General features: G+C 36.6%; 1 protein-coding gene across 3 annotated transcripts; it reads left to right on the forward strand.

Moving 5' to 3' along the window:
* The first annotated feature begins 29,736 nt into the window (after positions 1 to 29,736).
* On the forward strand, positions 29,737 to 118,392 carry LOC149806807 (stimulated by retinoic acid gene 6 protein-like). Of its 3 annotated transcripts, XR_016421068.1 has the most exons (20): positions 29,737 to 29,934; positions 32,813 to 32,898; positions 36,398 to 36,531; positions 41,702 to 41,822; positions 42,105 to 42,219; positions 43,182 to 43,313; positions 43,771 to 43,847; positions 44,606 to 44,717; positions 45,802 to 45,919; positions 46,431 to 46,506; positions 51,140 to 51,221; positions 56,647 to 56,695; positions 58,030 to 58,147; positions 59,596 to 59,712; positions 110,750 to 110,798; positions 112,310 to 112,426; positions 114,121 to 114,237; positions 115,279 to 115,443; positions 115,665 to 115,853; positions 116,933 to 118,392. XR_016421068.1 is itself a non-coding variant. In XM_089957960.1 (17 exons), exons 1-17 carry the CDS (start codon positions 29,830 to 29,832, stop codon positions 71,027 to 71,029), a joined length of 2,043 nt encoding a protein of 680 aa, XP_089814086.1. In that variant the 5' UTR covers positions 29,737 to 29,829; the 3' UTR covers positions 71,030 to 73,845. The 3 variants fall into 3 exon arrangements, 1 of the variants encoding a protein (XP_089814086.1); XR_016421073.1 differs by lacking the exon at positions 115,279 to 115,443; XM_089957960.1 differs by lacking the exons at positions 110,750 to 110,798; positions 112,310 to 112,426; positions 114,121 to 114,237; ... (1 more) ...; positions 115,665 to 115,853; positions 116,933 to 118,392 and adding exons at positions 69,036 to 69,199; positions 69,583 to 69,771; positions 70,782 to 73,845.
* Positions 118,393 to 144,179: the final 25,787 nt, after the last annotated feature.

Here is a 144,179-nt window from a genome sequence, read left to right on the forward strand (position 1 = left end):
CGTGGCTGTCATCAGTCCTCAAACGACCAACTATGTCAAACGTCAATACTCGGTCAAAGCCCTACGCTGGTTACATTACTTGTGTGACAAGGAAGACAAATTGATTCAGCATGCCCGCAACGGAGGGGGCGAAAAGACCATCGGAACGCATTCGGTCGATGGCTGGGACTTAGAAAACCCCAAGATGGTGTACGAGTTTAACGGTTGCTTATTTCACGGATGTCCCGTCTGTTACCCTGACCGTGGCACAAAAAATCAGTTTTTACAACGAACCATGGAAGACTTGTACCAGAACACTTGTCAGCGACGCCTAAAGTTAGAACAGGAAGGATACCAAGTGGTGGAAATGTGGGAACACGAATACGATCACCGTTTGAAAACCGATCCCGAGTTTAAACGCCTCGTGGAAAGTTACCAGTTCATAGACCCCCTGAACCCGAGGGATAGTTTGTACGGAGGAAGGACCAATACCACCTGTTTGCTGTACCGAGCCGACGAAGAGAAAGGAGAAGAAATCAAATACTTGGACGTGTGTTCGCTGTATCCCTATGTGTGCAAATATTGTCACTTTCCTGCAGGGCACCCACAATTGTTCACCGAACACATCGACCTGAAAAACATTCGACAATACGAAGGCTTGATCAAGTGCAAAGTTTTGCCTCCCACGAACCTATACCATCCCGTCTTACCTCACCATTGCCAAGACAAACTGATCTTTCCTTTGTGCCGTATTTGTGCCGAAACGTGCAACCAAGATCAGCCTTGTCATCACACCCAGAAAGAACGAGCCTTGACGGGGACGTGGGTCAGCGTAGAATTGTTCAAAGCTCTGGACGTGGGATACCAACTGTTAGAAGTATACGAAATTTGCCACTTTCCCAAGACACAACAATACCACAAGGGAGACCCCACGCAGAAAGGCATTTTCGCAGACTACGTGGATGCCTTTTTGAAACTGAAGCAAGAAGCCAGTGGCTATCCTTCCTGGTGTCACACTCCCAAAGACCAAATACAATTCAAAGAGAAATACTGGGCACAAGAAGGCATTACTTTAGATCACATCGAGAAAAACGAAGGCAGGCGATCGTTTGCCAAAGTGATGATAAATTGTCTGTGGAGCAAAATGGCACAACGAACGTGTTTACCCAAGACGGAATATTCGACAGAACCTTCCCGCTATTTCCAGATGATTCATGACAACACCAAATTCATGAAACACGTGGACGTCATTAGCGAGAATTTGATCTTCGTTAATTACGAAGAAGACCTGGACTTTGTACAAGACGACCCCTTTGGAAATGTCATCATTGCGGCTTACGTGACAGCTCATGCTCGCTTAAAATTGTACAAAGCTTTAGAACTGTTAGGGGAACGTGTCCTGTACTTTGACACGGACAGTTGCATTTACATCGATCACCCGAGTCAACATCACCCTGACATTGAAGGAGACCGTTTAGGAGCCTGGACAGACGAGCACCCCGACGACAAGATTCTAAGTTTCGTCAGTGGCGGTCCAAAAAGTACGGTTACGAATACCGGGACAAACAAGGAGAAGTGCACACGAAGTGTAAAGTGAAAGGATTGATTCTGTATTATCGTACCAGTCGAGTGGTGAACTTTGACGTATTGAAAGAAGCCTTGCAGTCTAGAGAAGATGAACACTTTAAAGTGACCACCTATCAGCCCAACAAAATTGTACGTTTACCCACCCACCACATCGTCAGTCGACCCTTGGAAAAAGTCTATCAAATCGTGTACCAGAAGCGAGTGCGGCTTCCCAATCATTTCACCTTACCGTATGGACATGTCGGTATAAAACATTGGTTGTAAGAGGATAGCCACCCACCAGAAGGATGACACAGCAAGAATCGAGTGAGAAATACAGTGAGAACTCCAAGTTCAAACCCTACCATTTTCCGGTCTTCTTGCTGGACTATTGTGAGTGTGCCCGTCGATTGGACACTTTTCAAAAATGGCCTACGGATAGGAAAGGATTACCTGCTTCGAATGTTTTAGCTAGAACAGGATTTGTGTACTTGGGACCTGAGACTGGATTGGGATACGAAGTACAGTGTTTCAGTTGTGGTCTGAAGTTACGAACGGATCTATGTATCTATAAAGATTCAGCCATTCTGGAACATACACGATGGTCTCCGCACTGCCTTTACCTTTCTATAGCCTTTCCACCCATGACATTACGGTACAATGATGACGGTACCTTAGAAACGGTACCTTCCAAAACAAGACATAAAAAAGGAACGATGTACAAGCTTGAGACTGCATTGCGACTAGTATAAAAAGGGGCTATGGTCAAGATCGATAGTTCATTGTGACTACCAAGACCAAGCGAACAAGATGAATACTTTCAGAGAAACAGAAAACAAGTTCAGACAGGTACACTTCAAGTGTGGGACTTCTGAAGTGGAATGCGATTGTGAGCCTTGCGATGGGAACGATGCTGTACGCTGTGACCTTAGCGATGCCGTAAAGCATCATGGGAACTTTGTTCTCACTACCCCTATCATGGAAAGTGATGCTGTGCGTGCCAAACCTGAGGGATGCGAACGCGATGCCGCTCGTCCTCTTGGACACTTTACTGGGTTTCGTTTTAAAAGTGGATGTCCACCTTCACGTCTACCTCCCTACGGATGTCATCCAGCCCTGAGCAAACTCCTGTCCATGTCACCCAACCCTCATCGAAACGAACCTGTGAAAGACGAATATTCGTTCCCTGTGCGCTTGTCGGAATACTGCAACTTTGAAAATCGTTTTCAATCGCTCAAAGGAAAATGGCCTAAGTATCTTGGAGGACCGACCCCCGAAGAATTAGCCAGAGCCGGATTTTACTACTTGGGCGAAGGGGATAAAGTCAAGTGCTTCAGTTGCGGTGTGTCACTTCACTACTGGGAACCGCAAGATTCAGCCTACCTGGAACATGCTCAATAATCTCCCAGTTGTCATTACTTGCCATTAGTAGGACAATATATTTAAATGGATACTTTACAAGAGAACGCATTTACCGAGAGCTGGTCAAAATACAAGTCCAACGTAAAGAACAATTGCATCCGTTACGTCACCGGTGTTTGAACCACTGGTACCTGAATGCTATACAAGGACTGATTCATTTGAAAGTGTTCCATTGGACAGACATTGATCAACGATCCCCTAGTTTTTCAAAAGGATTGGTTTGCTATTGATGATTCTATCTACTACATTGTAAACTTACTACATCGAATTCCAGAAGAAGAGTTAACGAATTACCAACATCTTTTACACAATGTCAACTTAGTGAAAGAGGAAACTTCTGAACGAATTGTAATGTGTAAATTAGTGATTAAACGATTTAGATTCGACAATGAATTAAAACCATGTCTGTACATTTCTTGTGTCAGAAAGAGGATTTAGTATGACCTATTCATGGCTACTTTGCAAGAGAACATTCGTGCTTTGCCTGTGGAGTTGAGAGAACGCATTTACCGAGAGCTGGTCAAAATACAAGTCAAACGTAAAGAACAGTTGCATCCGTTACCTCACCAGATCTTTAACCACTGGTACCTGAATGGTATAAGAGAACTGATTCGTCAGAAATTGTTTCAATGGTCAGACCTTGTTCAATACTTCCAGGCCACCGATGATCCACGTGTTCATCATTTTGGTTACTTCGAGATTCACCTAGTGCAACGCATTGAGGAAGACAAGTTAAAGGATTACCAACAAATTTTACGTGGAATCTACTTAGCGGAAGAGGAAACTTCTAAACGAACTCTGAAGTTTAGGTTACAGTATGCAAGATTTAGATTTCCCACTGGAGAACGAAGATCTCTGGGTAGAATGTACGTATTTTGTTTCAGAAACAAAGAGAGTATAAAAACAGGCTGCCATGCCACGACTTTTATCACATGTGATTGAACAGATTCCGTGGAAGGAACTCAATGACCATATTCAAACCGTGGATTATTACCATCAATTATTACAAGAACTGTATCCATTCAATTTGGGTCGACGCATAGTGTGTGTCTTAGTGACTTGTTTTCTGGGATTTCGTTTACCAGCCGATTCCTTGTGGACTCTTTACGAACAGCACTTACCACCCAAATGTCCTTAAATGGTCACGAAAGACTCCTTTTGCTCAAAGCTTTGCGTTTTCATCTGGATACTTCTCGACCTCAACAGGAAAAAAATATTCGTCAACTTTTACCTACCGAAGACGTGTATGACGATGTGTGTGTAGCTTGTGACTTACACCCCCATTGGACAGATGTCCGTGACTGGAGAAAAGGGGGTTTTGAGGCTTGGACCCAAGAAGTGGCCCAGTATGCACGAGAGTTGTTCAAGGAAAAAAGTTACTTTTCAACCTGTGTTAGTGACAGTGCCAGAAGAAGAACCCGTCACCCAGGACAGGACTGTCGTGAACATGCCTGAAAGACCATTTCGGGAGGACACTTGTGTGACCTTACTCCCTATAGAACTGGTCAGAACATTACCCAAAACATGTTGGACAGACACTTGTGCTTATTCCACGTTGATGGTTTTCATGTGCCTTTTATCGTTGTACTTAAGCCTGTGGCTTTTATGTATTTTTGTCTTTCGTGTTCATGTTTAAAACATTCAATAAACGTGTCCTGAAAAAGTATATAAACTCTTGTCTTGTCTGTTTTTCGTGTCACAAGTGACATTCCTAACACTATGGCTACCTCTGCTGTCTCTGCTCCCTCTTCCTCTACTGTCAAAGTCATCGACGAACACTTAGATCGTGCCAGTTGGGAGGCTTTGTATCTTCGCCATCCCTTTAACATGCTCATTGCTGGACCTAGCGGTTCAGGTAAAACCGAATTCGTCAAACGTTTGATCGAACATAAACATCATTTGATCGATCGGCCACCTCAACGCAACGTGTGGTGTTACAAAGAGTGGCAATCGGCGTACAGCCTCTTGCGACAAAGTCAAGGCGATTCCATCGTGTTTGTGGAAGGCATTCCTAAAGAAGACGACGGAATCGTCTCTGACTCCCGTCAAACCCGTTAGGAGAAGACGAAGAAGAAATTAAACTGGTTCACGCGCAAAGGGCATCATCGTAATGCCAGTGTCGTTTACATCACCAAAAATTTGTTTCAACAAAGTAAAGCCCATCGCACCATCAGTCTCAATGCGCATTACGTGGTCTTGTTTAAAAGCCCTCGAGATAAATTGCAAGTCCAAGTCTTAGCCAAACAGTTAGGACCGCCTTGGCTAACTCAGGCGTACGACGATGCCACTCAAACTCCACACGCCTATTTACTCTTCGATTTGAAACCTACGACCCCGATGATTTGCGATTTCGTACCCACTTGTTTCACCACTGGTGCCAAGACGGAGGGCCTGTCCTGTACACGTCACCGTCCTCGACTTAACCCCTACAAAAAAATCTATAAAAATCTCAAACAATTTACTACAAGGGATCATTCAGATTCCTCATCAAACCAAACGCTTTCTTGATCGAAATAAAGTCGCTTTGACCCAGCTGGCCGATCCCCGCATCGACACTCAAACCAAAAAACAAATCATTCTGAAACCTGGAGGGAGCGGTACTCTACGAGGGGTCATCATTCGCTCTCTCTTAAGATGGGATCATAATGGTCCCAAAGTTCTTCCCAAGAAAAAAGTCAAACGACGCTCAAAGAAGAAAAAGAGTCACGGTGTCAAGACCAGGTCCCCAAGGAGACCCGTGTCTCCAAGAACTTCTCCAGTGGCGGGACCCTACTCTTACCAGACACCACCACGGAAAAAGAAAAGTCCCCAGAAAAAGAAGCAGAGAAAAATTCCCCAGAAAAAGAAAAGTCCACAAAAAACTAGTCGCAAGAGAGGCACATCGGTCAGGACGCAACCTTACACTCGCAAACCACGACCTGCAACGTCGGTGACTGCGTCTCCGGTACCCTCAGGTTCATTGACTTCTCCGTTGATGACACCAAGAACTGAAAAGTACTTGGAAACGTTGATCACACCAAGAACTTCACCGTTGATGACCCCAAGAACTTCTCCAGTGGCAGGACCCTCCAATGTAGTGACAGTGGCTGCTGATCACAAAGTACTTTCTCCCAAAATCAAAGTTCAAGAAAGATCGGGCATGTTACCAAGTTTACTGGATTTGTCCAAGCAAGAACTGGCTCGATTTAGTCCATTGCGTACCCTTGCACGGCGTGTTATGCCTATCCTGAAGTTAATACGACGTAAAGATAACCAGTGGCGACGCGTTCCAGTATAAAAAAGGTGTGTGACCGAGTAGGGGTATCAGTGTTTTGGTACTCCTGAAGATGTCACCCTCCAGAAAACATCCCTCTTCTGAACAACCCCAAGGAAAGAAAAGGAAAGGACTGCCTCCACGTTTAGTCAAACATGGGGACATGTTATCTGTCCTGTCCAAAGCTTCTCCAGCCCTACTAAAAAAACTCATTCAATCGGCCTCCAAAGAGGTCATCGATACCGTGTGCGAATGTTCTTTGAACGTCTTGAAAGGTACGATCCCTTTGTCCAAACACCAGAAACAATGTTTAGGCAAACATCGTCACGTTCTTCGCCAAATGGTTCAAAAGAAAATTCCCATCGGACAAAAGAAGAAGATGTTGGTCCACCGTGGAGGAATTTTACCCCTCCTGTTAGGCCCATTACTGAAAGGAGTCTTGGGAACCATGTTGGGAGGACTGATGGGAGCAAGATAAAAAGATCCTCTGAAGTCCCAAGACCTCAGAATCGACCCCTGACATCCCATGGAAGGACGAAAACTAGCTTTAGTGCCTTACAAACGATGGATGGAATACCATCGTTGGCAAGAACAACGCACCCCGCATTTACCTCCCAATCCCAATTTCAGCGAGATGTCCCAGTTACAACACGAATTGCAAACCTTGATGGATCGCCAAGATTTGTCCGAAACAGAAAAATCGCAAAAGTACGGTCAACTCTTGCAACGACTGCAACTCTTTCACCAGAAAGCTTCAGACGAAATAGCCCTTTCCACTCTGAAAGATTTTAAGACCTTGATGAAAAGTCCAGCACCATCACCACTACCACCACCACTACCAGTGACCAAGACAGAAAAAGGAGAAGAAGAAGAAGGGTTTCAAACTCCACCAGAAAAAGTACGCAAGTTAACAACACCACCTACCTCCAGAATTGGATGGATTAAAAAGATGATGACCACCCCTTCTTCATCAGAAGAGGAAAAGAAGGTGAAGACAGAAGTGAAACAAGAACCGATATCCCCTGTTCAGACATCCACCTCCTCGACACCTATTGCTGGTCGCACACGCAAAGCATTGCAATCCAAGAAAATACCCCAAGGGAAAAGAGTAGCATCCTCCAAGAGTGGGTGTCTTATTAACAAACAAACAAAAAATGGAAAAGGTGTTAGCCAGCATTTACTACGATCCCTCGCATCCTGCAGGTTACGCAGGAGTTCAAAAATTGTATCGTGCTGCCAAAACTCGACTGAAAAATCTCCGTTTACCTCAAGTGCAACGATGGTTTCAAGAACAAGCTACTTACACTTTACACAAACCCATTCGACGCAAGTTTTCCAGAAGTCGCACCCGAGTGGAAGGCATCGATCATCAATGGCAAGCCTATTTAACCGATGTCTCTCATTTGGCCAGATACAATTGCGGCTTCAAATATTTGTTTTGTGTCATCGACGTCTTTTCCAAATTTGCATGGGTCCTGCCCTTGACTTCCAAATCGAGTAGTGAGTTAGTGCGAGCCCTGCAACGAGTGCTGAAACAAAGCGGTCGTTACCCTCTTCGATGGCAAACGGACAAAGGTACCGAATTTCTGAACCAATCTTTCCAAAAAGAATTAAAGAAACGTGACATTCATTTTATTTACCACCAAGAATCCCAAAACCAAAGCCAGCATCTTGGAACGTTTCCAACGCACTTTGAAAGAACGCATGTGGAAATATTTTACGCATCACCACACTCTGAAGTACATCGACATCTTACCGCACCTGGTGCAAGCGTACAACCAATCTTACCATCGAAGCATCGGACGTGTCCCGCAAGAAGTGACTCCCGACAACGAAGTGATGGTGTTTGAGCGTCTGTTTGGTACGTCCCCGACGAGGGCTGTCCCCAAGAAAAGTGGAGTGTTGGCCGTAGGAGATTGGGTACGCATTGGCAAAACCAAACGCACTTTCGACAATGGTTACTCACCTAACTGGACGACCGAATTGTTTCGTGTCACTGGACGAGTGCATGGTCGTCATCCTGCCGTCTATAAATTGCAAGACATGAACGGAGAAGTGCTCAAAAGAACGTTTTATTTGCCCGAGTTACAACGTGTCACCAAAAAAAAAGACGACGTGTACGACATCGAAAACATTCTCGAGCGCAGAACCCGTAAAGTGGGCAAACGACGTGTGAAAGAAGTCCAAGTCCGTTGGAAAGGATATCCACCCAGTTTTGATTCTTGGATCGACGCTTCGCAAGTCATCGACTATAAAAAGAAGTGACCATCATGCCTTTTCACTCAGACGCAGCTACGTCGAACACTCCTTCACCTAGTTCTTCTCTGCAAGATTTGCAGAAACATCCTTTGTGGGTGTAGTGCGGAGAATGTGTGCCTAAAACGCAAATCGTCTTTTTGTGCCAAATCATCGTGGTGTATTGTGTCATCGGTGCAGCCATAGCTAATTTGAGTTTGCAACAAGGAGACAAACAATTGTGGACCATTTTATTGAGCAGTTGCATCGATTACCTGCTTCCCAATCCCTCCCTGAAATTCTCCTGGAACGGGAACAACGGGAACTTTGTGTCCAGTGCTAGTGTCAGTCACCAATCCAACAACAACAGCCCCATTTTGGGCGGAGACACTCCTCTGACGTCCAGTAACCCCTCGGACAGCTACAGAGCTCTGGAATTATGAGTCACCAAAACCAATTTTACTTAACCTTACCCAGTGACAGTTCCATGGAGGTGTTTCCCAACAACACGTTGTGCTGTTACACGGCCAAATTACCTCAGGCCATCCAATTAGATCACGAAGCCCATTGGGAAGTGGCTTTAGTGGCAATCATTCACCCGACCCAAGTCTTCAGTGTCCTTCCCAATCAAAACAAATCTGAGGTGGAAGTTCATGACGATCAATTGCAACTGTACTTGGATACCTATGGCAAATATGACAAGTAAGCCCCTATCATAAAAAATTAAAAGTGGACCACCTATCTCTTGTCCATTCCCCCAGGCTATTATTTTAGTGGTCAACATTTAGTCAGCACCATAGCTTCCAGGTGTAATGTTGTTAAAAGCTTTGGAGAGTGTCAAGAAAAGTGTCACCCTGGAATACCATAAAGTAGCTCGTCGCTTCCTGATGAAATTTCCTGAGGGGGGTAAAATCATGTCTTGCTTATTTTGTCCTGAATTGCTTGCCATGTTGGGCGGGGACATGGAGATGAGAAAGATAGTAGAACAAGAACAAAACTGATTAGTATTCATTTACGACAACGATTCTTTTGCCAAGTATTTTCGTACCCCGGTAGAACTTAACCAAGGACTGAATTTGATCTTTGTGTACTACGATGTGGTGGAGTACAACGTGGTGGGACACACCTCTGTGCCATTACTGCGTGTCATTCCTTTCAAAGTGGATTCTGCCACAGCCGCTGACGAGGAAGGTGGAAACACCTATCACGTCCAGCGCGAATTTGTACATCCTCATTATTTGCCTGTCAGCAAGTCGTATTTGGACACGGTCAACATTGCCATAAAAGGAGATCTGGCACAAAATATTCCATTCACCAAAGGAAAAGTCACGGTGAAACTTCGTTTTCGAAAACGGTTCTCTCACGACTCGTAAGTCATGTATCCAGTGTACCGAGGGGTTGCTCGACAGCGAGGACACGGTTTAGGAGATATGTTATAATCGGCCTTTCGTTCGGTAGCTCCGGTGTTAAAACCGATGGTGACACGCGGATTGCACTCCTTGAAAGATGCGGCAAAGAATTTCTCCAAAATGTCATCATCGACAAACAAAATCCCAAAGAAGGTTTCTTGAGGGCAGGCAAAAATGTCTTGCTGCAGACGGGTAAAGACCTTTTGGATCGACGAGAAACTCCTATAAATGCCCTGCACGCTTCCGAGTCAGGCATTCCCGCTTCCGTGAAGCCACAGCAACGACACGGTACAAAGAGACGACGAAGAAAACACCCTTTCACCAGACTTCACACATCTAAAACTAGAAAGACAAAGAAAAGAAGAACCGTTCGAGACTTAGACGTTTTTGATTATTGAGAAACAGAAAAAAATGATGCATCGAGTCTTGTGCCTGTTCCAAGTCGGAACTGGATCTGTTTGCCATGCCACCCACCATGATGACTATGCAAGAATCCCAGTGGGTGGAATTTCATCCCGTCTCCTCTTTGACGGATTCCGCTCCCATCGAGTTTGAAATCAAAGGTCAGCCCGAAGATTACATCGATCTAAATAGCAGTTACCTGTACCTGAAAGTCAAAGTAACCAAAGCGAACAACGGTCCCATAGACAACGATGATGTAGTAGCTCCCGTCAATAATTTCATGCATTCCTTGTTTAGCGAAGTGGACTTGTACTTGAATAACAAACTAGTCAGCAGCAGCATGGATACTTACCCTTACCGATCGTACCTGGAAAATCTCTTGACGTACGGAAAACAAGCCAAGAACACTCATCTGGATGCTTGCGTGGTATGGAAACCTGACAAAGCGACAAAGTTCAACGGCGTTACACTTGTCGGGAATGATACAAATCCAACGGGATTTGTAGAACGACGAACGAAAATTCATGAATGTCGTAGTTTAGAACTGATGGATCGCTTGCATTTGGACTTGTGGTTACAAGAAAAGCATTTGCTGAACGGAGTGGATATCTGAGACTGAATCGTAGCAGTGCCGCTTTCCATTTGATGGCTGCAGAAAATTCCACTTACAAAACCAAAATCGAAGAAGCCAGACTCTACGTGTGACGCGTGGAAGTGTTACCTAAAGTGGGAAACGACGTCAGTCACACGTTGAGCAGAACGTACGCCAAGTATCCGATACGAAGAGTGGAAGTGAAAACGTTCACCATTCCCACTGGACAGCAATCTATGATCGAAGATCATCTGTTCCAAGGACAGTTACCCAAACGTTTAATCCTTGGTATCGTAAGCAATGCAGCTTTCAACGGAGCCTACCAGGAAAATCCTTTCAACTTTCAACATTACGACGTGTCCAAAATTGAAGTCAGTCGCGATGGCAAGACCTTGTGTACCCGACCTTTCGAACCTGACTTTAGTCCCACGAAGAATTACTTGAGATCGTACTTGTCCCTGTACGAAGCTACCCGACAGTTAGGAACCAACACCAGTCACGGTATTACGTACGACGATTATGCAGGAGGCTTCGCTTTTTGGGCTTTCGATTTCACTCCAGACCAAGGCAGCGACGAGGGACATTTCCACCCTATAAAATCCGGTCGGATTTGTGTGGAACTTCAGTTTTCAAAGCCAATACACGCAAATAATACAGTGAACGTCATCCTGTATGCATACATCGATAATGCCATAGAAATCAACAGTTTAAGAGAAGTCATTCTAGATTATTAGAAACCATGGAAGACTGTTATCCCTCTTTACCTACTGGAGAAACTTTGGAGATGGAATGTGAGGAGACCGTGGAAGAAGAAGAATCCGAAGACGAAGAAGCCATCATGATGAAGTCCCGATGGCCAGAACAAGAAGCCCATTTAGTCTCCTGTTTTGCTACATTCCTGGCAGATATAACGAAATAATTGATCAAGGAAGAATGCTAAGGATGTCACAACGATCATCGCAGTCAAATTCAACACGACAAATATCTGATGTTATGTCAAGAAGAAAAGTTGGACGAATATCTGGACAAAGCTTGGGGTCTCATCGAGATAGAATTCGTGTTGAACGAGTGGTATAAAGGCTTGGATAAACATTTTCCTCCATTAACGTCTCTGGAGTGCCGTCGCATCGAATCTCTCTTTGACCAGAATAAGAAGTCGGAGCTAAACGCCTTTTACTTGTCAGATATTTTCAAGCAAAAAGTCAGGATCGAGTTGATCACTTATCATTACCTGTGAAGAAAAAAGAAAACTACACAAATAAATGGATACCTGGGAACTTTATTACCTTTTGAACCATAGTTCGTACACTGCTTCTTTGAATCCTGTCGTCTGTGCTAAAGATGAACTCCCTCATCGCAAACCTCAAGACCATCAAGCTTATGAGATCAACACGGACGACAGTCATCTCCCAGGAACCCACTGGGTAGCCGTTTACTTTCCTCAAGAAGGATGTGTGGAATATTTCGATTCGTATGGATTGCCTCCTTTGGAAGACGATATCATTGACTTTATGAGAAGAAATGCTCAGACCACCCGATTCAATAATGTGAAATTACAAGGCACAGATTCCTTGGTGTGTGGACAATATTGTGTGTATTTTCTGCATCATCGTGATCGGGGCTATTCCTTAGAACATTTAGTGACTCATTTTGATCCTCGTTCTTCTTCTAGAAACGATGTGAAAGTAGATCGATGGTTTTGTGACCATTATGCTTATATTTTGTCTCAAGCTAGGAAACGTAGTGTCCATCAATGGCCTAATGACTTCCAACAGTGGAAATCCCAATTTCATTCACAACATTGTCAGCCCTGTCCAAAATAATGTGTTAGTTGAAAAAAAAATGTTTGTGATTTGAAAAAAATGATTGATGTTATATTGTTTGATTATTGTTAAAAATATTATAGTTACTTGTTAGTGTTAAGTGATTTTGAATAAAAAATGTTGTGTTTTGAAGAAAAAATGTCTTTGTGGTTTGTTTTTACTATAGGAATCTTGATTCATACTCTTTGACTTCTTACTATCCCTCTCATGACACTCATTGAACGTTCCGGCTCGAAAACCGTGTAGGGATGTTTTCCTTCACGTCCGCGCTTTGACTTTAAAAACGGGGGTAGTTTCCAGTCTAACCATCCATTGTCGACTCATCCTCCTACGAAGATGTGCTCCAAACTAGCTAAGCTAAACGAAGCCTACGTGAATTTGCATAGAGTCAGACACAGTCTGATACCGAAGCCAGAAGAGGTAGAGAATGTGAGAATGTTAAAAGTCACTGAAGACCTGATAGAAGAGCTCTTCAGAGAAGAAATTAACAGGGAGAAAGAAGAATGGACAGAGAAGTACAGACTTCAGAAACAGCAGAGAGAGCAGCAACAGCAACAACAAAAGCATCAGCAGCAACCTAAACATGACAGAGGCTTTGTCGGCTGTCGTATCGACACCAAAGAGTTCTTCTCTTTCCGAAGAAGCAGACCTATCGTCAGAAAGCCTATAGTTAGAGGACGTCGCATTCTTAGAATATAAAAGATCGCTATAGCAAACAAAAAAAAGCAGCCCTTTTCAGGGCTACCCATACATCTAGAAAAGAAATAACAATAGATTTGCCAATGTGTGTATGTAGAGTAGTGTGAATATAAACACTGACTCTTTTCTGGTGTGATTGTATGTGTTTGTGATTGTAAGCGATCAAGTACGTTTGTGTGGATAGTACATAATGATAATGTTTTTTTTTTTTTGCTGTTTGACGTGTGTCGAGAGTAGATTTTGGTTTTGATTTGATTGCTTTGCGTATGTGGATAGTATAATATTTATTTAAATGGCTTGTAAAAAACTTTTAGAATAGTGATGGGTAGTATAAAAAGTGAGTGAGTGTTTCTTTTAGGTCCGCGCGTTGTTTGGTCATGATCTAGGTAATATAAGTTTTGTCTTGGGGGATGTTTTCCTTCACGTCCGCGCGTTTTAAGTGATGATCTAGGTAATATAAGTTTTGGGTTTTAGGGGGATGTTTTCCTTCACGTCCGCGCTTTCAGTATAAATTGAAAACTATTCTTCAGTTGGGCTACCCATCGTTGACTCGTTAACACCAAGACAATGAATACAAGAATTGTAAAGCTTCTAGAACTCCAGATGCACCTGGAATATGCCAGGTGTATGGTGAATGAGCTGGCTGCAGAGGCCATAGTCGAAGAGGGAAGGATAAAGAAGGAAGGGAGGAGAGAAGACAAAGGGAAGAGGAGGAGAAGAAAATAGAAGAAAGGATGACTTACAAGATACCAGAGACAGAGGATTGGGGTGCTGAAGCCAATCATCTTCCCTCTGCGCTCCCAGTCAAAAGAAGAGTGAAAGGAGATTGGAGTAGAAGATGTGTGTGTGGTGCCAGGCCTGGAAGGTGCCATCATTAACCAAGTGCCCTGGAGTTCAAAACAAACAGCCCTTTTCAGGGCTACCCAAACCTTTAGAAAAGAAATAGTAATCGATTTGCCAATGTGTGTGTGTGTGTGTGTGTGTGTGTGTGTGTGTGTGTGTGTGTGTGTGTGTGTGTGTGTGTGTGTGTGTGTGTGTGTTAGATTAAGTAGGTGTTGATAGTAAAATGTGTCTTTTTTCCCTTTCCTTCTCTGTGGATAGTACAGTGTGTATTTGTATGAGATGGCGTACGTTTATGTGGATAGTAGATATTATGGTGTTTTTTCTTCTCCCCGTGTGTGCATAGTAGATTTTAGGTTTCTGGATACTATATACTAATTTTTCTTCTTCCCGTGTGTGGATAGCATAGTTTTGGGTTTGTTTTCTTCTCCTTCTAGTGTGTGGATAGTAGATATTTGGGTTTGTGGATAGTATATAATACATTTTTTCTTCTTCTCGTGTGTGAATAGCATATTTTGGGATTTGTGTTTTCCTCTTCCCCTGTATGAATAGTAGATTTTGGGGTTTGTGGATAGCATATAAGTTTTTTTCTCAATTCCGTGTGTGGATAGTATGTATTGGTTTTTCTCTTTCTAGTGTGTGGATATTGTGTTTTGTTTTCTTTTCACATATACGGTCAAGCGTCTCTCATTGGCGACATTCAACATTGAATAAACCAAGATGGCAAGTAACCACCTTGAGAAAATGAAGAAGTTGCAAGACGCTGTGGATACATTTGGCATTGAAGAAATGCTGGTCAAACTTGATGACGATTTCTTGTCTCTTATTGTCCCCATCGAGTCAAGATGGAAATCAACAACTTGAGAAATATAGAATCTATGTTGGGTTTTGGACCGAGACTTCACCTTACCTGTTCCATTCCTATTGTCCTTATACAACAACGCCACGTTCCCTTGTCCGTATACAGTCCCAATATTCACCATGTTAAATTCCCATTGTCCGGATATCATCCCAGGGTGATCTGAACATTCTTGTCCATATATCGTCCCAGGGAGTCTTGTATTTTCCCATTATCCGTATATCGTCCCACTATACTACTGATTCATCTTTGAGAACTGTCGTGTCCATTTCAAATGAAGGATCAGATATACGTTTAAACATTTTATTATCATTGCTATCGTCTAACAAGTAGACCACTTCCTGCTATCAGACTTGTATTTATATCTATTGCTTTTGGGTCTATCCTTCTAAATTGACCCTAAAAAACATCACTGAGTCCATCACCGTAGATCGATATGTATGTTGGTGATCGGGAATTTATCACCGTGACCATGATTGGTCCACGTTGAGCATTATTTATGATCAACATATTTTAGTCATTGTATTTACTTGCATACCCTCCATACTGTGATAATCATCAACGATTTCATCAATGAAAGACCGATATACATTAATATCCATGAAACCGCTTGTGAATAATCGTTGACAAGTATCAGCTGCTTCATTAATACTGTCTGGGGAATTATTACTAGCTCCTTTTCCACCAATCAGAACTTCTAATCTTTCAACATCGATAAGGGCATTATTGGGGCATGGAGTAATAAGACCACTTCCTCGAGTAACAAGACCACTTCCAGATTCTTCCTCAATACCAGGTGGGCTGAAATCTCCGTGAGTAGTTAATGGGGACGATATACGAACAATGGTTTCACATACATGGGTAAGTCCGTACGGAACAGCATGGACGATATGCGAGAGGATGATTCAGCATTAGTCCACATATTATGAGGAGAACAAGAAAGGGAATGAAATGAAATGCGGTTATCTATAGTGGAAGAGCGGATCGAAACAGATTTAATATTTTCCACCAATCTAACACGCGTTTAAAAATTCAGTCACAGTGTGGAGTCTGTCTTCCAATCCATAAAGAACTGACTGACGTCACATTACCTATATAGATCCGACAGCGTCTGTGCGCAGTGAATACATGAGACAAAGATTTAAACCATGACGGAAGCTAAGCAGACGATGAATTGGAGAGCACCGGCTGTGGAGACGAGAAGAGATGGCATAGTAGCGCCTACCAAAGTCAACACAGACGTTACCACACGTCCAGGATTTTAAATAGAGACAGAAAGAAGTATTGGAGAAATTTTTACAACAGCAGAAGGAAGCAGAACAAACTTTTCTCCTTTAACAGCAACCGTGAGAAGATGAGGCAAGAACAAAACGAGAGGGAAAAAAGCGAAGTGAAGCAGAACTCCTGTATTCGCAAGCGTGCCTATTTATTGACACACCCTGTGGCATTCGTGAAATGTAAAAATTGCAAGACGTTTTTGATCCACGAGCGGATCTCTGTTCTTTCGAGGTCAAGATTTCAAAGACGTAAAAAGACATTCACGTCTATCATCACGATGAACATTTCGGTGTCATTACCAGTATCACCAGATTCCTGGGATACGGTTATTATTGTGGGAAATGTGACTATGACTATAACAATCGAGAGCAACAAAAGAACTGTGGATCAAAATGTGAGGGACGCTTGGCCTCCATACCATGTCTGGACAGAGGACAACCATGAGTGCATTGCCCTGCTTGTCAGCGCACTTTTGTCAGCCTTGCATGTTACCAACAACATTTAAAGACTCAAGGTTCACAACAGAAAAGTCCTTGTCGACAGCTGAGATTGTACCCTACTTGTGGATATGGCATACGTACCAATAATGCCAAGGCACACGTATATTCAGGAAAGAAATGATGCCACATTTGTCACCAAATCATGGACTTGGTACACGAATGCTACATTAAAAAATACCATCTCAAACAAGAAGAGGACTCTGACCAGAAGAAAGAGAATTTCATCTCTTTTTATTTCGAATCAATGCAAGAGAGCGGCATTCACATTCCAAACTTATGTGTGGCTCAACGAGCGTGCGAGAAGTGTATCCAAGAGCCTATCTTTAGACATTGCTCTCACTGCATTATGATCTGTGGAGGACGTAAAAAGCCTTTCGGGGACCGAACACGTTTGCTGATTTTGCCCGGATGGATCTTAGACCCCATTGACGAGATATGAAGCCAAGAGGACATCGAACGTTACGGAGATTGTCGTCGCCATGCCATGGTGATAGTTCACGATTTCTCGGTATAGGATGGATAGTTTCTTTGAGATACTATACATAACGAAGTACCGAACGTCCTAAAGTGACTTTGAATGAAGGCGAAATTATTTCCATCCAAGTGGGCTCAGTGCATTTTAAAGATTCGATGGGTTACTTGGACATGCTTTTGAGCCGAATTCCTAAAAGGTTTGGAATTACAGAAATGGCCATAGGCTATTTTCCGCACTTTTTCAATATCGAAGCCAATCAACATGCCGTTCTACTGAATTTGCCTCAGTATCACTGCTACGACCCCGACAACATGCGCAACTAACTTCGAGAAGCTTTCTACGCTTGGTACCACACTCATGCCTCCGACCCTTCGACTTTCAGGAAGAAATGTTAAAGTATTGTCGTTCCGTCGTGGACACTTTACGGCGTTGCTGTGGAAAATTTCGAGAATTATTAATGGAGTAAGGAGGGATCGATCCTTTGAAAGAAGCCTGCACCATTACCGTAGCATGTTCCTTATTGCACCTCCAACGATTCATGCCCGAAAACGCCCTGGCTGTCGTCAGCCCTCAAACTATGAACTTTGTCAAACGTCAATACTTGGTCAAAGCCCTACGCTGGCTACATTACTTGTGCCACAAGGAAGAAAAATGGATTCAGCATGTCCGCAACAGAGGAAGCGAAAAGACGATAGAAACGTAATCGGTTTATGGTTGGGACTCAGAAAACCCCAAGATTGTGCACGAGTTTAACGGATGCTTATTTCACGGATGACTCCTCTGCTACCCTGAACGTGACACTAAAAATCAGTTTTCTCAACGGAACATAGAAAACGTGTAACAGGCCACCTGTCAGCGCCGCTTGAAGTTAGAACAGCAAGGATATCAAGTGGTAGATTGTGGGAACACGAGTACGATCACCGTTTCAGAAATGATCCCGAGTTTAAACGCATCGTGAAAGTTACAAGCTGGTGGACCCACTGAACTCGAGGAACAGTTTGTACGGATGGACGGACGAATGCCACCTGTTTGCTGAATCAAGTTGACGATGAGAAAGGAGAAAAAAATCCAACACTTAGATGTGTGTTTTCTGTATCCTTCCGCGTGCAAATGATGTAGCTTTCCTTCAGGGCAAACGCAATTGCTTACGGAACACATCGATCTGGACAATATTCAGCAATACGAAGGTTGATCAGGTGCAAAGTCTTGCCTCCCACTGGCTTGTACCATCCCGTTTTACCTCACAATTGACAAGGAAAACTGATGTTTCCCTTGTGCCGTACATGTGCCGAATCGTGTAATCAAGACCGACCTTGTCAACACAACGAGAAAGAAAGTGCCTTGACGGGAACGTTGGTCAGCATGGAATTGTTTAAAGCTCTGGACCTGGGATACCAAATTTTGGAAGTGTACGAAATTTACCACTTTCTCAAGACAAAACAATACCACAAGGGTGACCAAACTCAGAAAGGCATTTTCACTTAGTACGCGGATGCCTTTTTGAAACTTAAACAAGAAGTCAGCGGCAATACTTCCTGGCGCCACTCTTCCGGAGACCAAGACAAAGAGAAAGACTGGGAGCAGGAAGGAATTATTTTAGACCACGTGGAGAAAAACGAAGGAAGGCGATCGTTTGCCAAAGTGATGTTGAATTGCTTATGGGGTAAAATGGCATAACGACCGCGTTTACCCAAGACTGAGTATTTTACAGAACATTCCCGTTACTTCCATATGATTTGCAACAAAACCAAATACATGAAACACGTGGACATCCTTCGTAAATACTTGATCCTGATCAATTACTTGAAGAACTGGACTTGATAAAAGCCGACGAATTTGGAAACATCATCATTGCGCTTACGTGAGAGCCCATGCTCGCTTAAAATTGTACGAATTTTAGAACTGCTAGGAGATCGCGTCCTGTACTTTGACACGGACAGTTGCATCTACATTGATCGCCTGGGTCAACTCATCCTGACATCGAAGGAGACCGTTTATGGTCGTGGTCACACGAGCATCCCGACAACAAGATTCTAAGTTTTGCTTGTGGCGGCCCTCAAATTTACGGCTACGAATACAGGCACCCACAAGGAAAGGTGCACACGAAGTGTAAAGTAAAAGGTTTGATTCTCAATTACCGCACCAGTCGAGTAGTGAACTTTGGCGTAGTGAAAGAAGCTTTGCAGTCTCAACAGGATGGAAACTTTAAAGCGACCACCCACGAACCGTGCAAGATTATAGGTTTACCCACACAACAAATCGTCAGTCAACTTGGAAAAAGTGTATCAAATCATGGACCAGAAACGAGTGCGACTCCCCAACCATTTCACTTTGCCTTACGGACACGTGGATATTGGTCAACATATGAAAAGGGAAAACGTACAAGACCGATAATTCATTTTAACTACCAAGACCAAGAGAGAAAGATGAATACTTGTAAACATATATCATTCAAGTTCGGTGATTCTCAAGTGGAGTGCGATGCTGTGCCTGGCGATGAGAGCGATGCAGTACACTGCGACCTCAGCGATGCAGTACCACGTCATGCTAACCTTGCTATGACTACTATTATTACCATTACTACCATACCTACCATGGAAACTGATGATGTGCGTGTCAAACCTGACGAAATCGAAAATGATGCCACTCGTTATCGTAGACTCTTTACTGGTTTTCATAGTGTATTTCATTCTCGACGTGAAACCATGCAGATACCACCCTACCTATGTCATCCAAAAAAGGAGCCAACACCTGCGCATTTCACCGTACCCTCATCAAAATGAGCCCGTGAAAGACTAATATTAGTTTCCTGTTCGTTTGCCTGAAAACTGCAACTTTGAAAGTCGATTCCAAACTTTCCAAGGAAAATGGCCTATATATCTAGGAGGACCAACCCCCGACGCTTTAGTGAAGTACGATCATCTCTGTGCAGAAAGTACACTTATTGTCTCCGACAAAAACGGATACAAAAACGGGCTACTATGCCACGACCTTTACCAGTGGTGATACAACATTTTCCGTAAGGGAAAAGCAATGAGAGTATTCAAACGGTGCATGATTACCAACACTTATTACGAAATCTGTGTCCCATCAATTGGGGTCGACGTATGGTATATGTCTTAGTGACTCGCTTTCTGTGATTTCTTTTACCAGTCGATTCCTTGTGGACTTACCACCAAATGAAACATGAAAGTAGTCCCTTTAAATGTCCACGAGAGACTCATTTTGTTAAAGCCTTGCGTTTTCGTCGGGATACTTTTCGACCTCTACGTGTGCCTAAAAGGCAAATCGTCTTTTTCTGCCAAATCTTTGTGGCGTATTGTGTCGTCGATGCGGACATTGCCAGTTTGAGTTTGCAACAAGGATACAAACAATTATGGACTATTTTACTGGGCAGCTGTATCGGTTGCCTTCTTCCCCATCCTTACCTGAAATACTAACCAAACGGGAACAACGGGAATCTTGCGTCTAACGTCAGTGACCCTTCCAACATTCACCACCACAGCAATCGTCTTTTAGACACTCGTCTCACTTCCAGTGACCCCTCGGTCAGAATTCTGAAATTATGAACAACAACAACCACTTTTACTTAACCTTACCCAGTGACAGTTCCAATGAGGTATTTGTCAATAACATTTTCTGTTGTTACAGGGCCAAATTACCTCAGACCATCCAATTAGATCACGAAGCCCATTTGGAAGTGGCTTTGGTGGAAATGAATTATCCTACACAATTCGAAAATATCACTGAAAAGCGAAACACTTTCCAGGTCGAAATCCTGAACGTCCAAATGTGAGATGAATAAAATCGGGTTTTCAGGAAATACAAAGTCAGCAAGCAATCCATCGAGCATATACACGTAGCTAATTCCGTCAGGTTATTATTCAAGCGGTGAACATTTGGTGGACACAATTGCTGACAGGTTCCATGTAGCATTTGGCAAAGCCCCGAACAGAGCCAAGAAAAGTGTTAAGATTGAGTACCATCAAGTGGCTCGTCGCCTACAGTAAAATGGATTTTTACAGGGCTTTTGGAAACCCGGTAGAACTGAACGAGAGCCTTGCGCTTGATCCAAGTCGAAACTGTATATGTTTGCCATTCCACCTACCATGATGACGATGCAAGAATCCCAATGGGTGGAATGTCATCCCGTTTTCTCGGTCAAGGACTCAGTACAGCCGGAAAATTATATTGATCTGGATAGCAGTTACTTGTACTTGAAATTGAAAGTGATCGACACATCGACGGACGGTCCCGATATAAAGGACGAAGATAAAGCAGCTCCCTTCACAAATTTCATGCATCCCTTGTTCAGGGAGGGGATTTGTACTTCAATAACAAACTGGTCAGTAGCTGCATGGACACTAGAGATCCATCACATCCAAGCTCTCTTGGCTCAGAGTGCGGAGACGAAGCAAATAAACGGTTACTTGTCAGACATTTTCAAACAAAATGTCAGGATTGAATCGATAACTTATCATTATCTGTGAAGAAAAAAACCCAGAAAAAACCAACAAAAGAAAACAAAAATGGATACCTGGAAACTTTATTACCTTTTAACCACAGTTCGTTCACTGCTTCTTGGAATCCTGTCCTGTATGCTAAAGATGAACTTCTTCATGGCAAACCTCAAGGCCATCAAACTTAGGTCATCAACACGGTCATCTCCCAGGAACCCACTCGGTAGCCTTCTACGTTCCTAAAGAAGGTTGTGTGGAGTATTTTGATTCGTATGGATTGCCACCTTTGGAAGACATCATCGACTTTACGAGAAGAAATGCCTAGACGAAACGATTCAATAATGTGAAATTACAAAGCATATATTCCATGGTTTGTCGATAATATTGCGTGTATTTTTTTCATCAACGCTGTCTTGGATATTCTTTAGAACATTTAGTGACTTATTTTGATCTTCACTCTTCTAGAAACGATGACAAAGTAGATCGATGGTCTTGTGACCATTATGGTTATAACTTGCCCTTAGCTAGGAAACGTAGTGTACATCAATGGCTCAATGACTTCCAACAGTGGAAGTCTAGTTTCACCTCACAACGTTGTTAATCTTGTCAAAACTAGTTTGGTATTTGAAAAATGTTTGTTTGAAAAATGTTTTATGATTAATTGTTGTTTGTTTGTTGTTTGAGTATGATTGTGATTTGGATTTTTAACGTAGCTTTAACAATGTTTCAGTCATATCGCTACTATGTCTGCAATGTGGGAGTTTATAGTGATATCTAGCACTGGGGCATCATGCCGCAGACATGTAGCATGATATCCCACCCAGTCACATTATCCTGACACCAGGCCGACCAGTCCTAACACTAACCTCTTAATGCTGAACGCCAAGCGAGGCAGTTGTTAGTACCATTTTTATAAGTCTTTGGTATGACTCGGCCGTGGATCGAACCCACGACCTCCCGCATCCAAGGCGGACGCTCTACCCACAAGGCTACCGGAACGGTATGTGTTTGTTGTTTGAGTAAAAATGTTGTTTTGAAAAATTGTGTCTGTCTTTTGTTTTCAATTTTTATGATGATACATGCTCTTTGACTTCTCTCTATCCCTGTCGCTCAAATCAAACTATCATAGCGTTTCGACTCTAAATACTGTACGGATGTTTTATATCACGTCCGCGCTTGAACTATATAATTCGAAAAAGTCTCCAGTCTGCCCATCTATTGTTGACTCATCTTCCTATGAAGATGTGTTCAAAACTAGCTAAGCTGAACGACGCTTAAGTGAATTTACGTTGTGTCAGGCAAAGCATGATACCCACCAGAAGAGATAGAGAATGTCAGAATGTTAAAAGTGACCGAATACCTGATAGAAGAGCTCTTCACAGAGAAAATCAAGAAGAAGAAAGAATAATGGACAGAGAAGTAGAAACTTCATAAGCAGTAAGAGAAGAGAGAGCAAAGCCTCAGCAGCAGCAACAGCAGGAACCAATCAGAGGTTTTGTGGACTGCGATGTAGACACCAAAGAGTTCTAAACCTCTTTCCGAAGTAACAGACCTTATCCTGTGGGAAAGCCTGTCTCCAGACGAGGCCGCAATCTTAGATTATAAAAGATGCAATCTTAGACGATTAAAGATTGCCGAAACTCCCCGTGCAATGCTCTAGAAAAGAGATACCAGTTCAATTGCCGATTTCATGTTAGTAAGTTAACAAGAAATATAATTGTGTCCATAAGCACTTCATTTCTTTGTTTTTTGTGAAAAGAAATTAGAAGTTTGTCTATAAGCACTTCGTTTCCGTAGCTTGTCAACAAAGTTTGAATGTGTTTGTGCTTGTGTTAGTGTTTGTAAGTAAAAAGTGAGTAAGTGTTTCTTTTAGGTCCGAACGTTCCATGTTTGTTTTGGGTGACGATATGAGTCTTGTAAGTTTTGGTAACAGGGATGTTTTCCTTCAGGTCAGTGCTTAGCAAATATAAAGCAAAAGCGCTCGTCATTCTAGCTACCCAGCGTTCGTTCGTTACGATTCAAGGTAAGTAGAAGCAGCAAATGCATCTGGAGTATGCCAGGTGACACCTGGATGAGCATGCCATGGAGGAAAGTGCCAAACTTGAGGAAGAGGAGGACAAGAAAAAGAAAGAAGCGGAGAAGGAAAAGAAAGAAATTATCCTGCCTCACTTGATACTAAGACAGAGCTGAGAAGTTAAGCCCATAGTGAGGAAATCTCCACAGCGACTTTCAGCGCCACATCTACAACCAGCACATAGACCCGTGCTACTACTAATAGAGAACTGGGACCAATAATTGGAGAGGCAAGTGCGGAAGCCTCAGCGTCCGCAAGAGTTAAGGAGGCAGCATCCACGTGTGCAGAACAGGAGAAGGAGGGAAGTCTTCACTAACCCTCAAAGTGAAGACTGGAAGAGTGAAGCCAGTAAACCTCCCTCTGCGCTCCCAACCACAACTGTGAATTGGGAGCAAGATTTTAGCAACCCTTGTATCTGTGGTGCCCAACCTGGGAGATGTCACCATTAACAGGGTGCATCTGAATTTTTTTTAAAGCTCTTTTCAGGGCTACTTCAGTACTCAAGAAAAGAGATTATTCAAGTAGCCAATTTGTGGGAATGTGGAGTAGTGGGATTATAAACACTCATTCCTTCCCTAACGTGTGCATGTGTGAGTGTGTGTATGTGAGTGCACCTACGTTTGTGTGTATGTGGGTATGAGTGTTTGTGTGCGTGAGCGTAAGTTGAGTGGATAATAGACATTGTGGATTAGTTCCTTTATCCGTGTATGGATAGTACATATTGAGGATTTTGATAGTATATTTTTGGGTTTGTATGAGTTAGCGTACGTTCGTGAGGATAGTATACTTGGGGTTTGTTTTTTGCTTCTTCCCGTGTGTGGATAGTAGATACTGAGGTTTTATGATAGTATATTTTTAGGTTTGTATGAGTTGGTGTACGTTTGTGTGGATAGTATAGTTTGGTTTATTTTTGCTCCTTCCCATGTCTGGATAGTATATTTTGGGATTTGTGAATAGTATAGTTGGGATTGTAATCGTCCTCATACGCTTGTGTGGATAGTATATATTGTGTTTTTTCTCCTTCCCGTGTGTGGAAAGTATATTTTGGGATTTGTGAATAGTATATTTTGGGTTTGTAAGCGTTTGCGTGCGTTTGTGTGGATGGTATATTTGGGGTTTGTTTTTTCCTCCTTCCCGTGTGTGGATAGTATATTTTGGGATTTGTGTGGATAGTAGATAATAGGTGAAGTTATTGTAAGGGATGTTTTCCTTTGTTTCAAATATACAAAACATAGCGGTCGTCAGTCTGGCTACCACATGGTTAACATAGAAAGATGAATTTATTTAATGATTTAATAGACAATTGGTACTGGATGGTGGATGGAGCCTATGTGGTGGAAAGGCTTGTAGATGAATGGAGGTATCCAGGTAGTCTAGACTTTGTGACCAGTCTGAAAGTAACGAAAGATCTAGTGAAAGGCATGATAGAGGATGAAGTGGAGAAATTAAGAGGCAGTATTCATTTTCAGTATGTCAGAGTTGGAACAGTGAAGGAGGCAATTGATGGTGTGATGAAAATTAGGTGATTTTAGAACAGATAGAGCATTCGACAGAGTGTTCTTTTGTGAAGTGGGGCTGATGTGAGGAAGATGAAAGATAGCTGGGCAAAGGAGAAAAAGGACAAAGAAAACATACAGGAATAAGAAAACCTAAGAAAAAAGAGGACTTCGAAATACTGAATCAAAACTGGATCAATCTTTAAGAAACATTTAGATCCATGGGACATCCTGAGTGGATGCTAGAGAAGGAAAAGAAGGGAGTAACAGAGAAAGTGCGAAGATGGTGGAAGAAGTGGAGTAAATGAAAGAAGAAGAACCCAAAGGTCCTTTTCAGGGCCACTCATATGCCTCGAAAAGCTTTCCTTTCTTGCCTAAAATGTTTTTAGTCGGCTATATAATTGTTTGTGTGATAAACTGATGTTCATCCATCAATGTCTGTATGTTATATATGTCTATGTCCCGCCAAACCTTCAAGGTTTTTTTCTCGTGTTTGTCCCAATTTAGGTAAGCCCCTTACTAAATTGTTACCAATCTTCAGTACCGCGACGTCACCTTACCTGTTCATTTCCTATTGTCCCTATACAACAACCCTACTTTCACTTGTCCATATGCAGTCACAATAATCTTTTTTCAGTATATGCCTTGTCTGTATAACGTCCTAGGGGTCTTGTAATGCTAATTTCCATTGTCCGTATACATCTTGTCCACATATCGTCCCCGGGTGAATTGTAATGATAATTCCCATTGTCTGTTAATCGTCAACATTAACTACCTCCAGGTAAGGACTTTCTTCTAATGTATCGTCTCATAAATTTTCCAAATTTATTCTTATATTTTTAGTGATTTTGGATATACCACGGGATTCTCGAAATATTAAAGGAATCCAATTCTTTTCTGAAATACTGGTGGTGTTTGGATCTAATAATCTATCACGATCTGGATATCCTGTTGCGGATTCCCTTACAGTGTCATCATGAAGTTGTCTACGACCGTCTTCGGTAAATCGGGTTCGTAGTTTTCGTTTTTTGCTTTGGTTTTGGAGTAACAAGATCTCATACATTACCGACCTCCTTATGGACTTTCTCATTACTCTAAAATACTTGTATTTTTTTCTTGTAATTGTGGTTGAACAGCAGCTATTTCACCTGGAAGTTCTTATAGAATCTTGTTTTTTTTAAAATTCTGTCTGCTATTTTTTCAGTTGCTTTAGCGGTTTGCTCCAACGTGGGAAGATGACCTCTGGTAGCCTTCGTATACGGTTTAAATAATTGTTCTTCACCTTCTACGAATTCTACCTGAGACCCCTGACGCGCTTGAAATTGTTGCTTGATAGCACCACGGACTGGAATACATTTTTTAATTGCCTCTAATCGCTCTCGAGCAAATCTAGCTGTGCGACGAACAATGAGTGTCCGAAAGATAAACAAAACACAGATACAGATTTGAAAACACGATCGACAAAGATGAAGTAACAAAATGAACTAACCCAATTAAAGAAAATCTCGGTCAGTTAGAGGTTTCAGTTTTAGTTTCTTGACCTTGTTTTTTTTTCTCTTCATTTGTTTGTATAATGTTTTATTTTCAAAGAATACTTGCTCTAAAGTGGCCTGTTCACCCTCCTTGATGCTCATATACATTTTAAAAATTTTCACAGACCATCAAATCTGTATTTGCTACTTCAGTATGGTTATGTTGATCTTACATAAGACCATAGCAATCGGTTTGTTGGATATATAGTGTATAGTTTCACAACTATATATGGTCAAGAACTTTCCTGATTTTGGTCCTCGCTTAATTACGATGACCAAAGTACATCTCTACTCCAGCTCATTTTCACTCTGCCAGACTTGATGATTTTAAATTGTCATAAGAGCACCTGAACTACGACAGTTAAGATTGTTTATCGTTTTACAAGGTTGACCTAAATACGCAAGAAACACTCATGAACATCGAGCATATCAACAAGACCTGTTCAAATTCCTCTGATTGGACCGTGGATGATCTAATCATTTCTCAGTGACACGTTGGGTTCACCCAAGACTGTGCTGCATCATTTGGCTGGCTCTAATCACATCCACTAGGTACCTACCGTTCCAATTCGAACATCACTGCTGCTTGAGTGCAATGATCCAGTATCGACTTCACTGACTGGTGTTATTAATAACTCTCTCATATCAGGGGAATTCCCATCATTTTTCGAAACTGCCATTGTAAAGCCTCTGCTGAAGAAACCAACACTAGACCATAACGATTTAAAGAACTACCTTCCAGTTTTAATCTCCCATTCATATAAAAAATCATAGAAAAGTTTGTTCTATCCCAGCTTGTATCTCATCTGAATTCAAACAGTCTTTTTAGTAATGTACAATCTGCATATCGCCCTTGCCACAGTACTGAAACTACTCTTCTAAAAGTAGTTAATGACATTCTCCCTGATTTGGATAGCGGAAAGATTACAGTCCTCACCCTCCTTGATTTGCTTGCAGCATTTGACACAATAGACCATGATATATTACTTCACCGTCTCCACCAAGTATTTGGCATTCATGATACAGCTTTACCGTGTTTCAAGTCCTACTTGGTCAACAGGACACAATTTGTGTCTGCAAATGATCTATGTTGTGGTGTTCCACAGGGGTCTGTTCTTGGATCTGTTCTCTTCATTCTGTACACTCAGCCGCTCTCAAGTGATCATCATCCAGTGTCTCACCAATTGTTCGCTGATGACACCCAAATATACAAATCTAGCCACCCAACTGAAGTTGATGCTACCATCCAAGGTGTAGAGAGGTGCATTTCTGATGTGAAATCATGGTTGACATGTAACAAGCTACAGATGAATGATGATAAAACTGAGGCCATTCTGATCACAACACAAAGACTTTCTCATTCACATCCTTTACCTCAAACAATAAATATCAGCAATGCCAACATTAAATTCACACAATCAGTACAAAACCTAAGTGTTACTCTGGACAGTACTCTCACATTGCACCAACATGTCATGAATATATGCAAGGATGCATAACTTGAGCTGAGACGCATCAGTTCCATTCGCAAATATCTTTCAGTTCATGCCACTAAAAAACTTGTGTGTTCATTAGTCCTTTCAAGACTGGATGATTGGAATTCAATTCTGTCTGGTTCATCTCAATATCTACTCCAGAAACTTCAAAAAGTTCAAAACACAGCTGTTCTGATCATACTTAGAGTAACACGATTAGAGTACACCTCTCCGCTGCTCTGTACCCTACACAGGCTATCCATTCGATCCATAATCAATCACAAAATTTGTTCTCTGTGCTACGTTACGGACTCTAGTCCAACATACCTATCCGACCTCACCCATGTGTACACACCAGCAAGATACGTACGCTCCTCTTCTGACAATCGTATACTCATTATTCCCACTATGAAACAAAGTCATATGGACAACGTTCTTCTGCATACCAGGGCCCAGCAACGTGAAATGAATTGGCCACTGAACTTGAACACAAAGACACAGTGATCCCATTCAAGAGTGCTCTCGAAACTGACTTATTTCGACTGCAAGAATAAACTTAAAGACCTAATAATGTTTCCTACCTTAAATATTCTCATCATGTTTTTTATGTTTTCTAATTTCATGGTGCTTGTTTTTGTAACCATATCATTATATGTTTTTATCTTATAGGTGATGTCTAATGTTGTAAAGCGCTTAGAGCTTCTAAAGATTAGGCGCTATACAAAGTCCTCATTATTATTATTATTATCATTATTATTAGACAAATTTTTTGGCGAGCTAAAGCACTTGTACAATTAAAATATACCTAAGGGCATCCTAAGGCCAGCTTTGGGTTGGAAAGAACTGCTGGCTTCAAAAGAGTTATACATAATTAGCAAATCTGTCTCCAATTTCATGCCACAAACTGACACTCTGACACTATGATGAACGAAGATCTGATTGTGACATTAGAGTATGATTGCCAGAAGCGACAGTGTAATGATATTGCTCACAGTAATATATTAATGCATTGGTCCTGAGTTTAGTGTATATTTAGCACATTGCATCTAGAACACCTAGAGAAGGATTATCTAAATGTTTTTATATTTTATTTCACTGCAAGCTCTACTGTAAATCAAGAAAGTCGGCCTGATATTATGTTATATTTTGTGTTTAAAAGGTAGTAACGAATTAAGTGTGAGACACCCATACGCAGAATATCATATATATCGTGAAACTATAATTTAACTTACTTTCAGTTGCAAGAAAACTATTGTTTATTACTTTCTGAGTGCAAAATGAATCATTGTTCTCTTTTCGTTGTCCCGTGTCCTGACCCCAATTTCGAGTGTTTTCTTCCTCAAGTCTCTTTATCTGATCTACTTCTAGGGACACGTATTGGAAGTAGAATAACATCTTTCATTCCTGAAACTTGAATACTTACGTCGGTATCGGTTTTTCAGTGGCACGCTTCGATAAAAATGACGTCCGAGATTTGCCAGAGATATTTCAGACAGTTCCAATCCAATTCTGAATCCTTCTATTCCTTCTATACGGAGAATATTCGTTGGTTTCTCATCCCCGCGGTAAGTAACTACAGCAATACATATATCATTTATATTAGTGAAAAAGAAAAATGCTTAGTTGAGAATTATATGGTTGTACGTGATGATAACAGTTTACTTATCTAAGAAACAGTCAGCATGCATTGGGTTGGGTGGGGGTGAGACAGAGAAAGAGAGGGTGATAGTGTGATTGCATAATTTTACCGTTTCTATACCCTTAGTTTTGCATATTAAATGAAACCCCACATTTGTTGTGTATATGCGTAAAAATTAAAAGTCATAATTCACACCCAAATTATAATCCCATCCATCCCGGTAAATATTGACCACTCTACAAATATCAGAATTTATCTTGAATATATAGTATATAACAGATATCGATCGTAATTATATTTTAAAGTTGATTCAGAAGAAGAAGGAGACAGATGGACAGACAGACACAGGGTTGTGCAGTAAAAATAATTAACATTATCATGCAGAAATATTGGGCGTTAGTGTATCTCGTATGTTTCAGTGAGGGTCCTAAATAATCCATATTTATTTATTTATGTATTTTTTATAATATTTTTATTTGTTTGTTTGTTTTTCATTCAGTCATCAACGTCTCATACTAACTATTCACAAGCACGCAAATTGTATTAAAGGGTAAACTGGTACGGCATAAGCTAAATAAAGACGGGAAACAGGCAACAGAAAAGGAATGAGAGTACAGTAGTGAAAATTCCAAGATCGTGTAAAGAAAACAGTAAGAGCGATTAACATATGGCTGCTCGATATAAGAAATCCATGGACAGCATATCCAGCCCATGATTAAAATACCTTTACACGTTTTGACGTTGAAGTCAGAGGGGATAACTAGTGTGTCGCAAAATAAATTTAGTTTTGCTTGATTATGAGAAATCTCGCATTTGGACAGAATCCATCAAATGATCTGAAACAAGAAAGTAAATAAAAACACAATAACCTGACCTTTAACACACATATAAAATGAAATGTTCCTGTTTACTACAAAACTAAATATTGTGAGATGCGTACTCGGGATTGCGTAAGGAGCTGTATTAATGTTGGCGTTCCCATTTATTAGTATTAGATTCAATGCTGCATTGTTGTCCTTGCGTTGTTACACGTACACATTTTTCCGGTCACATTACAAAATAATGACTCAGCATTCCGCATCACGCGTGAATGGCCTAAAAATAGTCAACCTTGTTGCGTTCTGCAGTCGCACAGATGCGATCACTTTTCTAAGTAACCAATAATACGTGTTCCAATGTCGAAGTACATCAAATCTACTTAAAGTGATAGACTCATTGGATATATTCTAATTTGTGTATTAATCAGAATACAGTTCAGATTCTATTTAAAGAAATGCATTTATCTTAATGATCATACAGTCATAGACCCCGAAATCTGATCGAGATCTATCAGACATGAAAAATTTGCTTTCTGCTCAGAACATACGAAGATTTAAAAAACAAAGTAATTTTAAGCTGATTTGACGAACATATTCGCGGGTGACTCAACATTAATATGTGCGAAATGAAATAGCAGAGCATTTTGAGTTAAGGGAATATATACTGATTAAAATTATTGGAATATAAACATAGACCATAAAGCGATAAATAACAGAAGCAACGAATTCTAAAAGGCCCTTATCTGAAAAATCATTTTTACAATCAACTCTTTATTTCAAAGCATTCCTAAAGATATAAATACATCAAATCTGAAAGACAACGATTTTCGTTGTAGAAAAGAAACAAAACAATGATTTTCAGCACTGAATACAATTTCATTGTTTTCACAGATGTCTAAGATTTGAAAAAAATTAGTTTGTGCTGAGATTCTACTCCGACAAGTATTCTTTGTGCTTAAGAACTAAAACTAACTCTCTCTCTCTCTCTCTCTCTCTCTCTCTCTCTCTCTCTCTATATATATATATATATATATATATATATATATATATATATATATATATATATATATATATATATATGACTTGAGTACTGATAAAAACATCAACGGTACACAACTGTAATAAAAGTTGTCTATTTTAAATTTACATTTGTTCATAAGGGTAGAGTTAACAATAAGGGGAGTTAGGAAGGACATTGGCTCCTACATTGCCCAATGTCCAACATGCTTTCTTTATTTGTTACAAAACCAAAAACACCTTCATAAACAAAATTTGAAAGTATAAAATCGTCAATACCCATTTTTCTGCTAGTCTCTATGCCTGAAATACCAAGTACCTTGATATGAACATAATAACTTCACTTATGATAGGGATAGCATTACTACACGCCATAAATATTGCGAAGCCATTTCATTATGTTGTTGAAATGCAGTGTGTAATCATCTATGAGTTAACAAGGTTATTAATGCTAACTGGTTGTCCTTCAAGTATAGAATTTTATGCCACCAGTAACTATGGACAGTTCTACACTGGCCGCATGCAAACGATAATTATTGATATGTCGTGACGCTTCTACTCTGTCAATCAAGAAGTTAAAACATAACTAGCTTAGATGTGTAAGAGGTTCCCAAATCGTGATAAAAGAAAAACGCACAGGCATAATATATGTCAAGACAGCTGAGTTCATTAGCTTGCCACTGTTTGGTCGATATCCTTTTTCCGTGTTAAATGCCACTCTTCCGTTATGGTCTTATATCCCAATTAATTGATCTGATTGTCCAGTAAGAATACTGCATTAATTGACATCAATTGTACGTCAAGGTCAGGATTTATTAGACAGAAATATGGGTCTCATTTGCAGTGTTTGGCTTTGAAACAGTAATTCGTAATTTCATTAGTTGGGATCAGCAATTAACACTTGAAAGTTTAACAAAATAGTCATGTACCCATGGAACACTAATTGGGCCTAATTATTTTGTGATCCAGGTTCCCTTCGCCTTTGCATGGTCTTTCCTGGAGAAGAGAAAGTCTTTTAAGACCAACATTCTTGGAGGCAGACCGGCCCTATACAGGTAATTATTATTTTTCTGAACTTGAAGTTGAAGCGTGGGATTAAATAAGACATGTACGCAAAAGATGTTTTTACTTGAATGGACTGTTCAAATCACAAGGTATTCGATATGTACCCGTATGATCTTGCTATTTTCCATCCTCGTTTGTCACTGATGCCAACCTGATATTCGAGTTTGATTCGAATGTTTATGCTCATAATTCACAATCCTTTCTTTTCTTCAAAATACGTTTTATAAAAACGTCAGGTCGTTCAGTTTTTAGCACTTTAATACAAATCTTCAGAAGATGATTTGTGGTCCTTATGAGCAACAGTCGTCTTTGCTTTTTCACAGCTAAATTGGCATGTTTTACATCGGTATATATTTTAGAAGAAGTAGGATAATATGATCAAGTAGAATCCAATTGCACGTATAAATGTATTAGAATAGGATTATTCTTGGACACATTTTTCGTAATAGCATTAACTAAGATGTTTAGTATGAAATTTACGATCTGTTATCTGGAACATATATATGCAATGTGCATCATATTCAAGCAAAGGCCAATCCACCAATTACCCCCGCCAAGAACTAAATATCAATAAAGTATTATTAACTTTGACCTCATACGCCTCAACCAATGTTACATAAAAGCTGAAACTTTGAAAGTATATTTCCTATAGTTAAAGCGAAATGCAGTAATCCACCCTATTTAGAATTCTTGCCTTGGGGTGATGAGGAGGTTTAGGTGAGTCGATGGTTCACATAGTTATGCTGGGTAGGCAAGAATGGAGACTTCTGGAAATCTCTCCAGAAGCCGGAATAAAGAGAATGTCTGATATAAATAGTGACAACCTAGACGTATTATAAATCAAGCTAACATTTAAAGACAGAAACTGAAATCAAGATGTTCTTACAAGTGCACATCTTTGAAACAGTCGATAGGGTACAGGAAACATCATGACAAGAAATGTCTGCGTACATGTAAAGGAAAAGTATTTTCTAGAAACGAAACGCCACCAGACAAATTCAGGAAGGTAATGTTCTAGAACCTGTAGAATGACTGCAGCAAGAACTTGTATAAAGATACTTGAAATTACACAAACAAATGTACATGAGCACCTTTACAGAATGTGGCCGAAGCTTGACCCAGTAAATATCAAAAGAGTACAGTATTAAACATCACTATATAAATCAATACAAATATAAAATCAACCTGATGTTTATCACAACTATATTATTTTAATATCACCGGCTGGCTCATTGTGTAAGCCTATCCTGCTAATACATAGACTTTACATAGTTAATACTCCCGAAGTTTTGGATTTTAGGTCGGCAAAGAAGAAACACGGACACTGTGTAAATCAAAACTGGGGAGATCTATACAGATCGCATCGGACAGAGGAAACATCCCCGCAATGTACGAAGAGATCAAGAAGACCTCAGCCCCACTATTACCTTAGTCGCCTCCTGGAAGGCACTGGATGGCGAGATGATCGCTGAAAGAAGCAAGCACCATCAAACTAAACCTGAATACAGGCATCGACGCGGTCATAAAAATCAACGCGGCATGTCAATCCTCAACATTTTAGGAAGTGGTTTGCAATGCTCATTTTGAAGAGACAACAATAACACCGTGGACAAATGATTCCGGAGATGTAGTGTGGCATTAACTGCAAGACAAATACAAGCAGAAGCCACTCGGCATTGCGTTTTGCTACTTCACTACGGTCAGCAATACTGGACTCTTTAAAATACACGCAAAGATTGGCTGTCCTCCGAAACGCATTAGCTGTATCTGTTCACTTTATGATAACATTCACTGCACGGTATAATTTGACCGCTGCGCGTCTGATAGCTTCGAGATCAAGTGCCGAGCCAAAGATGCTTATTTCATGATACCATCACTCCTACGCTTTTCAATACTTGTTAACTATGCATTCGACTCAAACATTGAAGGGCCTACCTGTATAGGAATAATAGAAATGATTGTATCACTGACATTGACCAATGGGATACACCGGCAGGCAACAAAAACGGCCGTGACACAGGCTTTGCGTTGCAATGAAAGATCATGAAAAACAGCAGCCACACCATCTTCACAGCTAACACCAATGCACATAAAGGTGTATCAGGTTGCTCTAGCTGTCACAGAACAAAATTTTGCCACTTGATCCAGGCCTTGTCAATCCAGGATAGGACCTTTTAGAAACCAGAGAAAATGCAGCACAAGCCAATAACATGAAGATATAACTATTAAATGAGCAATATATTTAACATCAATTTACAGTTCTATAAAATATCAAATGAGCACTGTATTTAATATTACTATACAAGACACAATAAATAACAAATGACCATGGCATTTAGCATTGCTTTAAATAACAACTTTAAAAACTAACATGCCTTTCAAGAAAAGAAGAAACTATTATCTACGTAATTTGGATAATGAATAATAGAAGAGTTAGAAATACAGAATTACAGAGTCTGCTTAGAGAAGAATCGATTCCTATGCAGGAAATTCAGGAACAAATACACAATTATTTACATCAGTTCTTCTATAAAAGAGAGTAAAGATCGAAAGAGTAGGCATCAGTTTGAAAAGATTGGCAGAACTGAATACTTTTTAAAGGTTTCCAGCTTTAGGTATTCGCTGTCACCCTTGTAATATGATATCGAATTAAAACTAAGTCCAATGTTAATCATCAAGTTATGAAATAAATTGGCTCTAAAGAAATGCAACAATTGGAGGCAAATCACCCTATTATTAATTCACGGGATCTCTGGTAGGAAGTCATTGACAGAAAAGAGGTGTTTCTTGCAGTGCAAACATATTTAGAATAGGGAATATACCTTCCTCCTCATCAATGCTAATGAACAGTGTTAAGATTTCAAGAAAACCTCGGATAGAGAAGGTATATTGCTAGAACTCCCTAGAGAGTACGAAAGCCTCAGATTGAGAAGATAAATTGTTAGAAGTCCCGAGAAAGTATAAAATACCCCCAAAAATACAGTCCGATTAACATCTTTCCACCATGCCCCAGCTAGTCGCTCTGTATTAACGAGTCAGTATCATGAGATAATTGGAAGATATCATTTTCATTTTTAAAAAGTCGTTACCATCACCAAACTGTTAACACAGATTTTAAGTGTACAGGTAGTGAGTCGTCAGGTCGTGGCTTAAAGTTGTTTCTTTGTCAGATAGTGATGTACCTCTGCTTTACTCACATGAAACAGACTGTTATGTAAATAACACATGAGATGCAGGAAATATCATTAAGTCTGTCAATGTATAGTTGATAAGAATTCAACTGTGGGGGATTATATTGATATCCTATCTCACACCGAGAAAGTGTACATGAGAAAACCTTCTAATTTTATGGAAGAGCAGAACAGTTGAGGATCAGATTAGTTTACGGAAAGCGAGGAAACAACATTACAAAATCAGCTCAGTTGATAGAAGTATACAGCTAGTGGAGAAGGGAGGATTATGTTTCTGTCTATTTCTTTGTGTTGATAGGATAATAAATCTTCTTGATGGCGGAGTAAGAGACCGATGGGGAACAAGTTTCATCCTGGGCGCTATGACAACACTTGTCTACTATCTCACACTTAGAACTCTTGTGTCCACGGATTTCCCACTTTGGGCGACAGGTACCGCATGCCACCTTCCCATCATTTCTTCTCATTCCTTTCTCAAATACACGCTAGCAAGTGTGTTATGACACACAGACAATGTGTGTGAGTAGCCTGTACTGTATTTGTAATTCTTGTTTGCACTTTCGTTTCTTCTTCTCCTCTTAATCCTCCTCCTCCATCTTCTTCTTCTTCTTCTTCTTCTTCTTATTATTATTATTATTATTATTATTATCAGTATTATTATTAGCAGTACTAGCAGTAGTATTAGTAGTAGTAGTAGTAAAGGTTTGCTGAATACAGGGTGCACATACATTCCACACATGTTTTAGAAGCTTATGTTCGAATGCGCTCGGATGCCAAATTCTGAATCAGAGAATAAAATGTTTCAAAAGCATGTACAGACCAATGAAAAAGGTATTTCGCATTTTGAATCGATTACTTGCATACGAGTTGTAAGTGGATACTGAGAGTGAAATAATTTTACTATGATAATCACATTTTAGTTATACACCACTATTTAAAACATAACAGAGGTGTAGAGAATCATGTGATGGCGCTAGATACATATATAGGCAAACGAAACATATTTGTATGTAGGCTAAACTTGACGATATGGCGTACTACTCAAGTAGATCAAATACTGTTCAAATCTCACGTAAGTACCTTTAGAGAAAAATGAATATCAGCATTCGGGTGCAACAAGATCAATCAGGGTATGCATCCTCATAATCTCCTTCTTCTTCTTCTTCTTATTATTATTATTATCATTATTATTATTGTTACTATTATTATTAGTATCATTATTATTATTGGCATTGCTTTTTGAATAAGAAAATTTACGCATGGAGATAATACTTGGTAAACTTTTGAATCGTCCCTAGAATGTGTGTTACATACCACGATCGGGATAAAATCCGCAAGGTCAAGGTCACGGTTCAATATATTATGTTTTCATCAAGTGTTCGTTCTACTCTACAATTTTCAAGTCGTTTGGGATAAAAGAACGAAACATGGTATACTTACATATTACCATAAGAATATCTGTCACACCATCTTGAGGGTACTTTCAACGATGTCAAGATGACACAAATATTTTATCTTTGCCATCACACATTCGTTTCTGTGCTTAAGTGATAACGCCTTTGGAGCTTAAGATATGACAGGAATACTTAAACACCATCTCCAGAGAGTGTTTTGCGTCTAAGCGAAGGGGACTGCTCGATATTTTACATTTATATCACACTTTCTCTTCTACGTAACAATTTTAGAATAAAGGATGAAACTTGATACACTTGTACATAATCACTAAACGGTGTTCTCGTACCACAACTGTCATCTTATCATAAAGATCAAGGTCATGGCGCAATATATATATATATATATATATATATATATATATATATATATATATATATATATATATATATATATATATATATATATATATATATATATATATAATTAACAGTACTATATTGGGCTTGTATCTTCAAGGTCAGTATTACGGTGCCATATGTTGAATGTTTTTATTGCAATTTCCTTTTCATTCTAAACTTTTAGAGTCATTTGAGACAAAGAGGCGAAACTTGGTATAATCATATATTCCTCAATAACCACAATTGGGGATCATATATTTAATGTCAGTGTTTGGGAACAATATATTTGGTGTCTGCCCTTGTGCTTTCGAACCTAAGATATCATTAAAATAAATTAATAAAACTTGATATACTTACATATTTTGTCACTTGAAAATGTATTGCTCTGAAAGTTTGAGGTCTGACCATCAAGGTCGATACCACAGATTTCTGTTTTAAGCTTTCGTTCTTTTCTGCTTTATAATATATATTTAAGGTACGGAGATGACCAATGGTACAGTAAGGCGTTTCAGTTTGGTGGCATTTAATGTATTATGTATCGCTATCAATGCTTAATGGTTTTACTTTCTAGGTCAAGATTACGGAATAACTTGTTTTACCCTTTTCGGCACTTTTTCTCTAATGCTTTCTGAAATAATGCTTGGAAAATAGTTTCAATATTTGCCGAGTAACTTTCAAATATCGTTAAAGAAAAGTGTACACCTGGCCTGTGAGTAAACTGTCTTGATTCTCTATTTTAGATCAACACAATATGAAAGTTTTGTGTTGTTTAATGGGCGCGCGGGGTTCTTCTAGTTGTAATTCACAATGAATGTTTATGCTGTAATGTTACTCGTTCCCTTCCTCCCTCTTTACAGGAATTGAAGAGTCTATTAAGGGACCGAATCTTTTCATTCCTTCGAAACAATAAAACGTGTTAGGATTCCTCAGACGGGGTGGAGCCTGTTATTGGACGACGCACATAAAACTCAGCCATGGACTCCATCATTTAGATTGATATGGATTATCTCTAAATTGAGTGCATCTCTAAAATGTACATAAAATATGCACTTAAACCGGAAGTGAGTTGTGTCAGCAGAGAACCCGCAGCCGTGTAGACTCATTAGCTGTGAAAATTTGTAACGTTGATCCGAAAGGTTTCTGGTTTTAAAAAATAATCAAATATGATGGAATTGCTTGGGAGTGATACCATATGCTACGTTTTGTTTGGTCACCTGTAGCTCGCAAGAAGCTTACATGTCTGTCACATGGGGTAGTATTTTTCAGAGTGGGGAATTAGCTATACAATGTAGGTTACAACGACACATATGCTTTTAATATGTGCATTTAGTGGCAATAGGATAAAATGCATGATAATTGAGCATATCATCTATAATTAGTGATCAAAGTTTGGTAAAAGGAACCAAAGTGACACATTATTAATTTGTGAAATAGTTTTGCTTCTAAGCTAAATTATTTATGTTGCTTGTATAGCATAGATGGAGAGCTACTGAACTGAAGCCAAGAAATAATTCTGATCACTTTTTATTATTACCGAAAAGTACGTCATAAGATGCACAGAAAAAGTAAGTATAATGTCAGTACATATTTTTCTAAAACACTTTCTGCACTAGCAAGGACACTAGACATAGTGTATATAGCAATTTTGAAAAGTCCTGAAACGTAGGGTACGTGTCGCATTCATGGTTTGAAACATGCCCATTATCAGTTGCGTTCTCACTAGAAGTCTGGTTAAAATAGGCTAGGCTTTATAATTATAGCACGGATATGACTTTAATATATCGTCGGTGGTTCGAAATGTATAATCCATTAATTTACAAGTCACGTATAAAGTGGAAACATAGCTATGGTAAGCAACACGCTGTTTGATCATGTTGTATTCTTGAGCGAAATTTCAAGAAATTCACTGCAACCGTTACAACGTTATGACAGGAAGGCAATGGTCACATACGGACAGATGGACAAATAATTCCAGAACATAATATGACCAACTTAAGGCAAATGTATAAAATGTATCAATAATCATATCATATTAAACATGACGCCAGCTTTACACTTACTCTTTAGTCACCAGACGTGTTATTACAGTGACCCTGACCTTTGAGAAATAACATAGAACATAATTCGCAACAAACTGTACAATTATGATATGTCATACTTTCCTGGCAATATCTTAAGGAGCTTCAGAGATATAAAAAGCAATGCCTTCAATTGGTTCGATTGTGTTTGCAATCGCTTTAGAAGCAATTTGATGGTCTACATCTAAAAAAGATCTTAGCTATGAATCTGACAAAATATGTGAAGTCTGTATTCTTTGAATTTCTTTACTTCATCTGTATATAATGCCCCCGTGAGTTTGATATATTTGCAATTTTACAGACTGCTCTGAGTAATTTATGAAGCGTAAAAGACAGGGTGCATATCCTTCCAAAACCATTTGTACAAATATGTAGTAACACCAACCAGCAAGAACCCGGGATTTTTTAAAACACAGGTACACATCTGATTCACAGACATTTAACTGTTCTTGTGATAGTCCCTGAATTGGCCGCTTGGGATAACGACAATATGGCGTCCTTCATTACGAGTCAGAGAATGTCTTGAAAGTGTGTTTTTGTTCTTCCTTCCAATATATCTTCAGTCTCATTGCCATTTCCTCTACTTTAACTCGGTGTTCTTTATCTGTTTCATGAACTATTTTGTGTTTGTTTTATGACATGTTATGAATGTAATGTTTTGGGTTTTTTTTTGCGGGGCGGACTTTCTAAATGATTCAAGGTTCAATGTTTCATTTGTCACGATTTCACGCTTCTGGTCATTAACAGTTGTTTGATTTCTTCTTTTACTTGTTCTATACCACACATTACTTCTTTGTCGCCCTTTTGATAGATGTTGTTTTGCGCGAACTATATTATAGTTACTCTCCTCTACGCATATTTAAAAATCTGCCGGAGTTAATCATTTAAATGCATAGGTAACACTGCTGGGATCCATAGGTTTAATTATTGGGTTTGTATTATATCGCTTCTTATATTATATTGCTTTTTGATTTCATTTCTACATGTCTTTATATATATAATTAAAGTCTTAATCTAATAACTAAGATTTATTAAATTTAAAAATATCTTTATCGTCCTGGAACGTTTGTATGCATGGTAATTACGAATTGTTCCGATTTGTATCTTAATCGAATATCAATAAGAGTGATACAAAATATCAATGTGTGATGAAAATACAAATAACTGTGCTTAATTACCTTAGCAATCCTATCAAAATGTATCTCCTTGGATCCGAATGCTGTCCCCAGATGAAGACAAGATAAAAATTTTCCATCACTTTTGTATTATTCTTTTCTAGTTGAGACCAAATATTTCAAATAATTATTCATACACGGGGCCATTCTAATTTTGAAAAACGATGCATTTCTGCTCTCAAGTATGACCTTTCTTCTAGTCATGCACTCCAAACTGCCCAACATAACTGTATCCATTTTAACAGAGAGCACACAATAGGGAGCCCTCTGCCCACCCAAGCAAGCTAACATTTCAGATTCCGGATATAGAAAGGTAAACCCAGATTTGCCAAAGTATAATAAAAAGTATTATAACAATGTGAATGACACTTATAATAATAATGATGATAATAACAATGCTTTACCATGAACAATGGTATCTTATTTGATGAGGAGTACCTTTGAAGCGACAACTTAACTGCACTGTTTTGCGGATTTCATTTAGGTCAGCGATGCCAGGCCATTTGGATCATATTTATTATTGTTATTATTATTATTATTATTATTATTATTACAGTCCTATTGATCTATGCGCAAGCTCTTGAGGCTACAGTCTTGACACTCCCTTTCTTGGTGTGCCTATCTACGCGCTTTAGACTACTTGGCGGAGTTATAGGACTTTTGTATGCCCTTGGATGGTAAGTAATATTTTGTAATTCCACATACTACGTTATTTGACTATATTACCTTTTCGAATAGCATAAAGTGATATTTTATTGCTATTTTATATCCATGTATATAATTTGATAGGATACAATAGTATTTAAGACAAGTTTCAAAACTTCAGAACCAAACTCAAATATTCTTCTGTATTTAATGCCTTATATATTACACTGAGGAATTTATCACTATTGTAAATGACAATTTGGATACAAATTTTTCATAGAAGAGTTTTATTCGCAAGGTAATTTATTTTTCAGGTCTGTCCTCTCGCTGTATGATTTGGTGGTACCAATCATGTGTCTGGTGGAAGATAAGAATACTAATTCAAGTGCGACTCAGAATGACCAGAGTGTCAAAATTATTCGTAATGAGGCATGTGGGAAATGTTTTAATTGATAATTGTTTCTAGATTAACTGAACCTGACATAAAATAACTTGTTAAATAATTGGAAAACATAACATTTGCGGTATGGTAAACGTCTTGCTGGCGGGTAAGGGGAACAAATATTTAACTAATTTAACAGCTATCAGAGGCATGATTTATCTTCTGAGTTGACATATCATTATTTAAAAACACTTTTTATATGTATATATAATATATAATATGTATGTATGTATGTATGTATGTATGTATGTATGTATGTATGTATGTATGTATTTTTGTATGTATGTATGTATGTATGTATGCATGTATGTATGTATGTGTGTGTGTGTGTTTGTGTGTGTGTGTGGTCATCATCTGAAACGAAAAGACAACTGCAATTATATATTTCATAGTTTATGAAGAGTTATTCCCCCTCGGTAATGTTTGTAACTCAGTCGGCATATGTTTGATATATAGGCCATACACTAAGTATGATATTACTTAGGCTAATCATTCAATTATGATCAATTTTCTGTCCTTAAGATTTCGGATTCCTTGGTAAGGTGTTTGCTTATAATAAATGAAGATGCTCTCAAACATTATTGTGAGAAATTAATTAAGTCTTATGTTAACATCGCCGTAGACTAGACACAAAGCATTAAATAAAATTGATGACATAAGAAGTTAAATATAGTGAATGAAATGATAGCTCTGACAATCAGTACGCGCTGCCTACTGTGACTAAATCTTCAGACCATATTGGCAAATTGGAGTCTTTAATTATTTTCATTTCTCATTACAGCGCCATAAAAACTGATAAAAAAGCCATTCAACCATTCATGCATTCTAATGTAAATTTCACTAAATAAAACAGTTCCATGTAAAATACACTGTGTACACCTTTAACAATTTTCATCTTGTCTATTAAAGTACCAAATGTTTAACAGATTTTTCTGATCACGTTTTCAAGCTGGTGGATGATGGTACGATATTATTAGAAGTGATGATAGAGCTTCCGGTGTATATCTGTTTTATATGCATTGTCGGGAAATTCATCACCAGAATGTACGACTGCATTAAAAAAGGAGAATATACACGTCAGGTAGAGTACTGAATATCTCAAGAATATTAGATTTTTATAATGGGGCAATTGATGTAATCAATTAATTAAAAAGACGTTAGAAATTTTCAAATCGGTTGCAGTGCCTATATTTAAAAACTTGTTATAAAGCGTAAAAGTTAACAAGAATATTGACTAAAATGAGAAATTATTATATTCCACAAGGTGAATATTAGGGAACCAAAATACTGCTTTATTCTCAATATAAAATAATATACTATATTATATATTTTATTTTTAACACTTCGTTTAAAATTTAGTATTTCTTAGATTACTTTTTGAATATTTCGTCGTTTGTTTGACATCTGTTCTATTCATTATGCAACTATAAGTTCTGATATATTGACCTGTATTTCAAGGAGATACGAAAGTTACTTTTTTAGTTTTCATTGCTATTTATCAAATATAATCTAAATAATTTCGTATTTTGTCCAACCAGGACAAGAATAAATTATCAGCGAACAATTCTGAAATATATATCAAGCACTTAATGGATCCAGTTGGCACGAAAGCCACGTAAGTCTCTCTCTCTCTCTTTCTCTCTGTCTCTGTCTCTCTCTCTCTGTCTGTCTCTCTCTCTCTCTGTGTAATAGTACATGTCAATTACGCCGATTTTTTAACCTCAAGTAAGAATGACGAAATTTCCATATGTAAAAACGGACAAATTAACCACAGCAAATAAGTTTAAATAGACATTTGAAAACTGAATCAGTTTGAGTAAAGATTTTATATTATTTGCCGTCTAACAAACTTTGCTCCTCTTCTTTCCATGCAAACTAATATCCCTCTTTCTCTCTATCTCTTTCTCTCTCTCTCTCTCTCTCTCTCTCTCTCTCTCTCTCTCATTGCACTTGGCTTCTGTATCATTTTCACCGTCATCATACTTCTCTGTCTATTGTTCTTGTTCCAATTCATCATCATCATCATCTTCTTCTTCTTCTCCTTCTTCTTCTTCTTCTTATTATTATTATTATTATTATTATTATTATTATCATTAGTAGTAGTAGTAGTATTAGTAGTAGTAGTAGTAGTAGTAGTAGTAGTAAATGTTGTACCCAACATAAAGTTGCGATTTGTTTACTCCAATGTAACAAATGCGAGACAATTATAACTATTATACGTTAAGCAGAGAGGTGAAATTGTATCAAGAAATGAGCGCAAATTACTTGTGATAAAACAATCAGAATTTATTTTGCATTCAGTGATGGGATAATTAAGAAATTAATCTGTTTTCAACTTTGAGTCATGCGTGAAGATTTTTATTTGCATTTTAGACAAAGCATTCGGAAGAAATACCTGCAACGTATTACTCACAGCATACCCGGATTTACCTACTCTAACCCTATCTTTTCAACGGCATTTATGATGGCAATAGTTCTGTACCAGGTAATGCTGGAAATGTAGAACAATACAGGGAAATTTTACCACAGTTGTCAAGAGAACAATGCAGTTATTTGTATCGAACTCGGATCAGTTCATGAACTCTGGCATAAGTGTGAGGTTTCAGGAAATAAGCTGATGGTTACCTTTCCACGTATGAATTGTTTAGTGCAGTTAAAAACACGAGCTTTTAATTCATACCTTTATTTTCATTTATATGTGTAATCTCCATTGTGGGGTGTCAATGGCGCTCTATGTTAAAATGTATTGATCCGTTTCATTCTCAGCAATGTTCTTTTTTTAGCATAATGTTCTTGCACAATAATCTTAAGATTAAACATATTTCAGTGGCTGCAAACTGTATTGAAACTTTACTCATAAAGGCTGCTGAACTTCACATAAAGTGCAAGTAGTCAATAACATTCCATTCGAATGGAATGTTATTGACTACTTCAACCGCGTTAATAGTAGATGCCCCAATCGGAAGTTCCATCTCAAAATGCTTGGATGAGGGGATACAGTGTACAAAGAGGAAAATTGCCGGACAATAGCGGAAAGCTCAATATCATAGCAAAACGTCAGGCAAAACAGAAGCACGTTAAGAACATTGTAATACCGTTATGAAATTATTTGCAAAAGTTTGGAAAAGAACTTTCTCAGCTGAGTTCATGATTGAGGAAAGAAGCTTGAAATATTGTGACCCAGAATAATTCATCGCAGTCGCGTCGTCCGTAATCACTTCAATGATGCTTCGTGATCTGCAGATAACGCCATTTAGTAAATGAGACACATGAATATGCTGCGGTGGCTGCTTTAAAATTTCTGTTGTATTTTCCGATAATTGTCGGAAAGGCCAGCGTGTTCCGATTGATTCAAATATGCAGCTACGAACATACATATTGTGTGCATCTTCCAATCAAATCCGTTCCTGAATGATTAAATGTATTTATGATTCTAATCGTACACTTGCCATTAAGTGTGGTAAAGCTTTGACGAATTGTATGGGTTCATTAAAGTCTGAAGCAAACCATCTTTGAAGTGTTTAATATTACAAAATAAATTACATGGAAACGGTTTATATTTCTTTCAGATCATTCTTACCGAACAGCTTTTGATGGATATTTTGCAGAAATTGTTACGCATATTAAGCCAACACTTTTCATTCGATACAGTTTTGGAACCTTTTAGAATAGCGTATATTCTTCAAGGTTTGTATTGAAGTTGACAACTATTTACATTAAAGCATCACCAAATGATAAACATGATATAAACGCTATGAATATAACATAAATTTCAGATTTTACATTTGCACATTTGCGCATACTTCAGTTAACTTGTTTTGATTTAGCTCCAGCTACAAGAGATCACTAACAAAAAGTAAGAAACGTTTTTGATATTATGTTTCTACGTTTGACATGCATGCATCTATATATGTATGTATATTTTGTCTTTGGATGTACGGATAGATGGATGATGGTAGAATGCCATGATATCTAGTGACAGGCATTAGTCGATTTAAGCATGTGGAATATTCAATGACACAAATAACCGTAATTTGTAGTTCCTGACTGAGTAAAATATTCAGTAAACATTATGCTTGCTCCCTGAGTCCCATTTTAATAAATATTTGACTTACTCATGAGGGTAACAAATTAAACACTGTCGTTAGTTCACAGATTTGATCAATAATAAATGGTATTCTTTTCAATACAATTTTAGGATGTAGTATTGCTTCCGGTATAGCTACAGGAATATATGGCTGTAGTGTGATCTACTCTCTACTCATGACGTATAAGTATGTTAACTTCAATTATTTCTTCTTATATTATAATTGTATTATGTAAACGTACATGAATGGCATGTAGGTAATTTTCTATTAATTCATTACATATTGTTATTGTGTTATTTGACATATAATTCTTATGTTACATGTTTAGCTCGAATAAACAGTAACACAAGTAAGAGTGAAAACAACAAGCTTTGTAAACTATAACAAAATGCTGTAATCCAAGAATAATCCACGAATAAAATTTTCGAAGTCCTAATAATGAATGGCGATGACGTATGCTGTAACTTGTAAGGTGTTGAAGTCGTTACAGTTCCTTGTAGAAATACAAAAATTAATCCTCCGGTCTTGGAAATCCAAAATAAAGTATTCAACAATTGTCCTTTTTTAAGAATTCTGTATGAATACAATGATATTTCAAGAGAAACGAACTAATCATTTAGAGTTCAAATAATCTGGAAACCAATAACTCAAAAACTCAAAAATGCAATACTGGTCATGACAGAAGTAAACAACTTGACATCAAGTGTTTAAACGCCCGGACTCTGAGATTTCTATCTAAACATTACTATTGATACTAAGTATTTCGCAATTTTGGAAATGCCGAATTGCAACATAGAGGATTGCGTGATCATATTTACATGTAAAAATCACTTAGCTCCTGTATGTCCTTGATAAGAACCAATCATTTTACTCCAAGAAAATGTTGTTTACTTGACCCTCAATCAAGGCCAGGAACTAAGTAAAACATAGAAACAAGTGTTTCTAGTCTTAGATATTTATGGAAACATTCCGGTCAAATTTAATTTCTGGAAAATATCAATTTCCTTGTATACAAAATTACATTACATTGACACGTAAAGAAAATAAAAAGATTCCAAATACCGAAAACAATCAAATCAAACCAAACACAAATTAAATCAAATATAAATTAAATCAAATATTCATAACACAAGTAGGTACATTCCAATTAGTTATTCTTACATTGTAGTTGCGCTTTCAGTTGACTCTGGACAAAAAAACAAACATAATCGAAGATACTGAAAGAGAGCAAGAATTAAGGGCGGGCGTACTTCTTAATTCCTTGTAGGCTGCACTAATTAATACTCTCTTTAAACTCTAAGAAGCATGATATAGGAGAAGTGTGATTCACGTTTGTTACACTCAGCTTTTATATAGACAAAATGGAGAGAAATTGGTCTCCATTACTTATGCGTGTTCAGTGAAATTAATTTTATATCACACGAGTTGACTCATTGGGGGTAAAGTTTTAAACTCTGAATCTGTCCGCGTAATACAATACCCAACCAAATAATTTCTCAACGAGGACCACAAAGTAAATAAAAATCAAGGCATTGTCAGCTATTTGTCCCTAAGGTTAGATCTTTATTTTCGTTTCTGTTCGTTAATACAATGCAAATGTTACATCAATGTTACAATGTTCTATTTTAACAGTAAAATTTATTGAATCCATTTGCTTGGTTATGGGCTAATGGGTATCTGCTGTAATGTTTAGCCACCACATCGATGTCTACCTATCGAGAGGAGTACCGCTATTATGTACAGCAATACACGGCCAAGCCATCAAGGAATCCCTCTTATATGCTACGTTGTGCGCTGAGACGCGTGATTCCATTGGATGTACTTTGTAGTTATGACTGGTGATCTCTATGACGTATGCTCACGAGATATTATATATACTATGGCTAATACTTTTCCACACTCAAAGCTTTGTGGCTCATGTGCGAGCTGCCTGCCGCGATTTGAATGCCGAACTCTATAGTTCTGCTCGCCTTCACACTTCTACTGTCATGACTGCACAGTTTCGAGACTAATATTTTTTGGCACTACTAGCCTAGCAACAAACCAAACTGATCAGGTTTCTATTATGATTCTTATAATATCTAAAGCATATTCTTGATGAAAATTCGATGCAAATTAGATCGTAGCGCCGGCAAACAAACGTTAACCTGAAAGCACATGTTTTCCTAAACTCGTTATCTTTACAGTTTTTACTATGCGTTCATTTCATACGATATTAAGAGTCGAGAATGTCTTCTTATTTCATGTGTGCATGTATCCATGGGAAGAAACAGTTTTATATTATTTAACATCTATTCGAATGTTTCTCTACAGTTAACACAGTTGGTACCTATGAGCGAGTCTATTACTTACATGAATATCACTAGTTTTATTAAAATAGTCCTGTAATAGTGGTGTGACGTCATATTCGGATGATTCCGATAAAAAAAAACTTATCTTTTCTATTGTTAACTGAGCTGTAGAGGCACTGTATACATTTCAACACTTTTTTCTGACCTTGTTTTGTTCTGATGGAGTGCAAAATGTGCAAAACTTCAAATCTTTTTAACAACTGGGAAATTATTTTCCTTCCTGTTTTGATATTATTAATTTGTATTTATCCCTCATGCTTGCCAAAATCGGGGGGGGGGGGGGGGGGAATGCATTCTGCCACCCACTCCCGCCAAAAAAAACCTAAGAAAACCATACACACACGAACATACAATAATTTGTCACTTGAGATCTGACCATCGTTTATTTTCTTTTTCTTGCTTGTTTAATTTATTGGGTATTATGCACGCTTTGAATAAATAGACGCGTAAACGTTTGCTCTTTCGAGGAAAGTCCGGAACATTTCGACATTTTAGAAACCATCCTCCCAACACTTGATATGATGCGGTCCTCTCGTTTTTAACTATCCAGCGGAAAACAATTTTATCAGGTTTAGGCAAACTATCTTACGAAAGTAAACACATTACATGCCGGGCATTTTACATATTTATCGATCAGACCGAACCCTAATAACTATTCAAATACAATTTAAAAACGTACAGATCGTGCACGTTGATTTTTCAAACCAACTTAATAAAAAAATACTTTTTGCTTCATATAACACGCGTGGAGCAAGTGAATTCAATCGTCAATCAAAAATCTAATCAAGTAAATGTATATTTGGACCGAGTTCATAATAGACTTGTAATGCTTTTATAATGTTTAATGCAAAACAAAACCACAACGCGAGTATGTCGCTACTGTAATGTTCCGTTTTTACTGAAGCTTTAATTTTAGAGCATTTCATGTAGCCAACAAATCTTACAATCTTTGGCTTGTTCCTGTTTTACTCCTTTTTCTCATGAACCGTGTATATTATTATGTCTATCCATTAATCTCGATCCGTTTTGAACGAATGGAGAAAGTACCTACTGCATGGATGTAAAATGTCTTCAAAAAAGGAGTGGATAATTCTGAGCGAAATGTAATTTTATGACTCACAGAAAGTATACTAAGAATAGTCATCTCTTTCTTGTTTCTTTATAAATATATATATATATATATATATATATATATATATATATATATATATATATATATATATATCTGTGTGTGTGTGTGTGTGTGTGTGTGTGTGTTAACCGTCAGGGTATTGTACGTCAAAATATTAAAAAACAGGTACATGTACATATGTAGATAATATAATTTTTAAGGACCCAGCCTATTGCATAATACTTTAATGTACAAGTTCCATTATCCTTCTATTCTCATATCCGTCAAGGTCTTGATCCCGCGTCCCGACGGATAATCGAAGTTCTACTATATATATATATATATATATATATATATATATATATATATATATATATATATATATATATATATATATACATATATATATACATATATATATATATATATATATATATATATATATATATATATATATATATATATATATATATATATATATTGGAGTGTATGTGTGTGTGTGTGTGTGTGTTTTCATCAAAGCATTATATTTTTATACAAGATTTTATCAGAAAATTCAATTTCACAGTTGAAATGTTCTTCAATTATGGTACTACGTCTGCAGGTATTAAATCCTGACGAGTTTTCTTGTATATCCGCACTTTTCTAAGGCGGGATATGGAAAGAGTTCAATAGAAAATTTGTATAAGGTCATGCCGTGGAAATGCAAATATGTTTTGTCTGTTATAATGTAGTTTAAAATTAAATTCCAATGTTTTAACTTGAGCATTTGAGCTTCTAAGGCAGTTAAAAGTTCAAAAGCATCCTTGTAGCCATATGCAAAGGAATTTACTCATGTGAATCTCTTTCAATGCCATATATCGAATAAAGCAAATTTTGAACGATATATAAGGTAATATTTATAACAAAGTCTAAAGACATTCAGCAGAAACAGAAACTCAAACTAAATATCAAACCTGATAGTTATTAATTGCAATATTATGAAAAGTATTGTCCAAAAACAAAACGAAAATTGAAAATTACACACGTATACGACGCGAACGCATCACTTTATTAAAGCGATTCAGAGCAGAAATGCGGCCGAAGTCAACTAAGGATATGGATTTATTTCACCTCATTTTAACTATGAGCAGGAATTTGAAAAGATTTTCACATTCCTTGTAAAATAAATCGTCAAACCTTTGTTTTGCCCCTTGTTGAATTAATTATAAGTTTCAAATATTCTTTAAGACATAAATTAGCAGTTAAGAAGAAGAAAAGTTGAATCCGAAACAAGTCCTGTCAAACCTTTTTATATGTAACTGTGCCTTGCCATTTGTTTTTCACATTCGTTATCAAACGTCTTTTTCTATTGCAGATGGCATATGCTGAAGTTATACAAAGGAGAAAGAGAATTTCTTCCTGAAAGAACAGAACAAATAAAGGCAGAAACACATCTAGTAAGTATCTTCCGCGTTAATTTTATTTTTCACGAACGATTCTGGAACTTACTTTATCTTTAACACATTTAATGAACAATTTCGTAGAACTCTACCGCTTTTTCAATTAATAATTAATCTCCCTTCCCAATTTGTGATCAGTGCCATCATTTAGCACGTTATGGACCGTATAAAGACATACAAATCCTACAGTAGGGTCCCCTGGTGACATAATGTGAAGACATTTCATGATCATTTTTTGTTTTAATTGCGGAAGTGGTGGGGTTCATTTACTGACATCTAGGCCGACTATTGATGTAAATCCGTCCGTTACAATTCTTCCGACAGATTCCAAATGAAAGCCAACGAAAGCAAAGGCAAACGAGAGGCATATCTATCTATCTATATATCTATCTATTTGAATAAATCAACTCTTCTGAATAATAATCTTGTTGAAGCGTTCTTGTTTTCCAAACATGCATTTTAAGGGCACACGCTAGTGTTGTTATTAAACCTTGTTTGACCTTGCAAGGAAACTACAACCGTTGACCTAATTCACCATATAAGTCATTCAAATGAAGTGCCAACAGAATTTCCGATACATAAATTCGAAGTTTAGTTAATGAGTTTGGTGTCAGAACACTTCGTCTAGGAATATTATTAAATACTGACAGAAACTGAAAAATTAGGACATTTTCTACATCAGGCAATATTTATTTTATGACATCTACACGTTATCCATTTTCGATAGCCTGATGTCATACATAGCGCAAGTCTCTAATGATTTTCTACGTAGGTGTAACTCTGTTAAAGACAAATAGTTTAAACTCTGTGAACGATTTCGATTTACATGGTATTTTGATTGCAATTTATGCAAACAAAGTTTAAGTGCCCTAACTGACTTTAATTAATTTAGGATCTTATAGTGTATGTTGATGCAAGATAACCAGTTTCCGTTCATGCCCAGTGTTATGTGCTCGTTAGATATAGCGTTTAAATAACACTGTTTGTTCATGGATTGACAATGCTTTCATGTTAGCAACATCTTTAGAATAAAGGACAGTTGTCACGTGCAATCAATACGAGAAGAAACACCCCGTTAATGGCAAATTACAGAGTCAAGGTCTAACTTGTACCCCACTGTCCTCTTTCACGGAGTGATAACTTTGAAGTGGGTGCGACGTCATTTTCCTTCGCAAACGTATTTGAAATGTAATAACCTATTTCCAAGAGTTTCAGAAGATGTTTACAAATGGATCAGCTTGCAGTAATTGAACTAGAGGGAGAGAATGCAGTTAGATTCTGGGTGAAGAAATTCCTTGCTATGGATGTTCGAGAGGACACGAAAATTTAAATTACCTAAATTTAAAACATTAACCCAAAGGAAGGATGTAAAGTATTATGTCAGCTAAAATCTTTGATGTTGATGGGTATTCATTTGGACATTTTCCTAACTGTTTTATAATTTTTAATGAAAAGCCAAGCTAGCAATATGTTATATCTCCAAGCAATCAATTTCCAGAGCTTTGAAATGTTACGAGCTTGTGGTCTTTAACTAAATAACAGAAACGAGCGAAGGATAAACATTTTTGTAAAATGCAACGAATAATGCATTTCCACAGAGCGTAAATTTAAAAATATTTAAAAGTAACTTGCAGTATTTTGAATGATATCCTAAACAGTCCTAAAAGTTATGTTACAAGTAAAAAACTATAGAGTTTTCCGAGTGAATTCCAGTGGTTTTCCGAATGAATTCCAAACTTAAATTTGCTGATATACCCATACAGTGGAATAGTGTTAATGTGCAAACAGTCTTGATTTATCACTATGATATAATCCAAAATGTCCTTCAATGAATTCACAATAATCCCAAAACAGTAATTTAATCCGAAAAGTGTTAATGAGAATTTGTAATTCCAGCGAATAGTGTAAATAAATAGATCCTTTCAAATATTAAGTGAACACAGCTTAAATTGATTCCACTAATACTGATAAGATGTGAATGAGTAAATCTGTATCAAACAACATTCATATCAATAGCAAAGAAACAATACAAGAACAGGATGAGGGTCATTTTTACATCATATTCATAAACAACTTACTCCTAGGATTTTCTTAATTTCTAAAACCAAACCTAGACCTGGAACTCAACATCTGTACACATGTTTAGAACCAAGTAATAATGATCATAAGCTATTATAAAAAAAGAATAGATTGGATTTAGCTATGTAATATGTCGTTTATAAAAATGACATTAATCAGTCAGTCTGACAATACAAATTAAATATACATAAGAAATATATTAATCTTGATTTTCAATATTGTACATACATACATACATACATACATACATACATGCATACATTCATACATACATACAGGAACCAGGATATTTAGTCCACCCCTCTCGTGCGAACACTTTCTTTTAGTCCTGCTTATGGTCGTAATATAGAACCAGAGTTGCATATGGTACATTTAGACAATACAAATGATCTTCACTTTCAGCTAGAAAACAGGCCATAGTTTCGTTCATGGTTTTGGTTTAGGCTGAAAAGTATTCGATCCAGACGACCATTTAATTCTGTGTAATGACCTAAAATCCCTGACAAATAGGTCAAAATCTATAAAATGCTGTTTTATGCATAAAACAATGCAAGTCTTTGGTTGCACTAAGCAAGTGATACCACATTTGCGATGAAAGTGACATGCGCATGCACATATATCCTTACTTTCTTGAAATCTGGATTATTGTCATTAACACTTTCGAAAATCGATATATATAGCATTTATGCAGCCAGGAAGAGAATATTTGGCCACTGTTTCGAATCTGTAATATTCGCTTCTTGCATACAAGCATACCGGCTATACAATACCTTCGTCTCTAACCTTTTAAAACGAAAAATGTATTATTAGTTCAAAATAGTTTCGAGATTTTTAGATATAAATATTGTAGAAAAGCCAATTGACAGAATAAATGTTCTGGTCACAGCGCCGAACACAAACCGGGCTATTTGGATCTCGATTTCAGCTTCGTTTAGAATTGTCACAAAAATCTTTTGTTGCTTGAACTGATGTTTAAAATTTCTGTTTCACTGTTACCTCGGAAATTTAGGAAAAAGTACGGTTAGGCGTTTTCGAGGATTCTTGCAATCATCCTTCGATTGAAGTTGTGTTTATAGAGAAAAACAACACTATAGGAGATGAGACCTCAACTATAAGGCACGAGGACCACATCCTACTTTCGAGTCTATTGGTTATTAAATGTCTTCTAAGCAGTCTAGATGTATATACAATAGGAACTGTAATGAGTCACGAACTAAATACAAGTATTTAACCTATTTTAGTAAAGCATACATGTAAGTTACAGTGTCCTTCTTTTGTTGCAAGTGTTGCAAGTGAATGGCTAAATAATTTGCATATCATTATCATGTTACGTGCTATTAATATAAACAACACTCTGTACATTAGGTTTTGAACAGTTTCACCAAGTTGCTGGAGCATAACATAAAATAGAGACTATATCTACAGTAAGAGTGTTGAACATAACTATATATCGACATCCAACCTCCCACCTGTTTTAATGATGCAACGTAGTGAAGCAACATATAACGCATTTTTATTGAGACGTTAATTTTCCTATTATCGAGAAATAAAATTGTCTAGATTCTCAGTTGAGGTGAAATGAAAAGGGGAGATCCTCTCAAATTACGTTCACGTATTCATATTCATTCAAGATAGCACGATTGATATTAATTATTGTTTACGATGACGATGCGTCAAACTTCTGTACAGCAATGTGACCAATTATATAATTTGTATTTGGATGGGTTGAGATTATAACTTTGCATAAGGTGGGTAGAGTCAGCCGAAATAAGAGAAATTATTGATGTTTATTTTTTCGACCTCGTCTTGTTTATGGGCCTAATAATAGGCCCATTATTTGAATACGCTTTAAATTGGAAGGGTTCAAATAATTTGCGCCGTAGATGGTATCAGTTGAAATATTTTGATTGCAAAAACTTATCGAGTAAGTTTGCTAACATGTGAACATAAATACGTATATGTTTTAAATTTTCACATGGAATACGTTTGAACAGAATCGACTATGGTTACATATACTGAGAACTGATATTTCTATAGCAACGTGTATATTAACATATTCTTATATGGTAAGTATAGATTTTACATGCGATCTGCAAGCACCTGATAATTGAAACAAACTGAATATGAATTGCCCAGAGTCAGAGTTATTCATACTTCTTAAAGATACAAAATCTGCCACAAATTCAGCAGAAACTAACTGGGAACATGTTAATATTGTCATGTATCTCATTATTTTACCGCATCAAAAGCTGTCAGTTACTATCCAGTACGGTACTCTGTGATTAGAGATACATTTTATATCTGAAATCTCTATACTGTTTGAATCACTTCTACATTGCATGTTAACAAAGTACTCAGAAAATTATGCAAACGTTTCTAAATGACCTGATTCATGTTGAGAAGGATAGCATTTATGTAGAGAAATTAGCTACAATGAAGCTAAATTAGACAATTAAATGTTCATTGCCTATTTAACCTCATTGCTTTTTCAAAGGATGTCAAAGCTGGTGTGTGTGATTTTGACCTCTTCGGAAAGGTCATTCTTACGGACAAATCCAATCATTTCATTCAGGTGCAACTATTTCCAGAAAATGTTACTAGCGCATTGTTACCTTGGAATTTATCCTACTCATGCACAGGAAACTTAGGATAACGATTGCTAGGGTCAGCTTATTAACTAATTAACTGGATCTTTTTCGGACACCGTTTTAATCTGACCAAGTTGTAGCTGAGATTTATTCTCGGTCCACCCGATGCAATATTATTGACAATAAGGCCGACAATTTTATCAGCTCTTTAAATGTTCTGAAGGATACAGTAGCGTTTCAGCTATTTGTACGACTGAAACAAAACCATGTTTCTGTCTGAGTAATTTGTCTGTTGGCTTTAACGTTGTGACCACAAGAGTATGATCCAGCTAATATTTCATGAACCAATATTCCTTTTTGCATGGGTAAAGAATTTTTGGTTGAACCGGACAGGAAGTAAATTTTAAATAGTTCAATTTTACTTTAAACTCTTTTCTATTTTTTCTAACCAGGAAAATATGGTTTCTTAATTAATTCAGAGGTGGTCTAATCTTTTTGGGGCTTTACATGCGGCTTGTTACCATCATTTTCTACTGCCTACATTCCAGTAACAGAGAGTAAGGATTAACTTTCAGCTAATCGACGAATTTACACGATGCGAACAAGATGGAAATATCAACCCACCAATTACTTATGTTAAACATCTTTCTGATTACACAAGAGAAAGCAATCATGTTTGAAAAACTTTGTATTTGATCGGAATGCCAAAACACACCTCTGGTGGTAGTTAAAAACACATTTCCTTTATCTTACAGATTCGAAGCACACAGTACATGGGGAACCAAATCATTGGAATGATATATGGTACAGAAACAAAAATAACATCCGCAGGAACGAATCTCATTAACAATCTTCAGGAAAATACTATTATTTCATTTTTTTTCACTACGTCCTTGTATTTACGATAAGAGGCATACACCTTCCTGACTGTTTTCATGAGTACACTGACTTTCGCTTCTTGCATCTGACACATTTGGTATTTAAATATATTATGCATGCGTTTATGCGGACCATATTTCTCATCTTCGTAATTTTGACAAGAGTTTGCATCATTACGGCTTGTGCTAGTGAATGACTTGATTGTCTTGCTTTAATTTGTATAATTAGTTCCACTTTGAGATAAACTTAGGACCCGTCTTAAGAGAATCATAAAATATACTAATATTAATCGATGTTACAGTGCTCATTACCATGGCAATAATGTATGATTAATTGGATTAAAGAAAGGGATGAGTGCTTAGTAGATCAGAGCTGATCATTATTCTTAAAGATTAGCTTACAAAATTGATGTTGATTCTTAAGCCATTAGGATCGATGCCAGTTCGAGGATTGCGCATTCAAGTTAGATATCACATTTATTGTACTTTATTGTATGCTTACCGTCTGATCATTTGTTTTTTTCATGAACTCGACAATCTTCGCAAACTCGATATGCCAAAACAAGCGTTCAACTTAAATATCAGAAATAAATGAATATTATATTCAATGCAATACCAGAATACGCATAATAAATTTATTAACGTTTTGTGTTTTTCGTCTCAATATGACCCACAAACTTTAAAGAAATTGAATTTTCTGATGCATTCACAACTATTAGCTCTTCAAATACGCTAAATTCAACATCAAGAAGGTTCTTCATTGTCGCTTTTGCTGCCTAGTGGTTGGTTTTAATTAAAGTAGTTCCTTTAGCATAAACTTGTTCATATGCAACTTGACGAACCCAGTGTATGCTATTAACTGTAATATTAACTTTTCTCCTATTTTAAATCGATGGGACTATGTTTTCTTAACAATATTCATATGCCTCAAAATATTACATCATAACAATTGCATCAAACACTTTGAAGAATTCTACTAAAGTAACATAACTTGCAGTTATGCACTATCCAGAGTAACACAGCTTGGACTAATGTAAAAAACAGAATCTAAAACCATTGTCTATTAGGTTTAAAATGTAATCACACTCATGACATTAAAAAAGACAATAAGATGACCAGTTCGCGTTTTATTAAACTACTTCCATTATTGTTTATGAACAGTTTACAATTGCGTACTTTTAGAATCGTTTGTAGCTATCATTCCCTTTTGCTTGATCAGATACACCCACTATTATTTATTATTTTTCTTTTTCTTTCCAGGAACAATCATTTGCTTCTTTTGCCTGTTTGTGCCGTTAACTCTGTTGTGCTTAGTATTCAGACTTGTAGAAGTATTTGATAATGTTCCGCAGTTATTGGAACAGTTTCAAATTTTAGTGTAAGTACTAGTTTAGTAAATCAATCATAAATAGTACAAATGTCATATTCACTAAACCCTGCCGTCTATAAACAATATAGACATTATTTAAAATCTAATATACACATCTAATATGTCATCAAACAAATTGTTCAGCCAACCACTACAAAATAGTCTTTGAATAGTAAAGTGATTTTATATTCTGGCGCAAAAGCTTTGGGTATTAGAAGTAGGTATTACTTTTGTCACGTACAGTTTAGACGTTTGTCGTAAATTCATCCTTTTACAAAAAGATTTCGTTTTAAAAACAAATATACACAAAATACACATGCTACATTTTTTCTCTGACTTTCATATATTTTACACATTTTTCGCTAAAGTTTACCTTATTTGTTACGGCATTAAACTTAAATCCAGAACAAATTTCATAACATTCAAGTTTTATCAGCATTTTCAAAGGTTCACTTTTGTCTATTTAATCTTTTACATTTAGTAAATTTTATTTTTAAAATTCGTTTATTATTTTTGAAAACAAATTATACTACTTCTGACATAAACGTTTAAAATTTTAAACATCTAGTTTATAGTGTTAACACTGTTGAGAGCTTAATGAACTTTAAAATTTAAACTTGCTCATTAACCCCTTTAATGTCTCTCTCTATAATAACTTAAACACTGCTCTTAATTAAAAGTTTTAAAATTTATAATTAGTAAAATATAAATTTTTGACAATATAAGAGTTTGATAAAAGTTCATTTAAAGGATTTTTTTTCTCAAAATACATACGCTATGGAAAAGTAATAACAAAACCGAGCTAATATGCTTTCGTTAGACGAACGAGCCTAAACTGCAGGAGAGAAAGTAATACCATGACGAAGAAGCCTAAGGTTTCCAAATATGGAAAGATGTCGTGTAAGTTAGACTTAGAACACACATCCAGGCAGAAAAATACTTACGTTGAACCAAATGGTTGAACCTTAAATAAATAGTTTTAAAAATACCTATAATAAAATATTCTCCACCTGAACTAAATCAACAGTAGCTTTAGCGTGCTTTAAAGCTTAAAAAGTCATACAGGAAAGTATGACGCTTGTAATTCTGAACTTTGTTAAAATCAATATCATTAAGATTACTAGATTTCTATTTGCTTGAACTATAACATATGCTAGTTGACATTCCCTGGGGTGGATGGTAATATGAATTCTTTCTCATCGACATAAGATAAGAAACAATTTCAAACGAAGAAAGCGTCTGGATTCAATGGAAATCGCGTTAACATTGACACATTAATGATGAAATAAAAGACAGATATAAAAAGTCGATTAGACCAAAACGTATAAACTTTTTAAGTTTCTAATTTTGAGAAAATATTTGAGCATATGAAGGAGGTGGGTCCTTTAGAACTAGTGAATTTATGGCTTGCACAAAATACACTATCTGCATTCTTTTATTGTACAATTCCCATTTAGGTACCCAGTCAGTGTGTTCATCATATTCCGCTTGCAAATCTTCATCGTGGGAAAGTTCTTGTTACAAGAGAGATTAAACCCGACTGACCAACAGAGGCCGCTTGCTATAGATAACAGGTCCATCATTATTTTATACATTATTATTATTATTATTATTATTGTTATTATTTGTATACTCCTTCATAACGTTTAGGGTATTATGTTATAAGCATCTATTTTCCTCTTCTAACAATCTTGAAATCAAAAATAGGATAAACACAAACAGCTGCTATGCAGCCAAATGTTTCGAATAAAAACCCATATAATGAGTTCAATAATTAAATAAATGGCATAGCCTATGTGTTTGGGAAATATGTTGGCCGAAAACTCAACAAGAATCTTCGGGATATCCAACCCGCTTCGTAGAATGGCACGCTTCAAATGGAAGAAAACACGGAGATGAGGTGGTATTGTACTGTATATTACACACTTACTTCACCCAGCCATGACTCCTGAAGGGTGAATCTCGACTAAAGTGTACACTCTGCATGTGTCGACTAACATTAGAAAATGTTCTCTCTCCTGCATAATTTTACACTTTGTGACAGAAATTGTTTTTATATGACTTCAATTGAGAACCTTTCTCAACCAGACTAAATCTTGAATGATTTCAAAGAGTTCCGCTGATTTAGCAATCTTTATTAACTTTTTGAGCATTTTATTGACTTTTAACTTTATATTTTATTTCATATAAATGTTCCAACGTTGTGACGTCAATGTCTTTTATACTTTATCTTGTCGAACTGCTATCCTGCACGGTAGTTCCTACACTGCTATCGTTAGCGCCATGACCAAGTGCTTGCTGAGATTGCCTTCATGCATAGATATAGCAAGTGAGAAAAAAACAAGCAAGTGAAAGTGGTCCAAACATGATCCGTTTTGTGAAAACGGTGCGATACACAAACACAAACTACTGAAGCAACAGGCATTTTCACAACAGTGAAGGATTGGTAAACTTATGTAGATATACAATGACAGCTGATAATCCCTACTGACGTGTGTAACACCAACTTCAGAACTGATATTGTATTGTGGTCAAGAGGTCTCAAACATGTGCTTTTGTTAGAATTGATAGTGCCATAGAAGCTAGAATAGAGGAAGCCCATGAAAGCAAGCTGGTCAGTTATCAGCCACTTAACCATTAGTGTCAGCATGCTGTCCGTGTACCATTTATTAAAAGAGAACCATCAGATATTATTATTATTCTTGATTACGTATCTGATTTCAATCATAAATTTTAAAGGCTTGTGAAGTAGCAATAACTAATATTTTAGTCTACTCAGTCAAAACTGAAATCAAACTATGAGAGAAATGCAAAAGAAAGGTTGGTGATAGAGTTCTGGCTCTATTCATCATGCCTCAAAATAACCCTCTTCAGGCTATGTCCTTTTACAGTTAAAATGAAAGTAAGTAACTTCAATTATGTCGTTAAAACTCGTGGGAGGCGAAAACAAAACCAACTTTGTCATATACGTATGTTAAAGGAGCATTTTTGATAGATATAGCCCCATTAATAATTTAATCAAATTGGTTGTACCTGCCCTCTCACAATGAGGATTTTGACGATGGCGTACCATTAGCATGTAATGGGTATGATTTAAACAATATTGGGTATTCGGAAATTTTACAGCATCTGGACCAGATACTTTTTTTTCCACAGCCGCAAGAAAAGAACCAATTATTAAAGCTGTAATGTAAACTACGAAGATTTGCTTCCAAATGTTCCAACATTACCAGATAAATTCTACAATCACATTGGAATTGTAGACTTTACCCCTGTAATTCGCATACCTACTGGATGAATCCTCTCAAGCATTAATGGTTGAAAGAGGAAATTCAATATTTGGTGGGGGAAGATTGAATTGAACTAAGTATTAGTAACAGGAGTTCGTGTAGTTTCATTATTCTGGATTCGTCTTTTCTTCGCTCCTTTATATAATTTTCTTCGTCACAGCCTCTATCCTCCATGCCTTTCACCTATTTTAGCACACAAACCAAACACGTTGTGCATCACATGGATCATGTAAGAGGCATACATTGACAAGCGAAACCGACATTTCCACTGGCATTCCAAACCGTAATCTACCTTCCATTGGCAGATTTACAATCGCAAAATCTGACAGTTGTTGTAGAATGGCTTCATTAATAATTTTAACAACTGCAGCTCGCATAGTTTCTGCTGATGGTAGCGTAAACGCTTTTGATGGTACTCACTCGAGTCACAAATCGTTATAGTCCATCGAAGTGATTGAGTCGCTTGTTAAGCCAGTTTTACATTTACAGCAATGTTTTAATACTATCAACGTCTCGTATTACATTTTATTTAGCGATTGTTGCGGCGCGTGAAAACAATTCCGCGAGCACGTTTGGTGCACCTGTAAACAATCCATGAAAAACATGACCGAGGCCATTTCCATGATATACTGAATAAACAATTTTTCTCGCGGTATCAACGCACACGGGTGTCGAGACGTCCACGTACTGCTATCATTTTATTAAAATCAGGTCCATCTGTAAAGGACAGTGTATCGTCATTGTTTCATATCGAAAAAATGAATAGAATATATATCGTTATTATGTCATGGAAGATACACAGGTGAAGAGGGCTTAAGTGATGCCAGATCGCCTGATTTCAAGGTTGGTGGGAAACCATTCAGTAAATTCTCTTCAAGAACTATTCCTGCCTATCAGATCTGTTTCAGAACTTCCATTGATGGCATCGCAGGTTAAATTGATCTGATTCGTTGAGGTAACTCTGGCAATGTCAGGCTAAGTATGATATGCTCTCCTGAAAGTAAGTGGTGCACGTAAAACCAAGAACTGTTCTCAACGACGGCTGTCTAAATATTGCAGCGATTCGATTGCTCTGAAGGAGCTAAGTGCTGACTCAGCATCTCGAAAAGAAATTTGTTAGTTTCTAACGGTCAACACCAAAATTCTTCGTCTGACCTCATCATTGATTGAGGTAATATCGTATGCACCTTTAGGAAGTTCCACCCCACCCCACATATGATCCATGATCTTGTGAAAATATAAAAGTGTTGTTCGCGGACAGACCACCAAACGGTTGTGATCGGATATTAGGCTAACTGAAGAAAAAACGAGAGTGCATTCTCAGGTGTACGTTATTCTTCAGCGGTAACACGAGTTGAAAAAGTCACATCGAATTCCAGTCTCTTTGATGAGATTGTGGTCATTGAGGTAACGTAAATTCGTCAAATTTATTTGCAAAATGATACCAATGATCACCGGTAATTTATTTTCATTGAGTAAAAGCCCATTTTAGGCCATTTCACGCCTATATGTTTATCGTGTGTCTTTGATGTTAAGTTTATCATGTAATCTTTCCAAGTGGTCTGCAAAGGATTTTGGAAAATCTCCTCACGAACTGTTCCGTCAAAGAATTGAAGCGGCGTTTACATCTGCAATTTATACTCGGGTAGCACGTGTGGAATGTTTTCAACTGCCTTTCTATCGTTTACGTTAAGTACACGGATGCCTGTTGCGATCACGCCAACGACTTCACGGGAGATATTTTCATGCTCATTTATTACATCAATGGTAGACATTTTATCTAATGGTAATGATTGTTAAATTGGCACATCCAAACCCGCACGATATTTCCTCCGAAATTGCAAGTTTCGTTCAAGTCAATGGTGGACAACTATATGGACCCTTAGTGATTCACGTAAACATGCCACGAAATTCATTCAAATCCAATGAATGTGTGCAAGACCTTATACGTCAACACCACGAAATATAATTATCATATTACAGTTGTCACGGATCGCTTTAGACACATTTGTGTATCGTTCAGCGACAAATATTACGTCCCCATTTTGTGTCGACGTCGGGACTTATTTGGTTATGTACCACGTCGTCTTGGTGGCGCTCACCAGATAATATGTACTTTAGAGAGAGTGACGTATGTAAGGTGAAGTAGTTCGCATTTAAAACATGCACAGTGGAGAGAATGTTTGCATATCTCTATGCTACATTAATGTAATGTGGATGATATTTCTTTTGGATATTGTACTTTTGGAAATTTTACATGATTTAAGTACACTGCTAACTAAAATGACTGCTCCCTTGTGTTAAAAAATCAGTCTGAATTAGTCTAAAGTGCACTATACATAGCAGCTATTAAAATAGGGAAAATGAATTTTGCCAGACTAGACAATACCAGCTTCTGAAAGTGCAATGAATGAATTACCAAATATATAAAATTTTAAAAAAAGTTATCGGCTCTTTTTATACAATTGACCTCTGAAGTTCAGGAAGTGAAAATGACCAAGTAGAGCTAGCACTTTTTTGAAAGGTGCACATTTGAAGTAAGGCCAAGCTGTATACTCTATAACCCATAGTACACCCATCAATCATACACCAAAATAAAGGGAATTAAAGGTTCTTTGCATTATACCTAAGATATACAACTTCTTTTTTAAATAGCCAGTAAAACCAGTGAGGAGAGCCGGGGAAATTCTTTTTCTTTAAAATCCTAACCCTATGCAAAATGCGAAACTGTAGCGCCACCCTTACACTACAAAAAAAAGATTGTTTTCCTTTCTATCCAAATCGTCAATGGTAGGTGCTTTATCGGTAGTAGAAAAGAAAGCGATGGACGCTTATATTCTTGTGGATGACCCTTTCTCTCTCAACGATTTTAAAGACCTTTTAAAACATCATAACACGGTTGATCATCAGCCGCACAATCACGTACATCCGATCCCACTTCAACCATTGTACAATCATATTCAGCAATAGTTGTGTCCCAGTCCAGTGGAGTCAATACTTAGCGCACGAACTGACTTTGGGAATATATCATCATACGTGGACGGTGTAGATGTTGCGTAATGCCATTGAATACTATAGTATATAATACAATCATGACTTCATTTTGTGTATTATGTCCCAAAAAAGCAAGTACTGGAAATGCCACACGAGCTCAAACACGTAATGGATGAGCAGTGATTTCTGAAATTTGTGTTCGATGTGGGGCAAATAATTTCAGTCATTAAAACAAAAAGAGGTCGGCGGTGATATCATGTCTTCATTAAGAAAGCTATCAGAAGCACCATGGTGCAAAGATCTCGGTGAAAAAACATCCCTGGATACAAGTACTGTGTATCTGGTACATAGAAAAATATACTACTTGATTCTAACAAACAGTCAAACCATGGTGAAGCACATATAAACTGTGTTGAGTCTGCGTGTTATCAACATGACATTGCATACCAAGTATCAAAATATATCCGTACACGTAAGCGTGCCAATATGGATCTCCTTCATGTCTAAAATGTTATTGCGAAACCGGGTGCTGGGGAACGAATCGAAAGAAAGACCATCAAAGAGAAAGATATGAAAGACAAGACTGCATAAGGCCGCTCTGTCTCCCTTGGACAAACTTCAACTCATTAAAAGTAAAATAAGTTAATCCAAAAATGATGGATACAAAATAACCAGAGATTATCGAAAACATACTACTGTCCGCGTCGATATTGGAGAGGTAAAGCCTCAAAGGAAACGCTAGGAAGCGCGGCTAAGACAACTCATGGAATTGCTCCAGCATGGTTGGCCAAACAAACGCTGTGGCAAATCTACCTACCAGTGCCAAGAAAGATTTCACGTTGTTGGTTTGATGTACAAATACCAAATGAAGTTCATTAGGCTAGTCTATTGTTTCTTGCACCTAACCGTGCATATGATCCACAGGGTCGATAGCACATTTACAAGTACGCGCTAACCACTGTCGATATTGCCAGCAAATGCAAAGAAGCTGAGCCGTTAATGTCAGTAGATTCTGCAAGCGTCGCGGATACACTCGAACATGTCTATGAGCGTTTACCATTAACACCGCCACGATTGCTGAAAGTGGATCCTGGTATAGAATTTATCGGATTTTGTTGCTCTGCTGTTTCTTGATTTTAATAAACAAAACATTCTCTTTCGAATAATCACTGTTATCAAATTAATTTGCTAAACTTGACTCAGTGATGTTTGCGTACATGTTATTGGTGGTGATATGCGTCAGCAGTGAATTAGTCTCGGTGTAGGGTATCTCGACACAATCAAGGCACATCTATTTGATCTTGTTTAATTGAACTCAACATTAGCAGCTTCGACATATCCAGTACGGACGATCCATCGTAAATAGGTTTTATCAGTTTCAGTTGTGTTTGGTTTTACTGAGATCAGCAACAATCACACCATTAAAGATCTTCCGAGATTTAAAAAGCTGGGACAGCGGTAAGCTTTAGAAGCTTATCTCGTTCACTATCACGGACCACTTTGACTGAAATCCGTTTGTGCATATTCTTAATGTTTTTCCCGCATCTGGGATTGTTCATGAGTTTAATTAAACCTTTTCTAAGGTCATTCGTGGTTTTGTTTCTCAGATCCGTATTCATTATGATATAAGAGCCTTTAAGTCGTGCTGCCATAACCCAAGCACTAGAGATATCATGGTTATAGTCATTCCAAGTCGCCAATACAACTACAGGTTTCTCACTTGTAGTATATAATTGTATTTCTTCGGAAGACTTGAAACAAGTTTGGTGCAGTCAGTAAATTTACCACCAAATTAATTTACGATTGCGCACTGATACGGAGACAACCACACACCAGGCAGCGGAAATGCTTCTGGCGCGTACGTGTGTGAGAAGATTACGTGGGATCAATCCACTGAAATTCCCCAAGTAACGGTTTTATCATTGCTCAGCCATAATGGTTGTTGCAATACAGAAATATGATGTAACTGCTATGAGCGGTTGGGTCATACCATCCAGGTTTTGTTTGCGGGAGGATATATGTGATTTCCCATATCAAGCCCTCCACAAAGTGAGCTCTCAACAAATAGATTTTAGTCATTACCTCGATTTTCGTTTTATGTCAACAACGCTTCCAAAGCCATTCCAGCGAATGAAATATAATGGGAGAGATCGATAATGTTCACGTGCATGGTAGTGTTACAAACTTGTTCAGACACATTACGAGGAAGAACATATATGTGCGCAGCTGCAGATTGTGATAGTCACCCAAGGTTTTGCATTCGAATATAGACCAAACTTGTTTGCGTGCTCGTAGTCGTTGGCGGAACCACCTTCACGTGCCAGCGACGATTAACAGTCTTCCGTTATTGACAACTGAGTTCCGGCAAACTTGTCCCAACCGCTCATATATTGGTATATATATACACCTTCTCTGATGAACGGGTCACTGTTAGTGGTACAATACAGACGGACAATTTTGAGTTTTCAGAAACTGTTTCGAATCGATAAACTATAATTCTTTCAGCCGAAACGTCGTGCATTTTTCTATGTTGCTTGCAATAATCTGTATTGGTACCGTTAACGCCAATGCTACTGCCTGTATTATTAAGTGAAAACCATATGCATGCAGGTCTTGAAACATTACAGGAAATTTGTCAAAAATAAGTTTACCCATGTGCTGCCGGTCGACACTTTTTTACATTATGACTGACCATGACGAAACCAACTCTGGCGTTCGTATGTAACTGGATCTATGAACTGGATGATATGGTGATATGTGTGTTTTAAACCTGCATTGGTGTATTTTTCCAAGGTTTCAAGAATCTTTTCAATGCCCTTATCGATTTTATTACTGATGGCGCTGTTGTACTACTTATCAGGATTGTACTAGCACCGATGTGAATCCACGGTGTAGTGGTTTTATAACCATCGCGATCACGACTTAGCGCAATATCCAAATGCGCATTTCGGGAAATATCTGATTTAACTCTGGAGTGGCCAGTTCGGTGTAACACCGATGTGATTTATAGGAATAATAACTGTTGACGTTTATCGAATGTCTTCACTATGGTTGTATGTATGTATATTGAAGGATATTAGTACCTCTGCATATTCATGACTTGCAATTCATTCATAGCACTCTATTCTTTGGACTTGTGATAGAATATATAGGATTATTTTGGATTTAATTCACAATATTGTAAGTTCCCCATAAAGTTGTATTTAATAACTTAGAGAATTACTTGTTTTGCTTTTATTTTCACAAAACCATCTTTGCTTTACTTCTTGTTGTTACTTAGTTTTAAGACCATAGATTTGCAACAAAATGATGCTTTGAAAGTGCCACTCAGAAGGAAGCCATTACATACATACATACATACATACATGCATACATACATACATACATACATACATACATACATACATACATACATACATACATACATGCATACATACATGCATACATACATACATACATACATACATGCATACATATGTATATACATACATACATACATACATAGGCATACATACATACACACATAGATGCATGCATACATACATACATACATACATACATACATACATACATACATACACACATACACACATGCTCACACACATACATACACACACAAACAAACACATACATAAATACATTCATGTATGTTGCAAGCAAAATGCAATATAGGTGAAAGCATGGTATCGAGACGCTAGGTCTTTACCGATTTCTAATTCCCCAGATTTAACTCAAAAGATTTTGTTTCAAACCATAACAAAGCCCATAGCAGTATTTGAAAAGCAATCTGTAGCTTTTATGTTCACTGATTAAAATTAGAAAGACAATATTTTTATTTTTTGTTCTCTAAATTGTTTACTTTTCTAATGCTTCAAAAATGTCCTTTTACAGACACGAGTACGTAACGGGTAAATTTCCAAAGAGACAATAGCGTTTGTAAACTGAGTGAACGACTTTCAATTACCTTAATAGCATGTTTTTATCAAGAATTGAGGACAATAACGTTTGTAAACGGAGCTAAAGTTTTGAAATTACCATGACAGCATGGTTGTATCAAGAATTGAGGTCAATAGCGTTTGTAAACTGATAGAACGACTGTCATTTACCTTAATATCATGGTTGTATCAAGAACTGAGGGATTGCTGGAAGTAGCTTCGAAGTTTTAAAAAGTTCATGGTTAGAAACGTTTACATGGAAATTACGAATAAATGATTAAAACAAAAATGACGTAAGAATACCAACCAAATCACTCAAATTAATAATTTAATTATAATTCGGACATGAATACTTGTATCAACCTTAACGACAGTGAAAATAAATTTCAGTTAGTGATTACATTAAATCTAGTAATTTCTGACTGTTTTAATTCATGAAATATTTTGTGATTTTGACACGTTATAATATAAGAAAACGCAGAACATTGTTAAAACTTTCTAACTCCCGTAGAATAATATTTTCCACTCAGATGTAGGTTATTATGATAATTTCTTTGGTTGAATAGGGCGACCATACTACAGACCATTTGTCTTTTATTTGTTTTCTATTATTGTTTTAAGCTTCGACTTCAGCTATGGAACTGATATCTACATGTAAATGTTTCTTCTGTCGTTTAGAAAAGCCCACGATTTATTCAAGTTCTTCATGCTGTTCGTCAATCTGAGTGTTGGAGTTATCGTCTTCCTGAGACGCCTAATCAGCACCATAATCCTAGGAATTTTGCTCGTACCCAGGATGGACAGATCCATGTTTCCAAAGGGATTTGAAAGTGACGATAAATGTAAGTAAAATTGCGGATGATTGTTGTATGTATGTATATAAATACGTGCGAGCGTGTGTATGTATGCATGTATGTATGTATGTATGCATGTATATGTATGTATGTATGTATGTATGTATGTATGTATATATTTATATATGTAAGTATGTAAGTATGTATGTATGTATGCGTGTATGGATGGATGGATGGATGGATGCATGCATGCTGGATGGATGTATGGTTGGATAAGAAAACATTAAAGGGAACTAAAAATTGTGAGTTCATTGTGAATTTTATATCTGTAATTTTCCAGTATTTAATTTTTAAGCAGCTATAAGTATTTTGCACGTAACCTTAAATGACTTTTCATTTATGTATATAATACTTTTTCTTATATGTTTAAGGTTATATGAATTATGTCGGCATGTTGATAGTGGACTTCACGCACAATAACCCCATAATGAGAGTGTTCTGTTCGATTCTTCTGAAGTCTACTGCAGTAAAGCACGATCAAAGGAGCAACGCGAACACAACCGTCCAAAACTTCACTTACAGTACACATGGAACGCAATCTTCTCAGCGACCATATCAAGGTATGCATTATATAATGATACTTAACTGTCTTTTCTTATATTCAACAGGCGCCTCATAAATAAAACAATAAGAAGCATTAATCACAATACGCGGTATATTTCGAACATGTCCCGGTACGTGTCTTTCTCCCGCCATGCTAACGCAACTCCTAGCCAATGGATATTGGTTATTTAAGGAACTCAACGCTCTCCCCACCATAATTATTGTCAGACGGTTTTGGATTTGTCATCGTCACGTACAAGATCTTGAAGATGGACTCACAATATTTCAACAACTTCAGTGTGCGTCTGTCATCATCGACTTCTGTTTGTATGTAATCCCCTTTACCCCAGAAATACTGCAAAAATATTAGAGAAATTAAATTTTTTAATATTATGATCCCATACATAACGTTCGAAACATCACAGAAGCTTGTTTCCCTTTTACCGTTACGGCTCTTTAAGGGTAACAATCTTTAACTCCTTTAATGGTGCATTGAATTGTTTCGTTGCTTCTTTTATTTTTCTTTGCCCTTATCAATTAGTACACTGCACTTTTTAATACTCACACTCTTTCAAATATTACAGTAAAATTAGATTTTCTTTATTTGCAATTTACTTCTGAAGGGGACATAATGTTAATTATTGCACATTCTTGATGTCTTAGAAGGCACGAGAGCCATTTATTTAAAAATTGGTAGGAAGTTGAACTGCTTTCTAAACCCTTCCGTTTCCAGGCAGGGTTTAGCATAGATAAAGGTCCTGTATTCAATCAAAAGTACTGAAACTTCACTAAAGCTGTGTCTCAAATGAAATCATATCGATGCAAATTCCTTTTGATTGTTCAGTCGATTCTGGTACCTACTTGTCGCAATAACTGTCGCAATAACTGACTGATCCAATTAAAGATCTGAATGTTAAATAGTTATATCGAAGCAAAAATAAGAATTGTTTACACAAATCTGATCTTCTATTCTGATAATATATAATGTTCAAATGATCGATTATCAATTATGTTTTGTGAATACTAGGTCACTCAAGGCCAAGAAACAAATGGCTGGTTGCTTATACCTTAATGAAAAATCCTGCCATCATCGGAACGAGGAAGCATGCTCTGCCAGGTATAGTTCTGATAGAGGCATCAAACGTTCGTGCAGACGTAATTGACAGAGTTCAGCGAAGTATCGCGTCAACACTGTTTATATACATTGGAATGACGGTCGTTTTGATAACAATTGCGTTCCTTTATTTTGGCTTTAAAGCGCTTATACAATTTTAATTTCACTATGATGGACTCGATTACTATTGTTATATAAACTGCATGCGCTGTTACCAATGCGGATGTGATAAATATTGGAACCATTCCTATCGATGTCCGGATGATACTCCTGGATTATACATGCAGAAATTATATCTTCTAAGAAACTATTTTTATAAATTAGAGAGGTATATGATAAAATTATCTTCACATTATGAAATATCGGTTAATTCGTTAATAACGACTAATTTAAACTTCTTGCAAATATCAGCTTAATAATGACAGGAAGAAGCTCGCAAAAAGAGGTAACTTTGTTTCATATTTTCATATATATTTGTTTAATCTAATGTATTCATTAGACATATCTAAAAAGCATCTGATCAGCAAGTGTATAGTATTGAGGATGGCAATCCATCAAATTATGGTGAAATTATAATGTGAGTATTTAAATGTATTGTATTACTATTCCAGCATAACCGTAAAGTCGTATAATTACTTGGTACGTGTATTCAGATAATCAACTGGTATAAGTTATTTGTAGTGACGAATTTAGTGTTGACACATTTTTGCGTAAATCCGAATGAGAATGCACTCAAATTTTCCAATAAGATGATTGAATAATATGATGTATTTCCTGCGTACAGTAGTTTTAAATATTTACCTTCGTGGACACCATCTTTTTTATAAATAAAATGATATCTCATTCATATTTATTAGGCATTAGGCATATTTTTGATTCCGAAAATGGCTGACACAGAGCCCTAAGAATCGTGACTGGCTAGCTGACAAAACTAATATCGTGAGACACATTCATTATTAAAAGGTATTGCTGTATTCAGTTTTAAAAAAATTGTAAATAATGTGGGTATATATTGCTTCATCTAAACGTTTTGCACAAATGTCTTGAACATTTGGAATGGAAGTTTTAAATTGCAGTTTTCATTATGTATTTTTAAAAACCGTTTGTACGCTTATCTTGCACAACTGTGAGCATTGTAGATTACATGGTTGCTTATTCATTGCTTTTCCAGTTATATCATACTTACAAATTCAAAAATAGGAATAGTACGTACATTTTCTGTTGAAATGCTCTTAAGCTTTCATTGTAATAATTCAATGGTCAATACTAATGTTATGGAGGGTGCGTCTTTCCGAACAGTTAAAATGGATTTTGAAGATTAGTTTAATGAGTTGTTTGTGTCTACTGGTAATTCAGAATACATCTACATGGACTAATCAAAATATTGATGAGGTTGTAGGTTCATTACTAAATTTGTTTTATTATTTGCCGATTTTGTAAAGTCCATAAATATTCCTTCCATAGCAAGATCGTCTTAATATGTGCTTTGAGATACCGAGTTACAATAGTAAAAGTTATTGCGTAATTTTAGGATGAGCCTTTATGTTGATCTTTTGTTTGTACGTTCATCGGGAAAATCGCAATTCGGATGTTTTTATTAAATAAGGAAGGAAATATATAGATGAGAAAAGGGTTTGCTTCTTCTGTTGGAGACATAAGAACAATAAGTTTTTTAAAGCTTAGATTTCGTTCCAAGACTGCTTATTTAGCAAGTATTACATATATTGCTCTGTGTGGTAAAATATTTCAAGAACCTAATATATTTAGAAGGCGTTGTTAATGATAGTGAACGGGAGGAATCGTATTTTGGATATACATCAATATATAATTGAACCTATACATTACTCGTACTAGGAAAGTGTACACTTGTTAATGAGTCTCAGATTTGTCAGTACTTGGGTCCAAGTAGAACAGATATTTACTTTTATTACGTTGTAATGCTTGAAGTTTTCTTGGTTCATAAGGAGAATGTTTAATATGGCAATTGCATGAAAAGACTCTTTGGACGACCATACTAACTCTGTGGGTTGATCGTTGGTTATTGTGAAGACATCTTTGCCTCTATTTTAAACAAACGTTTGTGTGAATGAGATTCACGTAATTGTATTATTCATGAAGAATAAGCTTGGTTTCGGTGCGAATATTCTAATACAAATGACATACTTACTCTAAAATATGTCATATAGAAGTAGATAGCAACAGGAGTCAACAGGTGTTAATGCTAAAAACCTCTAATTGTGGATGGGTCTTGCTTCAAAATGTTTACACTGGGAACTTGGTTTAACCACTTTCAATTCAAATTTGCTCTAAATGTATAATTTACTGTTTCATTTTGAGAAATATCTTTCCATAATACAAGTTTTTTTTATGTGCACAACATCTTTTGTAACTAAAATGTTCGTGCTTATAAACTCTTAAAAGAGAATGTATACATAATGATGCTACTAATTTATATCTTCTTTGTAATGTTTTAATTATCATTGTATTTTGTTGCTTGAAGCATATAAGTATCAGATTCAAATTATAAAGATCTTAAGAAAAATATTTCGATAAAAATAGATATGCTTATATATCTCATGAAAAGTGTTGTGGCTTTATGCCGACAAAGAATCCTTTTGTTATTGACAGAGATGCAGTATTGTTCTAGCATATATTTTATACAAAACATATGCGTAATATTGAGTACTAACACAATATGCATATATATGCTACAGTTTATGGATTGTGTATATATATATAATTTTAAATTGCCAAATAAACAATCTTAACTCTTAAATCTTGACTTCTACTCTACTGACTTCTCAAACTTCACATGATGATGTATTAATCTTCAGTGGGTTTTTTACGGAAAGAAGCGAAGGCAACTAAGATAAACATGTGGATAATTAATTCTTATCATGTTACTTATGTCCTTTTATTACATTAGCTGTATGCATTTTGTATGCGATGTATTGATAAATAAAGATATTACTTTACATCACAACACCTGGGGTTGCAAAATGTGCAATGAACAGTCAGTTTAAAAGCATTTTATTTTTTGTATCTATCTATTATGATACATTCCGAAATGTGTGATTGAGGCTGAAAGGTAAAACAAAAATCATGCTTCAAGAAACGAAGTCAACCACTTAGTTCGTTTGAAAAAGAGTGAATTTACTTAAAGACCTTGTGTGCACATGATGATTAATGTTTTACTATACAAATCGTGAAGATGGTGCACAAATGTCCAGAATATATTATGATCACTTCTATAGTGGAACTTATTTTCATCTTGATTTAAAGAAACGTATACGTTTGCAATCAGAACTGGATAATTTACTTACGCATAAGTCGAGTCAAATTATAAGCAATACAGACACTGATATGCCAGCAGATCATGTTATTTTTTTGTTTGTTATACTGAGTATACCTAATAAATTGCACATATCTAGATCTAAAGATCCAGGCTTGTTCAGTGTGTAGTTGGATCCGACTTAGAGCCGAGGTTCAACAATAACTACAGCTACAGTAAATGTAGGTACGTATTTTACACCCGAGTTAGACCTCAGTCACTTACGTAACACGATGTCGTCGATTAAATGGAATACAATCATTCTGTTTGAATCTGTCAAAATGGAAAAGAGCGACAATGGATTGAACTGTCGTCAGAGAGTTACAGAGAATCGTTCGAAACACACCTCCAGCAAGACTTCTAGATAAATGTGAAGACACCTGTTGTGTCTACGAAGAGAAAGTTCCGTTGGCTATAAAATGTCTACAACGTCAAAGAAAAGAAATGTCTGCAAAACGAGAAATGAGGTCCAGAGGAAAACGTAAGGACAACCTGATGTATTTGTCAACAAAAAGGACACCAGTGTTTAGACAGTCCCCCAAAATGAAAAAGAGGATCAACGAAACTATTTTCCGACTCAGAATAAGATATAGAAGACGCTATTCTGATGCGAAATTAACCGCTGCAAAACAAGAAGAATCAGACCAATAAGATGAAGGAGAAGAACTCAACCAATGAAGAAATTTAACGCTACACAGTCAGAGGAATTTCAGTGAAGAAATATGTTTTTAAAAACTAACAGTGAAAGCAGAAAAGGATGGAATGTGATGTGTTTGAAATTTCATATGAACTCTAATTCTTTAGAATATACTAACAAAGCAATCTTATCTGTATCTTGATTCCGAATATGTAGTTAAGGTAACACGTGTATTTAATAATGAGGGAGATATAAGTTTGATTTGTCAGTCTACTGATCGCTGAAGAGGCTGAACAATACTGACCATCACCTACAAATCTTCGTTATTGCGGAAACTGAATCATCCCACTTCTTATCATTCCTCCTTTATCCTTATTTTCTGCAAATTTCAAGTTTATCCATTCATTACAAACTTAAACGGTATTCAAAGACGTTCTGGTAAAGAATCCGTTGTGAAAAGAAGAAATACATCATTGTATTTTTTATTAGTAACTCGAACTTTGATAAGGTGCTTCTTATACTGCCTGGCTGCCTATGTAAAGTTGCCGAAAAACCGGTAATAAAATAGAGTTTGACTCGCCATGAATACAGTAGGGAAATGAAGTAGTATTGCTGCCTGTCCGTCTTTTTGTCATACTTCCAGTCACGTTGGGTCTTGCAAACAAGTTTAATCTCACAGTTCAGCAATGGTGTGTATGTAACTGTCTTGACAATCAAACAACAGATTACCAAAATTACCTTTTTGTGGCATATACTTCTAGGTTTTGCAATTAGGCTAGTTTATGGGTCATTATTGACTGCAGACTATTATAGATATATCTGTTGATTCTGCTTGTAGAGGGCAATAACTAATTATCAAACTTATCGTCATAGTTACTTATAAACAATGTCTTAAATATTTCATTTAGATCTGCATTCAAGCTAGTTTCTAGTAATTTCTGACTAAAGCTATATACGATTTATGTGTGAATGAGGGTGTATGAGTATAACATGGCAAAATATTTTTAAAATAATATATCATAGGCATGAAGCATCTGTGCTTAATAAATGTATTCCAATTTAAATGGGGCAAAATGTTCAATTACTGTATAAACATAAAGGTTCGAAAATAGAAAGATACTTTACATATGGGTCACAGCTGAGGGAAAAACCGGTCCATACTACTGATAGGCATAAAATATAATATAGAAAATATTTGCTGAAAACGAGTGTATAGCGTCCATGTTTCGCTCAGTGAGTGAAAACCCACCATCTTCACCCACAAAATAAAGAGATTCGTTAAATCATTCGAAGCAATCAATCTGTTTTCCTTGTGTGAGCAATGCATGTACTCATCACATGTGGTAATGTAGCAGCATTTACTCATCTTAAATTAAATATAAATTGTAGTTCCTAAATTTAATACTAATATATTTTCGTCAAAGTCCATTCCATCCTGATTATTGAATGATCTGTACCTTAACCGTTATTAGGAAACTTACAGGTCATAATTTTGGATGATTACCACAGCATGTCGGGCCTAATCGGCACAATTTAAGGTAGCACGAAGTTTTGTCATTGGACATCAGAGCACGCGACATTCGATCCGGTTTTTACTGGATTACACCTTTACACTTACCTCGTCCAAAGGTATCATGGTACTTTAACATTGTTTGCTGCCGTATGTTTTTGACATGGCGTGACAATAATGACCTTCCAGAGATTGTAGAAGAATCCAAATAAAGTGAATAATTGCCATTAAAGGTATGTGCAATAAATTTCTTAAAAACAGCAGCCGTTATTGAAATAGTCAGTACTTAACGCATACGTGATCTCTCTGCTTTTTGCTATCTTATATGACACTGAAGTAGCAAATTTGTATTGGATCCCACGCTATGTCAGCGGTTTGTCGATTATGTTCTGCTGTGTATTTTGATTATTCGCACAGAAAGTATCAACAGTTATTTAAATATTCTTCCCAACTTTCTTAAAATAACAAATTAAAGTGAACATAATTTACATCTTGTTGGGTATGAACTGGAATCGTCTTTAACCGGAAACGGTCATATTTACCTTTTTGCTATGTAAGCATTATACATAATTTCGAATGTCATGATTACATTGTTATTTGCGTATACTGACGCCAATGAAATTTATGATCTATTTTCACTCCATGAAATATTTAGAATATAGGATTGTTAATTTGGCAATTTAAATATCTTGTTGAAGTATCATCTCTGATGAAAAACATAACATCAAAATCAAACGAGGACATACCGCAAGTCATCGCGATCAGGCAATTGTTGAACGATTAATCGAACACTTGTTGAGATATTGTTTGGATATCAATATGCAAAGGACATAATTCAGAAAGACAAGAGTTCTTGTGAATGGGTTGCAAGACTACAAAGTGTCATAGCTGCGTTATATAATGAAATTACTCGTGCGATTTCTATGAAACCTACCAATGTGATCACAAATGACATATACCAATACAGCGACATGACTTTTCAAAACAACTAGTACCAGGTATTGTGACTGTGAAGAATTTATATGAACCTAGTGAACTTGAAGGTGGTAAAAAAAAGAGCGACTGATCCTATTTGGAGTGTGACAACACATAAAAGTTTCAGCGTGGTAAGATCCATGGCTTGATCTGTAATGTACAGAATATATTCAACTGCTCCTCAGCGTGGATTTGCACATGAACAAGTACAAGTAATTCCTGAAGATACTCAATTACCACTATGTTCGCCTTTGTGAACTTGCGCATCGACGTCCAATACTCTCAAGACAGGTCAGCATCACATTTTCGCGTATGTGACCAAAATAAATATCTTTGATTTCAACGTCGGCAGATTCAGAATAACTAAGCATCTTTTCTTGTTGTATTCTCCATTCACCCCATGATGCATTAGCGCTTATATGTAGTTGTTCTAGCAATCCTGTATTTTTCCTTGATATAAAACGAATCTGTGGCGACTCTAACAGCAGCATCAGGAAATTTATTTATCATCGATGCCAGATTTGTCGAAACGTAGGATAACGTCGAAGATCTTAAATGAGTAAACTGCGGTAACTTAACATCACAGTAACTCGCAATTGTACCTAATTTAGTTAGGTCCGATCAATTAACATTACTTAGACTTATAAATGTGTTTCTCTCTGTTAAATCGGCAATTATAAAATCGAGTTCATCATCATCTATAATTAATCTTGTACAATGTCTTTTATGATCATATGAGCCTCCTTGCGTAAATTTACCATTTATGTTTCTGCCAAGATCTTTTGCTATTTTATTCTCAATGTCAGTAAAACCAGGATTGTTATCATCAGAATATTTATTTTGCTGCGGTAACGAAACTTGTTTATGCGGACTATATGATATTATTGCTTTACTTACTGTTAACAATAGTAGTATTTTTACATAAACCGTATATCGTAATAAAACTATTGGTGCCCACATTTTCTCTGAAAAGTGTTTGCCAAACCAGACATAACAAATCGGATGAAGACTTTCAGCAAATTTAAATGACTCGATACAAGCGAATCAAGTTACGTCAAAATCTGGTAATGGTCCGTTTATCGCAACTCTGGTCATCTCTTGTGTTGGAGTACCGAATCTCTTTATATGCTCAGAACATTCTCTCATTCCGAGAAAACTTCCAGGATAATATGCAACCATATCAGCCGAGATAACATCTTTATAATTATATCTGGTATTCCATAATCCGCCATGCCCGTACTGAACACAACTGCGCTGGACATCTTTAAGAAATTCTAATAATTTTGATTTCCATAAATTTTCCTTCGGAGCAAAATGAGCAGCAACTGACGAAATTGTAAAACAATTACTTAGTAATTGTTCAGTATCGTCATGGGTATATTTCAACTCAAGATTTTTCATTTCTTCGTGGAGACATTATGTACGATAAATATCTCCAATAGGCCGTAAACATTGATCATCATTTCCATCATCGGAACTTTGAAACAGCCACACGGATACTGGATCGATTTTACTGATATATCTGATAAAATCAAAAATATCACCGGTATAGAACTTAACAGTTCGATCTTGTGGAAATAGTGTCACCTCGGATGTCCACGCATGCGCATGATGATCAATAATATTTATCGGAGCTCCTTTCTATAAATATTTTGGCTCACATCATATTTCTCTAGTTATTGTTTTTGCCATTATTGGGAACTTTAGTGGGTTTTTTTCTAAATTAGCATCATCATTTATTGTAGCTCCTTTATCTTTGACTGATCCAGCCCATTTGTTTATTTTCTCATGTCGTAGATGTGTTAGTTTATTTCCACGTATCGCTTTTGTAAAGTGTTCTGTAACTAGTTCGGCTACACAATTTATTTTCTAAAATTTCATTGGTTTGAGATCATAAACGCTGGGATTATCATTTTTCGGATATATCGCATAAATGACTGGAATCACAGGATACGCTCGTTCATAATACGGTTTATCAATACCAGTCAACATACCTGGTTTAGAATTTTTATTTAACGTAACGGTTTATCAATACCAGTCAACATACCTGGTTTAGAATTTTTATTTAACGTAACAATATTTCCAGTGTGAAGACGGACATGTTCATGTTTGTAACGGATAATCCGAGTATCGTCTTCCGCGGTATCTACCGTTACAATAAATTCTATGCTAAAAAAATATCTTTGATTGTCGAGATAATTAATAATGTTCGCTGCTCGTTGGTCATTCATTGTAGCATCGATAACACCTTCGGTATTGCACGTAATTCTGAATGTTGACAACACATGACATGCACCATCATCGCAACACTTTTTCTTGGCGTCATAGATACTTTTAATCACAGTTTTCGTCGCGGATCAAGCAGAGCTCGCCTCCGCAAGGCATGGGTTCTTCTGTCTACATACACAAGGTTCGATTTTAGAGAATCTCTCAAACTGTTCCATATTATAATTAAGACAAATATATATTCAAATTAATATATATATATATATATATATATATATATATATATATATATATATATATATATATATATATATATATATATATATATATATATATATATATATATATATATATATATATATATATGATGATTCAAACAAAGAATAACTGTAGAAGGTTAATTAAAGGTTCTACAACTCCCTGTAACAAAGCCTGCGTCAACGAAGTCTGTGGACGTCAACTACAAAGCGCACGAACGGTGAGTCTAGAACCAAAATTAAGTTTGAAGTGTGATGTTGGTGTTAGAGGAGAAACGCAGTTGTGTGTGCAATGTATTGATAAAAATACAGAGCTCTGAAACGATATTATGATATAAAATATTACCCCAATGAATCTCCCATAATAACGCTGAAGACTATTAAAGCCAGATTATCAGTTTAATTATTTAGGCAAATAATATTGTCATACAAAATGGAACAAAATAAATTTGTAAAACATCCCATCATCAAGATTATGAAGCATCTCGTGATTGTATCAGCAGGAATTAAAGATTTAAAAAAAGAGTTGGTAATGTCACTAATACTGGTTATCTCAGATTCAGTGCAGGGGGGGGGAATAAAATGTATCTCTCTTAAATTTGCTTACGAGTGTTTTCATGGATTAGTCGAAAAGGGTCTTGTGATCGATCATATTAATGGTCAAAAACTAGGGCCACTGAACGAAAGGCCGATTTCAACATATCTCCTAAACCATGTCCTCGCTGTCGAGTGACGCATCGGTACACTGGATACATGACTTACGATTCGTAAGAGAATCGTTTTTCGAAAATGGAGTTTCACCGTGACTTCCCCTTTGGTAACTGGAATATTTTGGCCTAGATCTCCTTTTACAGCAATGTTGACAGTGTCAAAATACGACCTACTGACGGGTAAATAATGAGGATGTACAAATTCGCGGTGAACGTGATAGGTATTTCCACCTTCCTCGTCAGCATTCGTAGCAGAATCTACTGAGGAAGAACGGGTGTCAAACTGGGTTTCGTAGGCATCATCAGCACCGGAGAAGTGGAAAACATGAGGCTACCGGAAACGTCGTTGTTGCAGGTCGTCGTTTGCTAATGTAAGTTTGCGTCCTGGCCGAAGTGTCTCTCTTGCGGGTAGAAGCTGCTTACTGCGAGCTTTTCTTTTTCTGGGAACTTTTCTTTTTCATTTTCTGTGGACTTTTCTTTTTCTGGGGTTGTGACCTGGTCTTGACACCGCTGCTCGTTTTCTTCTATAGGACTTAGTTTGGCTTTGTTGGGAGTGGATTTTTTCTTGGGGAGAACTTTGGGGGCATTAGGTTTCAAAATGATTTGCTTTTTGGTTTGAGTGTCGATGCGGCGATCGGCCAGTTGTGTCAAGGATACTTTATTTCTATCAAACAAGCGTTTTATTTTTGATGAGGAATCTGAATGATGCCTTGCAGTAATTGACGTGCTGTCACCGTAAACCATCGTAAGACTTCTTCGAGACTGGCTTCTAAGACACGAACACGTATTTGTGGATTTTTTTTCGCGACTGATGCCATACAAGGCACGAATCAATTTGACGGGAAGATGAGACTGAAGGGACGTCATGTTGACGATGTGTGAAACAGACCCAAAGTGCCCGAGGTTTTTATAGATTTTTTTATTAAATCGACGATGGAGATATGTACAGGACAGGCCCTCCGTCTTGACACCAGTGGTAAAACAAATGGGTATGAAATCGCAAATAATCGGGGGTGGGTGGGTTTCAAATCGACGAGTAAATAGGCGTGTGGCGTTCGAGTGGCATCGTCGTACCTATGAGTTAGTCAAGGCGTTCCTAACTCTTTGGCTAAGACTTGCACTTGCGATTTATCTCTAGGGCTTTTAAACAAGACCATGTAATGAGCATTGAGACTGATGGTGCGATGGGGTTTACTCTGTTGAAAGAAAGTTTGTGTAATGTAAATGACACTAGTATTACGATGATGCCCTTTGCGCGTAAACCACAGTTTAATTTCTTATTCGTCTTCTCCTAACATGTCGAAAATGACCAGATGGGTTTGACTGGGGTCAGATACGATTCCGTCGTCTTCGTTAGGAATGTCTCCCACAAACACGATGAAATCGCCTTGACTTCCTCGCAAGAGACTGTACGCCGATTGCCATTCTTTGTAACACCACACAATTCGTTGAGGTGGACGATCTATCAAATGATGTTTATGTTCGATCAAACGTTTGACAAATTCGGTTTTGCCTGAACCGCTAGGCCCAGCAATAAACATGTTAAAGGGATTTCGAAGATACAAGGCCTCCCAACTAGCACGATCTAAGTGTTCGCCGATGACTATGAAAGTGGAGGAAGAGGGAACATAGACAGCAGAGGTAGCCATAGTGCAAGGAATGCCACTTGTGACACGAAGACAGACAAGACAAGTTTTTTTTATATTTTTTCAAGACACGTTTATCGATTTTTTTAAAAAAACACGAAAGACAAAAATACATAAAAGCCAATTGGTTAAGTACAACGATAAAATACACATCAAAACGATCAAAATCGAATATAAACAAGTCTCTGTACAACATGCTTTTGGTAACCAAGATGTCCTAGGGACAATGTGTAATGTTCTTACAGACTTTACATGGGGTAATGTCACACAAGTGTCCTCCCGGAATGGTCTTTCGGGAATGTCCATGACAGTCCTGTCCTGAAGGAAGTGGTTGTCCTCGGTGACGGGTTCTTCTGGCACTGTCACTAACACAGTTTTAAAAGTGACATTTTCCTAGGACGTTTGAATGGAGCATCACAACTATCGAGCATAATGGGCCACTTCTTGGGTCCAAGCCTCAAAACCCCAATTTTCCAGTCACGTACATCTGTCCAGTCACAAGCTACACACACATCGTCATACACATCTGCGGTAACTAAAAGTTGACGAATCTTTTTTCCGTAGAGGTCGAAAAGTATCCAGATGAAAACACAAGGCTTTGAGCAAAATGAGTCTCTAGTGGACATTTAAAGAAACGACTTTCATGTTTTATTTGGTGGTAACTACTGTTTGTAAAGAGTCCACAAGGAATCGGCTGGTAAACGAAATCCCAGAAAACACGACACTAAGACACACACCACACGACGACCCCAATTCAATGGACACAGTTCACGTAAAAAGTGTTGGTAATCTTCCACTGTTTGAATAGTGTCATTGGTTTCTTTCCACGGAATACGGTAGCCTGTTTTTATACCCGCTTTTGTCGGAGGTAATAAATGTACTTTTTACACAAAACTGATTGTACTCCAGTAGCTAAACCAAAATATTTAGTTTCTAGTTCACACACTACACATTGCAGAGAATTTTCGTCTAAAGACAAAATTCGATCACGTACAAGATTTTGGTAATCCAATAACTCTTCCTCTGGAACTTGTTGTAGTATGACCAACATGTAAGTAGTAGGATGAGTTGACAACAAAATCTTCTGGTCCTTCTCCAGTTGAACAATGTCTGACCACTGGAACAGTTTCAAATGAATCAGTCCTCTTATAGCATTCAGGTGCCAGTGGTTTAAAAATCGGTGACGTAACGGATGCAATTATTCTTTACGTTTCATTTGTATTCTGACCAATTCTCGGTAAATACATTCTCTCGTCTCCACAGGCAAGCCCCGAATGTTCTCTTGTAAAGTATTTTTGATCATGTCCTCCTTTGGAATCACTGGGTTGTAGTATATAGTCTCGTTTACATTTGTGACTTAAGCGGTCTCCTCCCATAATCAGTCTTTTTATACTTTGGAAGACAGCATAATTTAAAAATCGTGTCAGTCAGTATTATTTTATTTAAAATCTTCTAGAGCGAAAGTAATGAACATAGTGAGTAATTTCTGACCACTGCCATTCAGTGTAACGGGCTAGAATGTCAATAAAATCTTCTGATGTAAAATATCTAAAGCAGAATAATAGGGTGAACGCACACTTGATCCGGAAAAATCTGATCCGTTTGTTGACTTCTTTTACTTTCCTCTTGTAAATTTCTTGACATAAACTTTCTACAGTCACCCATTGAGATTTCGCTCTGGCTACTCCCTGCCAAGCTTCCTTGTAGATCTTCTCTTGCAGTTCGTTTGGTAATGCTTGAATATTATTTTTTAAATGGGGTTTAAATACTGGTATCGGTGGTGTCAAACGTTTGACTCCTAACCAGTCTGGTTTCTTAAAGGACATGGTATGTCACTTGAATAACTCGGTCCCACTAAAGGTAGGTAGTGACAATTCGAGGACCATCGAGCATGTTCCAGGTATGCCGAATCTTGTTGCACCGCAACTGAAGACCTTGACTTTATCCCCTTCGCCCAAGTAGAAAAATCCGGCTCTGGCTAATTCTTCAGGGGTTGGTCCTCCCAGATATTTAGGCCATTTTCCTTGGAAGGGTTGAAGACGATTTTCAAAGTCACAGTATTCAGGCAAACGCACAGGGAACGAATATTCGTTGTTTCGCAGGTTCATGTTCATGATGACAGGGTGACATCAACAGGAGTTTGCTCAGTGATGGATGACATCCGTAGGGTGGTAGAAGCATGGCCTCACGTGACAATTGACATCGACAATGAAACCGAGTAAAGAGTCCACGATAACGAGTGGTATTGCTTTCGCATCCGTCAGGTTTGACACGCACAGCATCACTTTCTCTGGTAGGTGTAGTGATAGTAGTAGTAGTGATAACAAAGTTCCAATAATGCTTTACTGCATCGCTCTCATCGCAAGGCACATCATCGCATCCCACTTGAGAATCACCGAACTTGAATGATGTCTGTTAAAAAGGATTCATCTTTCTCGCTTGGTCTTGGTAGTAACAATGAACTATTGATTTTGGACAATGACCCTTTTTATATGCTGACCAATATTGACGTGACCGTTCGATATCGTGAAGTGATTGGGAAGACGTAGTCGCTTCTGGTACACGATTTGATACAGTTTTTCCAAGGGTCGACTGACGATTTGGTGAGTAGGTAAACGTACAACCTTGTTCGGTTCGTAGGTGGTCACTTTAAAGTTTCCATCCTGTCCAGACTGCTTAGCTTCTTTCAATACCCCAAAAGTTTACCACTCGACTGGTGCGATACTTGAGAGTCAATCCTTTCACTTTACACTCGGTGTTTTCTTCTTCTTGTTTGTCCGGGTATTCGTAGCCGTAATTTTTAGGACCACAACTAGCGAAACTTAAAATCTTCTCGTCGGAGTGTTCGTCTGTCCATGCTCCTAAACGGCCTCCTTCGATGTCAGGGAGACGTTGACCCGGGCGATCGATGTAGATGCAACTGTCCTTGTCAAAGTACAGGACACGAACACCTAACAGTTCTAAGGCTTCGTACAATTTTAAGCGAGCATGGGCTGTCAATAAGCCGCAATGATGACATTTCCAAGTTCGTCGGCTTGTACAAAGACCAGATCTTCTTCGTAATTGACTAAGATCAAATGCACACGAAAACCGTCCACGTGTTTCATGTATTTGGTTTTGTCGTGAATCATCTGGAAGTAGCGGGAAGTTCTGTCAAATACTCCGTCTTAGGTAAACACGGCCATTTTGCCTCACAAGCAATTTAACATCACTTTGGCAAACTATCGCCTGCCTTCGTTTTTCGCGATGTGGTCTAAAGTGATGTCTTGTTGCTCCCAGTATTTCTCTTTGATTGTATTTTGATCTTCGGGAGTGTGACACCAGGAAGGATAGCCACTGGCTTCTTGTTTCAGTTTCAAAAAGACATCCATGTAGTCTGCGAAAATATCTTCTGAATCTCGTGGCCCTTGTGGTATTTGTGTCTTAGGAAAGTGGTAAATTTCGCACACTTGTAACTGTTGGTATCGCATGTCCAGAGCTTTGAACAATTCCATGCTGACCCACGTTCCCCTCAAGGCGTGTTCTACCTGGGTGTGCTTAAAAGGTTGGTCTTGGTTACACGTTTCAGCACAAGTACGACGCAAGGGGAATATTAGTTTTCCTTGGCTATGGTGAGGTAACACGGGATGGTACAAGTCCGTGGGAGGCAAGACTTTGCACTTGATCAATCCGTTGTATTGTCGAATGTAGTTACGTCAGCAATTGCGGGTACCCAGTAGGAAATCGACAATATTTGCACACGTAAGGATACAGTGAACACACGTCCAAATATTTGATTTCTTCTCCTTTCTCTTCGTCAGCGTGGCACAGCAAACAGGTGGCATTTGTCCTTCCTCTGTACAAACTGTCCCTCAGGTTCAGTGGGTCGACCAGCTTTTAACTTTCAACGATGCGTTTAAATTCGGGATCGGTTTTTCAGCAGTGATTGTACTCGTGTTCCCAAATTTCCACCACTTGGTATCCTTGCTGTTCTAACTTCAAGCGTCGCTGACAAGTGGCTTGGTACAAGTCTTCCATGGTTCGTTGTAAAAAATGATTTTTAGTGCCACGTTGAGGGTAACAGAGGGGACATCCGTGAAATAAGCAACCGTTAAACTCGTACACGATCTTGGGGTTTTCTTTGTCCCATCCATCCACTGAACACGTTCTGATGGTCTTTTCGCCTCCTACGTTGCGGACATGTTGGATCCATTTGTCTTCCTTGTCGCACAAATAATATAGCCAGCGTAGGGTTTTGACTGAGTACTAACGTTTGACAAAGTTGGCTGTTTGAGAGCTAATGACAACCAGGGTGTTTTCAGGCGTGAATCGTTGTCGGTACACTATAGAATATGCTTTGGCAATGGTGCAGTCTTCTTTCAAAGGATCGACCCCTCCGTGTTCCATAAACAGTTCTCGAAGTTTTCCACAGCAACGCCGTAAAATGTCCACGTCAGAACGACAATACTTTAGCATTTCTTCCTGAAAGTCGAAAGGGTCCGAGACGTGAGCCTGGTTTCAAACGTAGAAAGCTTCTCTTTGTTCGGTACGCATGTTGTCGGGGTCTTAATCGTGAGCCTCAGGGAAATAGGGTAGAACGGCGTGTTGATTGGCTTCGGTATTGCAAAAGTGCGGAGAATAACCTTTGGCAAATTTCTGTCATTCCAAACATTTTAGGCATTCGGCTTAAAGACATGGCTAAGTAACTCATCTAATCTTTAAATTGAACTTGTCCCACTTACGTGGAAGTGATTTTGGCCCTATTCAAAGTGACTTTAGGACGTTAGGTGCCTTGTTCCGTATAGTATCTCAAAAAAAAAACTGTCCATCGTATCCCGAGAAATTGTGATCCATCACTGTGGCATGGCGATGACAATCTCCGTAACGTTCGATGCCCTCTTGGCTCCACGTCTCGTCGATGGTGTCTAAGATCCACTGGGCGAAATCGGCCAGCGTGTTCGGTCCCCGAACGATTTTTTCACGTCCTCTATGAATCTTACTGCAGTGAGGGCAATGACTAAATATAGGTTCTTGGATGCACGTTTCGCACGCTTGATAAGCCACGCAGAAATTAGGAATGTGAATACCAGTCTCTTGCATACATTCGAAATCGAAGAAGATGAAATTCACTTTCTTCTGATCATCTTCCTCTTGTTGTGGTTGGTATTTTTGAATGTAGCATTGATGTTGCAAGTCCACGATTTGGTGACAAATGTGACACCGTTTCTTTCCTGAACATACGTGTGACTTGGCACTATTGGTACCTATTCCTTGTCCACAAGTAGGGCACAATCTCAGGAACTGACAAGCACTTCTCTGCTGTCAACCTTACGTTTTTAGATGTTGTTGGTAACATATAGGGTTGGAAAACGTTCGCTGACAAGCAGGGCAATGCAAGCGTTCTTGTCCTTCGTCCAGACAGGGTTGAGAGGCCAAACATCCTGAGCATTTCGATCCACAATGCTTGTGTTGCTCTCGATTCTTATAGCCATATTCACATTTCCCACAGTAATATCTGTATCACAGGAATCCAGTAATACTGGTAATGGCATCGAAATGTTCATTGTGACAATATATGTGAATGTATTTTCCGTCTTTGAGGTCTATGCCTCGAAACAACAGAGGTCCTTGCACTTCTTGAGGATGCACTTTCAAGGTGTAGCGTGGAGCTAGGATATCTTTGCCACGGCCAAGGCCTACTTCTGAACTGCCTCCTGTCGATGATGATTTGGTAGAAATCACTAGGGGTGGTATGGCAGGCGTTGTAACAGCGTTGGGTTGTTTAGCTCGGGAAGGTCTATTTCTCTTCGGTCGTAATAAAGAAGTCTGATACATTTGTTTCAGACTCCTTAACTCTGCTAAAATGTCTAAGAGTACTGTAACCATTTGACTTTCACTGTCCTTCTTCTCTCTTAGACCTTGTTTCTTCTATGCTTCTTCATCCTGTCGTTTCCTTCTTCCCTCTTCTTCTTCTCGCTGTTGTTGGAGAAGAAAAGCTTGTTCTGCTTCCTTTTGCTGCTGTAAAATTTTCTCTAGTTCTTGTTTTTGTCTCTGTTTAAAATTCTCCACGTGTGGTAAAGAAGGAGAAGGTGGCGAAGGTACTGGTACAGGAACAAATTCTTGCGAAGAAGAAAGAAAATCGACAAAATTCCAATTAAAATCAACCTCTTTTGGAAGTAGGTTTGTGTTGATTTGAGTAGCCGCTGCTATACCATCGCTTCTCGTCTCCACAGCCTGTGCACCCCATTTCTTCGTCTTCTTAGGTTCCGTCATGATTGAAAACTGTATCCCATGGATTGACTGCGCACAGACACTAGCGCATCTATATAGGGAATGTGACGTCACAGACTGCTCTCTTCAGATTGGAAGACTGGCTCCGTTTTGTGACTGAATTTTGTAACGCGTGTTTGGATTGGTGAATAAACTCAATCCGTTTCGATACTCCCTTCCCCTATAAATAACCACAGTTCACCGCATTCCCTTCACCTGTTCTCGTCACAAGCTGTGGACCAACGTAGAATCATCTACTCTAGTATCGTTAATGCTGTTCCGTACCGACTTACCGATGTATGTGAAATCATCATGGACAATTATCACGATCACGGATACAAGCGTTTGGATAAGAAGAATTTATATGGAGAGACAAATCTGTTTGAAGAGGGTCCTTATCTACGGACCAGAAGTCAGACAAAGTTTGAGGAAAAGAACAAGACCTATGCGATGCCCTCTCTGTTAACGGAATAATGTTAACATAAACCCAAAGGTCCTTTTCAGGGCCACTCATATGCCTCGTAAAGAATTGCTTTCTTGCCTCAACATTTGTTTTTGTCATTTGTATAAGCGTTTTTTGACTGTTGTCTGTTGTCTATTGTATTTGTTATATAAATAGATAATGTGTCTTCACACCATGCCTCTTTGCTCAGTAATGTGACGTCACCTCACATGGTTGCAACATTGTTACCAATCTCCAATACCGTGACGTCAGACGCTGTACAGACCCGACTTACCCTTGTCGCTATACAGACCCAGTAGTCCCATGTTAAATTCCCCTTGTCGCTATAGTGGCCCAGGGTGTACTTAAAAGTCTTGTCGCTATAGTGGCCCAGGGGGTCTTGTAATGCTAATTTCCATTGTCGTTATAAATTTTGTCGCTATAGTGGCCCAGGGACGTATTGTAATGCTAATTCCCATTGTCGCTATAGTTGCCCACTTCACAACTATTATTTAGCTAATGCTATTGACACTTAGATTTGTATTCTTAGACATCGTGGTCTGTTTCCTCTCGACATATAATCCATTATGTTGCCCTTAGTGTTAGAATTTAATGTAAACACAGCTCAGGAACCAAATATTTCAGGACGGTACATTTGAAATAGGCATTTTCTTTAACTAGCATCTGCCGTATTTCCATTGTTTGGTTTGGGAAAAAAGACCTATTTTAAATAGTGTCAAGTTTTCGGGCACAAGATGAAATGGATACCATCCATCATCTTGAAAATTCAAGTAATTATTAAATCTTAATGTATAGGTTTAACTCGTGCATATTCTGCCATATATGACAAGAGATCTTCGCATTTATATTATGCTTTGAGAGAGAGAGAGAGAGAGAGAGAGAGAGAGAGAGAAAGATTATTAGCAACATTGCTAAATTTTGTGAAACATTAGTTTTGCGCAGAAAAATGTGTGCTAGTTGGATTTGAGATTAAGTTAAATTAATAGTTTTGGGTGGCTGTCTAAATAGATATAGCGCTGTATTGACACCTGCTTGACAGTTACAAAGTCAGTAAATTTGCAGAAACAAAAGAACAGTCCATTCATGGTCCACCTTTTTCTAAGAAAATTGACATATTTGGGTCAGGCCTGATAAAACCTTTATTTCTCTTATTTTCACGGGATCATTTGGTTTAGTGGATTTAAGGAAATTATATATATATATATATATATATATATATATATATATATATATATATATATATATATATATATATATAGATATATATATATATATAGATAGATATATATATATACATATATATATATATATAGATATATATATATACATATATATATATACATATATATATATATATATATATATATATATATATATATATATATATATATATATATATATATATATATATATATATATATATATATATATATATATATATATATATATATACATATATGTATACATACATATACATATATATATATATATATATATATATATATATATATATATATATATATATATATATATATATATATATATATATATATGAGTGAATTATAAAAAATAAATTCCGGACAAAGCCAGCCCGGGTCTACTATCTCTGCTTGTCCTTGAGAAAAGCATTTAGTTGTCATTTACTCGGAATGATTTAAACAAAGTGTTGGAAGAATGTTTGTGCATTTATGCAAAAGTTCGTAAGAGTCATTGAGAAGAAAATAAAAAGCTATTGTACGTTCGTTGGATTTAGCTGAGTGGATAATCAATAACCGCAGTCATTTTCTTAATGATAACATCTTACAATATCCTGATTATCATTAGTATATCTATAAAACAATTATTCTCTCGTTTGTGTAGCAAAGTTTAGGATACAGAGATTTTGGAAAATACATCTGAAATAGTCGTTTTCTTTAACTAACATCTGCCGTATTTCCATTTGGGGGTGTAGGGAAAAAAGATGTATTTTAAATAGGATCAAGTTAGTGGGCACAATATGAAAGGGATACTATCCTCCATCTTGATAATTCAAGCAAGTATATAGACCTTAGTGTACAAGTTTAAATCTTGCATATTCTGCCATATATGACGAGAAATCTTCACATTTATATTATGCTTTGAGAGAGAGAGAGAGAGAGAGAGCAACATGTCCATCTGTGCTACACCTAGTGGAACATCAGTTTTGTGTAGAAAAATGTGTGCTAGTTGGATTTGAGATTAAGTCAAAGCAACATTTTTAGGTGGCTGTCTAAATAGAAATAGCGCTGTATTGACACCTGCTTGACAGTTTAAAAGTCATTAAATTTGGAGAAACAACATAACATTCATGGTCCACTTTTTTTAAAAAGATTATTTACACATTTGGGTCTCACCTTATAAAATCCTTTATTTCTGTCATTTCCATGAGATCGTTTGAATTAGTGGATTTTTGAACAAAAATAATTATGAGTGAAGTATCAAAAATATTTGTTCACTGCGGCGATTAGACATCCATAACATTTAGGCCAACAAATTTGATTTTTCATTTTTTTCTCTTCATTTGCTTGGTCAAGTAGTAGGCATTGCCATCTGTCACTCACAAGAGTCAGGTTCGAATACTACAATGTACTTTCTTGATGATTTTTAATGTGCTTTTTTACCTTGACATAGGAAAGACAATTATGTTACTACTGATATTTTCTGTGTGAATATACACAAACAGCAATACATAAACTGTAAACAGCTGACATTATCTCATGGATGAAATTTGCTAATTACTTCAGTTTGTTATACATATTGCTAGCCAGTACGTTTGAGCATATAAACCAGGTCGTTTCTTCGTTTCTGTAACTATGCAACCAGTGCCGGATTACCTAATAAGCAGAGTAGGCACCGGCCTATGGGCCCCACGCCTTTTAGGGACCCCGCGACAATAATTATTTAATAATTTTCGTTTAATATCATAAAATGTTAATTTGTTTAATAATGATACTTGTTAATATTTGTTTCGTATAATAAAATTAGTTTATTAAAATTGTTGGTTGGTAAAATTAAAAATGTATTAGGAGATAATTTGCGAGGAGCGGGGCCTAAGGGCCTCCACAGGGTTTATTCCGATAATGTATGCAACATGTACGCAGTAATGATGAATGGGAGGCAACTCGAATAGACTCACAGGTACGGCACTAAGATAGAAATCAGAATAGGTTTAGCATTCATCTGATGCACAAAAATGACATAGACAACTGGCATCATGCATAGAACAAAATCCATATGCAAATATTAAACCAACATTATTTCCATAGTTAACGCATGTTTGAATTATTTTATCAGTATGCATCTTTAATCGGTGAGTATGTGAAGATAAAGCAAACTATATGTAGCAATGCAAAATGCAGACTATATCTAGTTTGTATATGATGTTGGCATATTCTGTTTGAGAAAAACAAACCAATAGTTTTGAAATTCCATTCTTATAAAGAAATAAATTATTTCCTTGAGACCTAAACTTTCACAAAATCAAGGGAGACAACACGTGTTACGTTGGACGTGGTGACCTTAATAGAGATGGATATATGTGTTAATTTTACGGGTTATTTGGATTAGTATGTTGCCCAATATCTGGCAAAGTTTTGTAACCCACGTACATCTCACATTTATGTCACCAAAAACTATGAATCAATCTAAAATAATTGAGGTCATCACGATTTCTAAGACCACCATTTCCACCGTCTTCTTCCTCTTCATATTTGTTGAACTTATATATGGGAATAATTATTTCATTGTGGAAATGATAAGGGATGGGTGAAGACCGGCATGTTATCCTTGGTCACACTGTTATGTATTCATTGGTCATGACACCATGTGATCCCGGCTTTTTTGGATGACGTCATAATCTCATTTTCGCCCAAGATAATGCTTACAGGAACGTAGACCTTGTCCAATACTATATAGTATTCTGTTAGTGGTCATGAGTAAATGGTTGGTTGGTTGTGTCCGTTTGATATACAACATTATTGGCTCTAACTTTGAGGACAACGGACATGAAATAAATGTGGAAAGGTTTGACTATCTGAAAACCTTATATGTATTTTTAATGAACAAATATTGTTCTTGTATGATGTTTGGTGGCTGCAAGTAACGCTCGCAAATGGATGCGATCCAGACGTGCTACTGAAAAGGCAGAAATAAAAAAACTATGACTAAATGACCAGCTTGTGCAATATTACACTCGTTGTATACTGGTAATTATAGGTTACTGTATTTGTATGGGAAAATATGAACGAGTTTTGGGATGGAATACTGCACGACCTTGGGTGTGCAGTATATCCTTCCGACGAAACGAGTTCATATTTTCCCACACAAATGCAGTAATCCTTTTATTATATGCTCATTTTTTTATTCTACCTAAGGTTTAATTATATAAACAAAATACACTACAAGAAACAACGTAAATGAATGAATGCCGTATTCCAAACTAAATACACAAGCTCAGATTAGTCATTACACAATGACATCATTATTAATGCGCACATAACTCCGCCAGGATACATTTGAACTTAGTCGCGCGCTCGACATAACTTTCGAAAGAAAATGGCGTGTCTAGTTAAAATTGAAATGTCAGTCATATTGTGAATGAATGCGCACTGCAACAAATTTTCCATTTGATCTGGAATGAATATATTTTGATATTTTGTTTCGATTTGACGAAGGTTTGTGATTTTGGACTGGATTCATCTGTGCAAATTATACATGAAATACATCGGATTGAAGTGGCGCGGGAGAAGCGTGTTTACATCTGCAGATGTGTTTCTGTTTCTGTATTGTATGTTTGAAATCATAATGTGCGACAAATATGAAGTCTTTCAATTGCAATTATCAAAAGACGCTATGGAATTTAATGCTTATTTTATTTTGAGTGCAGTAAGGAGGATGCAATTGTACTTATCATCGAAATTACAGCAGAATTTCGAAATGTGTAATCCAAATTGAAAACCTATGACATGGCTCATGTAATTCGGATTTGCAGAATTAAGAAAATACATTTTGAGGAAATTCAGGATGTAAAACTGTAAGTATATTTTATTTTTCCATTCTTATCAACAGCTAAAGAAGAGATTATGTGTCACTTGTATGTTATTTGTAAGGACCTTATCTTCCGTCTGTTATATAACGTAGCTAGCCTAAATCCGTAACATTGTATCTGCGCGGAATGTGCCAAAACAGCTGGGTATTTTTGCAGTCCACGAAACATGTTTCAGTTCATTTAGAAACAAATTTAAACAACCACAACGTAAAGAGCTACTTACGCGAGTGTGCATGATTTGTGCACAAATCAAAAGTGCTGGCGTCTGCGTCCATTGTTTGTTTATAATATAAAGTAGTTCCTTTGTGCATGTGAATGCTATATGTGTATTGTCGCGCGAGTTCAGTATCGGGTAATATTGAACGATTCTGACAATGTAAAGTTAACGGGGAAAAAAAGGAGCATATAATAATATATCTTACATGGTCATTAAAATGATCTATGAAGAACGATTTGGATTCTATGGGGGAAATTTAGGTTAATCGGAAATTGCACTGGCTTGATATAAGGTCTAAAATTGCGACTGGTATGCTATACCACTTGGTCAAAATTTAGTTATAAATGATATTTTGCAAACAAGTTTAATTTTCATCCTTTTTTAAGCTCCGTTTAAACAATAAAACTGTCTTTGATAAAACGACGTTCGTCTGCACAACACTATGACTGACTTGCTAGAAAAAAATACTTGACTTAATTTATATCTTTTCAAATGCATTTTGTGAAATCTATTAAAGATGATGAGCACAGGAAAAGAAAATAAAACAATAATAATAAGTTGAAGACGTTGATGTCAAAGGGAAAAAACGATGAACCTGGTGATGATGTCGCCAAAACGTTCTTAATTCACTCTATTAAACCTCTTGTCTTTTAACTTTCCGTTTATTGGTATTCTACGAGAAGGCATTCTAAAAAAAAGAATTTCAGGTACAAATTATGGAGGGTGGGTAGGAAATGTAGAATTTCTATTACATTGAGGATCATTGGCTCAATATAACTGGATTTCTTATAATTAAAATCCAGGTCTTCACGACTTTCGACTAACTTCAAACATGAATCCATGTTAATCGATTTGCAGACAAGAAAAGGAAGTTAACATGACGAAAGCTCTTTCATCTGAAAGACCATGTAGTACACACAAAAAACATCAAACGCAGCCGCTATTTGTTTCAATGATTTGATATATTTTTATTCTTCGAAGCAAAAATATGAATTATAACACCATAGCATCAGATGTTGCATGCTTTGCTGCATGTACATTCCTGCAGGCGTAGGATAAAAATATAAATTATTTAAGAGGAAGTTACCTATTTACGAGCATGGAATGTTGAGTACTTTTCAATTCTTCTCAAAACGAATATGATATCAACATCTGAAGCAACGTGGAGTTTATAAACTATTATTTATAGATGGAAGAATATCTCCAGGTCTTGACTTGCAACCACTCTCCTCCCGTTAAATATTGTCGGAATAATGGTACTGTGCATCTCGTTTTACATTCACTTGCAATCTAGTGCTAAACGTGCATCTAGAAAGAAAGAGAAAATATGGTCCTAGAACTAAACTGGGAAAATTATGCATTATACAGAGATTTGTTGGGTGAAGGTGAGACCAAGAAGCATCGCGGTACAGAAAACAGTATTGTGGCATGTATTGCAAGAACAGCAATACGCAATATACTGGTATATCGTTACAAACCCTTATTATTATTATTATTATTATTATAGTATTAAAACCACACACAAAGACACACACATATATGTAATAAACTGACTACGAACAGTGCAAAAGCAGTATCTAGCTAGCCTAAGCGCTTTCGACTCTTGAAGAGTCTTTTTCATGGCAAATACAAAACAAAAACAAGACAAACAAATAAAACAGACAAACCGATGTCTTTGTAAAACTTTACATGACTATGACTTGTTGCGGATGCTAAAAGAAAGCAGGGTTCAGAGGGTTTCATCTTAATCTGAGAGCATACTGTGCGGAAAGCATTTCTCTTTGATGCGATCAAGGTAGTTCATTCGCATCAGCTAGAAGGCTTCCACACGGGGATGTCTTAAATGCTCACAGATGTTTAACTGAGTCAACCATGTTCAAGTAGGACATCCTAGCTGAACCATAAACAACGCAAGCATAGTCCACTTTGGAGCGCATAAATAATGTTCTATACAAATTGAGAATGACTTTTCTATCAGCAGCCCAATCAGAGTGCGCTAATACTTTAAGTAGACCTAGAGATTTCAATAATTTAGCTTTCAAGTTCTTTAGGTGTGGAATAAAAATCAGATTTCTGTCAAAGATAATATCTAAATTCTTAGTTTCATCAACAACTGGTACAGAGATGTTCGGTTCAGCGTCAGTTAAGGTTCATCATGACGTCTTCGTAGCTAATAAAAATGCATTCCGTTTTTGATTTCGAGAATTTGAAACCGTTAGTACTGGCCCAATTTTGAATCTTGTTGATATTTTAATGTAGTTGTCTCTCAATTGTATGCGTGTACTTTAATCGATAACATATTAGAAAATCATCAGCTTAAAACAAGCAATCCACACCAGGAACTAAACACTTGGTGATGCTATTGATTTTGATGTTGAAAAGCGTCACATATAATAAAATTCTGCCATGAGGCACATGCTTCTCTTGCTCGTGCATATCAGCGACTGGGTGGTGCCAACTCATACCTTGAATTCTCTGTCTGAGAAAAAGTTTGACATGAAAGAGAGCAGACGGCCTTTTAGACCCAGATCGTGCAGGTCATTTAGTATCCCGTACTTCCATGTCGTGTCATATGCCTTTTCTAAATCAAAGAAAACCGCTACTAAATGTTAGTTCGTGATAAATGCGTCGCAAATAAATGTTTCCAGTCTAACCAGATGATCGCTGGTGCTCCGGCCATATTGAAAGCAACTTTGGAAACGAGATATTAACTTGTTAGTTTTCAAGTACCATACAAGCCGTGAACTGATCATTCGTTTCATTGGTTTGAACACACATCTCGTCAGGGCAATGGGTCGATAGCTGTTAGGATCTGCGCTATCTCGACCTTTGTTTGGGAACTGGTATTACTGTTGAATCTTTCCAAATGTTTGATACATTATCAGTAATCCATAAATCATTGCAGATTTCCAGAAGAACTATTAATGATGGTTCTGGAAGGTGTTACCAAAACGGGTAATGCATTTCGTCAGGCGCAGTGGATGCATCATGGGTCTTATTCAGAGATTCAATCAGCTCAAACAGTGAAAACGGATGATTATAACTTTCTGCATTATTCAATGTGAATTTCAACCGTGTCATTTCTCTTTCAGTTTTTAATCTTCCGAAGTCTTCTGAATAATTAGACGATGAGGAAGTTTTAGAGAAAATATCAGCAAGTATATTAACTATAAGCTGTTTGGAATAACATTCGTGTTATTTAATTTCAGATGTCGGAAAAAACTGTGTTTTCCCTTTTCATTTATTTTGCGGATTGTGTCCGAAACTTTCTTTTTAGAGGAACGAGAATGTAAAGTTGAAAAAAATATTTTACATGTTGCTCTTTTACTTTCTTTAATCGTGCGGCGGCCTTAGAGCCGAACAATACGGTACTTAGTTAAATGTTCGGGCGTTGGACCATTACTTAATTTTTTTCAGGGCTTCTCGGCGTTGTCTAATGACCTCTATACATTATTTTTTGAACCATGGTTTTGGGGTTCTTTTACAGTTCGGTGAGGACATGGGAATGGATTCTTCTGCAATCTCTATTAAGACAGAAGTACAATAATGAAAAAGGTTAGTGTTGTTTAAAACGGTATCCCTGTTAAGCCTAGCTGTGCAAAGTATTTGAAAAAATTGGCCCAGTCGGCCTTCTATAAATTCCATTGTGGAACTGTTTCATCAATTGTAAAGTCGGTGTTCTTAAGAGAGAGTTGAAAGTGAACACTGCTGTGAAATTCATCAGCGACCTTCCATTTATAATCCAAAAGTAGCGAAGGAGAACAAATTGTCAAATCGATACACGTGTATGTACCCGTTCTTAGTTATAAATATGTTGGTGATTTTGTGTTATATAAACAAAAGTCGTGTCTAGAAATGATATCTTCAACCTGTTATCCCCTATGTAGTTTGATCTCCATACAATGTTATGGGCATTAAAATTCCCAAGTAGAACATATGGAGCGGGCAGTTGTTGAACAAGGTTGTCTAAGTCATTTGGTGCTAGGTTGGTGTTTGGTTGTATATAAACAGAGCATGTAGTGTGACGCTAACAGCAATGGCTTCTAAATTTGTGTTTAAGGGAATGACGCTGTGAGGAGCCCAATTGCTTACAACAACGAAAACTCCTCCTGAGGCCCTGTCACCAGTTTTGGAGTAGGTGTTAAAAAAGAAGTAGTTTTTAAGTGTGATGTTGTCTTTTAAAAAGGTTCATGTAGCCATAGTACTGCAGGATCATGTTCTTTTAAAAGCAGAAGGATGTCATTGTAGTTGGATTTACGTCATCGATAATTTCTTAATTATGGATCTTTTTAAATCGTAGCGGATGTAACTAGGTTAGATATTTCGCGAATTACTGTTTGGATTTATTTCTTTGGATGAAGAACGGGGTTAAAAATTTGGTTGTAGGTCTGGGGCCACCCTGAAGGCATGGAGCAGTTTCTTCTACATCCTTATCATCAAAGTCTCCAAACCTGTTATGCAGCTGTATAGAGTCATCAGATCCCTTCTGCTTCCTGTTTGTCTTGGACTTTTGTTTACTGTTTGGTGATTTTGTCTGTGGAGTGTTGTTGAATGTTGCTTGAGTCCATATTGATTTTTTCGGAGATTTGTAATGCTGAATGTTTGAGCTGGAAGGGAATGAAGGTGGGATTGTTTGGGTTTGGGCATCTTTCGTTGCTTTTGGGTTGTTTTTCACAGCAGTTGAGAAGGTCGGGCCGGGGAGGGAAGTTCTAGCTTGTACAAGCTTCCTGGCCTCTGAATAGGGGACGTTGGAGGTGTACTTAATTCTCTATATCTGTTTTTTTTCGGTTTCCAGGTGTCGCAATCATTTGAATTAGCATGGTGTTCATTTCCACAGTTAACGCAATGCGGAGTGGCTCTGCACTCGGATTCCCGATGAGAAGGATCTCTGCATCGGCCACATGCTTGGCTTTTCGAGCATCGGTCGTCATGATTGCCGTATTTTTGACATTTGAAGCATCGAAGTGGATTTTGTACATATATCTCAACCTTGCCTTGTAAGAATCCAAATTTAACAACTTTGGGTACTGTTGATTTGCTGAAGCTGAGTATAATGGTGTTGGCGTCCTTCGCTTCGATGACTTTATTGTCGCTGACTCTAGCCAAGTCACGACAACGAATGACGCCTTTTGATGTGTTAAGTGATGCGTTTGCAAAACAAGTTACTGATATGTCATGAAATGTCTTAATTTTTTGGATGTTCTCAGTATATGCTTTACGTTCGTACTCTACAAGCAGACCGCCTAATTTCAGTTTTCAATACTTTTGGCTTTGCTGACTACTCCAAGTATAGTCATTCAACTATAAATGACGTTAGTGCGGCAAAATGTTTAGCTTCATCTTTGGACTGGATGACCATGAAGCGAGGAAATCATTCCACGCCAAATGGCTCATTGTCAGAGTCTGAAATAGTTTTTGTCCTCTTGTGTTGACTTTTATTGATTTTCCATATTTTTTTTTATTTTTTTTTTGCTTTGTTATTTCTTCACCCGTGCTCGCCCACCTTCCACGGAGTCCAACAAGCGGACACTTTCCAAGTTCTAGGGATACACAGTTGGTATACTAAGTAGGAAAGATTACTTCTCTATCGACCCGATGAGCCACCGCCTTCTAGGAAGTCTTCTGCATTAGAAGTTACCTCTCACACAACTACTTCTTCAGTTCTGAGTTGGACTAACATACCTTTGATTAAACTTTTGAGGAGAATTTTGTTATAGGAAATACGGATAGAATTTGTTTAAAAAATTACTGGATCTACTAGTAATATCTTTTTCATTGTATACATTGTTACTGAATTGTGCATCATCTTTTTAATTTCTGATATAATTTCTATTTAAATCGTCTGGGACTATGTTATATTGTAAGTCCTATAATTTAGTAGTTAACATTATAGTAACAGTACATGTTTACTTCAGCGTAAGAATTCATTGAATGAAAGGCCGATCGCAAAGGTAAAATCAACAAAAATGACACTGGAGTATCAATGGGGTGTGCTTCAAAGTGCAATTGCCTCGTACAGAGTTATCACGCGTGCTCCAGTATTTGATTCGTTTAGTTTTTAAGCATATTTGATTTAATTAATATTTGATTTAATTTAATTGTTTGCAAGTTTTAAAATCTTTGTATTTTTAATTTCATTGTATGTCAAAATAGTGTAGTTTTGTTTACTATGAAGTTCCAGAAAATATTTTGACCTTGACTAATCATTTTTCAACAAGCTGACCTAGTTCCCGACTTTAATTCACAAATCAGTGAGAGAAGTAAACAATTTTTAAAAATCTTTTTAGAGTAGAATGATTGGTTCTTATCAACGTCGTAGTGGGACAACGTGCTTTTATGCGTAAACTATTCTCGAAGGTTCTGGAAAGTTGACAGGGAATTTATTTTGCGTTTCTAGTTACTGTATAATCATTATTTATAAACATATCTCGCAGCTGGGCTTCTAAATATTGGGACGTAAAGGTGCTTGTTTTGTTGTGTCAGTTTAGAGTTATTTTAATGTTTATTCGAATTATTTGGATTCCAAAGGAATATTTTTTTTCTCCTCATACAGAACTCTTTGATAAAGACATTTAATTAATTAAATCACCGGATTATTGTTTCTGAATAACACAGAACAGTATACATTACAATGCCACAAAGAATGCAGTATTCGTCATCGCCTTCCATTTTGGATTTTTCGTCAGTACTCGAACTTGAATTCATTAGAACATTTCATTATTAGGACTTCTAAAATTTAATTCGTTAACTATTTTTGGATTTGATTCTAAAAACCGTAAAAAGGTCTTCATTTTTACAATATAGTTTCAGGGCAATACATCGTTTGTTTAATTTGTCAAAACTTGTTGTTTTCACTCTTTCTTTTGTTACTGTTTATTCGAGCATAAAAACGTAATATTGCTCGTAACAGATATTTGAATTTTGGCTAAAATATTTCAGAAAGCTTTGTTTTTTGTAATTTGAATTCCCCTAGGTTTTTAAATCTTTAGTGAAATCGGTAAGCTTTTATGTCATTAAGAGTGGAAGCCTTTCTTTCAAGATGAATTAAGTCAACTTGCCAGAATATATGATTTTTTTTAGAGACAGGCTTCCTTAACGAAGCAAGAAATAAAAATAATTTTGGTTCAGTACTTGGTAGAAAATAATATTTTGGATAGAGGTACTTTGGTTTCGACCAGTAAGTCTGCATAAGACTCTGATATACAAGTGAAAAAAAATAGAATTAAATACAAGATGGGAGTGGAGCTGAGGAAGCTGGAACTTCGGAAAAAACAGGAGAAAAACAAATGCAGTTGCAATTGAAAAAAGACAAAGAACAAATGCAATTGGAAAAAGAGAAATAACAAATCCATCTAAAATTTGAAGAAAGGGATAAAGAAAGCCAAATGCAGTTACAAACAGAAAAAAATACAGTTACAGAAGGAACAAATGCATTTGCAGGTAGAGAAGGAGAAAGAACAAATACGAAAGGGAGAGAGAGAGAGAGAGATGCAACTGAAAATGCAAAGAGAGTTGGCAAATGGAAAACACTCCTCTACATTAGATGTTTTAAGAAATATCAAGTTAGTACCTCCATTTCTGGAAGAAGAAGTAGTGTTTTCCTTAGTTCGAAGTGGCCAAGAGAGTACTGGACTATGATGTAGTTAATTACGATATCTTGATGGGTTATGAGAGTTAGAATTGATTCCTCCGAATTTTAATTTTACCGGTTTTAGTAAATACTACTAAATTGTCTTTAGTCGCGCCTGGAACTCGCAAAATTATATCTGTCAACGGGATATTGTTTATCTTTAACCGTCTTTTCTGATACTGAAAAACAACAGCTTCATTTGCGTCAACATCAGCGAGACGCAAAAGATTAGCGAGCTCATCCCTGACCTCGTCAAGGGTAGCGTATTTGGATAAATCAATGTCACTCTGGGACCTCCCTTGAGCGGATCTGCCGTAAATATTTACCATTATAAACTAGTAACTTGTTTAAAACTACCACCTTTTTTATTCATGCACGACTTTATGCGGCGGCAGAATACAATCGGTGGTCCATGATGACATTGACACTTCGTTAAGTACAGCAAGTACTTCCGGGCAACATATATGTGGATCTGTTAATATCTGTGCTGGTAATGTTTAATACCAGATAGGAGTGCTATGCATTCTTCTGCTGCTGATATACTGTTAAAATTCTCTCGGTGATGCCAGTCCTTAGTAATCAAAATAAACAACTCACGTGGATCAGCCACATATGCAGCACAGTAAGTGCCAATGCCACTATTGGTAGGACCAGGACTTCAATCGAGATTAATGATACCGGTTTCTTGGATATTTGTTTGATGTGGTCATTGATCGCGAATAAAAACACCTCTGAAGTTTTTGATGTTTAATTTCTTAGCAGCATTAATTAAATCATAATTGGACATGGGAAGCTCGAAACGAAAAGCATTCAGCGAAGTGTTCCTGGCAGTCGTAGACCCCGCCCATTTTTTCGGAAGTCTTTAGTCCGTGTCCTGTAGCTTTTTTAATGCCATCTCAGCGGCAGTTACAACAGCACTAAGTGCAGCTGATTTTGCACCAGCTGGGGCTTCAGCAGCTATCAACGCTGGTATAGCTGCAAGAAGTGGAAATATACCACCCGTCTTTGCTGTACGCTTAATGGCACCCGCAGAAAGATCAAGTTTAACACCGGTCTTTGATTTTGTTATCGTCATTTAAGTGCCTGAGTTGACGTTTTGTCAGTGATAGTTTATTTGGCCTTGCTGATTGTACCTTTTTAATCTGAGCAGGATTAGAGTAACATTACCATTATAATATGACATTATAATATCATGGGCGATTTAATTACTGATCTGATTGGAATGCAAGCAATCTGATTATCTTTTTCACTGGTACATCAATGACTCTCATTCATCCACCAACGCCTTCAAGCAGTATTGTTTTATCTGACAGCATAAAATCGATTGCTCTGTAACCACAAGCTGGCACAGGATCAACAGTAGCTCGCACGTGTACGTTAACAGCTGACTGTCTAAATAAATTCAGATGCTCCAACGAGAAATAATAAATCGAATGTTGAGAAACCCCGCTGAGATATATGCAAACCAGAATCAACATTCTGATCACGTCCCATTACTTTTATCAAATATGATATGCCCTTGCAACGTCATTGTCGAAATTCAGTATTATGTCTTCGGAAGGCTCCTCAGCGAAATCTTTGACACCGTTAATCTATCAAATACCTTTGGGGTTGCTGTCTGATCGCTATACCTGATGGCACGCTGAATTCCACGAATATGTATCGTGGTTCTGCCTTCCCTGTTGTGATGCGATCTGCCAAGAAAACTGTCCTGCTCTGCCCGGAGCTGTGTCCGTGGTCATTGTCAATCACGACAGGGTTGATTTACCTCCTACGGTGACGACGATATAATCCACTTGCCGCCACCAGATTTGCAATTATATTCCGAGCTTCTTCACCGGCTAAGTCTTTCAACCGTTCATTTGCAACTAGAGGTATTATTTTATTAACATTTACTGGCATCACTTTGGTACTGGCTTCGATTTTCGTTGTATTAATCGTGCTAGTCTACCCTTGATTACTGAGAATGCTTTGATAACAAACATCACCAACAATGAAAATACCCTTATCACAAACAACGTTAATACCTTTCGTTTAGTTGCGTTGCAATCGGGATCACCTTTGGGGCTGAAGTTCTCAATAGACCCTGAAAAACACCACGAGTCCGTCTCCGTAGATAACTTTATATGTTGGTAATCGTGAATTTATCACCCTGACCATTACAGGTCCACGCTATGCCTAATGTATGATCATATTATTTTGCTGTCACTGATCTAATTGCATACCTGGGCATTGTCGAGATTATTCTCTGTCAAGATTAGTCACCGTATTGATCATCGGTGATTTCATCGACAAGTGCCCGATAAACATTAATGTCCATGAAACCATCTTTGAATAATCGTTGACAAATATCAGCTGTTTCATTGGTGATTTCTGGGGAATCATTGCCGGCTCGTCTTTCATCAATAAGAATTTCTAGTCTACCGACACCAGCAAAGACGTTGCTGGGGCTTGGTGAGGTAAGGCCGTTTCCGGTTTTCTTTTGTTCCAGAGGTGATCTCTTTTCTCGGGGGATCCTCACTCTACCTGAGGTTTTCTCTTCAGACGCTTCCCCTCTTTCAGGCTCTTCTTCCTCAATATGTGGCGATCCGAATTGTCGTACTACATCTCCCAGTAATGATGCAGACGGTGCTTCTTTGATTATTTTAACGAAATTCGCAAAGTCTGGCTGATGTTTTTCTGATTTTACTTACACCACGTAACGTTCAAAATGCAAACTGGATCAATTTCTCATCTAAAAGACTAGAGGTTTTTGGATCCAACGAAGTATCACGAACGAAATATCCTGTTGCAGCAACCGCTATGGGATTATTCAGAAGTTCTCTATAACCTTCTTGTTGACATGGGTCGGTGGTATTTTGGATCATGGCCTGGTCACTGGTGTTGGTGTGACAAGATTTCTCACCACACCGATATCGGCCTCAAGATTTGCAAGACTATTCACTAACTGCTGTGGCTGAGCAGCCATATCTTGAAGAATCTTCTTTTATAGTTCTTTTTGATATTTTCCCAGTGGATTTAGACGTTTGGTATAATATGGGAAGAATATCTTTGGTGGTCTCTGTAACTGATTTAAATAATTTTGCTGCATCTTCTGCAAATTCCATTCAAGATTCCCGACGCGCTTGGTGCTGTTGAAACACGGACGGGGAGATATTTCTTAATCGCATCTAGTCACCGTTGAGCTAATTTATATGTACGAGATTCCATACTTAGCGCAGAATTGCTTATTTGTATAGGTGTATCGATGATTTAATTACCTCAAGTGACCGAACCTTTTCCCCCTATCCCCTGGTGTGACTCTGTCAAGTCACACACAACAGCAGTGGTGGGGGGCGACTACCAACAGTGGATGTCTCAGGGTCATGAACGAGAACGTATACAGATTTGACACACAAATCAAGAGGAAAAATATGCGCTAACATGGTTAGAGGCCTCGCTTTAGTGTCTTTGACCTTGGTGTCATTTTCGTAGGAGGGGTTGATTTCAGAAATGGGACACACCTCAGAGTTGTAGGATTTGTACCTTCCCCCGCTGCATGATGCCCCAGTGCTAGAATTCACTATAAACTGCCACACTGCAGACATCGTAACAACATGAATAAACAATTGTTAAAGCTACATTAAAGACGTCACACACACACACACACACACAGAGAGAGATTATAATCTTTACCAAATATCTGTGTGTCAAAGACAAGACATGGGTTTCATTATCTGAAAGCGTTGTATACACAGTTCTCAACGTTACACTTTTTCATTTTGCTCATTTATCTGACACTAGTGTATTTACTATCATGAAATGTAATGTATGTAGGAGGGTATATCATAATAGTGATTGAAAGTCAATCTATAATTTATATTCACAGTAAGACGGGAAAAGGGAAACACTTCATCTCAGATAGTGTCAACTTGATTTGTTTAAAATTATGTATCATGACTGCGAATGTTGCAAAACTCGTCAACAGGTGAACATATATGTACAAATAGTCGAGCAGAGGCCAAACAACTGTATTGAATAGAATTTATTGCCTTTCTTTAATTCGTTTCTTATGTACATAAATATCATAATGTTGTCAATATTAATGCGAAATTGAATAATAAAAACACTTTAGATTAATCATAGTCATTCATTTTAACTGGCAGCATGTGCTGGTCCACGTATGTGTGAAACGAAATAGCTTTTCGTATTGCCCAAATAACTTGAAAACAAGTTTCCAAAGACGGTACAAGGTACAACTAAAGATAGGGAAAGATACTTACCTGACGAATAAATGGAAAAAAACATACCAACTCAAAAAAAGAAGCTCTATTATTCTAGAACTTCAGTACTTTGATTTGTGTTGTTTCTGTGATACAGTATCATATACATATATATATATATATATATATATATATATATATATATATATATATATATATATATATATATATATATATATATATATATAATAAATGTGATGATTTTACCATTCGTGCTTCAACATCTAACACCTTCAAGTTGTATTATATTGTGATCCGTTTGAGCTGAATTTTCTTTTCCTCAAATTATTGAATTCAAGTGATTATATTCTCTGGAAATACAAAAGTGCTCTGATCAAATTCTTGGATAGATACAGTCACTGGAATTTATAATCTATTCAAACCTGGAAATATATTGCTATGATTCAACAATCACGTCAGCACTCAATAAGCTATAATATGCACGTCATCGCTTTCAGTTTTGGATCTCTTAGGGACTTGTACTGAGTTTATTCAGGACTTTTTATTATTAAGACTTGTGTCTGTAATTCTTGGGTTATTTGGGGTTTAATTCGCAATACCGTAAGTTGTTTTTCTTCATTTTCATTTTATATTCTTGGGAAATAAATATATTTGTTAAATTTTACAAAACTTGTTGTCTTTCACTCTTTTTTGTTACTTATTTGAAGAGCATATACTCGTAAAAGCTGCCTCAGACAAAATCGTATTTACTAATTTATTGTCTATGATGTTCAAGAGGCAGTAACTATAATTTGAAAATGTATGCATGTTATTCCTATACTATACTTTTGTTCTCTCAAATTTTCCTAAGGGCTAATCGTGTGAAAAATACATAATAAAGTAGGTTTTGAAAACAACTTGGAGATCAATTTCCTGTCTGTTTTGCCATTATTAATTTCTGTTACACTATTGCTTGCAGATTTGCAGGGGAAAATAAGCGTATAGCATATGGGACAATTATCTCTTTCACATATATCATATTGCATGTACGGATATGTACTTATTTATTGGCTACTCCAGGCCCTAACAACTGGTCGAGTACAATTTCAAAATGAAAGATCATGTAGATTTTTGTATAGTATCAGACTGACTCAACCACAAGTGAGCATGTGCATAAAATTGGCGAAAAAATCATAATTACCAAACAGTTTGTATTTGACCCAGTTAATAACTTTTTAAAATATTGTTATAATGTTTTATGCAAAACAAAAGAACAAAAAATCAATGTAAGCAAGCATTTCCATTATTGCACTGTTACCTTTGTAACTATCTTCTACTTTTGAATATACCAGCAAGCCAATTGGTTCTTCATATTGGTTCTTTTTGTTTTGGCAGTGTGTGTGTGTGCGTGTGTGTGTGTGTGTGTGTGTGTGTGTGTGTGTGTGTGTGTGTGTGTGTTAATTGTTAGTCGTGTTCCTGTTGTCAGTCCTGTTCTCTCAAACGGTGCATATTATCAGGTCAATCCATTATTTCGTAGTTGTTTGGACCATAATGGCGAAAATACTTACTGTGCGGACGCAAAAATGTGTCAGCAGAGAAGCTGTGGATATATTTTAATTTTTTGCCAAATCTAACAAAATCCAAAATAATTCCAGTCTGCTTCTATATTCAAAATTAATTCCTTTTATCGTTCAAGTAATGCAGTTTCATACTTTCCATTTTAGTAAATGGTTCTGTAAGAGGACATCATTTGCAGACAATAATTATCTATATAACCACTAAAAGATTTTGATGTAAATACTATAAGTTTATGCTAAAGTACAGGAAAGAATGTTCTAACAAGTGTATGAGGTTACGCCCTTCAAATACAAATCTATTGCATTCCTTTTTAATTGAAAATTAAACTCCTATATTTACAAATTGAACCCTTCATCTGCGAAAGCAGTTTAGAAGTAACAAAGAATCCACTGAAGACATTACAAAGGAATTTTGTTAACATTATTAGTTTGTCAACGCAATAATACCTAGCGACTAAAACAAATTCTCAACTAGATGTAAAAACATCGACAAATACTAATATTTTTCTAACTTTTTTCAATAACTAAAACCAAAATTAAATTCTCTGCTTAGATGACACAAACTAGTAACTTAATTTGAACGGTTCAAACTCTGAACTGCGACCAAATCCAAGTAAGGATTTTCATTCATTTCACTTAATTTGGACTCTTGTCAAGAATTCAAAACGATTTTAATATCGGTTGTAAAATGCGTACCAATGTTGATGATAAAAATAGTTTCAAATGTTGCTTAAGAAAGAACATCTTGAATAATCAGGTGCAATTAAGACTCATCAGCGAACCAAACGCCAAACAGAAAAAAAAAACAATTCTAAGAGCGTCTACTTCTGGTTCATAGTATTTTCACATAGCTATCGATTTTGGTTTTTTGATGTTTTTTTGTTGTTTGTTTTTTTCTTCAGACGGCACATGCTGATGTTGTACAAAGGAGAAAGACAATTTCTCCCTAAGTGAGCAAATAAACAGAAGGCAGAACAACATTTAATCAGTAAAAATGTTAATGATTTTAACCAATTTTTGTAGAAACATTTAACATATAATCTCAAAGAATTATTTTGCTATCGTTTCCATTCAGTCAAGACTTTCATAGACTCTTATCATATTCTGCAGGACAATTGGTAAATACCATTTCATACTTTATGCACCAAGTTAAGCGATCAAATCCTTTTGTCGTGTGCATCGGTGTTGTAGAGTAACGTTTAATTTGCATGTTCTTTTGTGGGGTGCAGAAGGGGTCTGGAACTATTCTTCTCCAGTTGGAATATTCCTGTCCTTCCGGCCGTAAAACTTCCGACAGAACATAATTACAAACTAAGAAAGCTCTGGTCCAAGATGTTCATGAACTAATAAGAATTTCATAAGTCTTGGAATATTTAATTTTGGGTACTTTTGATTTTCTGCCACAATCGGAAGGACATAGAGAAACGTGTTCTCGTCTATTCATTTTTTGACATTTGAGGATTTAGTATCGACCTTGGTACAAGGTGTGGCCTTTTGATTTACGGTTTTTGTTTTGGGTCAAAGAACAAACACACATGGATATATATATATATATATATATATATATATATATATATATATATATATATATATATATATATATGTATGTATGTATGTATGTATGTATGTATGTATGTATGTATATATATATATATATATATATATATATATATATATATATATATATATATATATATATATATATATATATATATATATATATATATAATTCTTTTGCATGTCATGTTTGGATTTGTCCCACTTAAGCATAACAAAATTATGTTGACCTTTGTTTTAGTTACTGTATAAGCAATGCAATGACCCTTTTTAAAAAAAATGCTGGAAATTTTGAAGGAAATAAATAAACTAATTAATGACTATTAATGTAGAGTCAAGTTCTCTTGAGCCATTGCTGGAATTAATCCATATTTTATTTCATCAATGTGTAGCCACAAATTGAAACTATTGTTCATTGCTGAATATCATTCGATGACGGAATCCATGTCAGCTGTGCCGGTCTGGTCACCAAACCTGTGGGTATGGACCATCCACCACCGAACAGACGAAAAATTACCTGTTGCAACTTATCTCGAGAAGAAAAAAACTCAGACGAAAAGGCCATCTCGTGCGAGCTCCGAGAATCCGTGGGCAGAGTCAAGCTGTTGAGTTTGAGATTCAGTTCTTGACAGATATTATATTTTAATGGAAATAGCTTAGAGAGAAAGAAGAAACATTTGGTTAACTGTTTCACAAACGTGACACATTTCGTTTAATTCTTAGCGCGTCACAAATTTAGTCCTAGACGGAAGCTACATCACTAATGCGCAATTCTATATCCAACAACATTTAAAAGAAGATTAGTATTACAAATTATACTTCAAAGACAAACTGTCCTTCAAAAACAGCAGAGCATTTGACACATTCAAAATCATTTTCCAACATTCGATCTCCTATGAAAATTCCCATGTGGTATCACATAATTGCCTCAAATTAGGTTCGACGAGCAATATAAATCGATTTCGATGAGAATGTCTACTATATTACCATATAAAGTGTCTGAATTCTGCTACTGAGCATTCCATATGGTTGATATTCATATCAAACGACGAATACTAGATGCAGAACTTGAGATTTACTGTAATGAATCTGAGACCTGATATTTGAATTATTTGATTTGAAACATTAGACATAAACAACTTGTATGTAGAGTCGTAGTTACGTTTCAAAACATTCGTTCATTAAAAGTTTTAACAGAGTAAAAACAGATGTGGTTCGATACATTTCTGTCCGTGGGGAGACCGTCATGTTACCAAGTTCTTCTCTAAGGAGACATAGGCTTATTTGCTGCTCTAAGTCGACGTTTAAATCACGATTGTCGTAGTTTGAGGTCAATGTTATATGTCCCGCTCACCGACACCATTGATCGATACCAGTAGTAATTGATTGGAACAATGGCCGCAAAAATGTAACATTTTTGTACGTGAAGGTAGATTGCGATTGAACTTTGATGAAACAAATGTTGCACGATGCAACCAAGATGACACACAACCTGCCAACAACTAATGTTAAATACATTCCTGGTCAAAGCAGTCAAGCACAAACCTTGCTTGAAATAAATACCTTTGGTCAAACTGTTAAAACACACCTCCCATGGTGGTTTATACCCAATTTACCTTTATTTTACAGGTCCGAAGTACGCAGTACATGGGAAACTAAATCATGGGAATGCTTTCTGGTACGTAAATCTAAACAACAACACCATTAACATCAAAAAAAAATCTTAAGAATCTTCAGATACATACAATATATTCTTGTAATTACAGAGATGCAAACAATCGTAACTGTTTTCATGTTTTCGCTGTTTTTACTTGAGATTGATCAGTACTTTTGACTTCTTTAACACCCTGTTTATAGGAATTTATCATTGATTTTCATCTCATTCTTCCAACAATTTTTCTTTAACTTTAATGCTAGTGACATTACTAATGTTCGCAATTTGCGCTAGCGTTGTCATTTCTGAGGCTGGTGCGAGTTAAATAGTTTAATACATTTCCTTATTATAATTTAGAATATGCTTTGAAAGAACTCTACTAATATTTAATACACGTCTCATAGTTCAATTTTATTACTAGTGACGTTACCAATACTAGTGACATTACCAATGTTCGCAATTTGCGCTAGCGTTGTCATTTTTTTTTTCTGAGGCTGGTGCGAGTCAAAAACAGTTTGATAGATTTCCTTATTATAATTTAGAATATGCTTTGAAAGATCTCTACTAATATTTAATGCATGTCTCATAGTTCAAGTTCATGGTAACAGTGCGCCTCTAATTGGAGTGACAAGCGATGAACGTTTTGTACGTTAGCACTTTGCACTATTCTAGGAGATTTTGCTTACAAACTTGCGGTTGATTCTGAAGACAATAGGAATAATGCCAATTTGGTGAGTGTATACTCGCTTTAAATATAACGTTATTAATATACAGTATTGTGTATAATGTCTGATATCTTGGGCAGACTGTTTTGTTATTACGTCGTCGCCTCTGAAATATGCCAGAACGTGAAGATCAACTGAAATATTAAACGAATTTGATACTATATCTCGAGCGGAATATGCAGAATAAACATAATCCCATTTTGTACTATTGCGTTTCGATCTGAGTCAAAAACTTCAAATTAATTGAATGTTAAAATGCAATCTTCATTAATAACTTTTCAAAGACGCTAATTGTTGCTCTTGCTGTGCTTTTTAATAAAAATAGTTTCTATAGCAAACACTTACTCCTTGAGTACAAAAAATATTGTTTGACGATAACCAGTGTGGGTAACTACTTGTATTGTTCATATTTCTGCTATTTTCAATTTATGGAATAAAACCTTCTTGATAATAACATTTATATGCCTCAGAATATTACATCATAATAATTACATTAAAAAAACTAGGAGGAACTAACGTATCTTAGCTTGGGGTTGTGCAATAACACGATTATCATTACTTGCAGATTTGAAATAACGAACGTGACATACCTTAGGGTAATGTAATAAACATAATCTCAAACTCGGGTTTATTAGCATGCAATGATATGAACTATGCTGAATGAGACTAATATGATGACAAATTCGCGCATTTTTCAACTATTTACATAACTGTATCTCTCCTGTCTCAGATTATGTACTTTTGAAATCACTGTTTCTCTTTTATCAGATGCCTTTAGCATTATTTATATTTTTAATTTTTCTTTTTCAGGCATAATCATTTGCTTCACGAGCATATTTTGTCCGCTCTCTCTGTTGTGTATAGTCTTCAGACTGTAGAAGTATGGGACCAAATTCCGCAGTTATTGGAGCAGTTTCAAATATTAGTGTGAGCATCGTTTTAAGCAAACCAAGCAAATGCACTGAAAACACCTCTGTCGTCTACAGATAATTTGTGTCCTAATTAAAATCTAACATACACATATAACAAGTAATCCAACCGCTCTTTATGCCATAAAATAGTCTTGCAAATATTATAATGATTACATATTCTGGACCAAATGTATTTCTGGAGATATTTCAGTAACATAAACTGTTGGTCAGATCAAAATCATGTCGAAAAAAGCCTATGTTATCCAAATTTAGAGAGATAATGCGTATATTACACGTGGAACTATCATCGCGACATACAAATATACACAACAAAGAAGATCTATAAGCAAAAAATCTAAAGGTACGTACAGTAACATATTTCGCACGTAACAAATCAGTAATAAACAAAGAGAAAAGACCTAAAAGAATTACGCAGAAAACCTTTAATACTTGAAAGTAATAAACTTTGTTAAAACTAATTGTTGATGATTACTAGATGCATGTATAGCTGAATTAACATCTACTGGATTTGTCATTGCTTTGAGTGAATAACTACATAATTATGAATTTTGTTTCGCTGATAGAAGACATATACAGTTCTACTAGTTTCTCTAAAGGGGCTAGATGAGATATTTATTATTTATCTTATTCCTTCTTATCAATATTCCTGTGGCATCCATCTTTCAATTCCTTTTCTTATAATATATTATGCTACCAAACATTTAAATTTATTTAATTAAATTGAAGAAGTTAAATATTAAATTAGAAACAAATGAGTTACATTGTGCAATTGTTACGTGAATTAGGCTTATGAGTAGGTTTAATTTTATACATCCTTATGATTTAATCACTAGTGTCATAATATAAACTAAATTTTAAAAAGAATGTAATTGGATATTGTCAAAAAGGAGTTTGTCTTTATAACTTAATAAATTAAAAATTATATAATTAATGTAAATATCATGAAGAAGAAAATGAAAGTACGAAATATTGTCATATTATATGGATGTTTCTGAATTTGCCTTGATTAAAATGCTAACAAAAATTATGTAAATGTAAGAAACTTGGTAAAGAAAAACAGCGAAACAAACCTGTTTCTGTTTTTATAATAGAAACTACTAAATGTGATAAAAGGAAGAGGAGAGGTTAAAAATAGGTTTCAACAGAAGAAAACGTATAACCTCTAATACATTTGTTCAAGATATGTGATTACTATACTATTCCATGGATAGCACAGCTCTGAAAATAAGAATAAAATTCATTTAAATAACACAATACTAGAATCTGAAGATGAGTGACTTAGCTTACATTACTGTTTATCGTCTCGGTGGTCAATTTGATCTTTCAATCTTGAAAAAAACAACTGTTTTCATTATTATTTTAGGATTTTCATTATTCAGTTTAAATGATTATGATATTATAAGGTCTGCGAGACATGTTATTGTTTCTAATGAAATCCTTCTAATGTTTTGTACCGCTATGAATAACATTTCTCGCATTGCAAAAATTTGCAGCTTTCATTTATTTATTTTTATTTTGTCAAGTACATTTATTTTGCCTTCTTAGGAAGTACCCATTGATTGTTATTTTCGTTTCACTTTTATGTAGTCCCTAATAAAATTTGTTAGTTTTGTTTTGTTTTTGTTGGCATACCTTAAAGACTGTACCAAATAAATTATTTCTTACCTGTGTTATACATTCCTTATTTAGGTACCCAATCAGCATTTTCATCATCTTCCGCTTGCAAATCTTCATCGTGGGAAAGTTTTTATTACAAGCGAGATTAAACACGAGTGACCAACAGAGACCGCTTGCCATCGATAACAGGTGTATTATATTTTCTTTCTTTTTTTGTTTGTTTCGTTTTGTTTCGTTTATTTGTTTTTCTTAAGGGTGGGTGTATAGACCCACCATAAAGCAGAGTGTATTATGTTATCACGATCTTTGTTTGCCACCTAAGAATTCTGTAACTTAAGGGAAGATAAAATAGTCAAAGCTGACCTGCTGTTACATTTTGGGAATGATGGAATCCATAAAAAAATTCAATTAATTTGCTTTTTCTATGTATTTGGAATGTAAGCTCCACCACCAGTATTGGGGTATCAATCCCCATGTGGAATTAATCTCAGATATAAGTTGGTATTGTGCAGCTCGCGTATATGAAGATATATTTCGTTTATGCATACCTCTTAAATGTGACCAAAATGCATACCCTCCTAGTGTCTACGTACAGAAGAACACGTTCTTATATATTGTATCGACTTCCATCTTGTGAGACAGACGGTATATGAGGGTGAACTCAGTTTGTGAAGCTTTTCGATGAAGCACCGCCAGAAAACACTCTTGGTCTCTACAAAAAGCAAACTAAATGGTATCTTTGAAATACATCTTTTCATGTTTTGATCAAGCAAGCAGCATTTTGTTTACAAGTAGACTTTAATCTTTTCTAAAAGTTAATATTTTTATACATATTATAATTAAAGAGTTAAAAGTCTGTTAAAATATTTAAAATCAATAGCTAACTCGGAGTTTTTCTACTTCCTTAGCGTTTTCCTTATTCTAAAGACAGTGACGATACATTTCGGTTAGTGATTACAGTACATTAAGAGAATTCTGGCAGTTTTGTTAAACGATCGGAGTCCTTTATGACGTCGATACGTTGCAATCAAATAGCCACACAACTTTGATCTTTATCATTCTCATATAATCTTCAATTCCTCGTACATGAAGTGTATCCTCCATTTTCTGTGTGCAGAGTGTATCGAAAGTAACGCATTAAGAAAACTAGTTTTTCTTTAATGTTTTAAAAATGCACACTTTGGAAGCGAACATCATCATTAATGTCCTTTGTTTTCTCCTCACATTTAGAAAAGCCCACAATTTATTCAAGTTCTTCATGCTGTTTGTCAATCTGGGTATTGGCCTTATTGTCTTTCTAAGACGCCTATTCAGCTACATATTTATAGGAATTTTCCTTGTGCCAAGGATGGATAGATGCATGTTTCCTAAAGGGGTTTAAAAGTGGGGATAAATGTAAGTACAACCGCAAAATATCTCACATTATAGCTGTTCCTTAACATATGCATATACGACTGTATATATTTATGTACGCATGTATTAAACTGAAATAGTGTGAACTAAACGTCAATTATGCACTTTCTGTCTGTTGTTTTACAATCAGTATTTATACTCTCAAAATAACCTAATTTGACTTTCGACCTAATTACAAAATACTTGTTCTTTTTTTTAATCAGGTCGTACGAATTATGTCGGCATGTTAATGGTGGATTTCACTCACAATAACCCCATCATGAGGGTGTTTTGCTCTGTTCTTCTGAAGACCGATGTAAGGGAAAATAATCAACGAAGCAATGAGCACACAATCGTCCAAAACGCCACTTACGGTGAAATTGGAGAGCTGGATTTTCCACGACAATATCAAGGTATGCATTATATAAAGATACATATATTTCTTTTTGTATCTAAATGAAAGATCTTGTATATATTTCGCGACAATTCGTACGTGTCCTGTTCATTTCACAAAATGTTTTGGATAGAAAGATCACATATTTTGAGTGTTCGCGTGATACCAGTACAATTTTTATCCCATGTACGTCCATCACCTAAGGAATGCTCACGACCACCACCACAAACATTGATGCTCTTGGTGTTGTTCTCTTTACCTACATCATTCAGACGATTGGTCCACAATTTTATAAAGACTTCATTGTATGTCACCCTAAGTTCCCATTCTAAACATATATCCCTCCCATACACCACAAAATACTACCAACATAATAAGAGAGCAAGTTTTTAAAAAAATGAGAACATATGCGTAACATTCGAAACACGATGGATGCTTATTTCACTTCCATCATTGTCAGTCATATTTCTATCCACTGGTATACTGCATTTTTTGAATATTATCACTCGTCTAAATAGAACAGAAACACTCTGTTACCTTCCAATGAAATGTATCACAGAAAAACACACATTATTAAGTATTAGTATGCACGTCAGGTCCTTTGTTCATTACAAAATAGTACCCATGCAGAGCTACAACAGTGGATTATAATGTATAAAAATGAATATTATAGTATGGCTTTAAAATCTACATCTTTTCTGTTTCACCGTTTATAAGTGGTACATAATATCAAAGCTGTAATGGTTTTGACAATCATGTCGAAAATTGGTAGAAGTTATGCTTTTTAGACTCTTTCCAGTTACAAGCAGGCAGTATCACCTTTAAAGAATCTGTATTCAGTTAAATCGCAGAACATGTCATGAAAACTCTGTCTAAAATGAACTTTCATCGAAGCGAATCGCTTTGGATCATGATCTGAGTGTTCAATGGTAACTACTTGTCGCAATGGTTGATAGATTAAGTTAAACACCTGATTAGTCACGTACACGTTGAACAGCCAACTGAAGGTAAAACGCTAAACTAAACGGATCTTGTGTTACAATTAGATATTATGTTGACATGAACGATTATTATAAATCATCGTTTCGTTTATATCAGGCAACTCAAAGGCAAGGACCAAATGGCTGGTTGCGTATACCTTGATGAAAAATCCCTCCATAGTGGGAATGAGGAAGAACTCGCTGCCAGGTATAGTTCTAATGGAGGCATATAACGTAGATGCAGGCGTCATTAACACAGTTCAACGAAGTATCGCGTCCACGCTGTTTATTCATATTGGAATGATTGTGGGTTTGCTGACAATTGCATTCATATATAATGGCTTCAAAGCCATGCTAAACATTAAGTAATTTTGAAGGGCGAAGCCACAAATATAAACCTGAGAAGTGTTATAATCCGTCATATCGACCAACGGATGATACTCCTGAACCATCAATGTAAGTTTGTAACCTTTTAAGAAATAATTATAAATTGAAGAAATGCGTATGCACAAACAGGTTGTGGATTTTACGTCATGGTATATAATTCAATTGCAATTTACTGCAATGGCTATTGGTCCAAGACTTTATACATCATCTAATTTACTGACAATGGTTATTGATACAAGACTATATACATCATATAATTTACTGACAATGGCTATTGATCCAAGGCAATATCCATCATCTAATTCACTGACAATGGCTATTGATCCAAACTTTATGCATCATAATATTTACTGACAACGGCTATGGATCAAAGACTTTGTACATCATAAAATTTACCGACAATGGTAAGTGATTCAAGACTTTATACATCATATAATTTACTGACAATGGTAAATGATACAAGACTTTATACATCATATAATTTACTGATAATGGTAAATGATTCAACATTATATACATCATAAACCTTACTGACTAATCCAGCAATGCATATATCATATATTTTACTGATAATAGCTAAAGGTCAAACTCTCCCAATACAGCAGTTTTCATGGATTATTCTGGGATATATACCGTAATGTTGGTAAAATCATGATCAAATAATAAAAATACCATGTCGAAATATGTACGCTGGCATCTTGCAGCTATTTTCTTCAACAGTCTCACAATTTTGTGTCCATTACTTATTATTGTAAGATGTTATCTTTCCATACTTGTATTGGTTTATGTATTGTTTCTGAATCGTAATATGCAACAAACTGGAATTTAGTTGAGTACGATAATGTATTGTTCTTAATTGATGGTTGGCATCTCTTGTGGCAGTCTTTTCATTCACTGTTCGTTGCTGTTGCATAGCATCTTGCGATCATTTAAATTTTGATGCATATAGGTTCAGATACTTTCTACATTAATTTTAGTTATTTTTTTCTTAATCTGTGACTATATTAATTCTCTGACAAATCTTTTGTTGCCATAAAAATATCAACCTTTTTCAGAAAATCAACTTGAAACTGTTTTTCTGGGATTCTACAATTATCATTCTGTAACATTTATGAATATATTTAATTCCATTTTGAATTCGCAACAATATCCGGGTTAAGTGGAAACCTATTAAACATAGTACTAACATATTTTAAGATTATATTTTGATGTCTTTTCAAAATCCTTGCCATGTGTATTTGACAGAAGTGTGGATAAGAGTCAAATTTTCTCACCCATTCGACAGAAAAATCTAGCTGTTTTCCTAACCTTACTTTTCTTATCTCAGTCTAGTGATATCAAACCAGTCGCCTCAGTCACCGTGTCCACGCGCTCAGAACTACTTTTAAAAAGAGAAACCACTGATGTCTTCTGCTGTTCCTGACGTAAAATCAAACAACAACAACAAATATATAACAAAAACATAGTAACTCAAGGTCAATCCATCATCGGGAACACACTATACAAAACATTTCGAGAGAGACAAAGACACACACGCATTCGACGTCGAGCTTTTTGGTATTATGCTAGTTCGTTCCACACAGCATGGTAAATTATCATATATGCAGGCCTAGCTCAGTACATTTTCAGGTCAGCGTCATTAAATGTAGCTAAATATACTTAACTAGTTTTAAATACTTCGTGTGAAACAATGTAATGTTAGCTACATTTAATTACGCTGACCTGAAAATTGACTGTGCTACAGGCAGGATAAAATTTTCAATGCTGTGTGAAATGAACTATGACAGAAAACACTGATCTATCTATACACACAGACTATAGACCTATGCACTCCATAGCCTCCCAACTATCTTAACAATTACGGAAAACTTAGCAACAGCCAGAATTGTGTTATGTCAAATTTTGTTAGGCATATCCATTGTGCCCCAGTTGAATCAAACATATATTTACAATGTTTAATTACAAATAATGTACTTACCAGCCAGGATAAATCATTTATCCGTAACATTAATTCATAAGCAAATTTCTCTGTATCACTTGCCATATTTCCAAGACAGAAATTTTTTGTCTCAAAGAATCCGTGAACTTAAACGTTTCCCACACGGTTATTTGGAGGATCTTATATACACGGGGGTTGTTTTGCAATCAATATAAGGACAACATAAGTATGTCACAAACAGTTTCACCTACTCAAAGAAAAGAAGAGTTATATGAGTTATATACGACAGTCACACAGATCACTAATCACCGTGAATAAACTAGGCATGGACACTCATGCTACATGTAACTTTTGTTATAATAATACCCTATACTACTATAACAGAGTTGAGGGGCCAGCATCCTTCCATTATATACAATATAATTTCCTAAATTGGAACCGATGAAAATGAAACATTTTCTTGTAATATATAGTAGCTATTTATTGTTAATTTCATATAACATCCATATATTAAATGTGATAATGCCTCAATTCTATGCAACATTTTATGTTGTTATGTTTTTGGCTCAAGCATAAAACCGTGTACTTCGGATAACACGGTCACGCCATCGTCGTCTTAACACATTTGTATCAATGTACCGCATGTAAACATTTGTGCTTGAACTATATTGCAAAAGTGAGAAGTTCTTTTTTACTTTAAAGGAAATTATTGCATGAGAAAAAGAATCTACTTTGGGATTTGGACCGAAAATAGCGTGGTTACGTTATATGTCTCTCCCCTCGGCAAACCTCGTGGGGAGACAAATAATGTAACCCCTTAACTGGGATTTCCTTATCTCGGTCCAAACCTAACATACATTCTATATGTTTAGTGATATCGATGGTAGATGCCAATGGTACAAAGCAGACGAAATTTGTCACTTTAATATCACAGACAACATATAAAAAATTTGATGACTCCAATAACGTCATTTTCTCAATCTATATCAACGAATTATTAAAGATGAAGCAAGAGGCTAGCTGATATCCTCATTGAGGTTAGACTTCAAAAGACAAACAGACGTTGAAAGTGCAAATGTTCGCTAACAGAGAGGAACACCTTGACTGATTTATGCAGACGGATATGTTATTCAAACAACACGTGCGTATTTACTCATCTATTTAACATCTACGTCTACCAATTGTGTGGAAAAGAAGAAATGTCCAACAAAACACTCATGCTAGAAAGAGAACGCACACTAACTCAAGATTACCTCTCCTGTTATTGACTGTTTCTCATGTCATCTCTACTTCTTAATCCATCATAATTATGCCTGTCAAAACTAACTGAAGACCAGTGTTTCCCAATATCATATAAAAATTAAAAGCCATTTCTAAAGGAACAATGAGTTCTCTGGTGATAACAACACTTCTTCTACTACCACTCTAGCAGCTGCGGCTGCAGCCCAAAAAACGTGGCCTCCCCAAGACAAAATCAGAAGATAAAACTGGTGTGTTAGACTGTTTACTATATTTGTATTTCTAACAAGATTTAGTCCTTTGAAAACACCAGTAATACCTCGAGTCAAGGGTATGCGACAATGGGTGGAGGCAAAATTGATTTGACCAAAGTATGTATACAATATTCTTCCTTTGTTCCTGTACTATTGTTTGCCTTTAACACTGACCTAAGTTCGATAGCATTGCTAATAAAAGTGTAATGGAAAGAAATCGAACGAATGATCATTTCTTTTTTGCTTGAATTTTGAATGAAATAGAATGACTCATTTGGAATACCTCCACTTTGACTGTCAAAAACAAAAACCAATCCTACTAGGTCTACAAGAATTAAATGTGCAACGAATGTGATGCTGTTCAACAAAAAAAAACATTATATAAACGTCTTTCTTATCCATAACATACTTATAAAAAGACAAAGTTTGAATACATTAAAAAATTAAACAAAAATAACAATACAAACAAAAATGTATTTAATTAAATGATTCATTAATTAATTAATAGTATTGGAAATAATTTAGTTCATATACTATTACTGGCAGGAAAAGAATTCAGACGTATTAATCGTTAATTATAAGCAAACCGAGAAACAAAGTAAACAGGAAATGTGTATAGTACACTAATGTTTCCATACAGCTTTTCCTTAGCTTTGGTATCCAAATGATATCCATGGATAATTCTCTGCAAACAATAAAGTCAATATTTTATAACAACTTTGTGCACGCAATGAAAAGACGATTCGGGGGAATGGCATAAATGGAAACGGTATCTGTGGTAAATCGATGACGAGGACAGTTTGTGACCTTGCACAAACGTTTGACAATTTATCAAGAAGGCGCTCTACAAATGTTTTCAACTTCTGAGAAAATGATAAGTGTAGAGTGAAGTTTGTTTCATTTGCAACATGCACAACGGAGAAAACGTTGGCATTCCTCTATGTTATTTTCATGTGCTGAAATTTCTTTGGATATTGTGTTTGTTGATATTCTACCTAATCAAAGTACAGCTCTAACCAAAATGACTTATCCAATGCGCTCAAAAAATCAGTCTGAATTAGGCTATAGTACACATTCTTGCGCAGTTATTAAAATAGAGGAAACAAATTTTGCCAGACTACACAATACTAGCTTTTAAAAGTGCAAAGAATGAATTACCAAATAATAAAATGTATAAACAGTTATCCGCTCCCTTATTTTTTGAATTAAATTCTAAAATTTAGGTAGTGAATATGACCAAGCGGAGGTAGCATTTCTGCTGTTGCTATACGCACATCTGAGGTAAAGCCAATTAATATACTCTAACCCATATTACATCCACCAGTCATGCACCAAAATGAAGAGACATAAAAATACTTTTAAATATACCTGAGATATATAAAGGGTCTTTCTTAAATAGCCGGAATAACCAGAGAGGAAAACCAGGAAATTCCTTTTCTTTAAAAATCTAACCCTATGTTAAATACGAAACTACTGAGCCCCACCTAATTAATCGAGTTTCTTATCCCTAACATCTTGATACAAAAAAATGTGTGAATAAATGTTTCAATAAATACATAAAAAATAAATAAATAACAAATTTAACTGATTAGTTATCAGACTAATTAATTAATGAAATGTGAATTAATATCATTCATTCAGTGGCGTATACATCCACTATGACTAACGGGATAAAAATAATCTCCTGCACAATAATCATAATTCTTTATATTTTAATTAAAATAAGAAACTAAGCAAGCAAAATCTATTTACTTACACCACTGTTTTCTTACAGCTTTTCCTTAGCTTTGGTATCCAAATGATATCCATAGCTACTTCTACGCTTACAAAAAACTAAAGGCATGGCATAAATGCTAACGGCATCTATGGCAAGTCGATGACGTGAACTTTAAGTGACGTTGCACAAACCTTTGATAATTTATCAAGTGGGCGCTGTACAGACATTAAAACCTTTTGAGAGTGACGGATGTGGGTAAAGTTGTTTGCATTTGCGTGATGCACAAAAGAGAGAATGTATTCATACCTCTATGTTAATCACATCTACTATCGTTGACATTTTCGTGGATTACACTCTGTGCTTAATCCAAGCACACAGCTAACCAAAATGACTGCTACTTTGTGTTCGAAAAATCAGTCTGAACAATGTCTAAAATTTACTATCTAAATCAGGGAAAACGATATTTGCCAGACAACAGAATACCAATTTGTAAAAGTGTAGTGAATGAATGAAAAATTACATAAGATGTGGTAAGAAATATATGTCCTTATTTCACAATTTACCTCTAAACGTTAGGAAGTGAAAATGGTAAAGCGGTGGTAGCAGGTTTTTTAAATAGATGCACATCTGAAGAAAGGCCAAGCTATTTACTCTATAGTCTATATTATACACACTAATCACTCACAAAAGTAAAACAAATTAAAAGTTCTTTTAACAACATCTAAAATATATACAATGTCATTTTTAAATAATCAGTTTAACCAGTGAGGACAACCGGAAAATTCTATTTCTAAAAAACATTAACCCTGTGCAAAGTTCAAAACTGCAGAGCACCACCTAATACGTCGAGTTTCTTATTCCCTATATCTTGATAAAAAATAAATATGGAAATAAATAAATAAACAATATAAATAATTAATTACCAAGCTAATGAATTAATAATATAGAAATTAATATTATTCATACACTGCCACATAAGATCTCCACTACTACTGATAGGCCACCACCACCACCACCACCACCACAAATAACCCACAACCAATTGTCGATGGAATAATAGTGATTCTTTATACTATAATTAAACTAAGCAAACAAAATCTGTATACTTACACCACCGTTTCTTTAAAGCTTTTCCTTAGCTTTGATATCCAAACGGTATCCATAGCTACTTCTCTGCTGACATAAAATATTCGTATTGCGAATTTATGCACGAAATGAAAAGACGATCAGAAATGGCATAAATGCTAACGGTATCTATGGAAAATCGATGACTTGATCTGTATGTGACGTTACACAAACCATTGACGATTTATCAAGGGGTCGTTTTACAGACATTTTAAACTTCTGAGAAAGTGACAGGTGTAGGGTGAAGTTGTTTCCATTTCAATACGCACCGTGGAGAGAAGGTTACCATTCTTAGTTGTTACTTTCATGTACTCTTTTTGAAATTCATTTGGATATTGTACTTTTTGTGGATATTGTCTCTAATCTAAGCACACAGCTCACAAAAGTGACTGCACCCTTGTGTTCAAAAAATCATTCCGAATTACTCCCTTGTGCTCGAAAAATCAGTCTGATTTATTCTAATGAAACATTTTTTTGCCAGATAACACAATTCCAGCTCCTAAAAGTTCATTAAATGAATTACCCAATATAGATGGCCTAGTGATCAGAGTGTCGGCCTCGGATGTGGGAGGTCACGTGTTTGTACCCTGGTTGAGTTATACCAAAGACTTATAAAAATGGTAGAAGGCATGAAACTAATTATCACAAGCCTAGCATTTATAAATTCACACATAAGCTAAATCTGTTATGTGGTTTACATTTACTTTGAGTTATGCTTGGAAATGGGTTGGCTTGTTGATGACTGCCTGTCACAGACGAGCTTTGGAGATCAAATGCTTAAATTGGGCTGCAAATGAGCATCCGACTTGGCTTACGTATTTACGTGTGTCTGCTACAGAGGTAAATATCTACAAATCTAGATGGTTGAGGGGTGATGAAAAGTATGCTGATTTGCGATAGTACTAGTGAACTTTATTCATGCGTAAGGCACATACTGAATCTTTTAGCTGCCTTATCAAAGGAAAATATTCTAAATAGCTCTTTCCTGTCAAAAATGAATGTAAACTTTAGGGGTTGGTGGCAGTGTTAGTTCAGTATAAAAACCACCAGTTGCATCAGGAGTTCACCTGATTGCTACAGTCAAAATTTCACATGTATGATTTCTACAAAAATCTTTCGTTTGTTTCTATTTGTATCTTCAGTGTAAAATTATTCTCATTTTTCTGCAATAGGTCATTGTTGGATGAAAATTCACCAGAAAAACTGTCCACTGAGACATAGAGGTTCGTGTTAGGACTGGTCGGCCTGGTGTCAGGATGTCATACCAAAGACTTAAAAAAATGTTACTAACAGCTGCCTCGCTTGGCGTTCAGCATTTAGAGGTTAGTGTTAGGACTGGTAGGCCTGGTATCAGAATAATGTGACGAGGTGGGACATAATGCTGCATGTCTACGGCGTTATGACCCAGTGTTAGACATCACTATAAACGGCCACATTGCAGACATCATAGCGATGTGACTGAGAGGTTGTTAAAGCTTTGTTAAAAATCCAAATAACACACACACACACACACCATTTATATACACTGTATAAAAGGTTATTTACACTTGTTTTTTTACAGTTCACCTCTAAAATAAATGTTATGAAGGGAAAATTGCCAAGAGGAGTAGCAATTTATTTTTGGATAGTAAAACATCTGAAGTAAGGCCAAGCTCTATAATCTAAAATCCATATTACAAACATTAATCACTCACCAAAATAAAGGAAATTAAAAGCTCTTTAATAGTACTTAAGATATGTGCAAGGTCTTTTGAAATAGTCAGTTTAGCCAATGAATAAAACCGGAAAAATTCCTTTTTTAAAAACTTTAACCCTGTGTAAAGTTCGAAACTGTAGAGCGCCACCTAAGTCATCGAGATTATTATCCAAAATACCTTGATTTAAAAAAAATGTGTGAATAAATAAATAAACAAAATAAATATATAAAAATAAATAAATACGCAATTTAATTAATTAGTTACCAGACAAATGAATAATTAGTATAGAAATTTATATTATTCATACAATATCACAAAATAGCACTACTACTACTGGCAAAGAAAAACAAAACAAACATATCTCCGACGCATTAATCATGATTCTTTATATTGTAATCAAAACAAGAAACTAACCAAACAAACATGAAATATGTATACTTACACCACTGTCTGCATACGTCTTGTCCTTAGTATTATATCAAAATTATATCCATGGTTAATTGTTTGCTTACAGTAAACTCAACATTTTTATAGCAACGTTTGTGCACGCAATGAAAAGACGATTGTACAAGGTCATTATAACAAGTGAGAAAAACTTGATAAATTATTTTTCGTTAAAAATCTAACCCTATGCAAAATGAGAAACAGTAGAGCGCCATATAAGTAGTTACAAGACCCAGGTCCAGACCAAATGAATATGCAATGAATATGATACCGTAATACAGAATACTTTACATATCATTATATTTATCATCCATAATATCTTGATAAAAACAAATGTTTCAATAAATAAATAAATATCACTGATGGCCTGTACACGTGTTACCTTAACTGATCAACGTCATTTTCAACAATAGGATTAGCGGCTAGAAATCATAAACTTTTAGAGAATAAGCATGATATAGTTTCGTTATGAATCATCATTGTTATTGGTAAATAAGTGGAGATGAATCTCAGAATCAAAAGCAGTTTTTCGTTTTCAGTTTTTCAAAATACGTTCCACTCAAGGAAAGTTCTACTCGCGCATTCTTATTGTAAAATGATAAAGAAACAACCCACAAAAAGGAATAGAACCCCGTTCCCTAGCCTCGAAAAGTAAAAGCTATAAAACCAGGGGAAAAAACTTTCTAATTGTTTGTATTCATGACCTCACTGGAAAAGAAGGTTAGTTATACTTTTAAGGTAAATGACCGATGTCCTTTGCAAATACAGACATGGAAATGGTAAAATAGTCAAACCAAAAAATCTTAAAGAAAAAGTATGGCAGAATTGTCTTATTTTCCAACAAAATATACAATGAAAGCTAAACTGTACATCATTGTAAAATACACAGTACAAGCCTTCTGTACATCATGGCAAAATATACAGTAAAGGTTGACTGCACATCATGGCAAAATTCAGGACTAGTAATGGTACAGCATACTACACGAAAGAAGGCATTGTTGAAAAGAGCAAAGATACGTCATCTTCTTTCTTCAGGCATCAATAAAGATATGCAAATTTGAAGTTCTTGGTCTTGGCAACATATTCTATTATTTCAGTCTTAAGATCGGATTGATTATATGTTGCAGTCGATACAAGTTATATTTTTTGGAATGGGCAACAAACCCTATTGCTTAAAACGATCTTAAATGTACACGGGAACAATTCGTATAAGAATTGCTCTATGTTCGGTTGTCTTCTGTCTGCTCTCCCCCCTCCCCCCCGTTACCGCCTTCATCGTTTCTGCATTCATTGTCGTCATAATATAAAACATTGTCGTTGCCTTTGTGATCACCGTCGTTATCGCCTTCTTAGTCATTTTAGTCGACATTGTCATTAAATACCTCAGCTTGATTTGGTTATCTTGACATTCCGTACAGCTCACATATTAATACAAAAGGAGCAGGATGAAATAAAACAAGGTCTTTGTTATCCATACGATACATGGAGCTAATATCATTAATAAATGAAAAACCTTTATTGTATAATAATTGTACAGCTGCACGCGAAGTAATAACCTTTCTAGGGGGTGGAGGTTGGGGGTGGTTGAGTAGGAGCGATTGATCCGTAAGAGATGAAGCTAAGAAATTGTTTGCAAGATATGTACGTATATACATCAAACTTCAGTGTTGTATTTGTTGTAAATATTATATGGGAGACACAATTTGAAATAGAGATTGACTCAAATACAAACATTTGAAATTGACGGAACACAGACAGTATATACACATAACAAATAAGGGATAGATGAGGAGAGATTGTCTCACATGAAGCTAATAAAGAGGACTGAAATCAATTGATATCAAGATCATCCAATTAGTAAAGTAAATCCATTTAGTAAATTAAAATTCGGTTGTAGGTCGTACTACGTTTTTAAATTGAGTTTAAGGACCTCACAAATAGTAACGTAGTTCCTTAACTACTACTATTAGTAAATATTTAAATGTCGAGAACCGTGATTTCAAATAAACTGCATGGTCTTCAGCAATCTTGTATGCTAATCGTCAGATATCTTGTATGCTCATCGTATCATTTCAAAAGGAAACGTTTCTACCGACGACATCAACAAATACCATTTTCGGCAGACGTTTCATATTGATTAAAACGTTTATCAACAGTTTGTGTTTGCCTCAGTAGGTAGACCAACATCTCATTATTTCTTGAGTTTTCCATTTCTAAGTACTGCAGGATGCTGAAAGATTTCTGGAAAAGGCTATCGACAATGCTGGAGGGCATTTGAGTTCTACAGGGAAGGCTATGACCCGTAGTCACGAAACTATCTTAGCAGCCAACCGAAATGACTGCATAAGCTTTAAAAATCTAGTCGTCTGTAATTTAACTTGCCGTGAAGTTATAAACATTAAAATTTCCTGAAGTTTTTTTTGTCTCTCTATTCATGCATGCAAAATTTTATTGATAGATTAAATACGTTAAATATGTTTTAATTTGGAATCTAGAGTATGACTGCAATGTTTAAGCTAAGAAACGTGGTGTCGCCACTGAAATTCCACCACTAAATGCAGTATATTAAGAAATGAAAACAAAGTATTAGAAACAGGTAACTAAAAACAGACGCAATTCAAAACTCAAATCGAATTTTGTTAATAAAAATAAAATGCTTATTTATCATATGTCTCTTATGCAGTTATTGCTTATTATAGACGAGGTAATTGCTGTAAACATTTTAGAAAAGTTTTTCATTTTATTCTTTTGCAAATTACACTTTCTTTAATTCAATAATAAATTCAGAGTAAGAACACCTGTGTGATAAGTGTATTATATTTTCAGTTTTTGCTGCTTTTCGATTTTCAAATGCAAGATTTTGTTTAATTAAGTGACGCAATCATTGGATCCAGCTACTTCAGTTCGGATTGTCTAAATTTGGATAAGGTCGATTATAAATAATGTTTTCCACTAAGAAGATGGAGAACGTTTATATAATGTCTCACAAATGTTTATCTAAAGACCCTAAATAGGCACCAATGAGCTCATTTTTGCGGCTGATGGAAGACGGGACAGAAATAAGTTTTTACCTGAGCCGGAATATATTTTGTTTCTTCTGTAAATAAGTACCGTCTTCAACCAATACTCCAGAGACTACCTTCTCCAAACATACAGAGATCGTCCGTTGTCTACAATATAAGTATATGTGCAAAACAGAAACAACACGGAAGCGTATTTCTGCTACATTTTTCTAAATAACAAAAGAAATTACGTAATTTCTTAAACATCATTTGATACCTCTATTACTTTTTAAATCTTCCAAGAAACAAATATGGTCGAGGGTATTGTTTTAAATTAAACTTTAATAGGGATAGATGAGGTAACTTAAAATTCAACTTCTGTGATGTAAAATTAATGCTTTGTAAACTTCACATAAATTGACGGAGAATCAAATCAAAGTAAGAACCGTCCACTACTTGTTCCATTTAATCCTTAACTTTGCTAACCCCAACTACCAATTTTTTGTTGTTCTTCCTTTTTATTTCCTTTTCTCTTTTTCTTCTGAGTTCTCTCTTCCTAAAGTCATTAAAGTCCCGACATGTTATCTGTCTTTTCTGCAGCTTCATCGTATCGTATTTGGGGACGAATTTTACATTAAATGTAAATGTAATTTAACTGCTTATGTGGAAAAAATATTTTTGGTAAGGTATCACAACCGCAAATCCTGAGTACGAAATGAAATTCGTGCATGTCTTTCCTGATCTTTTCTTTGTTTCTTTTCCAAGATATAACTACACAGCTTACAAAGTGTGGAAAATATACGTTGTTCGTTATGAATTAGATAACATCAGACGTTTGTGCACTACGATGGTGAGATATTGTATTTTCTGAAAGAGACGAAACTCAATCGTCCTGCCGTTTCTAATATGGGTTTATAATAATAATAATAATAATAATAATAATAATAATAATAAACTATCTTTAACGAGGATAACACATTTGGTCACGGCTGACCCATCTGACATGTGGTTCTCAGTTTTCGTACATATACACACATACATATACATATCGAACAAGATCTGGATATATCAATTATAGATATGATTATAAAGTTTTCTATTCAGAGCTTTTATTATGTCATTCCAGCTGGTCCAGAAGGAATTTCTTTAATGATATTTTAAAAGAAGCAAGGGAAGTTGAATTACGTATCCTCATTGGCAAGGAATTCCATACAGTAGGTGCTGATACAGTCAATTAGCTTTTGTAATGATTGTTTTCGACCAAGGAATCTGGACATCGTTGTTAGTCGTCGATCGGAGATTACGCTCAGTATTCGATGATCTTAGTTCAATTATGTTAAAGATATAATCTGGAGAAAGACCGTTTAAAGACTTGTATGTCATGATTCCTTTAAAATAAAGAATACGTTTTTGTATAGGCAGCCATTTCAGTCGTGAAAACAAAACATTTGAGGGAGTCATGACAGGAAGTTTCAGTATTATTCGGGCTGCCCTTTTCTAGAGTCTATCAATTCTGGACAGATTATACTTCGATGTGTTTCCCCATATGGTACAGCCGTAATCTATCAGTAGTAGTATATAACCCGAAAAATAAATTTCAAGTGATTGTGGAGGTAGAAATTTCGAAAGCAATTTTAACAGAGTTATTCTTTTGACTACCATTGCACATAGGTGATCGATATGTGCATTCCAGCTGAGGTGTTGATCAATGTAGATACCAAGAAGTTTTTGATTCTTGACAATAGATACGTCTAAGCCATTTTGAGTTAGAAGTAAATCCATGTTAGTAGATAGACGCTGCCTTGTTGCAATTGTTATACATCTCGTTTTAAGAGATCTTAATATGCATTTTGTTTTGATGGCACCAAACTGATATATTGTTGAGGTCGATTTGAAGTTTATTTTTAATGGAGTCTGGAGATTTACCAGATAAATGCAATGTAGAATCGTCAGCGAAAAGATCTGTGTTAGCGTGCGCTGGATACAAGGCTAAGTCATTCATAAATAGTAGAAAAAGAAGAGGCCCTAATATAGATCCTTGAGGAACACCACTTAAAATACGACTTGGTTCGGATATATATTTACCTGTACAAACAACCTGGTGTCTGTTTGTGAGATACGACGTGAACCAGGCAACTGAGTTTGGAGAAAACTTGTAGGCTGAAAGTTTTTTAATGAGCACCGAATGGTCAACCAAATCGAATGATTTTTTAAAATCAATGAAGATTGCACCAGTAAGTTCTCCTGATTCTACTGCTAGTAGCCATTGGTCTATAAGCTTTGTCATTGCAGTTTTCGTTGTATCGCGATTGGAACCGAAGCGAGCCACATGACCATCGCCAATGATGCAAGAAGATAAATCTCTGATATTCGTTAAGGCAATATGTCAGATTATTTTGACGAAGAAATAAGGTCACATTTATTTTTTTATAGTTCTCAAAAAATTACATACACTGTTTTGATGTGTGTGTGTGTGTGTGAGAGAGGGAGAGAGAGAAAGAGAGAGAGAGAGCAGTCGATATATCTAATGATATACATAAGCAGTTTGAATTCATAAACAGTTTTTATACTTGTAGTAGATGTAAAACCTATGTATACATAAGCGTGTGTGTACTTTGGATTTTTAACGTAGCTTTCACAATTTTTCAGTCACATAACTACGATGTCTGCAGTGAAGCAGTGTATAGTGATGTCTAGCACTAGGGCATCATGCCGTTGTTATGTAGCATCATGTCTCATTCCGTCACATTATCCTGACACCAGGCGAACCACTCCTAACACTAACCTCTTAACGCTAAGCGCCAAGCAGGGCAGCTGTTCGAACCATTTAGATAAGTCTTTGGTTTGACTCTGCTGAAGTTCGAACTCGTGACCTAACGCATTTGAGGCTCTATAGTTTCGTATTTTACAAAGGGTTAGAACTTTAAAGAAAAAGAATTTCCCAGGGTTTCCTCACTTGCTGTACTTGCTATTCAAAAAATAACCTTGTATATCTATGGTATTGTTCAAAGAACCTATAATTCCATTTACTTAGTGTGTGATTGATGGGTGTAAAATAGGTAATAGAATATACAGTTTTGCCTTACTTCAGATGTGCACCTCTAAAAAAAGAAATGCTTGCTCCTCTTGGTCATTCTCTCTTCCTGGACTTCAGGTGTAAATTGTAAAAAATGAGTCGAAAACTTATTGTTTCATTTTATATATTTGTTAATTCATTCATTGCACTTTTAGAACCTTGTATTGTCTAGTCTGGCAAAATTCATTTTTCCAATTTTAATAAATGGTAAAGATCGTGTAGTTTAGACTAATTAAGGTTGATTTTTGAGCATAAAGGATTAGTCATTTTATTTAGCTGCGTGCCTAGATCATGTACAGTTTCCACAAGTACAATATCCAAAGAAATTTCCGCCACAGTACATGAATGTAACATAGAGGGATACCAATATTATCTTCACTGTGGATGTTGCAAATGTAAACAACTGCACCTTACATACACCACTCTCTCACAAGTTCATACATATCTGCACCCACCCTTAAAGAACACCAATGTATTGCATGATTTAAGTTTGGCTGTATGGCTGTAACATTTAAGTCGTAAGCATCAAAACGGTCCTTTTTGAATAAGTCTCCTGTATTTTCCCCTTCAGAACAGTATTTATTACTGTCAGAGTCCCACAAAAACGCCCCCATATATATATATATATATATATATATATATATATATATATATATATATATATATATATATATGAGAGAGAGAGATAGAGAGAGACAGAGACAGAAACAGAGACAGAGAGCGAGAGTCATATTATTTTCATGAATTGGTATCTCCGTCTCCCCACAGTTATGATTAATATTTACATTTCTCTAGTACATATTTGATTTTTAACGAATATTTACTTGTTCATTTGTTTTTTTTTCTTTTTCTGAACAGACTCTGATAACTCTGATGACACACGATGAAGATGCATGAACCATCAAGATCACATAATAAAGAGACGGCGATCATCTGACGGGCAGAGCGTGAACTAGCCTGAAGTCCTTTATTGTCTGACCAGATTTCGGATTTCGGTCGAGCTCGGTGAGTATGCTTATGTTACCGAGTGATGTGGCGAGTCTGATCATGTACTAGACTGCTCATATTGGTTATACAGGAACTAATGCTAACCATATTAGCTGACCTTACTTGGCTAAATGAAAAACAAATCGTAGTAACATAATCAACTGGACGATATCAGCCTCACATACGTCTCGTGTTCATGGAGCAAACAATGTCACCTTGATTTGAAATGTAACCTGCTGTTCTAATTTGATACGGAATAAAGCTTCTATATGACAAACAGGTACATGACCCAACCAGGTACACCGTTTTTATTCAGCTATGCTACATGTTAATCACCAGATCATTTATGTTTTCTTTTTCTTGTACTTAGCCATCCCTGCAAAACGTAAGCATGCAATATGACGCTGTCATTTTCTTTGTGGGTCGGATTTTAAAAATGTTCTTTAGACACTAACTTCCTGCGCATGTTCAGAAAGGAAAAGAAAAGACATCAAAAAAGCGTCTAGATTAGTTTACTGGTGTATACGGAATGAATGGCAAATTTTAACCTCGTAATCCTGATCCGATGGCGGATAGTGTATGGGCTTCTCAATGACCATACCATTCTTCACATCCATTTCAGTGAAGATGTAACGAATTAATTACATTATGACTTTACTATCTGGCTATTTCATTCATAGAGGGCGTCTCAAATCTGTTATTCGTATTTGCTAACGATGCAGACGATGGATGCAAAGTTACCTCCCTTCAAGGGAAAAACAATGTCGAACAACTGACCAATTAGCATTGTTTAATCAAAATTTAATCTTGTTTGGGAAAAATTATTTTGTGTGTTGATGAACCATCAATTAACTCATTTGCTTTTTTTAATGAATGGCTCTCAGATGAAGTTCTCTGAAGATCTTGAAAAAGGAAAATGAAAGTAAAAGCAGTGGAGCGTAGACCGTATCCCAGTCACCCAACCCGGTTTTACATTCTATATCACCCACATCAATTTTATATAACTTCAGCTGTCGCTTTAGTGCATTTATACCATTGCAAGTTAAACGGTCTACCTGGAAAGAATGGCATTGTCCGAGATTTGTAAGATCTATGTGAATCATTTAAAAACTGATTCCGGATTTGCCTTTCACTGATTTCTCATTGCCGCGGTAAGTTCAGAAAAAACATGTGAGAGTTATGCTTGGTTTCTACAAAGTGAATTACTTGTAGATGAATCGTTGATTAACAAGAAGTGTTCTACATGTTGAACATGTGCTGCCATTGACTGAGCAGTCACTATCTATTGGTGAATGAGCAAGCAGCGGTGTGATTCGCAAATTATATTGCATACGAATCTGAGCTGTAACATTCTACTATCTTTTTTTGTTTTGCACGAAAATGTACCATATATCTGTGTGTGAGTGTGTTTGGTGCTCAGATGCCATCAAGCGCATAAGAATAACCTGATTAATTAAATCTTTAATTACAATCATAACCTGAAGAAAGTTCAGTCACCTGGGGTGGGGTGGAGTGAACAGACCAACTTTAATGCAAGTCGGTAACAACTGCGAAATTGATAAAGCCTGAGCTTCAAAAGACGAGAACCGCCAACACTCATCGCAGAAAGCTGCGTTTAAATAAAAATGATTACTTGTCGTAGTGGGCATTTTTGGACGAAGATTAGTAGGGGCCCAGTACTGGATGCGGTGTGTTTCCATGATGAATTGGTAAAATGAATGTCTGGGGCCAGAGGGAGTTTTAGAACAGGTATTAATTGTCTTGTAAAATGCGACGCGTACTAATTGTTGTCGACTATCAGTTGTCGTCGTAAAAGGTCCACTGAGACGGGTATTAATTGTCATGGAGAGCAGTCCGTCGAAAAGAGTAAACGTATGATGAGCACCGAAGGTAGATGAGAAAATCTCGTCCAGTTAGAAGTTAGTCCCCAAAATCGCCCTCCAAACAAAATTGTTGCAATATAAATTTGCTCAGGTAAATACATTGAGCGAAACTTGGGGCTAAACAGGTATTGGGCCTATCAGTGCATAATAATGTGCAATTTAATACGTCTTCCAAGTAATTTAATCAGAGTAAATATGTTATTGTAATCTGCAGACAATGTTTAAAATGTTTTCTTACACCATACAGATGCTGAAAAGCTCAAAACGAATTCACTGGGCACATAAAATCGGGAAGCATATCATGTACACCCCATTCTCTTTTTTAAATTTTGTATACTTTAGGGTATGCCTTACAAGAAAAAAAGTCATCACTGCAAATGATGGGATGCGCCTGGTGTGCTGGCTTAGTATTTAAGGTAACCACAAGAGGCCTATTTTTGGTTATGCTGTAAGTCATTTGTGATATGCGACAACCAGTTAAACATGCACAATGTCTAAAAGTTATTCAAAAGATTTCTTTCGAGTTGTCTAATGCAGGACATTGCAAACAAAATGGATCATGGATATGAAATTAAAACAAAATTGTTGGTGTTAAAAACACAACTTTGCGTCTTGTACACATTTATTAGGCATTTTAGAAACCATCATGTGACTAGATTGATCGAGATGAATGGATGTTGTTTTTTGTTATGGACACAATTAATGTCTAGTTATATTGCCTATATGCACAAAAGACACTGGCTTTAACAAAGAAGGAATCAAATGGAGGCAATATTACAACATCTCACAACTATCTCAGTGTGTACGCTATGTATGTCTCCTCGGATCCCCTTAATGTTTTCAGCCAGCAGAGCATGTGAAGCCCAGCAATTGTAATTTTAGCATCTTTATTCTTTTTGGCGTACCCTAAAACATGCAAAATGCTAAATATGTTGAGTTGAGGGTGGGAGGGTGGGTGAACATTAGGCCTAACTAGTCCACCGACCAGTTGACACAACTAACCACTATAATTATTTTATAAAGAAATCTTAGCCCTAGACGTGTTAAGTGAAGTCATTGTCATTCAGCTCTAACGAAGGGCATTTGGTTTTTTCGACACGTTATTTTCAATTATATGCACACAAATTTATTGTTACATAATGCGTTGAACACTCACTGGAACGAAATTAGACTTTCTCCCCATTGTGCGAAATATATGGGTTTAAATTAGAATATTATCAACACCGAAGAGGATGAATGACACCGAAGAGGATGAATGACACTGACAGACAGTTAAACCTGTTTTTATTTTATTTTGGTAAATTTTAAGAGGGTTATTAGTCGAAATAGCTTATGTCAAAATGATAATACAGGCAAATCATTGTGTATTTGTATGTGTGTGTGATATAGAGGGATATGCTGAGCACACAAAATGTACACAATATCAGTATTTTCTTTGCTTGCAAGGACGATAACTCTCATTCCTAGAAAATATGTGAGGAACTCGTTAAAAATAGCAACAACATTTAACATGCTTCTAATGTATTGTACTTTCCATTGTCTTCTTTCGGCTAGCGATATATTTGATTTATAAGGAAGCTTTCATGGGAATAATGGTTTCTCTGAATGTACGAATTCTACTGGACTATCAAGTTAACGAGTTTAACAATAAAATACAAGACATTACAACTCGGACAAGAAATCGAACAATCCGCAGCATACCGAACACTTTTGCATGTGTGTAGCAGGGAGCTTGCTTCTCGATCAAAGTTGAAAACATAAATTAAGTCGCAGATACATTGGTCTTTTTATATCGTCAGTAAAACCCGTAGCTTGTAGATCCGTAATTAGTTTGTTTCACAGTACTGGGATGTATCACAGTTAAAAAGATGGTGGAACAAAATTGTCTCGTGGACTTTTATAAGTCGCTAATCCTTTATGATAGGATCGGTACCACTCAATTAATTGAACCAACAATGCATTAAAAAGTCCTTGCTGAAAATCAAAACTAACTCCATGGGTTACTACACCAATCGCCTTGCCTGCATGCATATATGTCTATATCGATGATGAAATTATTTATTGTCTGGGGAATGAGTTGAGAAATCTTCATTAACCTTCATGACAATATTGTTTTCGCATTTTTGCACAAGATCATAAATTATAATATATTTGCGAAATCGCAAACTGTGATTATGTTAAAATACTTCAAAGTTGTCAAATAAGTAATAAAATACGAACAATATATTTATTTTGCTAAACTTTAATAGTTTCGACCACTCAAAGCTCTCAGTATAAAGTTAATTAGTTTGATATTGTGGATGAATTTCTTTTTCCAGGTATATATGCTAAACTATTTCCACATTTATATATTCTGTTCTGTAAGAAATTAATCATGATTATACTGTAATTAAACTATCTAAGTGCATCCTGCATCGCTTGTCGCTACACTTATGCCATTAATTTATACACATATATCGATCATCGCTTGTCACTATACTTATGAGTAGTGTAGTGTGGCACCCTAGCGTCAATGGGACTTACCATTACAAACAGGGTCCCGGCACTTGGGCGTGAAGGGGAATTTAACATGGGGAAATCGAACATGGGAAATACAGGACCGGCACTACAGCGTCAATGGGAATTACAGAGAGGGTCCGGGCACTTTGGCGTAAAGGGGAATTTAATATGGATCAGGCACTCTGGTGACAAAGGGAATTTAAAATAGAAAATTAAATTAAGCATATTGGGCCCTATTTAGCGTTAATGATAATTATCATTACAAAACCCACTGGGGTTGTTTGGCGTCAAGGGGGACGTAGATTGATATAACACAGACAATAGACAACAGACAAGAAACAAATACTGATAAAACATATAAAAACAAATTGGGGGGAGGCAAGAAAGTTATTTCTTTTCGAGGCCTATGAGTGGCACTGAAAAGGACCTTTGGCTTCTTCTTCTTCTACTTTCTCCATTTATTCATCTATCTCCTGAATTTTCCCAATAATCCTTTCTTCCTTTCTTCCGACTATAGAATCCAATCAGGATGGACTGTCGCCCTTAATTTCTAATGGACTTTGATCTAGTTGTTGTTGAGCCTCTCAAAGTCTTCTTTTTTCTTTATATTGTCTCTTTCCTTTCTCTCATTAGCCCAGGTTTCTTTGATCATCTTATTTTGTCAGCACTTTCCTTATCAGTTCTGCTTTATTGAGCTGTCCTACTCCCCACATTACGAAAGACCACTCACTCCATTCCAAGATATCTTCTAAGAAGCCCCTGACTCTGGTAACATGATCAATGGCCTCCTTCAGTGTTCCTACTCTCACATACGGAGGGTGAATGAAGCCTATTAATCTCTTTACTTCTTCCTCTATCATCTCTTTCACAAGATCCATGGCTACCTTGAGGCTTGTTACTTGACTTGTCACAAAGTCTTTGGGAACTGGATGCCTCCATTCCTGTTCAAGCTTTTCCACTGCATAATAGCCATCCACCATCCCATACCAACTGTCTTTTGAGTTGTTAAACAAAGCCATGACTGATACTATCTTCTTTGCGCTCATTCCGTAAAATGGTGCGAATGACGAGCGCTTTGATTTGTATGTGTAAAGCACGGACCTGAAGGGAAACATCCCCTACTTTTCTCTTCACATAGTATCTACTATCCACACAGAGGTGATGTGAATTAAAAACTAACCATAATCTACAATCCATACACGCAAAGAAGCAAAATCAAACCCAAACTATACTATCCACACACGGGAAGAAGCCAAAACATAACCAAACTCTACAATTCACACAGGCAAAGAAGCAAAACCAAACCCAAACATTCTATTCACACACGGGAGAAGCAGAAAACTAACCATAATCTACTATCCACACACGCAAAGAAGCAAAATCAAACCCAAACTATACTATCTATACACGGGGAGAAGCCAAAAGATAACCAAAATCTACAATCCATCACACGCGAAGAAGCAAAATCAAACCCAAACTATACTATCTACACACGGGGAGAAGCCAAAACATAACCAAAATATACAATCCACACACGCGACGAAGCAAAACCAAACCCAAACTATACTATCCACACACGGGGAGATGCCAAAACATAACCAAAATCTACAATCCACACACGCAAAGAAGCAAAATTAAACCCAAACTATACTATCCACACACAAGGAGAAGCCAAACCATAACCAAAATCTAAATCCACACACGCCAAGAAGCAAAACAAACACAAAATATACTATCCACATACGGGAAGGAGATAAACAAACCCCAATAATCTGCTATCCACACACGCGAAGAAGCAAAAAACATAACCATACTCTACTATCCACACAATCGTACGTGAGCTCATACAAAAACACACAAACACACACACATAATGACATTAGGAAAGGAGTGAATATTTATATTCACACTACTCCACATTCACACATTGGCAAATTGAATAGTGTTTCTTTTCTAGAGTTTTAGTTAGCCCATAAAAGGGCTGTTTTTTTTATAAACTCCAGATGCACCTGCAAACATACGTGAGGGCTTAAAAACCCCAATAATCTACTATCCACACACAGAATGGTGCCATAACTAACCACATAATCTACTATCCACACATACGATGAAGCCAAAACATAGCCAAAAAATACTATCCACACACGCGAAGTAGCAAAAACATAATCATAATCTACTATCCACACACGGGAAGAAGCAAAAATCAACCATAATATGCTATTCACACACGCGAAGAAGCAGAAACATAACCATAATATACTATCAACAAACGGGAAGGAGCAAAAAAATAACCAAAATCTACTATCCACACACGCGAAGAAGAATAATCTAACCCAAAATCTACTATCCACAAAGAAGGAAAGTTAAACACCACACACTGTACTATCTAACCAAACGTACGTGAGCGCTTAAAAATCCTAATAATCTACTTTCCACACACGGAATGGTGCCATAACTAACCACGTTATGTGCTATCCACACACGCGATGACGCCAAAATATAACCAAAATATGATATCCACACACGTTAAGAAGCAAAAACATAACCATAATATACTATCCACACACAGGAAGGAGAAAAACAAACTCCAAATATACTATCCACATAGAGGGAAGAAGAAAAAGAAAACTATTATATACTATCTACAAACCCCAATTTTTACTATCCACACACGGGAAGGAGAAAAACAAAACCCAAAATATACTATCCACACACAAAATGGAGAAAAACCAAACCCCTTTATATACTACCTACACATGGGAATAAGAAAACAAAAAAAAAAATGTGTATATACTAAAAATCCCAAACTATACCAGCCACACATGGAAAGAGAGAAAACAAACACCAAACATACTATCTACACATAAGGTAGGGAAAACAAGCTCCAGATATACTATCTACACAGAGAGCAGGGAAGAAAACCAAATCCCATATCTACCATCCACACAGAAGTGAGAATTAAACAAACAAACCCAATATATACTATCCACACAGAGGGAAGAAGACAAAATAACCCAATATACACTATCCACACAGAGGGAAGAAGAAAAAACCATATTATACTAACCACACAGAGGGACGAGAAAACCATTATATACTATCAACATAGTGAAGAACAAACAGTTTGCTTGGAAGCACCTAAGCCCTCCCCTACAATGACCAACTCTACCAATCGCCCCCCCACACACACACACACACACCACACACGCACTCCAAAAGCCATTTAACCCATTATTCTATAGCGTCAGTGTGTCGTTTTATGAGCAATCAAGACACAAAATGATGGATGAACAGACTGACTATTTTACCCATTTGCATGCCTAAAGTGCGTACGTAAAGGAAAAGACCCCTTCCATTTCAATTCTAACTAAACAATGACCCAGAAGGATAGAGAGAGGTGAAAGAGCATATATTCGTGCAATGTCAATAAAAACAAAACATACTATCCTTATTATAAAAGCTCAGAACTAAGAGAAACTTACGTTTTCTTTCTGGTTCATTCTCGTTTATCAGTTAGGATGAAATTTCACATCAGGGCCAAAACATCGGCTCAGATTGTCAATATTTCCATTTCCATCTCTTGACTGGCACAAGTTCTTCCTCATCTTCAATTTCATCTTCTTCTGAGTCCCTCTCCTCTTTCTCCTCTTATTTCTGTTTCTTCTCTTTTCGCTTAGGGCACACTGAAGCCCAGTGTCCTTTTGTCCTGACAAGGATAACAGGTATCTTGACTTTTGTTTCTCTTTCGTGGACGAAGCAGGTATTCTGGAGACAAATGCCCATTTACCTTGCAGATATAGTTAACCTCATCAGCACTTACACACTTTCGTTTGACTCTCATCAAATCAACGATCAGAAGGGGAAGTTTTGTTGCCACTCTCGCCTGCGAATTATGCTTTCTTACGACTCATTGCAAATGTTTGACCAGCAGGTCGATCTGTGCTGACTTCCATTTTCTTGATCGTTTGAGAGTTGAATTAATACTGTTCTGACTCTAAGACTTTCTCCCCATTTACAGGGACCTGCTGCGTGTGAAACCTAGCCAAATGAAATTTTGCAATAAGATGAAACGATTTCATTGATAAAGTATGAGGCAACGTTGTGCCGTATCGGCTCACACACGAACTGAAGTGTTAGCTGAAATATGTGCCCGCAATCTCGAAGATGACATAAGTGAGTTTGAGTCAACGCTCTCCATTTATGCCACAATACCTAGAGTATTGATTCACGCCAAAAAAAATCGTTCCGTCCATAAAAATATTACCACATTTGAGAAACGCAAAAATAAACTTCAAAAAAATTGAGAACGACGGCTTACATCTACAATGTGAAATGTTACGAGATCAAGTAGTGTGTAAAACTAAGATTAAATTTTTATATTGAAGACGAAACGATCTATTTTCCAATTAGAAAGCAAACATCAAGCAACAATGGCGATCCGTGTCACACACCACTTTTCAAAAAGTGTTGGTAGAGGTTTGTGAAGATGATAAAATTATCTCATATTCAAAACCATTTCCATCCACTACAGAATGAGATCGACAGATTGAGAGAACAACGGTGGCAAATGGTAAATCCAGTAGGATTACAGAACCAACATGACCAGTGAAGAGATAAATGTGTTTGGTACCTCATGAAGAATATTTTGTACGTTCTAGTAGACCCAAAAGTGACTTGTATAAAAATTTAGAACGATGACATACACCTACACGGTTACATTAAATGGTCTACATCAATGGTTGATATGTCTTTATTATTAAATGTTCGTACAAACGATATGTGTGTAAGCGAAAGCTAACAAACACAGGCACGCACACGCACACAGGTGTTACTGCATTGGTGACAGTAGAATGGGCCGTAATTTAGTCTCGAATGTTTTGAGAGATGGACAGATAGACTTAACATTATAGTGGAGAGAGAAAGAAAGAATAATAAGGAAAAACAAAAACAAATGTAGGACACCATTTTTGGTTTAGTTGATCTTGCGGTATTATAGCACAAAGATTATTGACACAACCATTCATTATATGTGAAATATGTTCCTTGTTTTCATTCATTCATTCGTCAATTTCATAAAAGGTAATGTGTTATTTATTGTCTACTGACTGTTTAACATTTGCTTAACATATCTCAGATTTAAGATATGTCCTGTGTTTTGCAGCACACGCTACAATGTTGCAAAGTTTTCACAAATCTAAGGGAAAGGGAAGAAAAAAACAGCACCATAATGCCCCTTGTTCTATCCACAGTCTAAACTGAGAGAAAATAGGTCGAACATTGTTACATATTTTCTGAACGTGTATTTTGGTTTTAAAATTTATAGTTAACCATGGGCAGGATTATACAGTGCAATGCCACTTGCGTCATTCTTGAACATTGTTAAAATTTTCTCCGAACTTGTGTTTTGGTTTTAGAATTCAGAGTTAACCATAGACAGGGTTATACAGCGCAATGTCACTCGCGTCATTCTTGAAAAAGCTTTCTGTTTGTTTCCTTTCTTGAAAAACGCTATATCAAACCGTCGAGTAGAGCAGACGTACTTTCCATATGAAATTGAAACTACAGTGAAAACGAAGAAGGAATGCATGGAGACTTGTTGTCGTAGATTGATAAAGACAAGTATATGAACGAAGACGTTTATTAATACGGACTTTAATAGATTTTACACAAGCCAGATCGTAAGCTATATCATGTATGGAAAAATTCTAAACTATTTTAGAGAGCAGAACAACTCATATTTTCCAGAGGATTGTGATTGTACATAATACACTAGTTCACTTGGGACACGGATTTTTTACGGGATTTATAGATATACTGTAAGTGTTAGTGAAATAATCTCAGTGAAAATGGAAGTAGCAACATAAATCTTGCCAAACTATGTGCAGCAGGGGGAACCAAGCTAAGTACCTACTTTAAGACTAAAGTAGAGGATAGAGTACTCATAGCATTTCACACCCCTGGATGTCAAACGATAGATTTTGGAAATGTAGCCAGCACGCCTAGGCAAACCGAAGTTCTGACTGCCCTTAAAGTAATGGGGATTGACATAGACAAGGTAGATGGCCTGCAGAATGCAGGCTATAACAATTACGTCATATATCCAAAGGACTTTGACACACCCTTGATAGGGGCAGACTAAATTGAAATAAAGGGAAATAAGGCAATATATACAAAACTGCACCCTTAACCAGAGAGACAGAGGCCAAAACAATAGATGTCTCAATCTCAATCCTCCCTCTGGAAGTAGAGAGCATAGAAGTGACTAACAAAGTTGAGCGTAAACTAAAAACCAAAGTCATGAGAGCAAAAATGACGACATTTTGGGGCTTCAGAAATGTAAAGAAAGGAGTACGAATCCTCACTGTGGCAAAAGAAGATGCCCCAAAAATTCCAATATTTTTATGTAATGGGATTTAGGTTGAAAATCTGGTTTCGGGGGTGCGAGAATTACTGGAAGTGCCATAGATGTCAGCAAACATGGCATAACCCCAGTGAATGCACAAACCAGAATTTACAAACAACAACAACAACTTACGCTAGCAAAGTTGCTAGTAGTCAACCAATAACCAACAGTGACATTGACACACAACTAGTAGATTAATACAGGAAATAAGAAAAGAGAGAAATGAAGGGGGAGACAAAACTGATATCTCAATAAATAACGAACTCATGATCTTACCAGAAATTGACGTAACAGAGATAAAGGACAAGTCACCAACACCTGAATGGGAGATAATCTTAAGTCCCAATAAAACAGAGTAAATACAATTTCCAACAAGGGAAACCCAATAACACTGACTAATATGTTCTTTCACCTACAAGAGGAGGAAAACTCCTTGGGAGACGAGAAGGAAATAACCGTAAGTGAAGAGTCAGAAGTGAGCATGAAACACCTGACCTCTACTCCCTTACCAAAATTGAGACTAAAAAAAGGAAAGCCTTCTCCAGGTCGAGTTCATCCCAGGAGAGAGGCAATAGTGATATAGAACATGAAAGGCCACAGACAAATTATGAAATCAAGGAGGATAACATCGGGGATAGGAGGAAAAGAATTGAGACAGGAAAGTGACAGTGAAGACCGGTGTCAAGTGGACAGTGACAATAAAGACTACAGTG

Source organism: Sinohyriopsis cumingii, chromosome 1 (genome assembly GCF_028554795.1).
Source record: "Sinohyriopsis cumingii isolate HCF-2022 chromosome 1, ASM2855479v2, whole genome shotgun sequence".
NCBI lineage: Eukaryota > Metazoa > Mollusca > Bivalvia > Unionida > Unionidae > Sinohyriopsis > Sinohyriopsis cumingii.

What these genes read in the sequence shown, in the direction of transcription:
- LOC149806807 (XM_089957960.1), top strand. Translation starts at nt 29,830, where the DNA reads ATGACGTCCGAGATTTGCCAGAGATATTTCAGACAGTTCCAATCCAAT. An exon ending in AATAGCGTATATTCTTCAAG is followed by an intron (nt 45,920 to 46,430) that starts GTTTGTATTGAA and finishes ATACAATTTTAG; the next exon opens with GATGTAGTATTGCTTCCGGT. An exon ending in ATTTGAAAGTGACGATAAAT is followed by an intron (nt 69,200 to 69,582) that starts GTAAGTAAAATT and finishes TATATGTTTAAG; the next exon opens with GTTATATGAATTATGTCGGC.